This window comes from Micropterus salmoides, unplaced genomic scaffold, assembly GCF_014851395.1.
Source record: "Micropterus salmoides isolate LMB-PRFRI ecotype aquatic unplaced genomic scaffold, ASM1485139v1 Ms_hic_scaffold_11, whole genome shotgun sequence".
Taxonomy (NCBI): Eukaryota; Metazoa; Chordata; class Actinopteri; order Centrarchiformes; family Centrarchidae; genus Micropterus; species Micropterus salmoides.
In genome coordinates, this window is record NW_024040152.1 from 16,451,535 (window position 1) to 16,553,956 (window position 102,422).

The 102,422-nt window shown below is 40.9% G+C and overlaps 7 protein-coding genes across 10 annotated transcripts; 1 reads left to right on the plus strand and 6 right to left on the minus strand.

Moving 5' to 3' along the window:
* Window positions 1-7,550: 7,550 nt before the first annotated feature.
* s100w (S100 calcium binding protein W) lies at window positions 7,551-8,818 on the minus strand. The gene is made up of 3 exons (XM_038711400.1): window positions 8,663-8,818; window positions 8,144-8,286; window positions 7,551-8,001 (listed from the first exon to the last, which is right to left on the minus strand). The coding sequence occupies exons 2-3, from the start codon at window positions 8,282-8,284 to the stop codon at window positions 7,822-7,824; spliced, it is 321 nt and encodes a 106-aa protein (XP_038567328.1). The 5' UTR covers window positions 8,285-8,286; window positions 8,663-8,818; the 3' UTR covers window positions 7,551-7,821.
* A 6,104-nt stretch (window positions 8,819-14,922) lies between these two features.
* s100a10b (S100 calcium binding protein A10b) lies at window positions 14,923-16,626 on the minus strand. The gene is made up of 3 exons (XM_038711394.1): window positions 16,428-16,626; window positions 15,270-15,424; window positions 14,923-15,167 (listed from the first exon to the last, which is right to left on the minus strand). Exons 1-3 carry the CDS (start codon window positions 16,609-16,611, stop codon window positions 15,009-15,011), a joined length of 498 nt encoding a protein of 165 aa, XP_038567322.1. The 5' UTR covers window positions 16,612-16,626; the 3' UTR covers window positions 14,923-15,008.
* A 1,116-nt stretch (window positions 16,627-17,742) lies between these two features.
* On the minus strand, window positions 17,743-19,962 carry krtcap2 (keratinocyte associated protein 2). Its single transcript, XM_038711398.1, has 5 exons — window positions 19,814-19,962; window positions 19,022-19,176; window positions 18,790-18,853; window positions 18,384-18,450; window positions 17,743-18,266 (listed from the first exon to the last, which is right to left on the minus strand). Exons 1-5 carry the CDS (start codon window positions 19,815-19,817, stop codon window positions 18,146-18,148), a joined length of 411 nt encoding a protein of 136 aa, XP_038567326.1. The 5' UTR covers window positions 19,818-19,962; the 3' UTR covers window positions 17,743-18,145.
* Window positions 19,963-20,626: 664 nt separating this feature from the next.
* On the minus strand, window positions 20,627-23,345 carry LOC119897583 (transmembrane protein 107-like). 2 transcript variants are annotated; one of them, XM_038711396.1, is made up of 6 exons: window positions 23,151-23,345; window positions 22,930-23,048; window positions 22,543-22,610; window positions 22,357-22,457; window positions 21,398-21,494; window positions 20,627-21,046 (listed from the first exon to the last, which is right to left on the minus strand). In XM_038711396.1, the coding sequence occupies exons 2-6, from the start codon at window positions 23,014-23,016 to the stop codon at window positions 20,977-20,979; spliced, it is 423 nt and encodes a 140-aa protein (XP_038567324.1). In that variant the 5' UTR covers window positions 23,017-23,048; window positions 23,151-23,345; the 3' UTR covers window positions 20,627-20,976. The 2 variants fall into 2 exon arrangements, with proteins under 2 accessions (XP_038567324.1, XP_038567323.1); XM_038711395.1 differs by lacking the exon at window positions 21,398-21,494 and adding an exon at window positions 21,225-21,321 and having other exon boundaries at window positions 22,930-23,345.
* A 23,851-nt stretch (window positions 23,346-47,196) lies between these two features.
* On the plus strand, window positions 47,197-57,119 carry trim46a (tripartite motif containing 46a). 2 transcript variants are annotated; one of them, XM_038711402.1, is made up of 12 exons: window positions 47,197-47,603; window positions 48,509-48,767; window positions 49,423-49,573; window positions 50,464-50,662; window positions 50,746-50,892; window positions 51,728-51,823; window positions 52,153-52,406; window positions 52,484-52,605; window positions 52,712-53,041; window positions 53,871-54,100; window positions 54,234-54,301; window positions 55,305-57,119. In XM_038711402.1, the coding sequence occupies exons 1-12, from the start codon at window positions 47,541-47,543 to the stop codon at window positions 55,750-55,752; spliced, it is 2,367 nt and encodes a 788-aa protein (XP_038567330.1). In that variant the 5' UTR covers window positions 47,197-47,540; the 3' UTR covers window positions 55,753-57,119. The 2 variants fall into 2 exon arrangements, with proteins under 2 accessions (XP_038567330.1, XP_038567331.1); XM_038711403.1 differs by lacking the exons at window positions 53,871-54,100; window positions 54,234-54,301; window positions 55,305-57,119 and adding an exon at window positions 53,385-53,777 and having other exon boundaries at window positions 47,198-47,603.
* Window positions 57,120-63,449: 6,330 nt separating this feature from the next.
* On the minus strand, window positions 63,450-68,290 carry slc50a1 (solute carrier family 50 member 1). 2 transcript variants are annotated; one of them, XM_038711405.1, is made up of 7 exons: window positions 68,245-68,277; window positions 68,064-68,116; window positions 67,744-67,821; window positions 67,514-67,637; window positions 67,269-67,430; window positions 64,633-64,752; window positions 63,450-64,526 (listed from the first exon to the last, which is right to left on the minus strand). In XM_038711405.1, exons 2-7 carry the CDS (start codon window positions 68,078-68,080, stop codon window positions 64,419-64,421), a joined length of 609 nt encoding a protein of 202 aa, XP_038567333.1. In that variant the 5' UTR covers window positions 68,081-68,116; window positions 68,245-68,277; the 3' UTR covers window positions 63,450-64,418. The 2 variants fall into 2 exon arrangements, with proteins under 2 accessions (XP_038567333.1, XP_038567332.1); XM_038711404.1 differs by having other exon boundaries at window positions 68,064-68,290.
* A 2,922-nt stretch (window positions 68,291-71,212) lies between these two features.
* Window positions 71,213-82,117, minus strand: efna1b (ephrin-A1b). The gene is made up of 4 exons (XM_038711406.1): window positions 81,825-82,117; window positions 73,054-73,349; window positions 72,768-72,956; window positions 71,213-72,625 (listed from the first exon to the last, which is right to left on the minus strand). Exons 1-4 carry the CDS (start codon window positions 81,920-81,922, stop codon window positions 72,504-72,506), a joined length of 705 nt encoding a protein of 234 aa, XP_038567334.1. The 5' UTR covers window positions 81,923-82,117; the 3' UTR covers window positions 71,213-72,503.
* Between the last annotated feature and the right edge of the window lie 20,305 nt (window positions 82,118-102,422).

The window sequence follows — 102,422 nt, forward strand, 5'->3', positions numbered from 1 at the left end:
TTATGTATATATAGATGTGTATGTATATTGTTACTGTGTCATGTTAAGTGAGTGAGTTTCTTACTGTAATCGGAAGATTTTCAGTTTCTTTCTCATACATATCCCATTATTCATGGCCTGGCATAGGCCACTGCTGAATTGCCACATTATCCTAATCTATGATGGGCTATCTGTCCAGCTGTAGGCGGGACATTCATTTAAACAAACAGTTTTTAAATGTGTGTTGTTTTCTTTTGTCTGTAGTCTATTTTGTAGACTACAATTTGTTTTGGAGGACTTTGGAGTATGTATGTAGTAACACTGTGGTTTGTAAAATGTTTACAGGGACAGCGCACACACAACTGTAACAGTGGCAGAGAATGCGGACCCAATGCTTTTGGAATAGCTTGCTTCTGCAGCCAGTAATTTGAATCCCTTGCAGACCACTTATTAACTTAATTTGTTACACAGAAATATGTTGTTGTTGTATCTGGAGGTTTCATGCCAGAAAGACTCCAAGAGTACATTTAAACTTACAGTAATATGCACTTGAAAGCAGGATTCTTTGGTGGCCAATAGTGCTCACTTCTATTGTCCCAGCAGCCACTCTACATATAAGCCTGCACAACCTGTTTTATTGGTTATTCTAGATTTTTTACAGCCACAGCAGCGCCTTTAGACTTCTGGAGTGTGAGTAAGTTAACATGTTTTGGAGTGGATAAAATCCACTTGAATTCAAATTAAGAATTTATTTATGTCAACTGAGAAGTGGAATTGACACATTCTGTTGTTTGAACCTAACATTTCTCCTGTGAGCTGTGTGCTATTGAAGGAATCGTGTTCAACAACCCAATTCTCTACTTGCACAATGTAGTGCGACGTATATCTGTTTACTTCCTGTCAACTCTACAGTTATGTTACCTTCGCCTCCAACCTTAGTGATTACCTTACAGTGCTATTTCATCCTTGAGTTAGTTACTTAACTTTTAACAGTTAGCTTTGTACATATTGTTGATAGTATTTACGATTTATTTTTGTATATGTGTTTTCAGTTTTGATAATCAGTGTACCAACGTTTGTCTTCACAGGCACTTGCATGTCTTCTTGTGGTAGTAGCTTTTGTCAGTGAAATCCACACACAGAAAACTCTCTGAAGCTGATCTCTTCATCAGGGTTCCTATCCAGCCCCTCCATGGCCTTGTTAAAGTCAGCTTGACTGATTTTAGCCTGATTAACAGATTATTACAGTTACTAGAATGAAATACATCTGAGTGGTGAATAAGAAACAGGATAACAAGTGAATGTCTTATGTATATATAGATGTGTATGTATATTGTTACTGTGTCATGTTAAGTGAGTGAGTTTCTTACTGTAATCGGAAGATTTTCAGTTTCTTTCTCATACATATCCCATTATTCATGGCCTGGCATAGGCCACTGCTGAATTGCCACATTATCCTAATCTATGATGGGCTATCTGTCCAGCTGTAGGCGGGACATTCATTTAAACAAACAGTTTTTAAATGTGTGTTGTTTTCTTTTGTCTGTAGTCTATTTTGTAGACTACAATTTGTTTTGGAGGACTTTGGAGTATGTATGTAGTAACACTGTGGTTTGTAAAATGTTTACAGGGACAGCGCACACACAACTGTAACAGTGGCAGAGAATGCGGACCCAATGCAGAAAGACACACGAGACAAGGCAGTATCTCTTCAAAGCATTACTTTGGTCAGTAGCAGGCAGGGACCAAAAATTACAGCATAACACTCGATGCAAGGCACAAAGGCTAAGGCGGAACTATTTGGCAAAGCCATTACAGTCAAGCACAGACTGAAGGAGAGAAGGGTCTGATATACTCCCACTGATTGTGGGCAGCTGTGAAGACTCGAGCTTTGTTTATTCTCATGCGAGACACTGTGATGTGGGCCTGCGCAGATGGCCTACGAACTATGAGCATGCACAGTGGCATATGCTCAACGTGTCGTTCAATGCATTAATTTCTGAAACACCAGGCAGTGTACAAAAAAATATTCTATGAATAAGCAATATGTCAACGACATGTTATAGGAAGAAGGTCATTATCCAACATGGCCATAGCTCTGCCTCATAAAAAATTAAATTAAATGCCTGATCGTTTGCCAGTGTGGTGTCTCTCCATGAATCTGTTGTGGTTAGGCTTCGCCTCTTCCCCTTCCCTTATGTTTTCTCAGTTTCCCCCTCCCCACTGTTTTTTGTCAGTCTGATCTGTCTAGTCCTGTGTGCGTGTGTGTGTGTGTGTGTAGGCGTGTCTGGCCCTGGCTCATCCCCACCTGCAGTGCTATGCACCTGTGGCTCATCTACCATCAACTCCTGCAGTTAAATCCTGATTCCTTCTAGTGTACCATAACAGAATCAAGAGTCATTGGGCTGTACCTGTGGTCTCTCCTTCTACTTCCTCCTACCTTTGAAGGCATCCATGTTGAAATGGAAAGCACATTGTGCGCCTGGTTACTAAAATTCAGAGGACCAAACGAAAGACACAGTAAAGTCATTTTTGGCACATGGACCCTCACTTTGAGGTCTCTGCGTCAAGCATTAACCTAGCTTTAGCTCTCAGCCAGGAAGGAAGATGGCTCTGAAAGATAGCACGGAGATTAAAATCTGCCAGCATGAAAAAACAGTGGGAGTCTTAACAAAAATAACACCATACTAATGAAAGTATGGTTAAAAAATAATTAAAGTAGTCTGTACCAACACATACAGTATATTTCAACTAAAATGGTATGATTAATTGTTGTTTTACTTGTGCTATACAGGACTCTAAAGAGACTGTGTGTCAACGGGATTTTATTGTTAAAATAAAGGTTAAATAAAAAATAATAAACAAGAATTTTGCCCTGTTCAAAAGTGCCAAAATCGTCAGACAGGAGCCAGCTCCCATTGTTCACTTAAAGCTGCATTCCATAACAATTAAACATACAATGCAAAACCTTCAGTATCTCTCTTTGCTGCTAGTATCAATCCGCTAAGGCCATCCCACCAAGCCCACAAAAAGGAGCCGATTGCCCTGTGAAAACTCATCCTGGGCAGAGCTCGCTTTGAATGGCGAGAGACCCCAGCCCCTCTCGCTTCGCCTTATCTTCTCAAAGGAAGTATTTGTTGCCTTCTTTCAGAAGACGAGGTGAAGCGAGAGCAAGATCTTAATTGGTTTGAGGTCAGGACTCTGACTGGGCCACTCCAGAAGGACTATTTTCTTCTGCTGAAGCCATTCTGTTCATTTACTTCTGTGCTTTGAGTTGTTGTCCTTTTGCATCACCTATCTTCTGTTGAGCTTCAATTGGGGGACAGTTGGCCTTACATTCGCCTGCAAAATTTCTTGATAACATTTGGAATTAATTTTTCTGTCTGATGATAGCAACCCTTCCAGCCCCTGAGGCAGTGAATCAGCCCCAAACCATGATTCCCCCTCCACCATACTTCACAGTCGCGATGAAGTTTTGATGTTGGTGTGCTGTGCCTTTTTTCAACCTCCACACATAAGGTTGTGTGTTCATTCCAAACAACTCAGCTTTGGTTTCATCTGTCCTCAGAATATTTTGCTACTAGTGCTGTGGGACATCCAGGTGCTCTTTTGCAAAGATCAATGCAGCAATGTTTTTTTGGATTGCAGTGGCTTCCTCTGTGGTGTTTTCCCATGACCTCCATTCTTGTTTAGTGTTTTACATATTGTAGAGTCATCAACAGAGATGTTTGCATCTTCCAGAGATTTCTGTAAGTTGACACTCTAGGATCCTTCTTAACCTCACTGAGCATTCTGCACTGTGCTCATGCAGTTGTCTTTGCAGGACGGCCACTCCTAGGGAGAGTAGCAACAGTGCTGAACTTTCTCCATTTATAGACACTTTGTCTTACTGTGAACTAATGAACATCAAGGCTTTTAGAAATACTTTCGTAACTCTGTCCAGCTTCATGCAAGTCAACAATTCTTAATGTTTGGTCTTCTGAGAGTTCTTTAGTACGAGGCATGGTTCACATCAGGCAATGCTTCAGCAAAATGTTTTTTTTCAAGGGACAGCTCTAACCAACAACTCCAGTCCCCTCTGATTGTTTGGACTACAGGTTGGCTTTGTGAGAAGTCATTAGCCTTGGGGCTCACACGTTTTACACCCTTCACTGTGAATATTTACATGGTGTGTTCAATAAAAACATGAAAAAAATTGTTTGTATGGTATTAGTTTAAGTAGACTATGTTTTCTATTGTTGTGACTTAGATGGAGATCAGATCACATTTTATGACCAATTTATGCAGAAATCCTGGTAATTCCAAAGGGTTCACATACTTTTCATGTGGCTGTATATGCTGTTGTTGGCAAAGGAGGGATGGGCAGTTCTATCATTGCTGATGGCTGTTTCTCAGCCGTTGTGTTTGAAAAACGTCTGAAGGCGTACTCAGGCTTTTGAGCTTGACTGAGTGAAAGCACCGCTCATTTACTCAGGTTTCAAATTTCATTTCACAAGAATACAGCAAAATAAATTATTTGACCTTTATGATCAAGCAAGATTGGTGGCAAAAGTACATTCAAAAATGTATCATACAATATAATATGGTACTACTAAGAAACAAATGAAATACAATTAAGAATGAATTCATTGGCCTCATGCCCAATGTGAGCTAGGGTAGGCTCCAGCCCCCTGTGACTATGCACAAGATAAGCTAGTACTGATCGATGCAAATAAAGAAAAGTTTCCATCATAATTTGAATATTTGTACAGTGGACAGGTGCGCATACATACATAGATATACATTATACACACATACATCTCTATAAACAACACGAACATGAGCAGTGATGAATGCTCTATACAGAATGGCACCAAAGGACTGGTTAAGCTGGTATGTTGGGGTCCAGGTTACCAGTATGAATCACCACATGCGTGTATGTACATGTGTACAAACTCTCCCTTCAGTCTTTCATCTGTCTCATCAGGGATAAAGCTGGTGACACAGTCACTGTTTGCATGTTTAATAGTATTTGCTTTCTCTCTCTTTCCATCTATTTGCATCCATATGGTTGAAAACACCGCCTTTATGAATCTGTCAGCCAGTTTAAGCTGAATAAACATAGTGAACCTGCTGTCTTTATTTTACTTGTTTCATAGCAGTATTGGCATGATGGAATAAATTTTCGAATTTTTGTTTCTAACTTAGATTACTCATTGGTTTCTGCATGGGCTTTTTTGTTGGTACCTTCACCACCAATGCTGCTTTAATGTCAGAGACCACTAGAATGAGTGCAATGTTGAGGCATTGGACGTGTTTGCTTTACACGATGCACAATGTAGGTCAAATCATCTTGGAGGGGACATGTATCAGGTGGAAAAAACAGTTCTTGTTAGCAGTATCATATTAAAGTTAGCAAATTTACTTGTTTACTCCTCTTTTCACCCTGTGTGTTGTACGCTCCGCTCTTGAGCTACAGAGTGATGCATCTTACTTGTACAAAATCTTTGTTGGGAGTTGCACATGTGCAGTTCCCAGGTAAGGACTACTAGCCAATCAGAAGCAGAGAAGGGCGGGTCATAAGAAACAAGGTGGTGTGATCCAAATCAAAGCCGCTTCAGACTGCGACCGTAACCTAGCAGATGGTATAAGTTACTCAGAAGTCCACAACCACACAACATCATTGTTCCACATCTTACCATAAACCACTACAAAAATCACCACATTTCAACTCAATTTTACATAAAAATTGGCCAAACAATTTAAACGTTTGCTCAGTAGCTTTCACATCAGGTGTAACATTAGCATTATACCTATAACTATAACTGTGTTAGCCAAAGTTTACAACAACTCTGCACTTGAACAGTCTGTGAAGTTATATTGCCGTGTTTATTTAAAATATCAAAAAAAGCAGTAAAATATAAAACTTTCTGTTGCTGGCCTCTGTCTGGCGCACGCAATGATGATGCAGTGAATAGTGAATATTCTCTCTGACCAATCAGCTGTCTGTCGTATTTTCATGTTACATTTTAGTATCCCTCAGCTCGCTTGGAACCTCGACGGAGGTGAGGTGAAAAAAGTACCTGGAAGCAGGTACAGGTACAACATTTCTACAATGGAAAACCAATCAAAGGCGAGTCGAGCCAAAGGCCTTCGCTCAGACTAGCTTGGTTTGAGGGTGTGCCTGACCCCGCTAGCCGCTTGGCAAGCTTTATGACGCATTATCTTTGTGACCTCACAAGTAAAGGAAGTGAAGGGCTGGAATACAAACCAGAGTTTTCTGTGGGAGATGGGAACTCCCTTTGGGCTGGACTTCGGGCTTTTTCACTTTGCAAACCTGTTAAATGCACAAAAAAGAGATATAACTCAATAAAGGAGAGGGGGAAAGCCAAACAGCATAATACCCCCTCTTTAAGGTGCAACTGTGGAAGTCCATTTCCACCAGGAAAAAAGGAATTTCATGACAAAATATGATAAAAAGTCAAAATGATGACATAGTCAAATTTTGACTCGTATCTCATAATGTTGACTTACAAAGCTTGTATGGCCAAAAGTATGCTGGCAGATATACAGTATTATGATACACTTGCTCCACCTGGCAGGCAGTAGGGAGAATGCAATTACAATAATGTCTGCTGGAAGTCAACACATCATTTAGTACAATGCAGTGGGTGTGACTCTGATTTAGGAATTGGTGAGGTGGTAGTAAACATGTCAGCCATGCAGACATCCATGGTCCCAACGGGTGACTATGAAGTCAATCTTGGAACAAATTCTATTTTAAATCTGAAATTATGTTGTTATCTGTACTGCTTTAGCCTGTTGGTCTTTCTCATACAAAATTAATGGTAAACCTGCACAATCTGTTCTGACTGCACAGCCGTTTTCTGACAGGAGCCATGTTAAGCCGAGCAGGCCGGCGCCTCAGCCAATCACAAGTGATCACAGGGAGGCAGCAGCATGGCAAACCAATAGAAAATGTATTTTTGTTTTCAGACAGGCCGGAGTGTGAGTGGGTTAATACTTGTGTGGATGAAAATCAGGATGCAAGGTCAAATATAAGCGGTGCTAATCAGCAGAGTTTCAGGAGCGGGACCACACATCAACCACGTCATCGCCAGCATTCCATAAATAACTCCTCCCCTTCGCTCTTGTATCCTGCATCCCTCCCCCCACCCCTTTCTCCGTCCTGCCTCCTGATCTTCTTCCTCTCCATAGGGTTACAAGGGGGTGCTATCGTAGCTTCCCCACAACGCTTTCGAATGTCTCTTTCGGAGTGTCATTTGACATAAAAACATCAGAACAGAGAAAGGCAGGAAATAAAGAGATAGATACTTCCAATTGCTTTTTATGACATTAAAAAGATCAGATATGAGTTTTAACCTGTGAGGGACTTCAGTCAGTGGTATTAGAGCATACATTTCCATTGAGGAAACACTGACAGTGATATGTTCACTGGAAAACATAGCAGGTGATATCTGTTGAATGTTTGATGAGCCAATGCTTGTTTCCTTCCACAGCAATGATACTAGATACCTAGCAACCACTACACATGCAGCGATTGGCAAAAACAGAAGGAAGCCCACAACAAATCAAATTTCACAGTTTTTATTTAATTGAAAGGAAGTATTGAAAGGAATGTTTTTTGAGAACCAGTTTACAGAGATGTGACAACAGTGAATACTGCAATAATAGAACACAAATAAAAGGCTTGATGGATGTGCAAATGGTCTAATACCAATCTAATACCACCATCTGTCTTCAGGTTTAGCAGTGTCACGTATGTATATGCCATAAAATATTTTCAAAAAACGTTATGGTGCTTCAAACATTTTAAGGGTTTGTAGTTAATCTTCACTCTTCTTATTCACCTTCTTCTTCTTTGCCCTTGACTCTCTTGCAACCCTTGCCTGTCTTCTTCTGGTAGTAGCATTTGGCCAGTACACACACACACCGGCAAAACTCTCGGAAGTTGACCTCGCCATCATGGTTTTTATCCATCAACTCAATGGCTTCATCAATGTCATCTGCACTGATTTTATCCTGGAGGATACATTCTTACAGTTAAAGAACAGCGTAAAATGCACAAAAGCACCCCTGAATGGTGTGTAAGAAGCAGGAATATGTAAGTATTTTTATGAATAGATGTGCACATCATGTAAAGTGGGTGCTTTGAGTCTCTTACTTTTAACTCAGGGCTTTGTATTTCTTGCTGCAGGACCTTCTTGAACTCATCTTTGTTTAATTGGCGTTTCTTGCCTCCATCATCAGCATACTCCAGAAATATATCAACAATGTTCGTGATGACTTGTTCCAGACGAGCCATGGCTGAAAAAAAGATTGATACTGATTGTGAGTAATTTAACAGAGTTAAAACATACTGGTTGAACAGAAAATACCTCCTGCAATTACTTTTGCAGACATTTTATTGTCAAACCTTATGAGGTGTCTTGACAGTTGTTGTAAGACTGATGTTTGTAGACATGAGCATAGGACATAAAAGTCAGAGGTTCAAAATGCTCAGAGCTATGTGTGAGCACTGAATAAAGCTTAAATAAACAACAACAACTCAATATGAATGAATATGTTTGCAGCTTAATGGACAACATCTTGGCATTCCAATTGCATTTTTCATGCTCAGCAGCTATTTTCTTTCTTTCCACAAAACTCCCTTCCTCGACATCTTGCTTTCATCAGTACTCACCTTCGAATTAACGTTCCCCAAGAGAGATCCCGTCCGTGTCACCAGCTGTCCCAGATGAGACTGTTGTCAGACTGAGAGGAGAGCCTCCTCTTAAAGAGCAGACATACACTGCGGCATGTACACACACACACACACACACACACATACACACGCACACACACACGCACACACATCAGCAATGACTCATGCCCTGGAAATATATTCCATGTAAACTAACTTGTAAACTAACTAGTTCTGTCTCACCACTGTGCCACACTAAAGCAAATATTAACGAAAGACAATGTTTTGTTTGTGTTTTAAAATGGTTGCAGTTGTTGAAATTGCCTATGAGTTTGTGTTGGTGAACAGATGTAGTCGATCATCTAAGGCAAGGCAATACTTCTCTTCATTGAGGAGCGGCTCAGTTTAGCTTTCAGGAAAAAATATGTCAGAGGAAATGGAAAATTACAGTGAGTGGGCTTTATCGCTGCCCAAAATGGTGGGTTTAAGTCAAAGCCGTGTGTGTGTGTGTGTGTGTTTGTGTGATTGTTTATAAGTATTTTGTCTCTGTGTGCATGCACATCCTATCCTGTGTGCCCTTGAGGTTTGCTACAGTTCTATATTAATAGGCCAATATTTCAATTTCCATTTTCAGCACTTAAGACATTTTGTAAATATGGGTGGTGATGAAAATACAGTGCTTCATGCTACTCTAGCTACCATTTCAAAGCTTTATTTTTTACTTTAAAAACTCTGGCTTTTGAACAGCTAAGAAATAATTAAGTGTTTGAGCCAAAAGTGCCAGTTTTAAACTTCTATTTTTTTGCTTAGTCATATTGGAATAAAGTTGAATACACTTTTGAATGCATGTTTCTAACTTAAATGGATCTGTGGTTGCTGAATATTTACATCTGCGCCTGCCATCATCACTGATAACAATGGAAAGTGAATCTCCTACTTTAGTTCAACTGATCTAAATAAATCATAAGCAGTTAGTCAGCTGAGTATGAGTCTCAAAGTACGTTAGTGTGAGTGTCTTGACTGTGTGCTTGAACATGTTGGATTCTGACGCAGGTCCCTCCCATTTATCCTGCTCAACTGTTATGTAACTCAACCTCCATTTTCCACTCATCTGTTCCAAGGCAGCAGAAAGGCTGCATTTTCCCCCCCGTCTCTGCCCCTCTCTTGCCCCCAGTCACTTTTATAGGTCAGTTCAAACTGTTCCTCGCCAGCCTATCTTCACGTTCGCCATATTACTTTCACTTATTGAATACGATCAGATTCTCCTTGCAGGGGAGGAAAGGAAAATAGAGACGATGGGTCATGTGGTGTTAATTACAAAAAAAGTTCCTCTTTCCACACTCTGCTGGCCTGAGGTATGAGCTACAATTTCACTGTTGGAGAGGTTCTGTGCCTCTGCAGTGGTAAGTCTGCACTAAGAACACTGTTTAGAAAAGGTTACTAAGAAATAGCTTGGAACTAGCTTCTTCATATTTGTGTACCCATTCAGTCTCTGAAGTAAGTTTTAAAAGTTAAAGTTAAATTAAAGTTAAAGATTTATAATAACCCGCAACCCTGTAAGCGGTTGACGATGGATGGATATATTATAAATTATACAACTGCATGCTGTTGTAGCTGTGTTCGCTTCGCAATCAAAAAGCTAAAGGTAAGAAACACTGCAAAAACCGAGCTCTCAAAAACAAGGAAAAAAGCATTAAAATGGGTGAAATCTTACTTAAAATCAGAAAAATTATCTGCCAACAGAACAAGAATATTTCACTTGCTACTTAAGGCCAAAAAACTTAAAAGCCGCCTGGTAAGAAGAAATATCTTGTCAGAAAAAAACAAGTATATTTTACCTTTAATTAAGATAATTAATCTTACTAAGATTTTAGTTTTTGCAGTGAAGGAGGTAACGTGTATTCCCATTGTCAAGTTCAGTGTAATGCAGGCTAAACTTTTCAAATAATTATACTCATAAGTCTTACAAGGGACTTGGGAGAATACAAATATTCTGTTAAATGCTCTTGTAGGAACTATTAAACTTAAAATGCATATGCACCTGGCTGCTCAGTCCGGCCAGTCAGTTGCACAGCAGTAATGTGATCATCATGGCTTCTGCACCATCATTAATGGACACTTTGTCTTTGTGGATACTAATGCCACAACATCTACACCACACCACACCACATCACATTCTTTAACACAATATTTAGCACGTCTAACCTCCATTCAACTGATGTGCTTTGTTGGGACATAAAAAAAGTGTACAATTTGTATTTGTATGTTGAAATCTGGCCTAACACACATGAAACCTGAAACCAGCAACATTTACTTTTTTAAAACAGTTTATTATCCTCACTCAATCCTCACTAGTGGAGGACTCCTGTGTGAACCACTGTCTGTTTTTTTTAAATAAGAGTTTTGTGACATCTAGTGGTGAATTATTGACAATACATAACCTCAAGCTTAAAGGACCAAATCACCAATTTTTAACACTATGTCAATGTGCAGTGGCAAAGGATGAGATGTTGGCTGAGCTGCGTTCACCCCCCTCCCCCCCAAAGAGTACATTCAGCTTTAACTACATTTTTGATATTGAAAGTCTCAACGTCTTATTGTGGCATCCAAACCGCATTTCTAAAATCCCAGAAAAATGACTTGTTGAACTTGTGGCAATCACTATTTAATGGATAAAAACAAGAAAGGCACTGAAACTGCATTTTCAACAGTATAAACTGTGTTGTTTAAATGATATTCTAATGTGAGATCCTGCTGGCATACCTTCTGTTATTCGGATGATTAACTTAAGTAAGTAGGTGAGTCAGTAGCCACATTCTAAACTGGCTGTCCAACAGTAATGATTGACTGCATGTTTGATAACTTATATTTCATTTGTCACAGTAGGAAAAGCACAGGTGTAAATGCTAAAACTAATGATGCCTGAATTCTGTTTTGCTGCTTTGATTTCATACTCTTCCACTTCTCTTTCCACACTGTCACAGCTTACAGGGACAGAACAAAGCCACCATTAATGTTGTTGGTAACACCTGGGCTTTTCCCACTATGACACGTCAAAATGTCACACCTGTAGCCTACAGACCAAATGGATCACCCAATGGATTCAGCACTGACTTTATAATCATTAATTTTTAGTTTTACAGCATCATAGACACGTTTATTTCCCCCTTTCATGTATTTTAGGGTTTGTGTGTCCTCTTTTCACAGCAAGATTTTTCTGCCGGTAAAGCTATCCCCAAAAAGACATTTTGCTGTCATTGACCACATGACTTTGGATTTATGTTTGTGTTGTATGTTTGTAATGTAACATTAAAAGCATTTACACTGTGGAAGCTGGGGACATGTCCCCACCACATTTTGAAATGGCTGATTTTGTCCCCATGACTTTTTAAAAGTTTAAAAGACTTTTTAAAACACGAGAAGATGTTCACAACAACAGTTTGGCCTTCCTGGACTGCGCTGTACACATTGAAGAGGACAGGAGCCTGCAGATTGGTGTTTACAGAAAACCCACACACACAGACCAATACCTACTCTTCGATTCACACCACCCACTGGAGCACAAGCTAGGGGTCATGAGAACACTGCACCACAGAGCAGAAAACATACCAACAAGCGCCCAAGCCAGAGAGAAGGAACAGAACCACCTGAAGGGGGCACTTACAGCCTGTGGATACCCTAAATGGGCTTTTGTGAAGACAGCCACAAAATCCAAGAAGAACAAAACTACAGGGGAGGAGGAAAAGAAGGTCAAACGCAACAACATTGTGATTCCATATGTGTCTGGAGTATCAGAGAAACTCAGAAGGATTTTTAACAAACATAACATCCCTGTGTTTTTTAAACCCAAGAACACACTAAGACAGATGCTGGTACACCCCAAAGACCGCACACCCAAACACAAGAAAAGCAATCTAGTGTATGCGGTCCAATGCAGTGAGGAATGCACAGACCTGTATATTGGGGAGACTAAACAACCACTACACAAACGCATGGCTCAACACAGAAGGGCCAACTCCTCAGGTCAAGACTCTGCAGTCTACTTACATCTGAAGGACAGAGGACACTCGTTTGAGGACCACCAGGTGCACATTTTAGACCGAGAAGATGGATGGTTTGAAAGAGGTGTCAAGGAAGCCATCTACACCAGGGTTGAGAAGCCGTCATTGAACAGGGGAGGGGGTCTACGCCACCACTTATCCCCCACTTACAATGCTGTCCTTTCATCACTTCCCAGGAAACTCAACAAACGTAACCTATTGGCCTCAGGTGAAGATACCAACGATGGTCGTTCAGTCTTGGCCACAGGTAGTCTCAACGACTGTAACGACTGTCGTCACAGCAACAAGGAACACTAACGAACCAGCGGTATCGATGACCCGGGATAACGACCCCACTGAGGTTAAATAGCTGAGTTTCCCTGCCAGTCAGTCAGAACTGAAGAAGTCCTTTGGATAAGGGACGAAACGTCTTCCAGTAGCTTCAACCAAGTCCAGTTGCCCTTCATTTTAACCTTCGTTGGATAACTATGACCTGGATGACTGAGAATCTTCATAGACAGACTTTTTAAAAGCATTTGTTAAAATTTTTCTGAAAATAGCTTGCACCAAAAAATGCTTACAAATAAATGAAAATACTTTGGGAAAGGTTTATTTGTGCGATAAGAAAACATGCAAAGCAATTTAAATATAAAAGAAACAAATGTGATCATCCAAAAACGTAACAGGCTGCTGATTAGTGCATTATATTCTGTTATATTTTTCTATTAATGAATTGTCACCGGCCAGCTGAATTTTTTGTGTCTCTTTATATAACAACTTAGAAATATAGCTAAAATTCGATCTATGTTAACTTTTAAGGACATGACCATTTTACACGCCTTCATCTCATCACGCCTGGATTATTGCAACAGCCTTTTCACCTGTTTAACCCAAAAATCTATTGATCGACTCCAGACTGTCCAGAACTCAGCTGCCAGGCTTTTAACCAGAACAAAGAAATATGACCACATTACTCCTATTTTAGCTTCATTACACTGGCTCCCAGTATGTTTTAGAATTGACTTTAAAATTCTATTGATCACTTTTAAAGCTCTTCATGGCCTCTCACCTTGTTATATTTCTGACCTTTTAGTCCCATACGCACCAGCACGTACCTTGAGATCCTCGGGCAGAGGTCTGTTGTCTGTTCCAGAGTCTCGACTGAAAACTAAAGGGGACAGAGCGTTTGCTGTCAGGGCCCCGAGGCTCTGGAACAGCCTGCCTGAGGAAATCAGGTCGGCTGAGTCAGTGAACTCTTTTAAGTCCCTTCTTAAAACATACTTTTATAGGAGAGCCTTTCCCGATCTTATTTTACTTTATTTTATCCCTTTTATTTTATTGTATTTTATGTTTTCATGCTCTTATCTTGTTTTTTGTATTATTCTTTACACTTGTTAAAGCACTTTGTAACTTGTTTTTGAAAAGTGCTCTACAAATAAGGATTATTATTATTATTATTATAAATTAAGACATTTCCACCCTAAGTTGGAGCAGACCCTCCACTCATAGATTTCAGCATTTCACATTTCTTCAAAATAGTGTTAAAAATCTCCTGAACTTGTTTCTGAGCATTGTCAAGCCTCGTGACACAAGTGTATCATTGTGTCCCTAATCTGAGCCCTTATGTCCCCACCACTTTTCAACACAAAGTGACGCCCTTGCTTTTTGGCTACCAATATCTATGAAATGCCATACTGGTTGGTGCATGTGGTCCCTTCAGGGATGTTCATACTTAAAATAAAAAGCCTGCCAGGGCCACATATGTGAGATAATAAAAGAATGTGCATGGAACTTGAAAACAGGGGGATGCGCGATTTGGCATCTAAACTGGGGAAGGGCCATGAGAGAAACACTACTGTCTCCAAGAACCATAAACCTTCAATCCCTACCAAATGTACGCATTTGGCATGCTTATTTAGTATAACCCTAAACCCTAACTTGTGAACTCATCTAAGACCAGCGCTTCCCCGTATTGAATCATTTACATACTGTAAAAAAAAATTCCACCTGAACTGAATAGTCAGTGAGTATTTATGGGTAAAATTATGTGTTTCAGATGTGAACTCAGTATTCTCAGTACTATAATGGTTCCATGTGTTCAAGAAATAGATAGCAGTTTTTATAAAACTATATGCAACCAGAAGAAAGCTTCATCAAGAATTAGAATAAGTGTTTTGTACCAATATGCTAAAAGAATAATAAGGCAGACAGAAGGGAAAGTCTTGTCAATGGTAGTTTTTACTTTTGGATCTGACACACATTTGTGCTATAAAAAAGGCAACATCATTATTAGCCTTATTTGCCCATCACTTCTTGCTCTTCTTCGCCTGGAGCATGTATAACTTCTCACAGGCCATTGAGAGGCCGGCGACGAGGGGAAGAAATTCTTCAAAGTCCAATTTATCATCTTTGTTTTGGTCCAAATCTTTCAGGATGCTGTCCACAGTTTTGGGGTTCGACTGGCTCTAAAGAAGCAATAGCAAGAAAGAGAAGTTCAGGGTGCAAAGTGCAATAAGTTACAGTATCTATACTGAGGACAGAGATTAGATTTGATTAAAGATTCTTACTTTCAGGAAGGTGGGTAACTCAGTCTCAACTAGCTTTTTCAGTTCCTTCTTGCTTAAGGTCTTTCCATCGCCGTCTGCATCAGCATAGCGGTGGAATATCTTAATCAGGGTCTCCATGCAAGTCTCCAACTCAGTCATGGTTGCAGAAGCAGGTGCTGAAAGGAGGAAAGATGTGTTTGGGTTTAAATTTAACAATAATTATACTTTTTTTTCCTGACTACAGGTATCTGACAGCTGTTGTAAGTTACTGTGCAGAATAATATTTTACATATAGATAAATAAGCATTATGAGTGATGCTCTGCAATAGCTTCAAATTCCAAACATTATAAGATTGGCTCAAATACATATTAAAGTATAAATAAGTGTAATTCAATATTATTGTTGTTGTTGTTGTTGTTGTTAATGGGCCATTCTGCATGTTCAGCACTTTTACTTTTTGTAAGTAAAGTGTTATGAAAATACATTTGTATTGTTACTTAAGTAAAATGTTTAATGCAGGACTTCTAACAGTGTTTCTTCTTCGGGTCATGAGTACTTCTGCACTGTGGTAGGCCTACTGAAACTTGTATTGAAGTAAAATATCTCAGCGCTTCTTGCTCCACTAATGCTTCTTCACCCAAAACTAACTAACAACTATATTGATGAAGTGATGATGTGGGTGTTGGTTTTACTGGCACTCAAAGCAAATTCTTCGGGTACTACATCATTTTCTGGCGCATGGCTAACTAAAATCCTTATCTCAAGGCTCCAACTCTCCCTCACATTCTTCCTTCCCTTTTCCTTTTACCCTTTTCTGGATGGAAAAAACGACACATACAAAAATGAAAGCCACAGAATGGTGAAAGATCTTGAGGGAAAGCTAAAAAACTGACTAGCAGCTACTTGTCCGAAGTGGAAAGTCCTGCGTAATGCGCCCCAAGCCCACCCAAGAAAACATGTTGAGTACAATTATATAACGTTAACCTAATTTGAAGAGAAGCGTTTCCATGTAGCGTTCACGTCTCAAGCTACATACAGCAACTGAGATGAACAGGCTAATCTTCAGTTTTCATACTAACCTATAAGTTTTTTTGTCTAAAACTCACGCAACTTAGAAAAGACCACGATACAACGGAAACACAGAAAAGTGAATGTTGAAACAATTAAAATGAACTTACCAGAACACAAAGAGGCAGAAACTGTAGTTTGAGATTCAGTGAAGATGCAGGGGCTCACTGAAAGTGTATTCAAGAATTTATAGTCAGCTAGGCAACGCCCAATTTGATGGAAAGGATAGGGCGGGACATGAAGACAGAAACAGAGAGGGAGCCAAAAAAAATAGAAGCCATGCGCAAATGCCATCGCTGCCCATGTTTTCCCACATGACTGCCACAGCAAGAGGTACCGAGATAAAGCCATAACTCTAAATAGGACACTATCTTTTAATGCCTTGATAGTTCCTTGAAGATTTTTAAGATGATATCATCTCTGTTCAGAAATTACCAGGTCCAACTTCAGTGCCCATTAAATCTAATATTATTCATAATCAAACCATCAAACTGGCAGCTCAGCATAATGACGCAAAGCAGTGGAATAACAGGTGTAGGAAGCTGGGACATGATGCCTATGGACAAGCCTGGGCCTCTGCAGACTTCCTGAGTCAAGATCTTTTGGCAACACTGTGGTCTATGGGCTCTGGTGGCTTCATAATCTTCTATTACAAATGCTCCCCCTGGATGTTTTACAATAGCCACAGCTTCTCAGATTTCAAACAACCAGCTAACATGAAATTGACACTCTGGTGAAAACAAGGAGCAAGTTATGTCATATTAATCACCTTCTTTAAGCCTTTATTTATCTAAGGAAGTTTAACTGTCTATCAGGACACTGACAGTCACACATGGAAGACACCTAGCACACCCAGTATGGTATGTTGGCCACTGAGCAGCTTCACTGGAACTAAGCCACCATTGCGCATTAAAAACAAAATATCAAAATCTATAAAACATTTTTAAAACATTTGACATGAAAATCTGTCATACTTGTACTTTTTTTACCATCCCGAAGAGCATCACCTTGACAAGATAAGTATAACTAACACCCTCTTTCAAGTAGACAATTAACTGCATGTTTTCACAGGATTGTTGTTGAACACTTACCCCATGGCTATATCATCTCTAAACAATACCTGAAAGTTCTCACAGAAAGATCTGCTTCAAGATTAAACATTGTGTACATTGCCATCGTATATTCACACACTTGTATCAGTGCACAACCAGTGTACTTCTGATGACCACAACACAGCTGTGGTTCAGTTACGTTATCAGGGGCATTTTGTCTACAGCTGGTAGAAGAGGAAGAGGATCAGGCCATGGTTTCTATCCCTCCTCTGCCTTTTCCTAAGCACTGTCAATCCGTTCACAATTTTAGGATACCACCACACCTATCATATTTACAACCTGAATAAAACTGGTTCGATGGAATAACAACACATTCAAAGTCTTTTGCAGTTTAATTACAAAATGAATTAAACAAAAAAGCAACTTGATGTGCTGATGAATACACAAAAAACATGATGGGTTGTGATGAGTTATCAATGGAATGTAGATAGTTGTTTGCTTCTTGTTTTTTTTTGGGCTTTACATATACCAGAGATGTTTCTCCATGATTCAAATTGAGATCAATGTAAAAAAAAAAAAACAACAACAAAAAAAAACTGTCATTGTAATGTTACAAACTTTAGCACTTTACAAGTAACATTTCCAAACCAAATGTTTATAAGGGTTATGGGTTTAAGAAGTTATTACAAAATATGCAACTGCTGTGTTGCACTGGCCATCAGCACTTGGGTAATATTAACTAATTAACTAGACGCAAGTGGGATCCCAGAGATTCATCAGTTCTTCCTTTTGCCCTTGCTTGCAGCCTTGGCTGGTGTTACTGTGGGAACGGCTGCTTGGTAGAGAGCGGCAGATACTTTGTTGATGTAGTACAGGGCGAAGAGGGAGAATATCAGGCTGGAACAGAAATAAAAGGCAAATCAAAAGGAATAAAATACATTTAGAGACTATTTTTAACTGTGTTGTATGAAGTTGAAGTAGGTGTTTGTGTTCAGTAGAGGTATGGTTACGTACCATGTGGTGACACAGACACGGTGTACCAGACCAGAGGCAAACAGTGACAGGCACAGGCACAACAGAACTGTTGAGAGAATTAATAATACAAGTAAGGAGCAGAGCCTGAATCATATATTAAAGAACAGGTATTGAAGGCTCCCAGATAATGTGTACATATTGTTTGTCAGGTGGTATATTAAATCACAGACCAATTTTAAAAGGGTTCATTCCTTTTAGGAAAGGCTGGCATGATGTTTGGATATGCTTTAATAATCAAGTATGCTGATGTTTCTGTGATTTGCTGAGCAGACGCTGGATTCAGCAAATCACAGGAAAATATTAAGTTAAACAGCATGTAAGCAAAAAAATAAAAGACATTGTGGACTGACTGCATATGTTTGATTTCACTGCTTGCACCACTTACTCTCCGGGAAAATCTTGGCTTGGAATCCTTTCCCAAAAATCAAGTTTTCCAGATTATTAAATGCCTGAAAGTAAAGTTAAGGTGCAATACTCCTCACTGGTTTGGTTACATGTACATCAGGTTAGGCAGAAGATGGGATGCAACATTTTTGCTGGATAATTTGTACACAAAAAGCAACAAACGTAAGGTATGTGCATCAAAAATGGATATAAGCTGACCACAAATAGGATACAGTTAGGGAGCAGATGAAGAGGACTGAGCCCAGGAAACCTCCCAGGATGGTGAGCCACTCAGTAGATCCCAGCTGCTTACTGAACATCTGCATGCCAGCAAATACCAGCACTGACAGCAGACTGGACAGCACTAGAGAGGTGCCTGTGTTCGCCGCTACAAGGCAAAGAAAGGAAGTTTTAATGTATAACGCCTTTCAAACACAGATGCACTTCAAAGTCCTTAACAAAACGAGAAGAGTGAGGCTAGTTGCAGTTTGAAGCATACAGGACACGTCAACCATTCAGACACATAAGGATCAAGTTTTAACAAACAAGCATTGCTTTAAGATTTAGTGCAGTGGGAAGACTTTCGGCTGCATTATATCAATATCATGCAATTTTAAATATCGTCAATTTGGGAATATATCATCTTAAAGTCCAGTAACAGCATCTAACTCTTTATAACGTAACGCCACGTCAGTGTTCGTTCATAAACGCTTCCGACAAGTTGCTGTTAGCTTTGCGCTAAACAACCCACATTAGTAGCAAGAAGCGCGGCTAATGTAACACTCTACACACACAGTATAATAAACAGCATCCTTTTATGTTTTAGATTAGTATATACAATACATATTGCTGCGAGATTGCGGTCAGTCACATGACGAAATCGATTTTTTAACGTTAACGTTAGCGTTAACTAACGTTAGCTAGCTTGACCATAAGAATAGATGCTAATAATATCTTACAATAATGTAAATTGAGGTTTTGGTGGTGAGATTACTTTAATTAGAAATTATTCGTGCAATACATACCCATTATAAAATGGCAATTTAACGCCTTTGTAATGAAACAGAGGTGAATTAGGTTGAACTTCGTTGAGCCAGATGATTGTCCCGGCTGAAGGAACTAAAAACCTCCCTGCCCGGTCCAAATGATAGGTGGCACCAGGGGGCGGAGCCATGAATGCGCCGGTGAGTTGTTAGGACATTTCATTATAAGTCATTATAAGTCATTTTATTGATAAACCACAGTGTTTAAGTAATGGTAAATATATCTCTTATATTAGTTATTCTAGGACTATCTCCTATGCTTCTGGATTTACACAACATGTATTCACGAAGAAATGTAAATATTTCTTCTTTTTTTAAGATCATCTCCTTACCTTATGTCATTAATACACATTGGAATTTACTCAACAGTACCCATGGGAAGACTGTTTCTACTCCCTATCAACTTACAGTGAAGGGGGTTACTTTATAATACAAAGGATTTTAACTCAACTCAAGGAAGATTTAAATGTATTTCTTTTTCCTGCACTGCTCAACAGTGTCATATCTTTTTGGGGGGGGCTAATATCACACTAGCCCCACCATTCAAATGGGTGAAGGATGAGTTATTTTTACACAGCACAAACTTTGAAAGAGGCAAAAATAGACTTGTGTGAAAAGAGGGTTCCCCGCAACCCTATACACAGGATAAGTGGTTGGCGATGGATGGATGGACAAGAGGGTTCAGAACGAAAAGAAGAAATTTAAGAAAAAAAAGTACAAAATATATTTGGGATTACAATAGCATTCTAAGACTTTCCATGGACATACTGAGAACAACAGAAAACCACATCAATGTTCACCGACAAATGAGCACTTTATTTCTTGACAATTACATTCTGGCACGCACCGTTTCTAAAAGAACCACTGTACAAATTAAATGTAAACATAATAACATATATGCATCCATTTCACTCAAAATATATAAAAATATTTAGAGAACATTATGGACAGAGAGCAGGTTGTATATTCCGTTGATGTTTGCTGGTGTAGTGTATGCACATATGTCAGTTAATCATTGTTTTACAGTTCATTCCTCTAACATCATTAACAAATAACAGACCTTCTGTAGCCACAGTAGCTCTTGATACAATGAGACAGATGTCCAATCCACACTAATTTGTAACATTTAACATCAGGACTATTTTTCATAACGGCTTCTTCTTCAGTCCAAAAACAGCTATAAACAGAAGAATCTCCACAAAAGCAGGCAGCACACTAGAGGGAGAGACAGACACAGACAGAAATGTAGAGAGAACCTTTGAAGTCAGTGTCATGGCATTCATAGTACATCGATATTTCAATGTTTATAGTGGCTCTATCACTTTGCTCTCACATGCATGCACATCAACACACACGCACGCACGCACGAACGCACACACACACACACACACACCTGCAGATGGCAAAAATAACCCAATATGTCCAGCATTCCCACTGCTCAAACACAAAGAAAGACAAGGATACGGATGCGCTGCAGTGGACAGCCAGTGCTGGTTACAATATGTGTCAGGGAATAAAATGCTTTTGGAAAAATAAACACACAATATTAAGTATATATACACTAACCTGCAAATTGCAAGGATCCACCAGTAGATGTCACACTCCCACTGCTCAAATAGAAAGAAAAGGAGCACTACTGAGGCACTGGAATGGGCTCCTGTAGCTATGGTGGGCAAAGATACAGGAGTTTGGAGTCATGGAATTAACTCTAGACTAGAATTACTTTTTAATATTTCTTATCTATTTTTAGACTTTGATATATTTAGAGGGGTTCTCAAGACAATTTAGGCTTTGTCCAGGTGCCATTGCACTTGCTGCTCTAATCTCATGGCTTTTTCTGCATGGAAGCCACATATCATCATCTCAGTTACTAGTGAATAGATTAAGATTTTTTTAAAGATTAGATTTTTGGCCAGTTTGCCCTTATTGGACAGTTGGTAGTGTAGAGTCAGACAGGAAACAACCGAGGAAAGGAGGGTGTAACAATGAACAAGCGTTCCTGGCTGGAAGTGAATCAGGGATACTGGATGAAGGGATGAACTGTGACCATTCACCTACCAGGGCACTCAATTGGACATAATTTTAGACAATAAAAGATATTAACTGCAAGAGCTTGGTTGATCTTGGTTCTTTTCACCTATAGACATAGCAACTGTATCATTATCATTAAGCTAGGGCCACAACTAACGATTATTGTCATTATCAATTAATCTGACGATTATTTTGTGGATAAACTGATCGTTGCATGTTTCCCAAAGCCCAATGTGACATCCTCAATTCTCTTCATTTGTCCACAACCCATATATGTTCAGTTTACTGTCATAGAGGAGTAAAGAAGTACATAATAAAAAAAAGATGACATTACAGAATTTGGACGTCTTTTTCCTTAAAAAAGGACTCAAAGCGATTATCAAAATAGTTGGCGATTAATTTAATAGTTGAAAACTAATTGATTAATCAACTAACCATTGCAGCTCTATACCAAGTATCATCAATGAGGGGTCCAGAGTCAGTGTAAAGGATACATAGGAGACCTTGGCTGCAGTTGAACATGGACACTCCTGAGAAGAACCCAGCCAACTCTATAGCAAACAGGCCGAGGGTGACTGCCAGGGCCACAACCAATCTGGAGCAGAGAAACATATTAGAGGGTGTGTGTCAAATTATTTCTTACCGTGTTGTGTGTACGCGTTTGTCAAATGTTTTCTTACTTGCTGTCTTCATTGTCATACTGCTCTTGCGTGAAATCCAAAGGCAAACAAGCCTTTACATTGTTTTCCTGTGAAACAAACATTTCAAACTGCTCAGAATGAAAACACTATGAAACAGTGATGAATTGTAAATATATATGGTGACGTCACATAACTAGCCATCACGAAAGTTGATCCTAAAACGCATCTTCTTAACTCAATCGGTCTGTTTTGTTTATAGTGTATTCTCTAAACTGTAGCCTGTGTTTTGTTCTTTTATTACTGTATTATTGTGTTATAGTATTATTATATAAGTAAGCACATCGTGAGCATTGTAACAATCCAGAGTCAAATTCCTCGTATGTGTACACATACCTGGCAAATAAAGCGTGAACGAGTTTTACTTACCCTCGACCAAAAGATCGTGATCACTATAACAAGGTGAGCAATGATAGTCAAGAATCGCGCTGGGACAAGACTGCTGACAGCCGGCATGTTGAGAAACTATCACAACCAGTAACGTTAACCTAAAATCCAATGCGCAAAAAATTGCGAGGTTATCCACGGCTATTCAAATACGTCTGGCAGCTAAACCAGGTTAGATTGTTATGTTAGCGTGCTTTGCTCACTTAGCTAACTTTATCCAAGACGAACATAAACAGTGCTCGACGTTGAACGTTAGACGCAGACAAACTGAATTTAGCGAACATATCGCTACTTCAACTAATATTTACTATACTATCAACATAACCAACAACAGATGGCTACAACTTTCACGTTGCTACAACATCCGATGACACCAACTGAGGCCTGTGCATTTATGATTACAGATCGGTCTCACCAACAACCAACATTAAAAGGTTCCGGACACGGACAACAATTGAGAGAGGACCGCCATCTAACGACAACTGAAGGGACAGGGTACAGAGAGAGACACCTACCTCAAAAAAATAGCTAGGTTTATTAGAGAAACTGAAATGCTGATTATCTAGGCTTTTGTGAGTAAACAGGAACGAAGCGTTGCTTTTAAAAAAAATATTTTTCTTGTAAAAATACAGTGTATCAACCATTATGCGCACGCAGTCAGCCAAACTCTCCATTTGGCTTCTCTCACTGTCTTCATGTTATTATTAGTTTAACTTTTCCTTTGCTCTGTCAGACTGTATCAGCGCGATAGTGTCAATGAGTACATCTTTCTGGAGAGAATAAAATTACTAAATCGTAACGTAAAAGTGTTCCTTTTGTTTATAACCAATGGAAATAACGTGTTGGGATCCCTCTAGACTAAAAGTCCGTGATAATCAAAAGGGAAACAATGCTCTATATCGTTATTCCAGTCCAGATACTTTGATGCTTTGTCGAAACAAGAGACATGGTATGAGAATATGCGATACAAAGTTCAAACTATGAAATACCAAAAGGTAGTGGCAAACCTCTTCATCCAATCATACCGCAGTTGTTCTCAGCATCAAATCATAAGTTTAACCCTATAGTTTAACCATGCAGCCATTTAGTAGAGATTTTTAAAAAATCGCACATAATATTTTCTCTTGTCAATCATGTTACTTAGATGAAAAAAAATCCTGCCCGGAAATCACTGGAAATAATGAATACACAAAACAAACAAATGCTTAAAACAAGTAAATCATTTCTGTAAGCTAAAAGTGAGTTATGTTGGCTTTTACCAATAAAATCTTTCAGAAATGTGTTTGAGTCAGCTAGAAGAATCAAGCACAGAGTTTATTATTATTATTTTTTAACAAATTGATAGCAGGCATGAGACTAGGCCTGTAGCATTTATCTAAATTTAACTATGTTATGGTTCAGGATCATTTTATAAAAAGATCTCTGAGGTGGCTGTGGTATTACTTGTCTCCTGAGGCTGACGCGGCCCTCTAAAGTCTGCTGACATGCTCTACAGACCAACACCAACAGGAACTGATGGTGCTCCATGATGATGATAAGGTATCTATAGGTAGAAATTTGGAAGGGATTGTTGCCCTATTACCCACCAATCAATAATCGAAGGACATTTCCACTATTGTTAACATTTTGTGGACTGTCTGAGTTTTTGTCTTTGTGACAGCCCTCAGTAATAACAAAGTCCTTATAAATGTCTAACGTAAAGTTATTTAAACGTAACGTTAAACAGAGATGAGTGCTTGGTCTAACAGGAGAAAACTGCCGGAATTTTCCAGAGAAAAGATCAATATTATTTTAGAGAAAGTGATGTCATGTGCAGTTCAAGGCTGGTAACTGCACTATGGGGAGAAAATTATGAAAGAAGCCCTGCTAATTTGAGACTTTATTTTCTCTGTTTGATTCATAATGAATGTAGCCTAATACACTTTATTTTAAAGTCACAAAATTTTAAACGCAACACTTTTGTTTTTGCCCCAACTCATCATGAGCTGAACTCAAAGATCTAAGACTCTCTATATGTAAACAAAAGGCCTATTTCTCTCAAATATTGTTCACAAATCTGTGTTAGTGAACATTTCTCCTTTGCCGAGATAATCCATCCATCTCACAGGTGTGGCATATCAAGATGCTGATCAGACAACATGGGTATTGCACAGGTGTGCCTTAGGCTGGCCACAATAAAAGGCCACTCGAAAATGTGTAACCTAATAAGGTAAGATTAACACAACAACCAATGTCAATTAAGGTTATACAGTCTATGGTCAATGAATTGCTTATTTTTTAAATGATCACGATCAAACCTACAGCTAGCTAACTTAAGTAACATATGCTAACTCTTCGCTCCAGCTACAAAAACAAACAGCTAATGTTTAATTAAACAACATGCACTGTCATATCAAAAACACACAGTCATTTAGTTGACAAACTTTGACATTTCAACACTTAATGTTAATGTTACCTTAACTGAGTCAAACATCAGAATGACACAGCTCGAAAAACCTGAATTGACAGCAGGGGAGACCGGGTATGGTTGCAACATGTGAAGAGTTGTAGCATCACCAATTCCACCAGTTACAGATAAGACAGGAGTTAGGTGATCATATCAGTATTTTCCTACTTCCTCCCCAATCAGGCATGGTGGTTGTCAAGTCTAGAAACAGGTACATTCAGAATATTTAGAGAAAAAACTGATTATGCATGTAAGAAAGTAAATTTGACCAAGACTATATTTTGTTTAGTATCTATACTATAACAGATAAAATTGTTTGATTTATATTAGATTGAAATGTAGTGTCTTAGGCAACATGTGATGCATTTTTTCCTTTCTAATTTCAAACCTCTATGCTATGCTACAGCTAGATAAACATTGGCCTACAGGGGTGGGTTGGGTTGTAACACTTCTTTAAAAAGTGCTATACATACAACTAGGGACTTTCTTGATTTTAATATTTTACGGAGTGCCCTTTGAAGTCTGGGTCCACCAAGCCTGCACTCCAGGGGAACCAGCAATCATTTGTCAGCACTGTGACCAGTATTCCACATGTTGTTCACATGTTGGTGTGTTTATCAGCACTCTGTCTTTTCCATACGCCGTCTCCGCTGGTGGAGAGGGCAGAGAAGTGTACGGGCAGCTTGTGAGAAATTCCAGTGCGCAAGAAAAAGTCCCACTATGCCACAGAGTAAAATATAGAAGTGCTAGTACTGCGTAACAGTGAGTACTGGCCCATTTTAAGCACCGACTGTGACTCTGATGAAGAATATAAACACATTGACACATCTTTTACCTGTTTTTGAAGCGCATCATATAGTGTGGCATCTATTTTTGTTTTTTTTGTCTTATTGTTACAACTTACCCCAGGATGTGTTACAACCTATTATTGTACCTAGTATTGGAGTATCCAACAAAGGTTAAAATCAAGGGCAACTGGACTTGGCTGAAGATACTGGAAGACGTTTCGTCCCTCATCCAAAGGACTTCTTCAGTTCTGACTGACTGGCAGGGAAACTCAGCTATTTAACCTCAGTGGGGTCGTTGGCCCGGGTCATCGATACCGCTGGTTCGTTAGTGTTCCTTGTTTCTGTGACGACAGTCATTACAGTCGTTAAGACTACCGGTGGCCAAGACTGAACGACCATCGTTGGTATCTTCACCTGAGGCCAATAGGTTACGTTTGTTGAGTTTCCTGGGAAGTGATGAAAGGACAGCATTGTAAGTGGGGGATAAGTGGTGGCGTAGACCCCCTCCCCTGTTCAATGACGGCTTCTCAACCCTGGTGTAGATGGCTTCCTTGACACCTCTTTCAAACCATCCATCTTCTCTGTCTAAAATGTGCACCTGGTGGTCCTCAAACGAGTGTCCTCTGTCCTTCAGATGTAAGTAGACTGCAGAGTCTTGACCTGAGGAGTTGGCCCTTCTGTGTTGAGCCATGCGTTTGTGTAGTGGTTGTTTAGTCTCCCCAATATACAGGTCTGTGCATTCCTCACTGCATTGGACCGCATACACTAGATTGCTTTTCTTGTGTTTTTGTGGTCTTTGCGGTGTACCAGCATCTGTCTTAGTGTGTTCTTGGGTTTAAAAAACACAGGGATGTTATGTTTGTTGAAAATCCTCCTGAGTTTCTCTGATACTCCAGACACGTATGGAATCACAATGTTGTTGCGTTTGACCTTCTTTTCCTCCTCCCCTGTAGTTTTGTTCTTCTTGGATCTTGTGGCTGTCTTCACAAAGGTCCATTTAGGGTATCCACAGGCTGTAAGTGCCCCCTTCAGGTGGTTCTGTTCCTTCTCTCTGGCTTGGGCGCTTGTTGGTATGTTTTCCGCTCTGTGGTGCAGTGTTCTCATGACCCCTAGCTTGTGCTCCAGTGGGTGGTGGGAATCGAACAGTAGGTATTGGTCTGTGTGTGTGGGTTTTCTGTAAACACCAATCTGCAGGCTCCTGTCCTCTTCAATGTGTACAGCGCAGTCCAGGAAGGCCAAACTGTTGTTGTGAACATCTTCTCGTGTGAACTTGATGTTACTGTCCACAGAGTTGATGTGTTCTGTGAAGGCTTGCACTTCCTGGCTTTTAAACTTTGTTCTGGTAGTCAGCTGTGTTGACCTGGATGACTGAGAATCTTCATAGACATCTTGCTTAGTATTGGAGTAGGTTGTGACAAGGGAACACAATGCATTAGACATCAAGGTTGAGGTCTATGGTATTTTTGTAGAGGACTGAATTGGTGCCATTTGTAGTGAACAAATGTTGTTACATTGTATAAAAGTTTGAGAACTCTAGCTACAAAATACAGCGAGTCATAGTTGCTGAAAGAAAGTGTTACAACCATACCCGGTTTCCCCTAGTTTCCTGTATTAGCCCCGCCTCCATTAATATCACACTAAAATTCTGGACACGGTAAATGGTGGTTTAAAGGTGCATTCAATCGAAGGTCATCAGACAACGTTATAGATGGATCATATTCATCTTGCTCCACTGATCCTGCTGTCTCGTGTTTGAACTGTATCGGCAATATGTTATAGCAGCCCTATTCATATATTATTAAAATTTAGTTTGACCTCTTTTAAGCAGTGAAGTGACCTGGGCTCCAATTTCAATCTCTTGTGGCCGTTTTGGAGCACGTTCCAAACAGGTTACAAATGGCTTGTGATGGCCGGACTGGACACATACTGGTACAGATGTTTTTTGCACATTACTGGTGGCTGGTTCATGTGGCAAGAACATGAAGCTGTTTATAGGTCATAAAAGGCTCACTGAATGGTTAGATGAGGATAAAAATGATGCTTTGGCCTCATTACCAAATCTCAACCCAGCGTTTGGAGCATTACGTTAACAGTACTCTCCACCACCAAAAAAACAAAAATGAGGGAAGGATGCTGATCCCAGCTGTGTATTAGCAAGTATCATTGAAGTTGTTCCCTGTAGTGGTCAGCTGTTGAGTCTCGTGGTGACGCAAATACCTTACTGAGACAATTTGTTTACAAAAACCCACCAAAAGGTACACTATAAACCCCAAAAAGTTCAGAATACTCACAATATTTGTGGAAACTGATTACCTCAAGCCTTTATAGTAGTGGTAATAATATTTGAGTAAACCTTAACTTAAATACATTTTTAAAAAACATTTAATTTCTGCATACTAAATTACATTGACTCACTGATGCTTATTAAAATGAAATTCCACTAATTCTTTACTCAATAAATGTAATTGTGCACAACTTATACTCAACAAAAAAAATGTATTGTGCTAGACTCAAATACCAATGGAAACTTAAATTACTACTACTCAACTTAAAATGCCCATTTTCAGATAGTAGTCCAGAAAAATACAAATACAACTCGATTATTACAATTCAAATTCTCTTTATTAGTATCAAAACCTTAAACATCTGTCATTTCTACATGTAACAGACAAAAAATAAGGCACATCTTGCATAAAGCTGAATGTGTCACAAATCGTCGTGTGTGCTGGCAGGAACAGGTTTTAGGACCCAAACGCAGGACACAGAGGTAGAGCAGGTACAGTTTCTGGGTATTTATTTAAGCCTACAGAACTTACGGCAGAGTCCAAACAAAGGTTGTCCGCAGAGCAGCAAAGCACAGTCATAAACAAATGATCCAGGGGAAGACAGAATAAAGGATAATCCAACAAACTTGGTAGCAGAGGCAGGCAAGCAAGCAAGCAAGACACATGGCAGTGGATGAACACACAATCAACCAGCAACAGCTGAACAGAAGACACACACATTTAAAACACTGGCTAACAAGGAGGGCGGGAGCACAAACAGGTGATACTAATAATGACAGCAGACAGACACAGACAGGCAGGGTGGTGAACTGACAGGAACACAGACAGATACCAAACAGGCCCAAACTAACTGAACTACCAACAAGCCCACAGACAAATACCAACAGAAATATAAATGCATATAAACAGACATACAGGGTACAAAAGACCAAGGACATAAGACAAGAATCCAACAGGAACTCAAAACACAGAACCGACAAGCAGGCAGAGGAATACTGGAGGGAACAGACAGAACACTTGACAGGCAGACATGGGGCAAAATAACCAACACAGACAGAACACATGTAACAAAATACCACACCAGAAACTAACTCAGACAATAACAGAAACCCATGTAAACAGACAAACACCGACCAACTATAACACAAGGATCATAACAGACAAAACCTAAATGAGAACACAGAACTAGAACACAGAGTACCGAGCAGACTAAACCAAAATGATGCAGAGAAAGAACTAGAAGCAAATACTACGACATGAACTAAGGCACAGGACTGGGAACAAAAACATGGAACCAAAACCGAGTAAATAAACAGATACTGAACTGACAAAACAATAACTCAGAGAAACTCAAAACACAGACTATATAACTGATACTGGACACAGGATAGAACCCAAAACAATTAGACAGATACTTAACAGACTATAAATAACATGACTGACTGAAAACAACCAACTGACCAAAACAGAACAGACACGCCCACAGTGTGACAGAATAGACTAAGTAATTGACTGCTTGATCAGATAATTAACCAGCAACAATTTTGATAATCAATGTTGAACATTCTCTATTTCAAGATTCTTAATGAGATTTTTTTAATCTTCATCTAATTGAAAGTTCTTTTTACTACTTACTTTACTGTGTTTTGTGGAAAAAGCAACTATGCATAATTTTATTCCATCAGCAGCACTTTTACTTAAATAATACAAAAGGGAGCTTTAAATGTGGAGTTTTATGGAATCATAAGCAAATAAAGATTGTTTAAATAAGAATTTCCACACTATGCAAATTTTTAAGTCAGATAGACGAGGTAATAGAACAATATCAGGGTTTCTGCAGGTTTCACCTGGTCAAATTTAAGACCTTTTTATGACCATTATGAATGAAATTTAAAACCAACTTAAAAAAAGAAACGTAGAAATGAAATGCAGTCACAAAATTGCAGAGTAAATCAATGTATTCAAAAGAGGGTTGAGTGATGTCTACAAAATTGGCATTGGACAATGTCAACAATGAAACACAGGGATGGACCATGACCCTGATAAGCTACTTAATTAACAAGCTGACATGTGGTGCACCTGCTGACTTGAAAAAAATGGACCACCGGTAGAAAAATCCAGGAAAAAAACAAAAGGGTTCTGAGTCCTTTTGGCGACTTTCTAAAACTTAACCTACTGCTGATGGATAAACTCAGGGGAGCAGACAGGGAGACAATAATAAACTAAACCCCAAAAGCTAAACTTTCTAAATAAGTCTACTGTGGTTGAATTAGATCTTGGAAAATTCATTTGTTAGTTTTGATGCTCTCCACAATCATTTTACATTCATTGCGCAGCAAGCTGTTTTGAGCCTCACCACCGTATAATGGCAGGAAAACATATGACCTCAGAATCAATACAGATAGGATAATTCATGTTTGCCTTTTGTGTCTTAATTTACTGCTTTATACATTTGTAGAAATTAACATAAATAGGAAACATGAGAACCACCTCCCTTCTCTATTGTTACTAGCATTTCATTTGTACATCAAAATCCAAAAGAATAATCTCCTCATTAGCTTAAAAAGGACTAATGTTAGTTTGCATCCCTAATTTGCTTAAATGTTACTAATCTCAGCTCCTCCGTGGTCAACACCGTCCATTCTTTTTAATTTAACTATCAAGATGTACAGTAAAGGACAGAGCTGTAACTTCACAACTTAATGCTGATCTTATCCTCCGCTAACTTTCACAGTCACTTTCTGCCACTCTCTTTCTCACAGTCGCTCGCCATTTGAAGGACAAGGAGAGGGAGACAACCATTTGTTGTGTGTTACCCTAGCTTACTGATGATCATTAATGATCGTGTGAAATCTTAATAGCGGCACTCATTCATTAAGCAGTGACAGTAGGCTTCAAATACGTTGCTAGAGACTGGTTTTAAGCCCTAAGATCTGTTTTTCCATCCAAGAACCGATAAGATTGCACTTCCCCATAGTTGAAGAATAAATCTGTTTTATATCTGTGGTACAATCCGAAAGACTTGCGGCAATAACACGGAAGATGCCTGTTGGTCTGTGTAGTCGTAACACATTACACAATTATATTTAGACCAATTTGGGCTGGCGACAGGAAGAACTACACTACCACGGGAGACAAAAACATTCTTGAGCGCTGCGGGGACATGTTAATGAGCATTAGAGGTAGCGTTACATAGACGTTGGAAAATAAATACCTGTTTAAACTTATTTAAGACCTAGAACACAAACGTCAGTGAATTTAATACTTTAAGGCCTTAAATTTTGATATTTTAGACTTTTAAAGACCCTGCGAAAACCTGCAGGACGTCTACCAGACAGGTGCTGTTTTCAGAGCAGCTCCTTTAATCTGGAGGTCTCAGAGTGTTTGATTGTCCGAGTGACAGAAAGTGACGGTGAATCCCAGAGGAGGAAAATATTCTGGCAGTAAAGAGAAGAGGTGTTCAGCTCCCCTGAACATCTATGGGGTACAATATTTGGGTCACACATAGCGATTTGTCAATCACAAGGTAGCCCCATCCTAAAGCCTCCCCTGCTTTCTGGTCTATTTTCCTCTAAATGGGACCATAATTTACTAAATGAACATCATGCTGTGTTGAAGAACACTTGAAACTAGCGACTGAGACCATATACGATCCAGTGGAGTGCTGGCTGTTAGAGAGAATGCAAAACCTGGAGGTTCCTGCTTAGTGAAGACACAAAGCTGCTTCCTGGTTTCACAAATCAGACACATGAAATATCAAATTTCCACGTGGTTTTGAAACGGACCAATCAAAGAACGACATGCAGATTCAGGTTGTCCTCACACAGAGGAGCAGGTGGAGGTGGGGTTATGTACCGAGGCGCTGCTGGAGGCGCTCTCCTCCTCGTTGTTGGTGGGCGGAAGCGAGGCGAGGAGGCTGGAGGCTCTGGGAGTCCTCGTACTCCTCCTCCAGGGTGAGCAGTTCGCTGAACCTGTAGGAGGTGGAAGTGATATCATCAGCCGCCGTAGTGATGTCACCTGTCAGTGTGTGTGTGAGTGCGTGCCTCATCTTGTGGACCTCGTCACAGCTGGCCTGAATGGCCAGTTCAGAAGTGCATGAAGAAGTTTCAGAAATTTGTACATGAGTTATATTAACATTTACATTTAGCTGACGCTTTTATTCAAAGCTACTTACAATAGCTATATATGTCAGAGGTCACATGCCTCTGGAGCAATTAGGGGTAAAGTGTCCTGCTCAAAAAACACAAACCTATCCTTTCATCTCTTTAAACCTGTCAGTTACTGGAGGAGGTATTCGAGTTGGTTTTCCGTAGTACATTTCATTACATTACATATTACTTGTCGCTGATATTGACATTTCTGTGAGTACTTACATTGCAGGTTTCGAAGACGTCAGTCATCCGCTAGCAGGTTCACTGGGAGGCCACGGAGGGTCTGATGGCATCCCATGTGTACCTCGTGTTGTTACTAGATTGACAATCAAAATAATTATTATACAAATATTTTTACGGCACATCAAGCATAAAGTGTAACAGTTCTACCAACGTAATTCTAAAATAATAATAATATTGATAGAAATAAGAACAAATCCATCTAGCTGAAACTACTAAAAGACAAGTCAAATTTAAACAAACAGTGACTCAAACAATGGGTGAGAAATAGAAGCCAACTACAGTCCCCTCCAAAAGTATTGGAACTGTAAGGCAAATTCCTTTGTTTTTGTTGTTCACTGAAGACATTTGGGTTTAAGATCAAAAGATGAGTATGAGACAAGAGTTCAGAATTTCAGCTCTGTCGCACATCGCGCTTATGCTGTGAACATGACATGATTATAATGGAGCTGTTTGCAAAGTGGAGGAAGAGAGAGAAAATAGCGAGGGACAAAGAAGAAAGTGTCCAAAGTATGGGATTATTTCAAGCTAAAGAAAACAACAACTCTGTAATGTTACCGTAAAACGAAACTTATGTCGCCTCGGCAACAGCACGACGGCACCTGATCAGAAAGCAGCGGAGTTCTGCCATCGGACCACAGAGAAGGTAACAGTAACGGCAACTTTAGCATTTAACTGAAATCATGATTGATTGTTGAGTGTGTACATTTTCAGGCTAGCCAAAGTAAGCCGCAGTCCTCAGCTGAAAATGTACAGCTGTTGTTCTCCTTTTTGGGCCGTGAATTGTAACCTCAGTCATGAGTTAACTAGGTGTCGGGGAGCTGAACCTTTTAACTCCCCTCCAGCTCTCTCTGTAGCTCAGACAATCCCTGCTACCTGCGTGTGCTAATCCATCCTTCACCCAGATTCTTCATCTTTATAATTGCCATCTTGATAATAACAAACAACAGCTGTTTCCTGTTCAGGATCGCTCATTTCCCGTTTCACATTTCATGTGTTTTCTTGACAAAACGTGGTTTGGAGACCAGCGTCGGATGACAGAGCCGCTGTCAGCTCCTGTAGTGTGTGAAGACCAGAGAGCTCTATGGGAGAAAAGCAAGCCATTGTCAAGCTGAGAAAAGAACGAAAATCGACCAGAGCCACTGGACAAACATTGGGCATAGCAAGCACAACAATTTGGAATGTCCTGAAAAAGAAAGAAACTACTGGTCTACTGAGCAACAGATGTCGAACAGGTCAGCCAAGGAAAACAACAGTAGTTGATGACAGAAATATCGTGAGCTGTGAAGAAAACCCCCAAAACATCAGTAAGTGACATCACCAACGACCTCCACAGTGCAGGGGTGAAGGTATCAAAATCCACTGTTTCAAAGAAGACTCAGAGAGCAGAAATATAGAGGCCACACCACAAGATGCATGCTCATCAGCAGTAAGAATTGGAAGGCCAGATTGAAATTTGCAAAGAAGTACAGAGATGAGCCGTAAAAGTTCTGAAACACAATCTTATGGACTCATGAGACCAAGATTAATCCCTACCAAAGTGATGGGAAGGCCAAAGTGTGGAGAAAGGAACTGCTTATGATCCAAAGCATACAAGCTCATCTGTGAAGCATGGTGGAGGTAATATCATGGCTTGGGCCTGCATGGCTGCTTCTGGAACAGGCTCATTAATATTCATTGATGATGTACCTGATGATGGTAGCAGCAGAATGAATTCAGAAGTGTACAGAAAGTTTTGTCTGCCAATTTACGGAGAAATGCATTGAAACTAATCAGGAGGAAGTTTATCATGCAGCAGGACAATGACCCAAAGCACACCGCCAACAAAACAAAGACTGGCCAAGTCAATCATCTGACCTTAACCCAATAGAGCACGCATTTCACCTCCTTAAGAGGAGACTGAAGGGAGAAACAGAACAAAAAGCCTGGAACAGCATCATGTTGAGAATTATTTTAGAGCATTATAGCCTAAATTGTTATCATTAATTACTAGAGCGATGGTGGTCTGCATTGATCATCATTTAAAGTGTTATTTTATAGTGTAAAGTTAAGATCGCAGTGTTAAAACTCTATAGCTCTGAGTGTATGTGCTCCTTTCTGTGTCTAACTGCCCGGAGGCAGTAGCACGTGTGTGCGTGTGTAAGCACGCACGTGTGCATTGGGAGCAGAATGAGGAAGCACAGCAAGGCATCATCAAAAACACCAGCAAAGGAAAATATAGAAGCAGAATTAGTGAAAATTGTGTTACAAAACATACATAAATATAGTCCATCCCAGTAGGAATGTCCTGTCTTTAGCGCACAGCACAAAAGACACCAGCTTATTCCACAAAGTCAGGTTTTTGGTTAAAATAGCATGATCAGCAGAGGGCATGCCTAGGACACAGAGAGGGGGAGCATTGCAGACAAAAACAGACATCATTTTATTATCTTTAATCAGTATTAATAAGTAATCATTCTTAATTCATCATTTTTAATCATTTTAGTATCCTTAATTAGTATTAATCATTAATTATTCTTAATCATTTTCTTTTTACCTAGATGTGCCTTGTCTTTACTTATAAGTGCTGTACTGTAGTCATGAATGCAGCAACAAGCTCACTGTGGTTAAGATCCTTGAGTGGGAGCATTGACTGCAGACACTGAGACTATGCACGCCTTGTCCAACTGTTATCTACTGTAGATTTATGACTGCAGGAGAGGCTGCAGGTGTTCAAAATCTGCTGTGACAAGTGTATGCTTTGGTCCAGCCTGGTCGTACATCTGACCCAACAATCACAAATGAAAAATGCAACAGTTTGGTGTTGCAGGCTTGAGGCAGTTATTGCAAGCAAGGGTTATGCCACCAAATGTTATTTACTTTAAGATTATTTGTTCCATTACTTTTTCTCACCTAAGAATGCTGTGGTCTAATACAACGGTGATATTTCTTGAGTTGTTTAACACATCTAGATACCATGAAATAAAAGCTGAAATTCTGAACTCTTGTCTCATACTCATCTTTTAATCTTAAACCCAAATGTCTTCAGTGAACAAAAAAAACAAAGGAATTTGCTTTACCGTTCCAATACTTTTGTAGGGGACTGTATAACCTTAAACATGACAATAGAAGAGATTTGGAAGCCAGTGCAGTAGGGCTGGACACAAATATTCGACTATTCCTTCATTGGGTTGGTATTCAGTTTTCAATTTTGGGATGTGGACATTCGCACAAGCACCTACAGTTCTGTCCCGCACAACGCTGCACACACACCAGCTTGCACCGCCCTTTTCAGTTTCTTTCTTGCTGTATCATACAGTGACAGACACAGGCTGTGTCCGCTTTCAACTTTCATTGTCAGCCGTATGTTTTACTGCCCAAAAAAGTTTTGAACTTTTTCACCCATGATCCTGTGTTAACAACCGCAGGTGAGCTGCTTGAGAAGGCCTATAGTACATCTCTCTCTGTTTGTGTCTCTGCAACTGTCAGTAGGCCGTATGGTGATCGATCATGGATGGAGTTGGTCTCTTGGACGGATAGAAAAATAAAAAGTCATGCTCAGCACATAAAATCTGAGTGAAATTGAGGATTTTCTGTCTTGTGTTATGTATTCAGGGCAGCCCAAGAACTTAAAAATAAGCTTGTAAATGGCTTTTACAGTGATCATGTACTTACAAAAATAAATGCAGATGACAATTGAAAGTAGATGGCTCTATCCTCCTAGACATCACAAAACAATATCATCAAATTTCCCTATTATAGTACAGAGGTCCCAATCTGTATTGACTAAACATTATGTGATCAACATTGTTGCTATAGCAAAGGTAATCTTAAACTCACCTGAATGTCATAAATCCTGAGGATCTCTGCAGAGCCTCTGCTTTCTTGGCCTTCTGCCTCTACAGGGCAATCAGATGTGGTGTGTATCTCTTGAGCTCGCAGTAGAATTGGATGAATAGGTTTAACATTTGTAAAGCAATGACCTCAGCAAACACATAAATGTATGCAGATTAATGGTTTCCAACTTGGGCCTTGACAGAAAAACATAATGCCTCAATTACTTGTTTTAAGCATGATGGCTGGCTATATGGGAAAAAGAATATAGTTTTTACCTGAGAAATGGTTGCTACAGTTTGGCATTGGTTTGATGTCTTTGGATCACATGACATGGAAGCTATTGAAATAAATGATGATTTTCCCATAACACTATTTTAACAATTTTAATTTAGTGATGGTGCCTAAACTAACCCCCGGTGGTTAAAAGCGATCTATCGGAGGTGAGCTAACCGCACTTACACTGCCGACACTGGGTGAACTGAGTTAGAAGCCGTCACCGCATTCTGAATGTCTGTCAAATATCCAACTTAAAACTTTGCCACAGTCATTAACATTATCTCATTGTGTTAGCCAGCTAACTTCAAGTAATGTTAACGTTAGCCTTTCTGTTAACATTACTGCGCCTGAAAACATAACTTTCACTTACCAGACCAAAGCGTGTGTAACAAGGAGCAGCCCCCGATGAAAAATGTAAAAAGTGTTGTCTGGAAAGGTTTCAGCCACTGGTGATACGTTAGCATTACGCGGCAAACTGACTCCACATAAGTTACTGCCTCCGGTCATCCAAGTGTATGGTTATAAAATAAAGTCACAGAACAGAAAAAAACACTTTGAGAGCACTGCAAATAAAGCTGGGTTCTGTCGAACTTTGTAAATTAGTTATTAATTAACAGTTTTTCAATCAACATTGGGCAACGGGTTTCCCCATTTGGTGGGCGTGTCAGAGGTGTTACCCAATCAGTTGCAACACATTTGTAAACACAGCTGTGGTTAAAAATGCAGTAAAAATCAGCGCACTTGCATACATAACTGTGTGTTCAAGGCACCACCGTTTCCGTTTTAAAATATATGTTTTGCATAGACTGTATATAAAAATTTGTCCGCTGAATTCAGCCTTGAACCAATGGTGACGTCAAGGTGCTCCAGTCGCGCCCTGGCACACGCCACGCCCCCTTCATATTTCAGCATCATTTGGCGCCAAAATTTTGTGACGTACGAAGCTCGGACGTCATCGGTCACGTGGAATGGTATTATAAGCGCCAACACCTTTTTATATAGAGTCTATGGCCAACACACGTTTTCTGAAAGTAAAAGAGGGTCCACGTCATGTATCAAACGTCCTGTCATTGGACTGTGGTAAGTCTCTCTTACTTATTAATTGTTTTGTATTTTAACAGAAGCAGTGTTGTAGAATAACTTGATATTGATGTTCACCATAAACTACAGCTGGCGGTTTTATCTTTTAACAGAATTCCGAAGGGCTAAGGTGACCAAGTTGATGGCTAGCTTACATGTGCCATTAAATTGAGAAGCTAATGTTAAGTAACGTTAACTTCGTAGTTAATGTCAAACTAGACTATGTTGGCAAGAGGTACTGTTAACATTGTCATCGCGGAAGAGTAATTTAGTTGTAATACTTGGAATCTTCCATATGTCAGAGTTTAAATGTCAGAGTCCACCTGTGAGGAGTTGGCTAACGTTAAACAAGCTAAGTTAACTTAGCTTGATGTACTGTAGAATCCCTACCGAACAATTCGCGGGCATTCCTACAAGAACATAGCAAATTAGTGTTGCATGAATAAGTAACTGCCTATTTAGTACTAAGTAGTGTTACCTTACCTTTACTTTCTCAGCCTTTTCAAAAGTGTGTTTGGCAGTCATGTTGGCTAACGTTAGTTAAATTAATCTTGCTTTCTTAATGCTGTATGTTCCTGAAATGTAAGCTGCTTTGGATAAATGCGTCTACCAAATGAGTAAATGTAAAATTGACAGTCTTGTCTCAGAAATGTCAAGTTAAAGAAACATTGCTAAAACGTTAGGTGGTGGTCTTAACTAGGGATGGGTATTAAATGGGCAAAATTATTAAAGATTGTGATGTTGTTTTTGATAAGCTGCAACGTTACTGATTCTTTTATCTCTGCTTCTTAAGTTTTGGTCTAAGTTGGTTTAATATAATGCTGCAGCATCTGCCTCATACACACCAAGCAAAGTCAGCAGACCTTAGCGCTGATAGGGCAGTGGAGCCAGTAAAGTGAACCTGGTGGAGTGTATTCCCATTATATAATAAATACTTTTAGGCATTTAACTCATGCTTTTATCCAAAGCGACTTACAATTGCTATATATGTTAAAGGTGGGTCTGGTCTTACCAAATAACCGTCACCAAATAATACTAAAGGATCGATAGTGGTATTGTTAAAGAATCGGATCGTTAAGCAGTCTCAATAAGGGTATCAATAAAACTTAACGATCCCCATCCCTAGTGCTAAGTGTGTTGTAAACCAGGTCTGCATGCTGATTGCTAATAAGCTATGATAGCTCAATGTTGGACTCTCCGGCTGTCCGTCCAGTCAGAGCTCACCTGCATCAGGTTCACTGAAGTCGAGCTTGGAGTCCATCATCCCCATCCTGCAGCACCTATAAAGGTGAGTGGTGTCCAGGAAAGGGTCCCTGTCCTCCAGTCTGATCAGTCCTCTGACTCCTTTTGTCTTTGTGTGCCTAGAATATCACAAGGCCTTGTCCTGTCTGCTGCTGCTCCGCAGAGAGAAGTATGACAGGAACACACCTGGAGACTCATCTTAGAGACTCCTGGGTCCCCGTTAACGTCTGTCTGTGTGTCCCAGGCCCAGTGAGGAGATGGTGAAGATGGTCCTGAGTCGTCTGTCACCCCGACGACCAGTTCACCACCAGCATCCTGAGACACTGGGTGTGCAATCACGACAACACATCATGGCCCAGCTGATCAAGAACAACAACCAGCCCCGCAAAAGACAGAGGTGAGGACAGACAGAGACGGACAGACAGAACAGAGATGAGGACAGAGGTGACACACATACAGACTTACTGATTGCTTCAGGAGGTATTGATAAACTGAAAACTGATTGATTGTGTCTGTCTCTGCCCCAGTCTTCACTCAGACCCTGAGCCTTCAGGCTTGACAGCACGTTCAGGCCAGCTGTCCTCAAGATGAGGGAGGCACACACTGCGGCGACTGAGGAGCGGTTCCGTCCACCAGCAATGAGGAGAAAAGCACCTCAGTATGTAGCCCCACCTCCACCTGCTCCACTGTGTAAGACCAACCTGAATCTGTATCTTGTTCTTTGATTGGTCCGTTTAAAAACAACAACGGAAAATATGAAATTTAATATGGACAGACTGAGGCAGATGAGGACGGACTGGTGAGGACAGACTGGGACAGGTGAGGCCAGGCAGGTGAAGACAGACAAACAGGTGAGAACAGAAAGGTGAGGACAGATGGATGGGTGAGGACGAACTGAGGCAGGGGTGAGGACAGGACAGACGGACAGGTGAGGATTGAAACAAGTGGGGGCAGACAGGACAGAGGAGTACAGATGGACAAGTGTGGACAGATAGGACAGAGGTGAGGACGGTCTTTGGGTACCTGTTGAACAGCGGTTGTGTCTCCGTCCTCAGTCTTCAGAGCTCCAGCAGTAAACTGGCTCAGCTCACCCTGGAACAGATCCTGGAGCTCATGGACAACCTGAGGCAGAGCCTGAGCAACACCAAGAACAGCTGTCAGTACACACAGGCTTATTGATTGCTTCAGGAGGATTGATAGCTGATTGATTGTGTCTGTCTCTGCCAGTCTTCACTCAGAGCCCGATCCTTCGGCTCTGCAGCATGTTCAGGCCAGCTGTGACGAGGTCCACAAGATGAGGTACACACACTGACGGGTGACTGCGGCAGCTGATGATATTACTTCCTCCTCCTACAGGTTCAGCGACCCATTTTCCCTGGAGGAGGAGTACGAGGACTCCCAGAGCCTCCAGCCTCCTCGCCTCGCTTCCGCCCACCAACAACGAGGAGGAGAGCGCCTCCAGCAGCGCCTCGGTACATAACCCCACCTCCACCTGCTCCTCTGTGTGAGGACAACCTGAATCTGCATGTCGTTCTTTGATTGGTCCGTTTCAAAACCACATAGAAATTTGATATTTCATGTGTCTGATTTGTGAAACCAGGAAGCAGCTTTGTGTCTTCACCAAGCAGGAACCTCCAGGTTTTGAAAAGTGAAGCCTCAAACCTGCGTTCTCTCTAACAGCCAGCACTCCACTGGATCGTATATGGTCTCAGTCGCTAGTTTCAAGTGTTCTTCAACACAGCATGATGTTCATTTAGTAAATTATGGTCCCATTTAGAGGAAAATAGACCAGAAAGCAGGGGAGGCTTTAGGATGGGGCTACCTTGTGATTGACAAATCGCTATGTGTGACCCAAATATTGTACCCCATAGATGTTCAGGGGAGCTGAACACCTCTTCTCTTTACTGCCAGAATATTTTCCTCCTCTGGGATTCACCGTCACTTTCTGTCACTCGGACAATCAAACACTCTGAGACCTCCAGATTAAAGGAGCTGCTCTGAAAACAGCACCTGTCAGGTAGACGTCCTGCAGGTTTTCGCAGGGTCTTTAAAAGTCTAAAATATCAAAATTTAAGGCCTTAAAGTCTTAAATTCACTGACGTTTGTGTTCTAGGTCTTAAATAATTTTAAACAGGTATTTATTTTCCAACGTCTATGTAACGCTACCTCTAATGCTCATTAACATGTGTTTTCCTCCCGCGGTGGTTCTGTCGCTAGCCCAAATTGGCCGCTATTAAAATTTCTCACAGTCGTTAATGATTATCAGTAATCTAGGGTAACACTCAACGCATGTCTGTCTCCCTCTCCTCGTTCTTTAAAGGACGAGCGAATGTGAGGGAGAGAGCGGCAGAAAGTGACGGTGAAAGTTAGCGGAGGATAAGATCAGCATTAAGTTGTGAGTTTACAGCTCTGCAGCCTGTTGCGCCTGCGATACGTAAGTTCTACCTTAAGTTAGGGTGCAAAGTCCACACTAAACAATATGTTGAAACTAGTTAGTTTGTGTTGATGTTTGGTTGCCCAACCGAGACTTAAAGGCGCTTTTCGACCAAAAGTACCCGGGACTTTTAAGTCCCCAGATCTCTTTTCAAGGAACTAAAAGGTCCCTTCAGTGTCCGCCTGTGTCGGAGGAACAGGATGTTTAATGAGCTTTAATTACCTGCTGTAATCAGCTGGTCCGCTTGTTTTGGAGAGGAGGAGACTAACTTCTTCTCCTTGTAGAAAATTGATAAACTCAAAACAACAACTTCTGACCCAGTATTTTAGCCTAACTCCATCAGCTGCTCGCTGTAAACACACTGCTGAACGCTGGCTGCTGTTTACCAGCTATAAATTTAATGCCGACATACGATCTCAGGCGGACATCCGCGAGACCTGTGGATAACAAACTGGATAAAACCATCAAGTCCTTAAAATAACTTTAACGAGCTTTATTACCTGCTGTAATCAGCTGTTCAGCTGCTTTTGAAGAGGAGGACAGCGACTTCGGCTCTGTGTAGAAACTTCCTGACTGACTGACTGATCTCAGGTGGATGGCAGAGAGACGTGTAGTAAACAATAGTGGAAAATAGAGCAGTAGCAGACACACACCCGACATTCTCCAGTTAAAGCCAGTAGCCTCTACTCACCCATTCAGAAATTCACTGCAAAGCAAGCTCCGCCCCCCCCAAACTACCGGTACTTTCGGAAAGTACTACCCCGAGCAGGGTCTTTTTAGGGGGTAAAATGAAGACCCCAGAACTACATTTAGACCCTGGTCCCTCTGGTGGGAACGCAGTGAGTTCGTCCAAAGGTTCCTAGTTCCGGGGTATAGTTCCTCTGGTCGAAACGCAGCTTTAGCTACTCTCGCGTAAAGTCCATACTAATCAAAACAGTGTCACAGAAAATGATGTTTAAACATCCCAAATCAGTGAACAGCACTATTCTTAACAGTTTATTACGGTTTTTTCATCGGTTTGTCTTTCAATGTTTTGCAATACTGAAGAGGCTAACGGCTAAAAATGGCAACAAAACACCAACAAAAAGGTACATAAACAAGGACAAATAATTATGATTAGGTGACGCGAAGTGGGCGGTGCCGGCGACTTGAAGGTCTTTTGTGTGAGTTGAAAATTTCCAACTCGATTGAGAGAGTTGATGACGCTGTGTTGCAATAGCCTATCGGCGTTGAGATGGTCTGGACATCACTAACGTTGATGAAACCCTCCCTTTCACAACACAAGATTCCAAACATGGCGGCGTTTGTTTATCCGGCATGTTTCAGACTTCCACAACATGTACAAAGCTGCAATCTTAAAAATATCAGCCATGGTCGACAGTAAATAACGACGGCGCTGGGAGATGTTGTTTATGATGTAGCAGTACTTCCTCACTTCTTTCCCGGAAGAGGAGGAGAACTTTCACGGGTTCTAATCACCTTCTCTGTGTGTGTGTGTGTGTGAGGAAAGTGTCGCGAGGATTAAATTCGCATTTTGTCTGAAAGGACCATTAATCTACAGCTTCTAACAGTGACATTGAGTGAAACTGTTAACTACAACATAGACGTAATTTAACGGTGCCTGTAACGAACGGTAAAGTATAACTGGCAGATGAAATTGTAACATAACTTAGGAGCCATTATATATTTGGGGGACATGTCCCCTTCATATTTCAAAATCTATGTTTTGTCCAGCCCACTTTTGTCCGGCGATTTCGGACTTGGCTAGGCAAGAAGGTTTACTATGAGGGACTAGTCAGTCAATCACACACTGCATCAGACTGAATTAAACGGTTGAAACGTGGACAAAAATCACGTAGGCCCATAGAAAACATCCGACACAACGTAAAGGAGGTGCTGAAAAGTTAAGGGAGAAATAAATAAGAGTTTGCTAGAGGCCTCAATATTACAGACTTTTCTTCTGTGCTGCTGTTATCACAGCCTACCTGAAGACGGTAGTGAGGGTGCCTGCAGCAAGGTGGGTAATAACCTGTTACAAGTAATGCAGATTTGCAAAATAAATAAAAATAACTCATTGCCTTTTCATGTACCTTTATTTATATTTTTACTCCAATATTTTCTTTGGGCCAATAATCTACATTTTCAATTCATAACTTAACCAGTCTGTGATCTGAATTTTGCTTCATTAACTGAAACAAGCTGTCAGGCTGTGTGCGCTCGGTTACACAGAAGAGCCTGATATAATTTGCTCCTCCTGATCCCAGTCACCCCACCTTTCAAGACGATGCGCCATGACAACCACTTGACTACTTTATGGAGGACTTTACACCTATTAAGGACTAGGTGTAAGATTTAAGTTGTAACTTATGTCTACGTTGGATGTATCTCAGCTGGTGCGGCTCTTAAAACATTAGTAGCACGTAAACTCCAACTTAAGTTAGAAATTACGTTCAAACTAGGCTAAGTTTGAACTTACACATAGTTGGTGCAACCCAGTGCTGTCCTCTACTGTGCATCTTAAATTAAAAAGAGGACTGTGTTGACCACGGAGGAGCTGAGGTAACGTTATTCCTTTTAAGCTAATGAGGAGATTATTCCTTTGGATTTTGATGTACAAATAAAATGCTTGTGTCACATTCTGCCTGTCGGCCATGTTTTAGTTTGGCCTTCTGTGAGGTTTTATTACATTTGATCAGTTCAGTGTCTGTTGTTTAGTATGTTGGGTTTTAGGGTTCAGTCCGGTCTGTTGTCCTGTGTCCAGTCTGTTAATGTCATTGTGAGCTCTGCCTGATTTGTCATCCATTTGGTGTTTATCTCCCTGTGTTTACCTGTTCAGTTATCTTAGTCTGTGGTTGAGTTTGTCAGTGTTGTCCTGTTACCTTGTTGTCCTTAGCCTCTCTGTGCAGTTGGTCCATATTTTCTGTTTGTGGTTTTGGTTCCTGGTCTTGTTCATTTACTGGTTCTGTTTAGCTCACTTCGTACCTGTCTGTCATGTATTCTGTGTAGCTATGTTATTCATCTGCATCTTTAAGTTTACTTAGTATCCGTCTTGTCTCTTAGGTTTAGCTCTGCATCTCAGCCCTGTGTCCTAGTTGTGTCTCAGTTCATGTCTTAGTGTTTACTTTTGGTCTGTGTACTTGTGTGTTCTGGGTTAACTGTCTCTCTGCTGGCCTGCCTCTCTGTTACCCCCTGTTGTCTCTGCCTGACTTCCTGCCCTTCTCTCTGTTTTCCTGCTGTCTCTGCCTGCTTCGTTAACCCGATCCCAGTCACCTGTGTTGCTCCATCCCAGCTCGTTAACCCATGTGTGCTTATATATTTGTTTGTTTCCTCAGTTTGTGTCCGGTCATTGTAGTGTTCTTACTCAGTCATGTTCGTGTGGAAGAGTGTTCTGTCAGCCTGCTGGATTTTCCCGTCCACTGCCTGTAAGCCTGTTACCTTTCATTTGGATTAAAGACCCTGAACTGCATCTGCTCTGCCTTGGTGTCTTGCATTTGGGCTCTCACCTTCTCTGCACTCACCCACGGAATTGTGACAGCTTGTAAAAATACAGAAGGGAGGTGGTTCTCATGTTGCCTATTTGTTTAACTTCTACAAATTAATAAAGCAGCAAATTCAGACACAGAAAGCAAACATGAATGATCCTATCTGTAATGATTCTGAGGTCATGTTTTCCTGCCATTAGAAAGTGGTGAGGCTCAAAACCGCTTGGTGCTGCGCAATGAATGTAAAATCATTGTGGAGAGCATCAAAACTAAACAAATTCATTTTCCCAGGTCTAATGATTATAATTGAACCCCAGTAGACTTATTTAGCAAGTTTAGCTTTTGGGGTGTAGTTTGTTCCAAACCTGATCTAGATTTTCCTACTTATTCACAATGTGGTAATAACTGTTACAAAATTTTGTGGAATTGTGTATTTCTTTATTGGGAAAACATAATTTTTTGGGGGGGGAGGACCCCCTATGTCCATACAGAAATACAATCTTATTTTTTTTTACATTATACCACGCTGTGAAAACCTGTTTTTAATCCCCATTATTTCAATTATTTGTAAATGTGTGTGCTTTGTGCCTGCCTCGACTTCTGCACTCACTCACTCACACACACACACACACACACACACACACCTTTACCTCTGGTCTCTCAAACACACCGGCTTTCCCTGCTTCTGTCTCCCTGTCTGCTCCCATGAGTTTATCCATCATCAGTAGGTTATGTTTTATAAAGTCCCTGAAAAGACACAAAGTAAGTAATAAATTATTATTTTTTATTTAGCTTAAGATTCAAGTTATTAACACTTAACGCCAAAAAATCTCATTAAGAATCTGGAAATAGAGAATGTTCGACATTATTGCAAAAAAGAATGAAAACAAATTATCAAAATTGTTGCTAGTTAATTATCAGATCAAGAGGTACTTAGTCTATTCAGCGTTATTCAAGATGTGCCTTATTTTCTGTCTGTTAAATGTACAAATGACAGAAGATGTAAGAATACACTACTAATAAAGAGAACTTGAATTGTAATAATGGACTTGTATTCGTATTTTTCAGGACTACTATCTGAAAATGGGCATTTTGTAAATTTTAAGTTGACTAGTAGTTATTTTGTTGAGTGAGTTTCCATTAGTATTTGAGTCTAGCACAATAGATTTTTTTTGAGTAGATTTCCCTCAGAGTATAAGTTGTGCACAATTATATTTATTGAGTAAAGAATAAGTGGAATTTAATTTTAATAAGCATCAGTGTAATTAAGTATGCAGAAATTAAAGTAAATTAAAGTATTATATTTAAGTTAAAGTGAAGTTAAAAATATTTTTACTACTACTTAAAAAGTTTGAGGGAATCAGTTTCCACAAATATTTTGAGCATTCTGAACTTATTCGGGTTTACAGTGTAATCTTGGTCATCGGAATATTACTTGCTGAAGGAAATGCATAAAGCCACAATTCCCCTGTCTCTGATCAACTACTACACTTCTTTCCTGTTGTCAAAAAAGGTCCATTTAGGATATGCACAGCTTTTGCCCTACATGATCAGTTTAATTATTTTGCCATGGAAATTTCCCATTAAACTTTCCCATGCATCACACAGTTCATGTCTGAGAAACAGATGGAAACCAAGTTGGCTAAATGATAATAAATGTAAACCAGTAACCTCCTTAATAGCAATAATATTCTTAATCAGGGCGAAGCAATGCGTTTGCCTATTGGCTCCAAAATACCAAGGAATTAAATGTGGTTACCAACACATTTAGGGGTTCTTGTGGTATAGTGAGAATGTAATACTGGAGTGGCCTAATGCTTAAAAAAATCCATTGCAACTAAAGAGTTTGCTTTCAGTAATACTGCTGGATTAATTGAGAAAATCAGCCAATTTTATTAATATCAAGGAAACACTATTGATAGCGAGTTAAATGACAAGTACAACGGAGTTCCTCCACTGCATACGGTGCGGTTAAGTCTTTTTTCCCGGAGGGGCAAAGCTATGACATCACAACAACGTGATTGGCCAGTTGTAATAATGGTCCTGGAGCAACATTAATATGTGATATTGTAGGAACAACAACACCAACACGGCGACATCAGATCGTCCCTCCTCCCCGACGAGTCGACTCGCTGCTTCGAGACAAGCATCGCGGAATCAACGTGTGCGCATCAGCGTATGCGCAACAGCACACGCCAAGCAGAGAAAACAACCGACAGCAAATCTGTAGTAACGGTTCACCAGTCAAGGCCCAGGGTTGCTTTCCCTCGGTACGACTGATAACCTGCCCCTGGCTTTCCCCCAGAAAAAGGGGGGTTTAGTTGTATCGCAGAAACGCTTTGATCGTGGAAGCATGGCAGAAGCTACAGAACTAGAAACCTTTACCTCTATCATGGACGCGCTGGTTCGCATTAGTGTAAGTATGACGCTCATTTTATTACGTTATTTATTTCAACCACGTGTGCTATTTTAAACCAGACATTATCTTTTGTCATCCACCTTCATATATAAACGCGCAGTGTATTCATATGTCCTCGATCTCGACCCATCTGAGTGCACAGCTTGCGTATGTGATGGAGGAATGTGAGGCACATTTCTTTCTTTTTGACATCTGTGGAATCAAAGAGAGGTTTTGGCAAAGCTCTGGCACTGTGGGTGGAAACATGAAAGCAAGGCCACAGATAGCGTATATCCTACACAAAATGCAAACCTTGTAGCAGCATTGGATGGAGCAAGTTATTATAACCAAAGAAATATGTTGGCTAACAGTAGCTTCAAATGCACAGGATGAGAAGGCAGAGGTGGTGAGTGTTGTCATAGAAACGGGATGCTGCGTTTAGTAGCTGCAACACTGGAACAGGGCCCTCCACAACCGGTAACACTTGCTAAAGCTGAGGCCTGCAGCCACAAAGTCTTATTGATTTGAAATTTGTCCCCCCCCTCAAGATTAAAGCTCTCATACTCAGTTACCAAACCATGGTGTCCTATGCTAATAATTATTCTGCATCTGCATTTCATATTCATTCGTATTAACGGGGACTGGCTAACACCCGAAGTCAGGAAAATCAATTTTTTCCTCCACATTTGCCACCCTCCCTGTGCTCTGTATATCCAACATCAGCCCATTTAACCATTTTCTGCTGCAGCTCCCCTTCTCGCTCTTGACTCCTACACATCTCATATACATTTCTTCTCAGGTCACAGGAGGTGCAGAATGTAAAGAGCAGTGGATTCTTTATTTATTCTAGTGACTCAGCCTTTATCGAATCTGACTCCTCACTCAGTTCTCTTCTTGAACTTCTCCTGTCCTCTCCTCTCCAGTCCAACATGAAGAGTATGGAACAGGAGCTGCATTGCCCGGTGTGTGATGAGATGGCGAAGCAGCCCATCCTTCTGCCATGCCAGCATAGTGTGTGTCTGCTGTGTGCGGCTGAGGTATTGGTACAAAGAGGTTATCCTCCTCCAGACCTCCCTCCAGAGCCCAACTCGCCTGCCTCCACGCCCAACACCCGCTCCCCACGGCAGGCACGAAGACCCACGCCCAGGACTCCTGACCGCCTGGAACGGGTCCTCAGAACAGGTGGAGGAAGGATGTGGAGATTATGTGTGTGCTTGTGTGTTTGGTGCTGCTGATGGGGAATTTCCAGTGGGTCTAGCAAGAGGCTTTGCTCATGTGCGAGAGAAAAACTGAATGATCTCAGCATTAAGCTACCTAAGAGTGACAGCATCATTTAAAAAAAAGATGATGATGGTGTGATATGACGCCACTGTCCTGTTACACCCAGAGCTTTATGTATTAATGTCATGACTTATTTAAGTGCATGTGGAGCAAGGGCCACAGAGGCAGAGAGTTAAGGAGGCAGAAAAGGCAATAAGCATCAGTCGAGCAGGTGTGTTTTCAGAGTGTGTGTAAGCCTCACAGTGAACTAACCTTTATTTATCACTGTTCTCTCTTTATCTCTTTATATATGTCTATATATATATATGTAGAGATTTCGAATCTATATCTACAGTATATCTCTGTTTATATTTATTTATATGTGTGTGTGAAGGACAACCAAGAGTTCTGCTTTTTACCTTCTTTCAGCAGTCTCTCTTAATTCCTTCATTAACGGCCTCCATGACTCCATGCCAATCTTCCATTGGACAAACACTCACTTTTTTCTCCTCTATATCTCCGTCCATGTCTCTTTCTCTTTCATTTCCTCTCCTCTTCACCTGCATCCTTCTCCCAGTGTGCGGGACATACCCAGGGCGTAGGCGGAAGGACACGGCCCCTCCCCCCATGTTGTTCCCCTGCCCTTCCTGTCAGCAGGACGTGGAGCTCGGAGAGAAAGGCCTGACAGACTGCCTCCGCAACCTCACACTGGAGCGGATTGTGGAGAGGTATGCGTATGCACAAACACCATGGATACAGTATGTGCTGTAGCAGACAGAGACGCAATCAGGTGTAGTCAGAGCTGATACTGTTGTCTCAAACATGACTTGTGGTGTATTGTTATTTCATCATCAGCGCAACAGTAATCAGAAACAAAGTAATCAGGGGTTTAGAGGAAAAAAAAGTCCTTTTACCAATCCTGCAGGCAATGAAAAACGACAGCAAATGAAGGGCTTAGTCAGTACTGTTTTATAAATGAGACAGGAAATCATTTGCTGGAATGAGTTTCAATAATGAATCTTTCCTTTACTCCTGATCCAAGGCTAAACCTCAGAGCAGAGATTGCAGGGACAGCTCAAAAACTGCAGTGTACTGTACGACAACAACTGCGCTAAAATGGCTCAATTTTCTTTTGCCAAAGTTTTATTGAGGAAGTTTGCAGTGAAAATTCTCCTCATCCTTCTTTAATGTTAATAATCCTCATCTCTTATCAGTTCAAGTAGTGAAGATCAAAGTGAGAGAAGCTGCTTTTTAAAAAAAGTGTTCTGAGATGCAGAGAGAGAGTTATGGGCATAGGCAGTTTCCCAGTTCCACATGCAGCAGTTTAATGAGTGCAGCTGCTTCCTCCCTAGGCAGTGGTTGTGTTGGTCAGGAAAGTGTGACGGTGCATGTTTTACTGCGCAGGATGCACTAACAAGGCAGCTGCTGGTGGTGATATATCCAGGTCAGGCAGTAAAAGAGGTGGACTCCTAACTACTGAAAAGAGAGCAGGGCAAACGCGGATGAGCTCAATCTGTCCTTTCTTAAGTTTAAAGGACTCCTTCTGTCTTGCTTTCCTTTCTGCTGCAGAATCCCTTTAGCCCAGCCTTATCTCACTGCCCCTCTGTCTGCCCTTTAGGTACAGGCACACAGTAAGTCTGGGCACAGCAGCTATCATGTGTGGTTTCTGTAAGCCTCCCCAGTCTCTGGAGGCCACAAAGGGCTGCGCTGACTGCAAGTCCAACTTCTGCAATGAGTGTTTCAAACTCTACCACCCCTGGGGAACCCCTCGAGCTCAGCATGAACACATTCTACCCACCAACAACTTTCGACCAAAGGTTTGTCTGTTTGTGTTTTGTGCATCAGGTATGGTAGCTTCCTTTCTATTGCTGTTGTGCCTTAATCCTCTTTTGTATTCTAGGTCCTAACGTGCACAGAGCATGAGCAGGAGAGACTGCAGTGGTACTGCCGTAACTGCCAGAGGTTACTGTGCCCACTTTGTAAGCTCCGTCGTGTCCACCATGGACACAAAGTGTTGCCTATAGCACAGGCCTACCAGGCCCTCAAGGTGAGTTTGTGTGTAGTCTGTTTCGACTGTGTTAAGATAATAATAATAATAATAAACCTTATTTATAGAGCACTTATCAAAACACTGCACAATGTGCTTCACAGAGATAAAGACAGAGATATGCCACATTGAATGAAAGTAAATAAAACATTAATATAAGCAGGATAAAAGAAGAAATAAAATGAGAATAAAAACAATAAAACTCCGAAGACTTTAAAGAAGGCACGGACCCTGACAGCCTAAGTTCCTCCGGCAGGTCGTTCCAGAGCCTCGGGGCCCTGACAGCAAAAGCTCTGTCCCCTTTAGATTTCAGCCTGGACTCAAGAAGAGACAGGAGACTCCTGCCCGAAAATTTCAAACTATGCAAAGGCTTATAAGGATTTAAAAGATCCAAAATACAATCTGGAGCCAGGTCACGGAGAGCCTTAAAACTAACAAATAAGTTCTTAAAATGAATCCTAAAACAAACAGGGAGCCAATGTAAAGAGGCTAAAACAGGTGTGATGTGAAGATTATTGATTAAGACAAGAGAGGAGATGTAATAATCAAGGTGACAGGATATGAAAGCATGTACAACAATTTCTGCATCCCTAAAATTTAAATCTTATTTTTGCGTTATTTCTGAGGTGATAAAAACATGACTTGACAAGCTTGGTGATGTGTTGCTCAAAACATAAATTACTATCAAACAAGACACCAAGATTTCTTGCAACAGACTTGATATGTTGTGACAGGTGTCCAATAACAAGGATTTATGTTTTGTGTGGAATTTAGCGGAAGAAAAGGTCTTGATGTTGGCAGCCTTGAAATTTCAAATGTTGTTTTGGAATTACAGGACAAGGTTACCAAGGAAGTCAACTTCATCCTGGCCAACCAGGAGACAATACAGAGTCAGATCACTCAACTGGAAGCTGCCATCAAGCAGATGGAGGTGAATTATCATTTCTCTGCGCTATAGTATCTTTGTAGAGTTGCAACAGTACTGCAGTATTGACATCATCCCACTGTAGTTTAGAGGAAACTACTTTTGTGTCGTGCCTAATCTAATGTGAATCTACCCCAGTCTATCGTGCCAATTTATGTTAACCTGAGTCTACAGCTGAAACTGAAGGGACAGGCAGTATTAGTGGGCCCTCTAGAGGTCTGAGGCTGGTAAAAGCACAGACAGTGTCTCTTTGTCATTCCTAATCTGTCAGTGTTTTTTCACTTCTTTCTCCAATTCTCGCCACTCTTCGGGGTTCCGTCTATGTCTCTCTCCAGGCGAACAGCTCAGTGGCTCTGCAGCAGCTGACCCACTGTATCCGAGAGCTGGGTGCGGCTGTAGCAGAGCGTCAGGGGGCTTTGGCTCTGGCCCTGGAGGGATCCCGCAGCAGGAAGGAGGAGGCCCTGTCTGCTCAGGTCTCAGAGAGGCGAGGCCTGCTGGAGCATGCGGGTCTGATGGCCTACACACAAGAGTTGCTCAAGGAGACCGATGCACCCTGCTTCGTACAGGCTGCCAGAGTCACTCACAGCAGGTGACACACTTATTCAGCCAAATCCCAATCTTGGGAGGCTTGACATCTCTTTATTTAACTTTTCTTCCTTTTTCCAGGCTGGTGAAGGCCATAGAGAACCTCCAGTGCTTCACTCTCTCTGCTGATCCCTCCTTCAGACATTTTCACCTAGACGCATCCAAAGAGGTCAAGCTCATCCACAGCTTGGAGTTCATACGTGGTAGGCTCTTTGTTTCTGTGATATGAACCATGTAGAAGTAAAATTATACTTTACTAAAGTAAATAAATGTAATCTGCATCACTCTGTTGCTTTGTCTCCTCCACAGCCCCGCTGGCTCCAGTTATTGACACACAGAAGACACTCGCTTATGACCAGCTGTTTTTGTGCTGGCGCCTCCCTCAGGACTCGGCCCCAGCATGGCACTTCTCTGTTGAATACCAGCGACGAGCAGGAGGAGCTGCTGCGACCTGGGGCGGCACCAGATCCCCTAATGCCGCAACAGCATGGCAGCGTATGGATGAAGTGAGAGGGACCAGTGCTGTGGTTGATCGACTGCAGATGGACAGTGTGTATGTGCTCAGGGTGAGAGGCTGCAACAAGGCCGGGTTCGGAGAGTACAGTGAAGAAGTTTACCTCCATACTCCACCAGCATCTGGTGAGATATGTACATGGATTATATTTTTTATATTTCATTCACTGCAAACAATTCTTCATCTTTCCATTCTTCTCAAAACAAATGAGGTCACTCTTTGTATCCAATGCGGTTTCATTGAATCTGTATATTTATAAAAAAAGTGTACTGTAAATAATAAATGGAATACGTCAAATGCCTCGAGTTTAGAAATTTTTTGTTTCAGAGACAAGTTACTTTGCATTGGTAACAAAGAAAACAACTGTTGTCAGATACAGTATTTTAAGTTATTGATTGACTAATCTTGATATTTCTTTTTTTCTCCATCCTTTCATCTCCTCCGTTCCCACTTTCTTTTTAATTTTAGCTTCCTTTTCCTTGCTTTTTTTTGTTCTGCATTCCAGTTTCATCCCAGTCAGACTCTTTCTGCCTCTGTATTTCTTTCTACAGGTCTGTCCTTCTGCACTTTATATTGTCAGTTTTTTTTTCTTGCTGTCATGCCTTCACAAGAAAGTATTTTAATCAAAATTCTGATCAGTTCAAACAATATGTAGATAAGAGTGAATATTACTTTTACTCTGTTTCTCTCTTTTCCTCTTCCTGGTAAAGCCACTTCTTCCTACTTTTCCCCCTGAACACACCCTTTCTCTTGATCTACCTCTTATTAAGTGTTCTCCTCCCACTCTTCTTTAGCTCTTTTTTCCATTATGTGCTCAGACTTGCTGTAGACTGACTGTCCCAGCTTCAGGATCTAACCTCCCTCGTGACTCCTTTCCACTACCTTCCTCGCCATCTCTCTCCCTCTCTACCCCTTCTTCCCATCCTGGAATGCGTCCTTTTCCCATCCTAACAGTGTTGAGTTTCTCCTTGGACTCACGCTGGGGGTTGCACGCTGACAGACTGGCATTGGGTCGAGGCCAAACCTACGCCCGCAGTGTGCCAGGCCTCTCCCTCCTGCAGGCTGCTGACCGCACCCTCACTTCTTGCCACTTGACTTCTGACCTGCTGGTGGGTGACTTGGCTGTCACTCAGGGCAGACACTACTGGGCATGCTCTGTGGAGCCTGGTTCCTACCTAGTAAAGGTGAGAGGAATGTTTTTTGGTCAGCTGGTTTTGGTTATACTGTGGTGTGTGTGTGTATGTATGGCATCAGCTTTACCTCATATACCAACTCTGTGACTAAAGCTGTCTGTCTTTCTGATTATTTGTCTTGCAGGTGGGAGTAGGGCAGGAGACTAAGCTCCAAGAGTGGTTTCATCTCCCTCAGGACATGGCCAGCCCTCGGTAACTACATCTTACTCTCTAGATTAATTGTCACCCACAAGTTTGGCACAAAAAACAAATATAATGCATTGAACCACAAATGCAGATGTGAGGATGATTTACCTTTTTTCACATGGATTGTTAGAGCTCTTGATGATGTAAGTAAATTCATTGACACACCGCCCTTATACAGAGGGTTAGGCAATGCCAGTATTGTTAATTTTCTTATAGCAGAATAGATAAATAATAGATTAATAGATTTTTGCACTTGGGGCAGTGGAACACCCTGTAAACACAACATGTTGCTGCTGAAAACAGGGTCGGTAAGAGTGGTGAGACTGAACCAAAAGAGTTGTAGTCCACAAAAACCAAAACAATGAGTTAAAAGGTGCTCAAACACTCTGAAGAGCAGAAGGGAAATGCAAGGTCAGAATGTACGTCCCTGTTGGTTCATTCACTAGCAGCGAATGCTCTACATGTAGACATTTAATCCACTGTTGATATAAAATATTGATTAGTGCAGTTTTAAAGTATGTAGGACTAGTGAATAGTACATACTCCTAGTGCATACTGTTTGGTACATAAAATACACTACGCACCACATTCTTTAACTTGGTGCATCCAAATAAAAGCTTTGATACCATATGTTTTATCACACAATTAAAAAAAAAAAGTATTTTCTCCTGTTGATCTTTTTGGTACTGTTTTGAATGTCTCATGACTACATAGTCTCTGCAAAAAATAAAAAAAATGATGCACACATAGTCTTCATGCACTAACTTTGCATAACAAAACTGCAAAAATACAATCTAATAATATTTAGTAGTAGTTAGTTGCTGCAACAGTTGCAGAAATTCAACACAGGTGTAAAATAGATCTATTGCCATTGAGTATTTCACATCTTCAGGTCCTACTGTATTCAGACTTTCAGTTTTTTTTAAACATTATAGATACATTTTCTTCCTTTGCTTAGTTCTTCTCTTGTGAAGCCTCATTTTCTCCATCCCCCTCTGCGTCTCCACAGCTGTGATCCGGACAGTGGCCATGACAGTGGGGCAGAGGACGGCCAGGACTCTCCTCCCTTCTGCTTCCTCACAATGGGCATGGGCAAGATCCTGCTTCCTCAAGGACATGGTCACAATCAGAGCCAGGGGGACTGCCAAAGCCAGGGGGCACTGCACTCCCACAGTAGCAGCCACAGTAACCTGCCTCACCCTCATACTACTCCTCTGCCACCCCGACTAGGAGTGTGTCTGGACTGTGACAAAGGACGTGTCACCTTCTACGATGCCCACTCGTTGCGAATCCTGTGGGAGGGACATGTAGATTGTTCAGCTCCAGTGTGTCCAGCCTTCTGCTTCATTGGTGGAGGGGCCCTGCAGCTGCAGGACCTTGTGGCCAATCGGACCATAGAGGAGCCACCGCCACGGAGGGTAACTATCCAAACGCGGGCAACAAATCTCAGCAAATAATTTGTAGTGAGACAGTCAATACTTGATTGGACTGTCACTTCTAAATGTGATTACTTTCAGTGTGATTTTTGAGATCTAACTATAAATACCTGATGTTCTTTTGCTTTTGCACTCTGCCTGAAAATATCAAATCTCTCTTTTGGCTGTATTTTATTTTATTTTTTAAATAAATTTTCCTGCTTTCTTTCTCCTGGATTTTGCAATCCTCCTATGGACAGTGATTTCAGACTATGCAGAATTCTGTTGACAGGGTGAGTTAAACACCTTTATAACGGTTAAAGAATCTGTTTGCAACGTAAGAAAAAGCAGCATCCTTTTACACTTGTCTTAATTTGTCCCAGAATAATCGGACAACAGATGTTGCATGCAAGTGTAACTAGGATTCGTAACTTACATATATGCAGATAACTGTACTTGTAAAAGCACCTCAGATATACTGTACGTCTAATTTTATATCTTGACTTTTTTATGTAGTCTCAACAAGTGATAATGATGTGTGTAAATAATTCAGAATTAGGGAATGTGAATATTCTTCGGATGTTGAATCGTAAAGTTCTGCTGGCACATGTTAGGATCACGTGTCTTGGTCCCAGTTGCTATTTCATATAGTCGCTGTTTTGCATTTCAGAACGGACTTGAGTGGTGTTTCGGCTGGGTAAACATACTCACAGTTGCCTCAATGTTTTTAGATTTCAAGAGAAATCCAAGTAAAAAAGGTTCTGAGGAATAATGTTGTCATTATGCTGTTTGACTTAATAACATGTGAATACATTTCAGTGTTTTACATTTTGACGAAAGATAAAAATGTCAATGGCCTACTTGTCCAGTATCACACTGTGGTGTTTGATTGATGTGCACATACATATTAATGATGTGATGTTAAAGGAAGTGGATGGATGACAATGTAACAAGTTGAAGTAGGCTAATCAGAAGAGGTCTATTTTATGGACTCGTTTTTTCCCATAGTGTTTGTTTTTTACTACTGCAACTGACAATATCTTGACTAAGCTAATTTACATTTATGTTTGGGGAATGTATGAGCCCAGTTATCTATCATGAGATTGTCTATATTGTAAAATTTTCAAATTGACTGGCTCTGACTGTATTTTGATATATAATGTTTTTTTCTGCCGTATGTGTGTGTGTGTGTGTGTGTAAGCTCTGGCTTTGACTTCCATGCTTTCCATTGTGTGTATCTTGTCTTGAATGAGAATATCTATTCTCCTTTACTTGTGTTACAGAACAGCACTTGAATGACTTTAGACTGTAGCATCCCAAAAATCCCAATCTCTTAATTTAGATTTTGTCTTTCTGGCAGAATGTTTCTATCATTTCATGAGAACAACAATAAATGACTGTAAGTGCAACATCTGAGTCACTTTGTTTCAAATAATGACCACGCTATATTATCAGTAAATGATAACATAGAGGTAACTGAACAGGAGCAATCTTCTCTTTCTCTTTAGTGTATGTCTTCCTTTTTATTATTTGTCTTTTAAGTATGAATCACAGAAGATCTGTTGTAAACCTGTTTTATTTTCATCATTGCTTATCAATTTCCCGCCCTATGATAAACATGTTTTTGGTCAAATGCAACTGTCAATTTAATTGTCACATGCCATAAAGTTGTCACATTTTGAGTGACTGTAAACAGCGGAACTGACTCCAGAAAGGATTATGAAAACAGACTCTCCTTGTTAATATGTCACGGAAAAATTGATGTGTTTGAGAGTGTGTGTGGTGCCTGCCTGCATGTACAGGCAAGCATGCCCTTAATCACTCTTTTGTACCACAGGGTTCAAATATAATCAGCCTATTTTGTATAGAGCCAGGGCACACCTTAGGAAACCAGATACAGAACGACAGCAACAGAAAGAGGCAGGCTTGGAGCTCAACAGCTGCATTTTACATGAACAAGGCAAAAGAAGTGGGAGGTTCAGTAGGTGAGCTAGTTAGAACATTGCTGTAACACCCAGAGAGAGTGACAAATAGTAATATAAGGTATAATAGGTAAATATTGTGTAACAACATAATGAGTTTCCATTTGTCACTATCTTTTTACATCAACAGGGAGCTGTTGCAATCAAACCATCGTTGGAGTCTGACCTGTCTGCTGCAGGAGTTTGCAATATTAAAAAAAAGCACCATTAGGGGGCGACATTGTTTGTGCTTTGTTGGAAATCCTGTCCTCTGTTAAAAAAAATGTTAGTCAGCAACAGGTGCACTATGTGTCAACACTGGCTTGTCTGGTCACAAATCTGTGATGACAGGTCAGATATTGCAAGTTAAGAGCTTTCAGCTTCTGTTTGGTGCCTCCGAGTGAATCTTTGTGCTATTCATTGTGTTAAACCTAGAAGAATATTCTCTCCCTCTCCTTGTTCCTCGTTTTCCTTTCAGTTTTTTCACCTATTGTTCCTGACAGTGCATATAAATCAACATTAATTAAAATGTACATGTGCTAGAATTAGCCAAGATGGATTCATTTTCACCTGCAATCCCTTGACAGAATGCACCTGCAAAGTTAATTACAGTTAGCTACATGGTGTTTACACAACACTTACCAAAAGTCACAATACAACAGAGAGAGAAAACCTCCCACAGAGCATAAGTAACACCACATTGCTGCCCACTATTACTCTGAACACAGTCAAAATTGAATGAAAGACATGCCATTGAAAAAACATTTTACTAGAGTGTTTAATCCACCTCCTCGGGGCTCTGGTCCTGTTGTGATTGCATCATTACTTAGTTACAGCTCAGTTTACTATACGTGTGTTTACCCAACAGAGCTCCTCCCCACAAAAAGTCAAGCCAGTGTTTGTCTGTGTGTTTGCACGCAAGGGTTTTAGTATGAACTTTACCTGAATTTCCAACAGAATTTTCTTGTGAAACTAAATTGTTTTCTTGTAAGATGACTGGATGGAGTGGTTGGTTGTCTGATGATGAAGATATGATAAATCAGAAACTAAACTACAGTGTGTACCAATAATGGGGAAAACCTGGAGGTTTAGAATTTCAGATGAATACAAATGACAGTGGAATTAAAAGCTGTTTTACCCATGTTGTCTTTCTTCAAATATTTCATATATCTCAACATTTAGATTAAAGTTTTCATGGTTAACTCCACTGTCACTGGCTGAGATTGTCTCTCCTGGGTCATTATCTGGGATGGAACTACTGTATTTGAACAGCCAATTAAACTTTGTTTCATGTGTTTGGAGTTGACTGAAGCAAAAATGCTGAGTGCCATGCAGAATAAGTTCCACACACAATGAGATGTGGCAAACTTTCAAATGTGCATACAGTGCAGGAAGCTGCAGAAATGTTTGCTAATGCAAGCACAGACTCCCAAGTCCCCTGAACAGCTGTGTCTCCTGTCGTTCCTCGGCACCTCTGCTCATCACGGCGGACGTGTTTGTCCTGCACACACACTCCCTCTCCCCCAACATTTCAGCACCCGAGTAACAAGTTCCAACTATGCTTTACACTTTTTGGAAAAGAAAAAAAAAGTCAAACAAAGGGATCTCCACCGCTCGCTCCAAAAAATTTTTTTGTGTGCCTCTGCACAGAAATCCACACACACATGCAATCAAATCCAAATCCACACTTCCACTCATACACACACAAATCTGTCAAAAGTGTGTTTTGTGGATGGATGCCAAACTGAGAAAGCATGCTCAGACAGGACCAAGGCCCGTTGGGTTGTGTGAGTATTTATGTGTATCATTTTCAGACAGGAAAAACATTAACACTGTGTAAAGCCGTTAACCGTACTGTACCACGTGTTTGGCTTGATTTGTAATTGTATTTTTCACAACTATAACCTTTGTGGCTGTATTCACTGGACAAATATTAGAAATAATTAATAGAGCATGACAAAGTAATATGTAATAAAATAATATGTTTGTAAGTTTAATGCAAATATGTTTGAAACCACCAAAATACAATGACATATGAAACTTTATTGCAATTAGTAACTTTCTGCTTGACAAATGAAATGTTGTTGGGTCCATTGGTAATCAAATCTCTGATAAGTCTGTAAAACAGAAGGATACCTGACAATGATTTTTATCAAAGGCGAGGTGTGTTCATCTGTGCTGACAGTGTTTTGGTCCATATGGGCAGTCCTCTGACAGCTTAATGAGTACCTGTCCACAAAACTTCATGGATTCAGAAGCAGAGGAAGCAGGAGAGAGGAGGAGGAAGGAGGAGGGAGCAAAACAATCTAGGAGACAGAAACAGGACGTACTGAACCACAGTATAACACCGGAGGGCAGCCTGTAAATCTATTTCCGTGGCAGAGGTACAGAGCAAAGGTCTTTCAGCACCACAACTGGTAACAGTGAAAGAGCTGAAGAGTCACATTTCTGCATTTTTGTGTGTGTATGAGGAAAAGGAAGGCGGTCTTTGTGTGTTACTTGTTTGAGCCCCCCTCAGCTGTGAAACCACCCGACTCTGAGGAGAAAAATGCTGATTATAAAATCAAAACAAATGTGGAGAAGCTGGTAAAACTGGGAATAGAAAGCCAGCTCGCTGCTCTCTCCACATGGTTCCCCATAAATACCAACAGCACCAAACAAGGGAGTGCATGCGTACATGCACAGCAATAAAAAGCTATGATAGAAAGCTTCAGAATAAATGTTAATTGGGGATTTATATGTGCAGTGTCCTGTCAGTCTGGGAAATCTGCAGCATAACAAAAGAGCTTGAAGTGATTTTTTCTTAGGTGAGAAAGCTTTCCTCTGTCCCCTGCTAGATAAAATCTAAATAAATCTTAGACTGGCTGCCAGTTTCCTGAGACAGACCTGATTATCACTGCAGAAGATCAGAAAGTGCAAAACATGGCAATTAACTTACCTATATGACTATTTGAGAAAGGACTGCGGGACCACCAAGTCACTTTAGAGTAATGAAAGGCGGAGGATGAGACTGATAAATTGAGAAAGAGAGGGTGTAAGAAGATGTGAGTGAGAGATATAATTTGGGAAGAGACAAAGAAAAGCACAATTAGGAGACAGAAAGAAATTAGATAATAGTGTGAGAGAAGAGGAGGAACAATAGCTTGCCATGGGCATAATAAGATAAACAAGTAAAAGGAGGAGGGCGGCGGAGACGGCTGGGAAGGGTGAGGGGCTGACAGGAAAAACTAAGAGAAGCGCATTCCTTCATTCCCTCTTCTTCTCTTCAAAACAGCAGCTGGGACAGGTGTGCTTTTACTGATTGTAGAAAGTGCGCAAGCTGCTGACTGCCCCCCAGTGTGCTGTGTGTATGCTGTGTGAGTTTATATGCTGAGTATGCACACTGTCTGGCTGCAAGACTGCATGTTAGCAGTGACTTTGTTGTGTGCAATTACGGGGGAAACAAAACCCATAGATCAGAATTCGCCCATAATGACAAAAATAGACATCTGAACGCACACATGGTGTTTGTGGGGGAGAGACTGTGGGAGTGTCTGTGTGAGAGACAACACACTGTACATACAATGTGTACATGCCTATGTTTAAAAGGATGTGTGCGAAAGTACAAGAGTCAGCTTGTGTGTGTGTGTTGTTTAAAGAGCCGTTCTCTACTACAGGAAACAGAGGGATCCTGTTTGTGAGTTGTACTCATTGTTCAGTTGATTACCCCCCTCACCACCCCTACTCCTCCATGCACACTCGTATACAAAACACAGGCCCCATCGAACTACTGTATCTGGCTGTGGACCGAAGACGTGTACACAACAGGGCATCAGAGGACTGTGCTTTGATTTCCTGCCTAACACTTAACACGTTGTCTCTTCACAATATAGCCACAGATTGTAATGAGGGGTGTGTCCGACCCGGACCAGTCTATCTGACTCCATACATTGTCTCTCCAACCTTACTGATGTCTGTCTATTTTGACTAGATGAACGGACAACACCCATTGGTCTCTTATCTTCTCCTGGATTTATCAGTGACTCATTTTTTTTTACCGCTAAACGCCCCCCTCCAACCTTCCTTTTCCTCGTAAATTACTAATTTCTACACGCAAGGCCCCCACGTTATCTCTGTATAATATTTCTGGTCAAGAGCAGACCTGATGAGTCATTCATCCGCACTATCCTGTCAGTTTTTTTTTGATAATACACTTTTTTAAATTAAACTTTTGTCATGTTATAACTCAATCACAGAACAAGCCAAAGCCATTATTCCCCTATTCTCCCAAATTTGACCTTTTTCTTTTTTAATACACCCCTCCCTTCTGCTTTCTCATCTCCTACTCACATTTTTAGCCACACTAGCGCTGGGTCGAGGGATGGAAATGTCAATAGTCTGTCGATACACCACAAAGGTCTACACTGAAATATCTCAAAACCTACTGGATGGATTGCCATGAAATTTTCACATTCACACTTCTGTGACTTTTTCCTTATCCACTGAAATATCTCAACATCTACTGGTTGGAGTGGCAAAACAAGATTCAAGTTTCCCTCAGGATGAGTTGTTTTCACTTTGGTGATCCCCTCACGTTTTATCTAGCACCATCGTCAACATTTTTGTATATGTCCAATACTTTTGTTTATGACAAAATACCTCAAAAACTAATGACATTCCCATTAGCCTAAGCTATACTTCGTGTTAAGTGCTGAAAAGCAAACGTTAGCATGTTAATACACTTTATTAAATTAATAACTTTTTTATTTCCTATTTGTGAACAGGTTGTAACCTCACAGAAATGCTGCTTCCTATGTTAAGAAATCGGGTCAGATTTTCCGCAGCTTACATAGGCTTTAACGTTCATGCTAACAAAATGGAATCCGCTAACACCAAAAAATGGCTGGCTCCCAGCACAACACAGACTCCAACACAAACTCCACATAAGGATAAAAACAACAAAAAAGTGTGTGCTGAAGCCTGTTAGGACAAACGAGAAAACATGGGTCAAGATCAGAAAGGCGTTTGATTCATGGAGAGACCTCTGCTTGTTTGGGTATAAAAACAGAGTTTGTGTTTTAGTTGGCGCGAGTTAGATAACCAAGGAATGTTAAAATCAAGGGTAGCTTACTGTAGACCCTCAATTTTTAATTAAACTTTCGTCATGTTACAACAGAACTATAGAATAAGCCAAACCTAATTATTTTATTCTTGTCCCAGGCTTTACTGTTTCCTACCTCTGTCTGATTTACACATTCTTTCCTTCTGCTTCCTTGTCTCCTGCTCAAAAATGAAAACACAAACTTTTTTTCTTGTTCCCTCTTTCAACTGTAACTCATTTATCTCCCACCTCCAGTGCTCCCAGCTTAGCTTTTCTACATAACACTCAATTCCAGCACAATACTGTGTTGTGTCCGTGTGTTCTCTGTCAGGGGCAAGCTCTTTGAGTTCAGGAAGAGAGACCAATGTACACACACACACACACACACATGGGATGAGAACCTCTGGCATGGCCTTTCCCACCACTGCCCTCTCTGTATCAACATACTCACACAAACAAGCTCATTCACACTGCTGAACCATCAAACAGGCTTTTGTCTCTTCTTACACAACCTCCTCAATCACACACACACACACACACTGCATGTAAGCCAACTCATTACTGTGTCCAAAACAAAACCTCCAAACTACAGCACAAATCTTCCTACTTCAAAGGCTCACATGCAGGTTTCTCACTTTGCTGAGCTATAGAAAATGTCCACCATGTTCACAAGTTAAGAATCAGCCAATAAAAAACACTGATGTTTAAGGTAAAAATTTATTTACATGGCCCGTTTAAAGATCTTACATCCTTTAGAAGGGAGTCAATCAGCACTGATGCTTGGCTGTTTAATTTGCACAACATATGTCCTTATTACAGAAAATGGGTAGACAACCAAGAATTAGCCATGACAAGCAGTCACCAGAAAAATAAACATACATTCTTGTAAACAAACCCTGTGGTGTTAATTTCTTTTCTTATTTGATATAATCTCATATACAAGAGCTTATAAAAATAGCTTTAACAATATAGGTAGACAATGTTGGATCTTGGACATAAGCCAACATACAAATTCTGTATAAAACAAAAAGAATAGAAAACAGAAATATAGAAAACAATTCTGAATATATCATTTACGGCCACTGATATGACTAAATATTCGTCTGTATGGTAAAATGGAGGCACAAGTACCAAAATGAAACTGGGAAAAATATGAAACCATATAGTACCTTATTCTATACATGGGTACCAAGGACCAGAGTAACTATATGTAATTTTAAAATCAGCAAGTTACAACTCCACAAAATCTTTGGCTGGTATGAGAAGGACATTCAATGGCAGGTAGCAAGTCTCCCGACATACTGGTAGATCAGCAAATGCCATTTGTCTTTAATGGCAAACATGATCTAACAGAAGGCACTTGAAGGACACAGAGATGAGACACAGGTCACAGGTTTAACAAATAGCTGCAGACAAAAAATAGTTAAACTGAATTGAAGAGATCATATTTTCCCACTAATTAACTGATGTACCTCCCCGAAACACAAGAAATTATCTCCACTTCGTCAATGATGTTGTCCAGTGACAGTGCGTTTCTCTCCATATAACTCTTGTCTCTCCGTATGATTAAAAATCAAAAACGAGTGATGAGAGACCTTTGCAGTAGCCCTCCATGGAGTCAACAGATCTGTCATCTCCTTTCATTGTCATACCCCCCCTCCATATCCTCATATATGCATAGGTTTATAGGAAGGCGAGCTTTGATTTACGGACGTAAATCTCCTAAACAGATAAAATCTAATGAGGCTGGTAAAGATTCCAGGTGTGTTTGGAACCTGGAATGAACACAAAAGAAAAGGCATTAAGGGGTGAATCAAGAAACAATGCCGGGAGCTGCGTTTACAGGTGTGATTCAGGTGATTCATATTCACTGTGTCTTACCACAATATAGTAGTCGTTTAGCTGGAGGCCGTAGAGGACCCAAGAGGTTGAAGTGAAGAAGGTGGCTACAGTCAGAGGGAAGGACAGGCACTGAACATTACCACTACGCACTATCTCCACCTGAAAGGAAGGAGACAGAGCAGGACAGTGACAATTCATTAGCTAATTAACTTTACAGCTGCATTAATTAATGTTTTTATATTTACATGGGATGTGTAATGCAACGATTAATCGATTAGTTGTCAACTATTAATCAATTAAACTATTTTGATAATTGATAAAAAAGAAAGTCAAGACTCTCTGATTCCAGCTTCTTAATATTGTCTGTTATCTTTACATGAAGAAGCAGCGTTCCGTTTTTATGCTCCATATATCTGAAACAAACTCCCAGAAAACTGCAGGTCTGCTGAAACTGTCTGTTTCTGAAGACTGAAGACTTTTCTTTTTACCACAGCCTTTAATTAAATTAAATGTAAGGCTGTAGATTAATATTGTACTCTGCACTGTCCTGTTTTACCCAGTTCTCTTTAAAATGTATTTTAACCTGTTTTTATTTTCAATTTCACTCTTTTAAAAATTATATTTTAATATGTTTTTTTTCTATTTCCCTATGTTGCTTTTATGTTGCACTTTGAATTGCCCTGTTGTTGAAATGCACTTTACAAATAAACCTGCCTTGACTTGCTCCTCTATGACAGTAAAACGGATATCTTTGGGTGTGGACAAAACAATACATTTAGGGACATCATCTTAAACTTTGGGAAACACTGATTGACATTTAATAGACCAGACAACTAACTGATTAATCGAGAAAATAATCGACAGATTAATTGACTATGAAAATTATGTTAGTAGCAGCGCTTAAGTCCTGTGAAGTGGGTTGCTTATGGTGACGAACAAACAGATTTATCACAGACTCTGCAGTTCCCCTTTGCAGAACTTTATTGTTTTGGTTCAGTCTTATCAACCCCATTTCCAAACTCAGTAGGCAGCTGTTTTCAGTAAAAAACAAACAAAAAGCCCCTCTGATGAACCCACCTACGCTGCCTGCCCAGCACCAAACACCGGCCAGACAAAGTTAGCGACTCCCGCAGGAACTGGTGAAGACCAAAACAGCTACAAAGAGAGTGAATATAAGACTTACATACGTTGGGTGGCCACAAACGACTCCAAATGCGAATGTTGCACCATGTCTACTGAATCTGAAAATAGGCAATTATTTGCCAATACACTTGTCCGAAAAACTTTGTGAGGTGATAATATGTCATTATAATGTTGAACTCCTCAGATGGGATTTCCCCTTTAAAAATCACAGGGACATCTGGGATATTTAGTTAAAGATGGTGGGGATGGCTTGAGATTTACTCATTTAGTGATTTTTTTCCTTTCAATAATGCTGATAAGTACAGCCATAAAATTGTGTAATCAGTAAGGAGAAAACAGTATGTAACCAAGACGAGGCACAAACAGACAGAGACCGAGAATAACAGGAAGACAGAGATGAGGGAAAGAAAGGCAGGAAACTGACTGCAGGTCTTTCGGGGCTGTGAAACAGATGGAGGGAAGGAGACAAACAGGATTGTAGACAGAGCAACAAGATGACACAAAGAGACAAAAGGAAAGAGAGACAGGGGTTTTTCCTTCATTAGTAAATAGCTGCCCATGCAGAGTTGACACGAGGCAGAGGAGACACTGAGCTGAACAGATGCTTCCTGGTGTCTGTACAGAAGTTGGTCAAGAGAAGACTAAATGTGCTGTTTACAGTTGTACGTACTGAATAATATTGTAGTGTCAGTGTTAGACACAGTTAGAAAAAGGCTCGGTGCTTAGAAAAAACAACTCCCTCCTGCCTAAAAACAGGGTCTGTTTTGTCTTGGGGACTGCACAATGATAATACTGCACTTACAAATTCAACCAGCTGTTATTTGATTGTTTTTTATGGGTTTCAATGGGCGGAAAAGCAGCCATGTCTTATTACCATGAATGATCGCTTACACTTTGAGCTGAGCAATAACTCACTGCTTTATCTTCTTTCAAAAGAATTACTGTGCGATAAATAACTAAAAAAAAATGATTGCGATAAGACTTTATGTTACCTGCTATTACCAAGCTGTGAACATCAATCTGATGTATATTAGGGTTGCAACTAATATGCTGATGTATTATTATAGCTGATTAATCTTTAAACAGCACAGGGTGAAACTTCTAACTTGCTAGTTTTGTACTACAGAGACTAGCAATAAATTAGGATATAAAACCCCAAAAGCATCACAACCTGATATCTGAAAGGCTGGGACCAGCAAGCAAATTTTGCTTGATAAAAAAGGACTCAAAAGACAGAAGTGTTGACAGCTAATTTTCTGTCAATTGAAAAATAAATTAAGCTATCACTTATGTATGCCAATTTGATAATGTGCATATTAGCATGTTAAATAAAATATATTTTTTATGATTATCATGCTAATTGTTGCTTTCCAGATTAGACCTAAATCACATTACATACGACACATTACAATTAAAAAAAACAAACATTTTGTCTCTGCATTATCTATGAATCCAGAGAGCGGAGTGAGTTCACTCGACTTTCTACATGCTGTCTGTATCATGCGTTTTTCTGTAATGCAGGTTAGCTTTACCAGGTCGGTGAGCGGGGACAGGTACATGCTGACTGTGATCACACTGCAGGTGAGGCCTAGCTGGCTGAGCCGGGTGTCTCCCTCAGGGAGAAAGGTGGTGAAGTAGAACCAACAGCAGATCAGCACCGTCCCTGCTGCTAGGGTCTGGGACATCACCAGCCTCTGAAACACACAGACGCTGAGAGACACGTGTGCACACAACACACTCAGGTAGAGTTGAGTTATGTACTCGAGGCCACACTGACCTTTTGTTTTGTGTAGTTGAGGTACATGAAGATGTAGAGGATCTGCAGTAGGGCTCCAATAACGTTGACCAGGAAAATCGTTTGGTCTTTCTTCAGGATCCCATAATACAACCAGCCCAGGTTACTATAGAAACAGGAGGAGCATTAGATGATGGTGCTGCTGAACTGATCCTGAAAGATCAAGGATTGTACAAACACACATGGTATGGCACACACAAGCACACACTCACTTAAGACATGTGGTGAGGAAAGGGAGAAACTGGATATTGTCAGCACTTTTGGACTCTCGCATCTTCTTCAGGTCGGTCCTAAAAACACACACGCACGCACACGCACACATAAATAAAAATAAATAAAAATTAAAAATTTCCTTCTGGCATTCCTTCACAGGCGTTGCAGTGGCTGACATGAGTTCAGACAAGCAACAATTTCAGTCATCTCCAAAATGTATTTTTATTGCAATCGTGTTTTCTACCACCCTAATAAAGCATCAGGAGGAAATGAGAATAAAAAATCATGCAGCATGACATTAACGAGCAGTGCAACTTACAGTCCAGTTGAGAACATCCCGACCGTGAACAGGATGCAGGCCCATGACAGAAGCTGCAACAAATCCATAAAACGGGAGAAAGAAATCAAACACACAAACCGATTATGTATTTTACGTACAAAGTCGTGCTTTTAATCACGGATGCTTAAATTGCAGGAAATCAAAAATTGAATATAACTACACTGGCGTCACTATGTTTCCGTGTTTGCAGTCAGTGTACACAGAGTTTCTGCACTCTGATTGGCTACGTAATAAAAGGTGGGTTTTTTCTTTTGCTCCAATAGGATGCTGCAACGATAGAGGACGTCGCGCGTTACGTCATCACGTTGAAATCTTTTGGAAAGTCCGGTGAGCCAGCTGACGGATCATTAATGTGATGGATGGAGGTGGATCAGAGGGGCACTGCACAGGGATAACTTATGCAGTGTGAATTAAAATCAGTTCATGTCAAATGTATTAATCCCAAAACTCCAGTCAAAGTGGATAGACACGGTTTCCCAAATGAAGAACTTAGGTGATGATGAAAACCATATTGTCATCTCTGTCTTACTGCTGTTTACATTCTCTCATCCCCAAATTCCAAAAATGCACTGCACAATTACATGCAGGCCTATAGGCTATAAATAATATTGTTTTATTTTAATTATTTTATGTTACCATATTCTGTTAGGCATGTACATTAGCTTGAAAGGATTACAAACTTTAATTTCGTTGTACAACCTTGTGTTGCACAATGATCAACTATCCTGAAAAAGCATCACATAACAAAAACAGAAAAGAGTGCAAGTGAGCTTCTCAAAAGTAGCTGGAGTCAAAATGGGTGTAGCTTTGAAAAAATGATGTAGATTTCAGTTTATACTATATTGTGTTATAAACATGTGCATGCATTACTTTCATATACATTTTTGTCAGTGGTTTGCAATTTGGTGGTCAGGTTGGGGCAAGAAGTTCTCTTTACTCTGAAAGGAGTTTTCCGAAGTTGGAAAAAGGATTTTGACCATTCTTGTTTTAATCTATCTTATGTGAGATCCTCATGGAAGTGCAATACTAAAGTATTTGAGTGTCCCTTTAACAAAAATAGGAAACATTTTATGTGAATTACTGCATACTTTTACACCTTCAGGCCTCATAAAAGTAATACAGTAAAACGAAAAAAGTGAAAAAATCACATTATGGTGTAATTGGCAACCATGTGCATCCTGTAATGAGGGGCCACAAGCACACAAAGCTTTGTTTTCAGTAAAAAAAAACAAAAAAACGAGTACCACCATTAAGGCTACATCGTCACAGCTTGTCGGGAGGAATGTGCTGTTGCTACTCCACCAGTCAACTACATTCCCAAGTGACAAAGGACCAAATGTGATAAAAACAAGTTGGCAACACTAGCTTGTCTAACTGGAAGAATCCTCTTTATTTCACCATTCTATGAATTAACCAGCTAGTGTTACAGGCATATGCTGTGTGACTATTCAAAATTCACAATGCAGTGATTTTACTGTTTAAAATGACAAAAAAAAAACACTCCGCGAGGGTGCACCAGTGTAATTTGATTTATTTCATCCCGTATGCCTAATTTTTCAACCAGTCAGTGGACTACATTGAATGGATATTACATCCAGCATTTAAGATGGGGATTCATACTTCAAGTAGTGAATTAAAACAGCTGCCTTCATTTAGCAAAGTTCAGGTGACTTTAACCACCTAAAAATCTGCATTAACCTGTGTCTAGCTGTCACGACCAGGCATCAGAGGGTTGAATGAGTTTTTCAGCAGGGCAGACTCATCACTGTGAAGCTCTTTCTACAGACCCTTTTTCATGCTGCACTTTCACAACAGTCTTTGATGTTTAATTGTATCCCTTATTCTCCTTCATTTTCTTTTAGTTCTAGCTCTAGCTCTTTTAAAAAAAAGTTTGCATCTGTTTGACATTTTCTTCTTTCCCCACTTGATTTCTTATGCCATTTGTTTTAATGTCATTTCTAAAAAGAGGCTGAACAATTTTACATGTTTTTGTATTTGACCTATCATTGCTTTTCTTTTTGTGACAGTGTTTTTGAAGTAAAGCTCCTCAAGTTAATTTTAAATGTTACACATAAAATGTCTATATTTGTCTTGTCTTGATTTTTAGATAACCATTGTCCTTTCAAACACATTTTAAATGTAAGCCAATAATGAATCATATATATTTAGAAGCATTTAAAATGTTCAAATATATTTTAAGTATATTTATTTCATTATCCGCCACTGTAACAGATTCAATTGTCAGAGATGAAAGTAACCACCACAACTCCACCACATGCTAAGGGAAATATTATGCTTTTTAATCTGCATTTCATTGGACATCTTACAGTTGCAATCTGACTGCATTTCATTGATCTTTGTACATTGCTGCACATCATATTGAACTAAAACATGCTGTGTTTGGTCTCTTCCATCAGGTAGAGTGCAGGCTGTTCTGCATTAGCCTACAGAACTATACAGATACACTGCAACAATATCAAATTTCTGAGACTGTATATCAACTGCAGTGAATTTAAACTATGATGTGATCATGGAAAAAAAACAACTCCGTTTTATGTTGTGGTTTTGAATGTATATGTTGCATGGTTTTACAGGGGATGGTGACTTCTGGCAGTTTTCAGTCAGCTCTGAGGCTTGCAGGTATGAAGGTTTATGCACTGTGCTCCTCTTACATACCACTGTGTAACTTTCCCTCCAAATGTACAGAGCAGTAAAAGAAAGGACAGAAAAGGACGGGGGAGAAACATTGAACGTGTGAGCGAGGAGGCGAGAGTGACACCTTCACACCCACTTGTCAGTTTGCTTGCTCTCGCTGCCGCTCTCTTGCTCCTTTATCGTCCCCCTCTTGGTTCTCGTGTTTGGTTTTTGGACTGTGAAATCTAAGCCAGGGCAAGCCGTGTCATCAGGGATGAAAGATGGAGAGGGCAGAGAAGAGGGGAAGTTAGGAAAGACCTGGGGGTGGGAATGTTGAGGGTGCTGGTGAGATTTCATCGGACGAGGGATGGATAGCTTTGCCAACACATTGTGTCATCCATCAAAATCTCAATGACGTCAGCAGGATTTCAAAGTCCAAAGTAGGTTAGTGCAAAAATGAATGTCACTAGAGGTGATAAAAACAGGCAGAAATCTTTATGACATCACAATTCTTTTATTTCACTAAAGATGTTTCACTTCTTAAAACGGTTTGTTAGATTTTTCTGTATATACAAATGTACATATAAACATTTATAAAATGACACAAGCAAGTTCAACAAGAAAACAAACAACTGTAAATGCATTCTGGGAAGTCCCTTCAACTTGAGGATTGACAACATGCAAGTGAAATCACATCTGCACATCAGCCAGTGTACCATGATACTGTCAAGACAGTATAGAAATCAGTGAATACCCAGAAGTACTGAAGAAGCTCAGCTCCCTAAAACCTGTGTCTGTTTTGTTCTCTTGATCAGTGGCTCTCAACCTCATGAGAACGTTAGACTGGCAAGGACATTTGACACCAAATAAATATAATTTCTTTGATCCAAATTAATTCTGATGCATTCCGTCTGACTTTTCTGATGAAATACCTATCAAATGTCAAAAAAACTTTAAATAAACTTCAAAACAAACTTCAAAAATAATACTTTCTGCATGAGGAGCAGTGGGCATCACTTTAAGAGCCAAAAAACCCAGATTGAGAACCACTGATCTGGATTAGACTATTTGTTTTCTTGTATTGTTTTATAACTGAATTGATGTGTAACGCCAGATACTTTCTATGGTGTTCATATAAACTGCCGGACCTGAATCAAATTGTCTGCTTTTATATATTGTATAGTGTGAATGTGACAATGGTGCTTTGAGAGACTCAAAGAGATAGCCTACTGTATCACAGTCAGTCGAGTGCTACACAACAACATGACAAAAATCCTACATAACCAATTTGGCCGTAGACGACAACATTTTCAATACACAGACTTAATAATCTCTATACATGTAGAGGAAGAATAATGACATTAATGGTTGGAGATGAGGAGCATGATGCAAATCTGTACCTATGTTGTGAGCATTTTAAATTCACAGGAAAATGAAGACAATGTCCTCTTGTCATTTTCAATTTGACATTAATCCATTAAGTATATTGATCTGTTTGCTTGCAGTTTTGTTCCTTATGACTCAAAAACAGTGTGCATCTTAAATGATAAAAAATGGCAATTGCCATCCTCATAACAAAGTAATAGAAAAACATCTTTGAGGTCCTCGTCTTTGGAAACGATCCACGTCCCACACTCACACAAACAAACACACGCAAACACACACTGACGGCACTCTCCATGCTCAAATAAAAAAATCTGTATATAAAAAAATTTCTTAGTGTTCATGGTCCCAATGACCAGCATCGGGTTTAGCATTGTCTGTGTTATGGCGTCTCGGTCTGCCTTAGTGTAGCAGCAGGGCTAATAGGACTGGGATCGTTGTAAAGAAGATTGGAAGGGACACCAGCTGTGCTCCTGAGCTGCCGATGCTCCTCTGCACGTTTGGCTCCATCACAGCAGGGTCATCTGAGGAAAGAAAGGGGGAGGGAGAGTTAGTTTTGGATTTCATCATTCCAGCATGGTAAACACACCCAGCTGAGCTCCTCTCAGACATGGGACTGCTGTGACTATTTTACATCGGTCTGGTATATTTTTAAAGAATCCTCACCTGCTGGGAGCCGGTTAGAGGGGTTGTGAACTCCTCCAGCAGCAGGAAACTTTCCTTTTCCTTCATCCATGGTTTTCCCTGTCTCACCTGCCTTGGATTTATCTAAATGGGTCTTTCCAGAGCCTTTGTGCCCAACAACATCCACTCTCAGCCTTAGACAATCCTGGCCATGGTGATGCATTGGCTTGGCTGTGGAAAGTCAGACAGAGGGAAATGTTTAATACAAGAAACCACCTCAGGATCAAAATAAGGTGATACAAATGGCACTGCTATTATAGATACTTACAGATATAATAATAGCTCTCTCCCTGTCTGAATTCCTTTCCCAGGGTGAAGGGAGTAAAACGCTGGAATTTCTCAGAGAATTTCTCGGGAGCGTGGGGAGCGAACGGCCGCGAGCACTCCCAACGCAGCTGGTCGAAGGAGTGAGGTTTGCACACCTCGTAGTCCTCCTTCTCCACCATGTACAGCATGTAGCGCTCAGCTGCATGCAATGACACCTCGCCGTGGGTGTAATGGGGGCAGATGATGTCCAGATAGTCATTGATATGCACTTCCACTGCGTACTCATCCCACAGGAAGCTGCAGGGAGACAGGAAGAAAGAGGAGGTTACTTGACAAATGTCCTCACACAGCAAAATTAAATAACAACACATGTTCAACACGCACCCTGGCAGCTTGGCTCATTCAATGTACGTGTTAAGAATGGCAATGAGGGCTAATCACACGTAGACACACACAGCAACAGAAAACAGACACTCATGCGAATAACATACATGTGCACCTACAAGCGTGGAATTCAGGTATCATGTGAAGATGTTTGTGGTGACGTATTTCAGACACTTGTGCAAACCCGTCACTGTGACAGAATTAGAAAGAGCCTGATCAGGCCGGACTTGTTCACTTTGTTTACAGACAAGACAACACACCTTCTCGTGAAGCCCTACCACCATCCCACTCACACACACCTACTTGCTCTCTGCTAGTCCACTTTTGTATCTCTCCAACTCAGGGACTCTTTCTGTCAAGTCGCTTTAAACTACTTTCCAGTATCTGAATGTTTGTCTATCTGTGTCACACTAATTTTCTGTCTCTGTCTGTACCTCTGTCTCTCAGTTTCTCCCTGATTTCATCAAAGACAGAGTAAGAGTGAGAGGAGACAGTCAGACTGTCGCTCTCTCTCTCTTTTCATCTTTACCCTTCATTTAGTTTTATGGCTCTTTTTAAGCCTTCCCGTCTACTCTTTGCTCACCTACTCTGCCCCCCCGTCACAATGAAGTATACAGAGATGCTGAAAAACAAGTATAAATGTACAGCCCCACTGCACATATGTGGCAATGATGTTCAGACAGAATATAAAAGCAGGATTAAGGGAGCTGTGTTACATTTTTAACTTTACTTATTGTTAATAAGTTAGCTACTATTGATGTGAGGAACAGATTTGTTGGGGTAAAGGGGAAAAGAATTTAGGAGTAAACCTTTAGTGAACTCTACCCAGTAGTCTTCACTTTCAGTTTCACGTAACTAATATGTCTTTCCTTCAAAGTAAATGGGATGCAGGTTAGGCTGTGCTATGTGCAGTACGTGATGTGCGGCTGGCTGGCATGCTGCAACTGTTGTGAGATCAGCCAAAAGCCAGGAGGTGATGAAAAGGTTGATAGAACTGTATTACTCCGATTACATCCTTAGGGGTGACAGGTTCTAATCCTCAAAATCTGTGCTTAAATGGAATGACTGCTTGTGTTTAGCGTGTAGAGAGTGAAATCAACAAGAAAACCGTTCCCGTGTGTCTGCCATTGTTTATGTGTGCTCTAAGTGTGTGTGCTCCAGCATCAAAGCGTGGGACGTGGTGGCTCTGACCCCCCTTGTCCTGTTGTTGTGGCTCCTGTTAGGACCCCCTGGCCAAGTCACAGACACATTGGCTCCAAACGTGGGCCTCTAACCCCTCCTTCCTGCCTCTGTATGCATTTGTGTTTGTATGGGTTAGCGCTAACCTACCTGTCAAAACATGCTTTGTTAGCTGAGCACAGCACTATACTTGTTATCCAGGGCTAACAGGCTGATCACCACCCTCCTCCTGCAATCACTGCTTACTCTAAGAAAAGGTTCTTTGTAAGTGTGTACACTCCTGTGCAGGTGTAAACGCCTTTGTTTGCGTGTATTTGCGAGGACAAGTGTTTCAGTGAAAGGAAAAGAGACTGTAGCAGCCTAATTGGCCAAATAAGCTCTACTCTCATCTTGTTCCTCTCTGCTCTGTTTTCTATGAGTCAGGCCAGTAATAATAGAGTCGGAGAAAACAAGACACTTGGAGATCTCTAGCTGCTCCTTCTGAAGTGAGGAATAGTTTTAAATTGTATGGGATACACCTTTTTCCCACACTGTGTCCTTGTTAGTGGCCTAGCTGACCTTTGTATGAAAACACAGGCTTGTCAAAAGCCAAGAAAACAGATAGATTCTGTTGCTAATTTAATTCACAACTCATGCTTTCAAGAAAGCTCTCCTTTTATCCTTCTCTTCACCTCCTCATTCCCCCTCCTCTTCCTCTCCTCCATTGGTCTGGCTAATTAAAAGCTGTTAGGGGTCTGGGGCCAACGCGTTCTCTAGAAAAGAAAGGGAGGAGGAATGAATAGGGTGTAATTATACCCTTTCCCTCCCCAAAGACAGAATGCCTGAAGGCTACAGGGCCCCTTCAACCCCTGTACCTTACCCCCTGTGGAGCTTTCACTACCCTGACTGGTGTGGATGTGTGTTAAATGTGTGCTCATGTCACTGTGAGTGTATTTTTACATTGCATTTGTGTTATTCAGTTGCTTGAATTAGTCTTTTTTTTGTGCTGTGGATTGTGTGGATCTTCATATGGCCACAAGTCAAGGAACTGATAAAAACCCTCGCTCACAGATGCCTGTTGAACCAGTTTTCCAGCGCAAACATGTCTTTCACTTGTCCTCTCCCTCTGTCCTCCTCGCTCTCCCTACTTTACGTTTCAATCATCAAAGCTCTCCACTCCTGGAGACTCTCGGATCTCCCCGCATCTACTCCCGCCACTGGCTGACAGTTCTCGGGAGAGTGAGAGTCACATTAACGTGATATCTATGTCGTATGTGAGAGTGAGAGCCAGGTGTGTTGAGTTGTTGCAGACCTACTTTTCACACAGCTTCTTCTTCCTGTTTGTTGGTTTTTCTGTGTGTGTGTGTGTGTGTGCATGTTTTCATGGGAGAGGGATTCTCTGAAGACCCTTATTCAGGGCGTCTCATGCCCAAGGCTCATGAGCACATCTGTTTATAAGGGCCTACTGTTGCCTCTTGTGCGTTTGAGTGTGTATGTGTGTGTGTGTGTGTGTTTTTTTTCTTGCATGTGACTGAGGTGTGGGTAAACAGCGAGGGTTGAAGGTGGCTGTAGCCTTTCTTCCTCTCTGCCGAAAAAAAGTCATTTCTCACTGTGGAGCTACTCTAGCTTTTGCACAAGCGGGCAAGGTGTGTGTGTGTGTTACAAGGTATAAAATAGTAAATTAGCTATAGCACTATTATTAGTTATGACAGTAGGAGAGTTATTCAACACTTGGCCTCCTCACTTAAGCTTTGAAGTCTTGCCATTGTCCTTGCACTGTTTTACTACCTCTTCAATTTTCTTTTTTTCCTGCCATCTCTCTTTCCTTTTCCCCTTCTCTCTGACAACCCTGCCACTGTCTCCATTTGTCCCCCTGAGCTCTCGCTGGTTTTGGTCAAACAACTGACACAGGAACTCTGTCTTTCACAGTTTCTCTGGGGAGTGTTTCGAACTGGCAGCCGGGTCAAGGGGTTAGAGTTCAGGGTCGCACACACACTACCATCTGAGTCAGCGCTTAAGAGGTTTGTTTCATGCACATGACACACTCACAGAGTGAGTCAGCACCACTGCAACACTAAACAGATGCACCCCCCCACCATTTGCTCCGCAGGTAATCAGTAGTAAGTGTGCACATGCTGGAATGTCACAACGGGGGTGCTGCGGTTTCGATAGTTTACTGTGTTCTCACAAGGCACACTCATCAAATTTCTAGTCGCACATTCACACACTTTTACTTTGAGGTCTACACTTAATACCCTATTAATTTGCTGTGGTATGGCATATTCACACCTCCTTTCACACAGGCTGAGGAGCTGTCAGTGGGTCTAATAGGTTTAGCTGCTCACTAGTGGGATACTCCATTATAGCCAATCTAATATCCACTGAAAGGTCTTTCTATATTAGCTTCCAATGTAATCTACCTTCACTATTCCTCTACTTCATTGTCTCAATAAGACCCAGTGGGACTGCTTCCTCTACTAGGCACCAATACAATATCCTGTCCCTACTTGGATTATAAATCCCTCAACTCTGTAGTTTCCACTATTTGCAAATCTCCAGGTGTTTGTATATGCATGTGTGATATAGTTAAGACACTGAAAATCCCTTTGCAAGATGAAAGTTTTTTAAATAGTCAACATGTTTCTCACTTATTCAATTCCAAACTTCTCCCCTCCCTTCATCTATCACTGTCCACTCCCTCCTCCCTCCGTCTGCCTCTCCTTTATTCTTCCAAAAGCAGCCCATCCCCCCTCTCCCTATCCTCTATGTTGTCTTGTCTCTTAACACTGACATAATATACCAGCGCTCTTCATCCAGGCTAATTTCTCAACACAAATCCCTTTCTCCAGTTCACCCTTCTCTCACCCTGCACCCTACTCCTCCTCCTCCTCTCTGTGCCCAAAATTTTTTCACCCGGTCTCCCTTTTTGTAGCCTCCCATTCTGTCTGCGATGAATAGAAGAAGGCCAAATGGTATCATGCTTGGTTTAATATGTTTGGGGGGTCATGAAGAGTTAATCGGTGTGCCTGTGTCTGTCCGTCTAGCTAAGGGAGAGAGAGGGAACAAGTTCAGCAACTTTCCATTAACTTTTCAGCTTTTTTATTTGTAAAAAGTTTTGAATTAACTGAGGCAAAACAAAACATTAAATATATGAGTACAAGCTCATCTGACAGAAATTGGTTTCCAATTCTGCCCTTTAGAGGGCGATGGTGGGCTATGAGCAGCCAGCTATTCCTGAAATGCTATGAATGAGCAGTGTACACACACACACACACACACACACACACACACACAAGCACGCACGCATACTACGATAACACTAGGCAAAAAGCAGGCCTCTCTAAGGTTACCAGACCCCAGGCAGAGAGGTGCTCTGTCCTCCTCCGGTGGAAAACTACTGGGGCAAAAACAGAGGAAGGTCTGTGAGAGGGAGACTGATGAAGCGAGGGGAGGAAGTCTGGACCACAGATAAGGAAGCGAGAGGAAGAGCAGAGAGAAAACAGAGGTACATGGATACCAGGACGGGGGAGGAGGATGTCTACAAACTTGAGACGCAGATATATAAGTCTACTGTAGTTTATGAAGTCAGGACTTGTGCTATTAGCCTATGTGTGAAGGTATGTGTGTACATTTAGCAGCCTTTTATGTAAGAGGACAGCTATATCAACAGGAATGCACACAAAGCCTTCTGATACTAAACACACAGGATTCATATGGAGATGTACTGATGCTTGTAATTGATTGTTCTAGTGTATGGTGAATCCCATCTGGGAGATTATGGTGGCAATGGACCACTGTGACAACTACAGGTTTATTAAGTAGGCCTGACTTACCTACACAGATACACACACACATACACACAGCAGATTATAGGGGACATAGCTTAATGAAACAGATAGAAGTTACATCACAGAATCACAGAGGCATTAGTATATATATAGCATGAAGCCAGCTGGATGATGGTTTTGTGTCTATGGGTCAGATGGTCAGATTGCAAGCCGTCTGTAATCTATGTCAGTGTGTGTGTGTGTGTGTTCTCATTCCGGTAAGATTAGAGGCCAACAACCAGACGGAACATGGGCTGGGGAGCGGCATATAATGAGTGGAAAGAGAGACAGGAACAAAATGTATAAAATGCAGGAGTTAAAGGATAGAAGGGGGGTTTGAGGGAATATCAACTCCCTTCACCCCAAACTCATCCTCCAGGCCACAAGTATGTGTTGAGGCAGGCCCAGCTGCTTCAATAACAGCAAAGGCAGACAGTGCCAGACACAGACGGAGATAAACAGAATATATGATAACACCCAAACTCTTGTTAAAGACTTCTGCACAGATATCGGGACCGTCGCAAATGCAGGATGGATGAAAGCAGCCAAATAACACAGAGAGCCAATATGAAAGAGGCCGCGGAGTACTGTGTTCGTAGCATCCACATCTGTGCAGAGAGATCTTGAATGTACTTGAATCAGTATGTAGAGAGGAAAGAAATGGAGGGCTCAGGGGCCAGCCGCCAGTCTGGGAGGAGACCCAGCTGTTAAAGAGAGGGAAAGGAGTGAAGATGGGGAGAGGAATAACAGGTACAGTGAGAGAAACACACACGAACACACACACACTAACACACACAGCTGACAGAGTTGAGTATAGTAACAGCGGGGTGGAATGCTGGCTGTAGCTAATATTAACACCCAAGTCCTCCCTCTTGCCCCCCAGTGTGTGTGTGAGTCACACATTTATCATGTCTCGGTAAGACTGTCTACGGCAAAGGCCACTCCTTATTTTACTCTGATGTTGGGACACATACACAAACATGCACATACAGAAACACACTAACAATCACGTACTCTCAGTCCACAACAAAATCAAAATCACTTCCTGTTAAAAGCTGACTGAGGGCAACACAAGTTCAAACTCTCTCTCTCACACACACATACACATAGTACACTCATATATTTGACAGGCAGAGACATGCACTGTAAAAACAAGACCGGACCAGACTGAGAAAAACATGCCTCTCCACCTGTCAAGTAGGAAAACTACACACACACACAGACACACAGACACACACACACACACACACACACACACACACACACACACAGACACACACACACACACACACACACAGAGTTTTAAATCCTTATAGATCTTTAAGTACAGGATTAAGCCTTTATCAGTAAGTGGCACTGACAAGTTGGTGAAAATCAAACACACTCAGATTATAGAAAAACACACACACCAAAGCTGCTCTCTCCCCTACGTGAATGGGCAGACTGCTGCCATCTGGTCACTATCCTCTGCCTAAGACAAATCACTACTGCTTACAATCAGACCAAGAATCAATTATCATCAATTATCCACAGCCCTCTGCCGTCAAAGCCCACTGATAAATCAATGTAATCCTCCGAACATGTGACTGATTGAACACCGGGGACAGTTCGGGGCAGGTGGGCTTTTATTCAAATCTGGAAACCAGAAGACAAGCTAGATGATGGAAGAAGAGGGGACGAAAGAAAGAAGTGAGAGTGAGAGGAGGGAGGTGTGGGAATGAGGGATTATAGAGGAGTAATCGAGACTGTAAAATGTGGTAAAAACTATAATACCAGTGACATGTGGAGGGCAGCAGATTACAGTTTCATTTTGGCTTTTAGCTGTCATTATCCTCCTAAAACAAATTTCTGATGTTAGACTTTCTGAGAAACTCTAATTCCCAGTGCGAGTGTGTGAGTATTTGAATGACAGAGAATGAGAATGGTGAGAATGATTTTTCTTCTGGTCATTCAACTCTTATTTGACAGCAGATACAGAGGGCCAGAGACAGCAGACGTGAAATCTGAGTATTAGACCAACCCAGTTCTCTCTATCAGCCTTCTTTGTGTGTCTATTAGCCTTTCTTATTTTAACTAAAACTCAGAGCCCCATTTCTTTCCTTTATCCAGACATGATCAAGACCACTCTGGTTTGACATTTCTCTCTGTATAGTAAGGCCTGTATACCTTTCATTTCTATCTCACCTGAACCAGAGTTTATCCCCCATGGTCTGTGATGACTCAGGTGTAAAACTCAGGTGGGTCAAACCCCAGCCTTTGAGTCACACATGGACTAGCCCATGACACAAGCACTGCTCATGACGACAGGAGTTTTTCCATTAGACTCTTTATCCAATTATCAGGACAATCGTTTTCCATGTTGCAGGGCTCTTTTTTAGCCCTGCGTTTACTGTCTTTCTTAAAGGGCAATTAGAGAGCCAGTAATGAAATCAAGACACGACTAAAAGGCCATAATGGCTTTTGCCCTTGTTGCGGATTTTAATCGACCTATCTCGGCAGCATAGAAGCGGGGACCGTCCTTCTGTTTCAGCTCGGTTATAAAATAATGCTGTCTTTCAAGCGTCGGGATCACTCGCTCCAAGATAAAAGCTCAATAAATCGCGCTGCGATATTGCGCGTCTGTCAAGCCCCATCGATTCCACTGAGTGGTCGGATAGCATTACATTTCTGACCTCAAAACAAAACAATCAGCAATATGTGCCTCCCTCTCCCTGACACACACTTACACACACATACACACTTACTATCTTCCCCAATGAAAACCCACTTTAACACACTGAGAGTCTTAATGTAGTGTAAAACTGATTAAATTAACCTAGGCTACTGATTCATTCTCATTTATAGACCATAACACACACACACACACACACACACACAGGTGCAGACCCTACAGACATCGTCACTGGCCAAGTTCATACTCGTCAGTCTATTTTCTACTGTTAGAGTATGTCTGTGTCTGTGTGTTGGGGTTAAAAATAGTGGCGAATCGGTCCATCTGTCCGAGCACTCTCTCTATCTTCTGCCTTTGCACCCTGCTACTGCTCTAGAGTCATTACAGTCCTGTTAGGCGAGTTTAAAGGGGCAGACCGACCGCGCAAGCTTAAACTTAACACGAACCTTTTTGGTGACATGAATGAAAATAACAACAACAACGTTTCGTTGCTTAAGAGCCCGATCAGCCTTAATGACACAGGACTTTGCATATGTGAAACTTCAAGAGAGTAGAAAATGACATCCTTTCGCCTCTGGAGACATAAGAGCATTCACCCAGTCACACAGACAGAGCAGCGATTGATTGACTCTTCACAACTACTTAAACATTAGACAACTTCCGCGCACACACACACACACACACACACACACACACACACACACACACACACACACACAGATCATCACTTACTTTGGGTTCGAGCTGTTCCAGTAGACGCTGTGTCTGTCCGCAGAGGCGAACCAAACACCGATGCTCAGCGCCAAACACACTAGATACACCATATCCATAACTCCTCTTCTCCACAAGAAGCTTAGCTTATCAAGTTCAGCTGGTAAGTGATAATTTTAAAATGTTTCAGTTGAAATAATAAGATTTAAATGCGTAAAATACGCGTACGGACACAAATCGTGGATTTTACGGTCCGAGTAATAATGAAGACAGCTTAAAGTGATGTTGTTCGCCAAATACTATTGCAACTCCTGACTGGTTCAGAGAAGCGCTACTTGTCTGTTTTGTCAGGCAGTGGTTCCACCCCTCGAGTTGCCGCCAACCAATAGGAGTAAGGTCATCTGAATACCCCGCCTACCGTAGTCAGCAGTGATTCTCCCTCCAGCTGCCTTCAGACGAGGAACACAGAAAAACACAAAAACAACTCTACTACCACTGTAATAATAGAACCGTGATAAACAAAATACAAGTCAACCATATTCGAGTGATAAGACAACACAATCATAAACAACTAAATGTAAAAATGTAAAGAAAAAACACGACCGAGACACATATATGGACAGGATGTACCACACCAGAAGGACATCTAAAAAATGTATTATAACAATGTGGCGATAGAAGTATTCACTAAAGTAAAAGTAGTCCCACACTATAAAAATAGTATATTATAAGTCAAAAGTCCTGCAAGCAAAAACATTCATAAGTAATATCAACAAAATATATCAAGTATTCTTCTTAAGTGTCATTATGCAGAATTGCCTCTATTACTAGATCATAATTATTGATACAAGCAGAAGTTTAATGTTGTAGTTGGATGAGGTGGCGTTAATTGTAACTGCTTTATATATTTTTGGTTAGTTTAATCTGTAACAATGCATACTTTTATTTTATTAAGGGATCTTTTTTTAAAATGTAAAATCTCAACGTCAAAGAAACTACAGCTTTGGAATAAATGTAGATGAGTAAAAAGTACACAATTTTCCTCAGAAATGTACTGAAGTAGAAGAAATTCGGAATACTCAAGTACTTTGTACTTTTCACCATAGAAAATTTGATAATTTAATTTAATAACTTAAGGGAATTCAGCCATTGTGTTATGTTTTTATGTTGTTGTGACGTAACATTGTAATGTGTTGCTGTTGAGCTGTGTTGCACTGCTTTGTGATGTACTGTGTGTTGCAATTCATTGCATTGTGTTGGGTTGTTATTATGCGTTGTAATGCAGTTTGTCAACTTGTGTTTTTTTGTTGTTGTGCTGAATTGCCTTGTTTCGAAATCTTTGTTGTTGAGGATTTATATATTGTAAATTGTTGCACCAATGCTGCCAAGACAGATTACTTTATTGTAGTGTTGTAGTACTCAAGACCAGTCTTGGTCTCAAGACCAGTCTTAAGACGACTTTTTGATGGTCTTGGTCTTGTCTCAGACTTGACCGCATTTGTACTCGGCCTTGTCTCGATGTCAGACATTGAGGACTCAGGATTTTATTTCAAGAGCAGTCAAGTCCATAACTTTGGGAATATCAATAAATTGCTTTTGCATCGTCTGATTTATTTGTTAACTTCCAAACTTTGATTGGATGTAAAACATATTGCTTCAAATGCAACAAATAACCCTAAAAAATGTCTTAGCGACTGTCACCCCTCCCGGCAATTGCGATGCTTGTGTTGATTTCAGCTCTTTATTGTGTTTGTAATGGGTGTTTCAAGGGGAATGTGGATCTTTCAGATCAATTTGAGAAGTACCTATGATCTCGTTCCACATTTTATTGTGTCATGTAATGTGGGGAACTGGTCTTGGTCTTGACTTGGTCTCATTTAGGCTTGACTACAACACTACTTTATTGTATTGTATACTGAATAGATTTAGGCTCTGGTTATCCCACTAGTTGTGTTTCAATGATTTGAGAACCCTCTGCAGAGAGGCGTGTATGTTCATGCAGGATGTTGTTGTCTAGGTACGCTGGTGAAGTGATTATGTTCTCTCAGATAGTAAAGAATTATTACTGTCTTATCAGTCAGTCTAATCTCGTGGTCTCTGCTTAGCCGTGTCCCTAGACAGGTAACTGTAGAAAACAACCTCACAGATGGAGTGGATAAAGTCCAGACCATAGGGTGTCAGCGGGATTGTGGCCCCAGCAGGAGAGGGCTTCCCTCGGGCAGGGATGGAGCCCAGCTTGGGTTAGATGGTTCAGAGTTCCATAGCTGCAGGCAAACCGGAGGGGGCATTGTGTGTGTACGCTGTCCATGTATGTGTGTGTGTGTGTGTGTGTGTGTGTGTCTACTTGTATGTGCAGACAAGTTGAGTGTCTGACTGTCCCTAGGCTTGGCTGGGCATGCATACACATATCCTGGCACTCTGAGAGGATCACACACACACACACACACACACACACACACACACAGGAGGAAGAGGGGTGAGGATGTGATGTGATAAAGAATAATAGGTACAAGTGGTCAATTTAACTTTTTAACTTTTAAACAGTTCATTATAAATTCTCCTTGTGCTAATGTATCCATTCTATATTAACCTTTCTTTCACATCGCCTATACAAGCATTTATTCCTGTAATGCCCAACTTCTTTCACTTAGCTGCACTGACATTAGAAAATGCTTTAGACACAAGTATTGATTTCCTCTAAGGAATGACTGAAATGCAAATACTGTTCCAGCAGCTCCAGAACTAGCCACTGATTCAGATGCTTCAGACTAGCAGCAACAGGATCTCCTAGTTCTCGCTCATACACAACAGGAGTGACTTCCAGTGTGCATTGCCTTCCGCTGCTCAAACATGGGATCTCCTCATGGTCCGTTCACCCAACATGTAAATGTAAATGCTCTGTACTTGTATAGCGCCTTTCTAGTCTTTTTGACCACTCAAAGCATCTGCATTCACCAGTCACACACATTCATACACTGGCGGAATAGCCACCAGGGGCAATTCGGGGTTCAGTATCTTGCCCAAGGACACTTCGACATGCAACCAGGGGGAGCCAGGGATTGAACCACCGATCTTCCGATTAACTGCCAACCCGCTCTATCTCCTGAGCCACAGCCGCCCCTACAGTGTAGCAAGACGGAAACACATGATTAAATATTCACAACCCACAATACACCTCCTCTCTGCAGCTGCAGCCAAGTCAGCCGGCAAGCATCTCACATCACACCACATGCACACACACTGTATGCTTACTATATGTGTACTCAAACACACAGAGAGAAACAAACATTTCCGTCTTCTCTGCGGGTTATTATGATGGTGTTGTAGCTGGTAGAAACTGCGGATGACTCTCAAAGTGAGACTTAATCCTCCCACAGCCCATACATGCACACACAAATACTCACAGACAGGGAAAACCAGGGCTTCTGAGAATGACAGTAAAGCAGAGAAAATGTGATGGCTCAAAAAAGAAACTCACTGAATAAGTGTTTGAGGCGATGGAAAGCTCGACAGTTAGAAGTGGATTAAAGGAAGACGGGGGAAGACCCGGCAGCCATACAAACTTTTCAGCAAACAGGAACCTGCTTGTTTATTTTCTAGGCACTTGTCTCCAGGCGTCACAGTATCTGCCATGGTTTGTTCAACATGCTATGGAAATCCCACAATTACATAACATGCGTTATTGGGTAACAGACAACACTGTCAGCGTACAGGGCTACCTGTACCTGGTAATACCTGATTTTCTCTTTCCTGCCCTCTCAACCATAGCAAATGCAATTTTTATTGGAGGGGAACATGTAGTAGAGTTTTATTGAGTGAAAAAACATATAAAACAAAAACAGATGGTTTCAGAAGAAGAAAAGTATTACTCAAGCTAGAATTAATGTTTTGATAAGAGGGGTTAAGGATATGTGGGGGACAGCCATTTAAAAGAAAACTGAGTCCCCACAGACTGTCTAATTTTCCGTCTTGCCTATCTCTTCCACTTCTTCCTCTCCACTCTCATCCTGTTGGCCCCCAGGCAGGGATCAGAGCTGGTCAGGGATCTCTGTATCGAGATTTGGAGGGCTTTCCTGAGACACACACAGACATATGAAGCAGGAGTGTTAAATAGAGAGGAGAAGATAAGTCACAATGAGGTGGAGTGAAACTTTGAAAAGTAGGCTGTTGTAGAGAAAAGACACGTGGAAACACTGGGCGTTAGCCACATCGAAACATAACAAGGACCAAAGAGGGATAGTTTGGTGCTTAGTTATTCAGGCGAGTATACGAGAACATCTGCCCAAAGACAGGCATGTGCCTGCACAGGTTTTTATTGGAGTTTATTAAGATGTGTAGGAGTGCTCTGATCCCTGCTGCTCCATTGTTGCTGCATTAAAAAAAGCTAAATGTTATCCTGTTGATCACATGGCTGCCTCTTTTTTTGGCCTGACATTATCACGTCATCACTCGTCATGCTGTCGAGCCACTGCCTCAACTGCTGATTTGTGCCTAACATCTCCCCCAGAGAACAACCTTAGCTGGCAGTGGAAAAAAAGGTCATTGGAAAGATCAACATTATGATACAATGAAAAGGGTATAAAAGGGTCTTAAAGGGGCTAAATCACTGTAATATGCTACGTATTGACTCAGGTTGATCACAGACTGCATTTCAAACGGTTGCCTTTTGTTCACCCAACCTCTGTCATTACCGCAAAGCTTAGGCTTGTTAACACTTGGCATTGTTTCGTCTACACATGGACAGCTTGTCACCCTGCTGCCCTCTGTCCCTTTATCCCTGGCCTCCTGTGGGCCCTTGGCCCTCTGACTCACAGGGGCACACTCCGACAAGCTGCTCCTTCTCTGGCACCACAAAGGCACGTCTCCCGGCTCCTATTCACACCCATTCATCTGCGGACAGGTGGTCCCCAGTTAAAACACAGAGAGACATGCTTCTTCTTAATAGCGCTCCGTGTGTCTGGAGTTAGCAAATACTGATTCTTGCAACGAAAAGCTTGTAATAAGGTCGCGTTTCTGCTCCAAGCATCTTCTGGAAAGTCGCCAGGGAGGCCAAGCTTTTTTCCAAACGTGCAATACATAAGCTAACAGGGTATCAAAACACGCCATGGGCGCACGTGCAAACAAACTAAAACAATGTTGTATGTGTGTGTCAGTAGGGGGTAAATTAGCCTCCTCCCTCCCTCCTGGACTAACACACTGTCTCACTATTCAGACCACAGGAATCATTAACTTGCCCAGTCAACAGGCACACTCCACTCGTTCGCTCTCCCCTGTTCTCCTTTCTGTCTCCCAGGGACTCTCACTCCCACACCCACAGACACACACACACACACACACGCACACCAGCACACAAAGGCACAAACAAACCCCAGTGAAATATTTAACCATGCTACTCAACTTGCATTGCCATCATTTGTTATACTGTATCTCCTTGTCTGTCTCCCTGCCTGTTCTCTCGGCTCATCTGTTGTCTCTGCTGCCTTTCCTTCCTTCCCTTTCTTCTGTTCATCTGTTCAGTTATTTCCAATGAGTCCTCATCAGCCCTCAGCCAGATAGCACTGGGTATATCTCTCACTGATTACTTTACTTTCACATTACTTAGCATTGTCTTCTTTTCACAGCTCTTGAGCATCTCCCTTTCTCTTTACTCCCTTGCTCCCTTTCAGTTCCTACTTCACCCCTGTCTTGGTGTGGTCCAGTTTTCATCTTGCTGCCTCCCCTCACATACACTTTCGTTTCAGTCTTTTCTTATCCATGCCCCCCACCCCTTAGAAGTACCTCAGGCAGTGCATTTGTTGGGAGAGAATCCATTATCCTCCTCCATCCTCCCACCTTCTGTACACTCTCTCTCTCTCAATCTCTTTCTGTATCTCTTTCACTCTCTCTCTCCTCGCCTCACATGCTCCTGGCCCCAGACCTATATTCATTAACATAGTGTTAATGATCCCAGATGGACTGACATGTACTCTATGGGGGCGAAGTGTGAGTGGCTTCTTAAGGGTGTGCGTGGGTGGTTGTGTGTGAGCATGTGTGCACGCACGGCTGTTGGGTACATGTGTGCGTAATCGTATGTACATATGTGCGTGACTGTGTCTACATGTGTGCATGTGTGTGGGTACATGTATTGGTTGTTCCTCTCCTGGCAGTAGATTGCTCTGTTATGATGATATGCATCTCTTAAGTGAGTGAGAAGAGCTGTGATTGTGCACTTTAACCATAGAGTCAAATGAGAGTACATTTAAAAAGACATTTGTCATTTTGACAAACTGAACTCAAAATGAGCAGCTCTGAAAGAGCAACTTAACGTTTCATCACTATAATAGAGGGCAATAGCTTTGCCATGCAGGTCTGAGTCACATTCATACATACATTGCTTATTGTTAATAGTAAGCTTGTACACCTTTGGGACCAGTGTCCTATTATTACATGGGGTCACCTAAGGAATTACTAATAAAAATATTGCAGGATTTTAGAAATGTTAACCACATGATATTAATTAATATTGTCTCAAAAACACAGGTTAGTTTGTAAGAACGTGGCTGGCCTGGATGGACTCCTGACCTCAACCTCATCCAACACCTCTAGGAGGAATCTGAATGTCAACCGAGAGTGTCCGACTTCACTAATGAATGCTCCTGTGGATAAATGGAAGCCAATGTCTGCATACAGGTTTTAAAATCCTTCGGAAAGCCATGATTTATTCCACAAAGTCCACATACTTTTGGCAATGTACCTTATGTTCGAGTTACACATACAATATAGTGATTAAGCAATATGAGTTTTTTTTTTAAATGACCCTTAGACTCATAATATTCATGCTATGCTGAATGTGTCTCTGGATAGGCCCAGAGCAAGAAGTTAAAACCCTGCTGCTAACCAGGTTTGGGTCCTGTGGTGCAGACTCACACAAAACACACACACACACACACACACACACACACACACACACACACACACACATGTAAACACACACAGTCTGCTAAGGTTACAATGTTACAGGTGCAAGGGCAAAGTGCATATATGTGGTGGCATGGATACGTTAGCATTCTCTAAATGCATAAGCACATTGCTTGACCCCCTCCAAATATAGTTTACTGCATGCTCACTAGCATAAATTCCAACCTTCACACCATTAAACCAAGTTTCCATCCAACCTCAATCAAACAGCAAAAAATATCGATTTTTTCTTTAAATCCTTGTCTGCAATACATCTTGTTTTTTCTCTGAGTCATGTTTCTTTTCTTTTCTCTGCAATTTATCCAACACTGCCACATTGTCCTCTCTGCCTCCTGTTGTGTCTCTCTGTTCTTTCTTTGTCTGTCATTGGCATGGTCACGCTCATTGCATAACCGAACAGTTGCTTAATTATCAAGAACACTCAGTCTAGCACTTGCCATGTCAGGGGGCTGTCCCTGTTCTTTTCTAAACGTAAACACACTAAACCCGGGAGCTCACGCACACAAACCACACAAAATGTTTTTTATCTAAACCATCCTCTCGGCATCTCTTGTTTTCTCCAGAAGTGTGGCAAAAAGCTAATGTGCCTCTCAAAAACACCTGTAGAAGCAATTACAAAGAACAACTTCCACTATAACACAGCCAAAACCACCCACACTCAGCCACTCACCTAGTTATTATGCTCTTCTGTTTGTTAGATTTTATATGCAGTTTTTTGTAATTTCACATTTTCTGTAAAGAATCCCTAAGATCACATTGTGCAAATGCTGATAATGATGATTATACAAAGTCCAAAGAGGAATCACTCAGAACGGGAGCACAGATGTGATCCTTGAAAAGACTGTCTAATGAGAAACTGGAAATGAATTTAGTGAGCACATCCATTAATAATTGATGTGCTTTCTAGTCAAACAGGAGATGTGTATTTGTTTATGTGGTTGTGTATGCACCTCTTGGCAAAGAGTGGTCACCATGGTGATCTTCTAAACTAGGGTCTCCTAAAATGAAAGAAGTGGGCGGCAGCAATGCCTTTTCCAGCTACTACCACACACAGGAATATACACATACACACATACTGTTTTTTATACACTAAGGAGAGTTTTGTAGTGACAAGGGGTGCTGAATGGGGGTGCTGAATTCACAAAAAAAAAACATATATAAAAAGTTAAACAAATAAATGTAATTTTTGTTTTTGGTTCTGCTAGGGGAAATTTGGAATCCTGTCCTCTGGGTCAGGTGGTAGCCATGTTATCTAAACCACATATTTTTCAAGGTGAAAAAAAAACTTTGTTACACTCCCTTGAGGACACAGAAAATCAATGTACAACTTATGTAAGAGAAAGAGGTCAAAGTTAATACAGGAGAACTGCAAGGTCTAATGGCCATTCCCAATACCCAGATGGGTAAAGATTTACATGCCTTTGTTTTGTATTGTTTTGTTTTGTTTTTTGTGAATTTAGGTTTTTGTCTGCAACTTGATCTTCCTTGTCCTGGAATCTTCAAGCAATGTTGCCTCAGATCTCAGAAATTAATTTGGTGAGTAAAATGTTAGCATAAAACAAAGGAATTTGACTTTAAACAATGCAGCTACATCCTAACCACCTGAATCTGGCCACAACAATAATCCTTATCTAAACCCTTATCTCTGATCTCTCTCTGACCTTATCTCTGAGAGTAGCCAAAAGTCATATGAGGACTCGCCAAAATATCCGTATAAACCGATATGTCCTAATTAGATCAGTGAAATGTCACGTCAGTCCTCTCACATGTGTACAGGAGCTAAACCAGACCACACACAAACAAACACAGGCACAATATGTTGCTGTGGCATTTGTTTTTTGAGTGATTTATGGAGTCACAGGCACTGAAATTATCCAAGTTACCTAAGTGGGGACAGGTTGTATGTCCAGTTTTCTGATGACAGCAGGTGATGGGTTGAAGGAAGGTCAGGTCAGATTTTGGAGGTTATTGGGAGAGTTAAAACAGGCAGTGAGCAAGAGTTCAGTTGGGGCGGTGGTCTCCTTCCAAGCTCTTAACAGCTAACAGATGGTGTCCTCTTCCAGAATGGACTAATGGAATAATATACCCTGATTCAGTCAGACACGCACAAACATTGATCCTGCAAAGAAAGCGGCTCAGGGGGATCTGAGAGATGTTTTTGTGATCATTCACTTGCAAGGAAAGGGAGGTTCTTTAGGAGGAGCCTTTTCACCAGGGACTCTACTCATTCAAATAAAATGTTCTTTTCTGATGTGGGCTTTTATAGCACTGTCAGACAGGGAACAGGCTCACGACCAAGACGTCTTAGTCACTGTGGCATGATGCACAATCAGTGCAGCCTCAAAAATGAATGTGATGCATTGTAATAAATTTTGCAGAATACACGTCCTTGATCATCCTTGATTTTGACAAAGAAAGTAGGACTGGAAGTGAACTCGAAATTGGGTGCGTGGGTTTTGCATAGGCCTGCTGGCCAAACCTGTCAAAATCTTTGCATAGTTTTCACACATAGAATCACAGACACTGATAGGTTCCAGATTTGGGTGCAACACTGACCAAAGACTTTAGATTTTTTTTTCAAAAGATACTGAATGATTATCCACTAGTCGGATTCCTACGGTATATCGTAGACTTATGTGCACATTTTTAACTTACACTCCTCATATGTATAGAAATTTTACAGGAATAAAACACTTTGTAAAGCCTCCATTTGAAGCCTAACTACTCCTCTTTGTCAACAATGGAAGCATGTAATCTAACACAGCTCTCCAGCTGGAAGTCAGGTTAACTGGGATACACCTAAAGGGCAGGTCAGGGGGGTTGTATAAAGAACAGTGAAAGAACAGTACCGGACAGGATTACGTTGCTCCTCAAAGTCTCTATTGTTACTCTTACACGATTAAAACCAATCCCATTACTGTGTCCACGTCTATGCGGGGGGATAAGGTATGAAGAGTAGGCGCAGTAAGTCTGGTTATAACAGGCTTACATTTAAGGACTGTGAGCTTCAAAGCACTATGCATCATCTCTCTGAACTCAATATTTGTCATCTAATCTGTACAGAACCTCACTTCTAAAAGCTCACATTGGCTGCTATTGATTTAACTTCAAATAGATAGGATATGCAGAAGGAGAAACTGTAGCGTCGCCGAGAACTGATTTTATGGTCATCTCAGTGCATGAGGGACCCTTCCTGTCTTTACTCTTCTCCTCTCCGTCAATGGAATAAAGGATCTAATCCCCTTATTGGATATAATACTTAAGTGGGTTAACATCAGTGGCTATGCCTATAACTGGTGTGTGTGTTATTCTACAGTGTGTTTTAGTATAAAAATACTATAAGTTATGTCAGCGTATCAGTCAAAGAAAGATTTGGAAATGATTACTGCAAACAAAAAAAGAAACTAGCTCATACAACATCAACATCACATCAGACGGGATTGCCTTGTGTGTGCAAGTCGTTTGCATCTGTAACTTGTTTGTGCATTCCATAAACAACAATAAAAAAAATCATATATATGTGGATCTTTTAGATTGTGTATACAATGTAATCTAATGTATGTAAGATGTGTGGGGGTTTTTTGGGTCTTGGATTGTGTTACTATTTTATCTTTACAATGTGCCATTCTGCCTCTCTTTGTGTAGAGGAAAATTATCGTTCTTCACCACAAAACATCGCTGTTTAATGTTACCCTTGACTTAAAGGTATTTCCAAATCATTGGGAGCCACAGGTGCATTTAACATTCATGTGTTCCACTAAGAAACACTGATATGGATTTCAATGAAATGTCAACTTTTGAAATGGATTTGTCTTGCTGTCCTCCACTCCACTGTGTATGTTAGGAGCATAAAAAATGGTAGAAATAAAATGTAGCAAACTTTAAATTTCATTAAAGTAAGCTCGGTGGATATGATTGCCAAATTAATCAGTGAACCTTGACGGCTCGCAAAAGCTCTCAAGTCAAGCTCTCTCAAGGTTGTCACATTGTGCAAGGTGTGTATGTTTACAGATAAGCAAGTCAACGGTACACTGCTTTGCAATTGCAGGTTTTGCAGAGACATTTGAAACGGCATTTTTAAAATAGATTATAAAAAGAGAAAAGAGGCGTGTAGATTGCTATAATTAGCACACACTGTGACGTGTTACTGTAAAAGCTGTATGGTCAGTATAGAAGTTCACTATTTTTTCTGCAGTTTTCTCACTATTCTATGAAAAGTCTTCATTGCAGTCCTTCAGTGTGGTTAGCTGACTGTTGTTCAGTGTTATATGTGCTCACACTACTTTCACTTACACACACACACACACACACACACACACACACACACACACACACACACACACACACACACACACACACACGGTCATGAGACCAATCCCTGGAGTTTTGCATCACCTCTTTGCTGACCTCCACTCCATCACGACTACACTGAAAATTATTCCCCGACTACAAATAGCTGCCAACAGGGTTGCCTGTTCAATTCCTCTCCAGCTGTTTGTCTTATATGTCGCTGTTGAAGTAAGGCAGAGAAATGTCCAAAGTTACACTTAGGTCAGCTCTGACATTTCTAATTACAGAACAGGATGTAGCAGAGAGAAGGCTGTTAATGCACTGTGGTCTGTTCAGACTGACTGCCATAATTACAATCAGGCTGGCATAGCCAGACCCCGTCTATAGGGCCGAGGTGTTAAACCACCCGTGGCTCTCATTAGAGGACATGGGCTAATGAGTGCACTCCACACACATATACTGGGAACACACAAAAACACACACAAGCTGTGTCCAGAGTTCACTGTGCTTTTACTGCATTCTGGCAGGCTTAATTTCACACTTTTGCCTCCAGTGACACACAAAGAGGCACAAGTACCCTGAGAGGGGTGTGATTTTAAATAGAGTTGTTATGAATGGAGGTAGGAAAGAGCCAATTAAGAGTGTGTGATTCTAATTATGCCATTCATTTTACTGTGTGGCAGTCCACAAGGGAACCAGGGAGCACAGGAAATAAGCGTGAAGGGGAATTTTAAGGAAAAAATAAAGTGGTAAGAGAGGTAAATAGGTAAGAGAGGAAATACATTTTCAAAGATATAAGGAAATGGGGAGATTTAAAAAAGAGAGGCAGAAACAGAGAAAAAGAGGGAGGAAAAAAGAGAGCCCGGGGTGAGGGTTTAGGGGGGTAACCTGATCTCTGTCCTGATAAAGCCAAATATATTTTGGAGGGTAACAGAAACAGCTCCGTGTCACCACGCAGATCTATAGGGTTGGGGAGAAGAGGAACGTCAGAGTCTTATACTGTCAGGGAGAGTAAATGAGGTAGAAATATGAAGCTTGGGTTTAGAAGATACATTAGAAAATACAATGTTATATTAGAAATGGGAAATAAGAGAGAATAAGAGGAAGAAAGAAAACAGGGAAAGAGGAGAGTGGACTGAGTGAATGCAGGACTAAGATAGCCTGCTGTGTTGTCTGAAGAGGTTAGGTGAAGTCACAGCACCAATTATTGCTCTACCACATAAACTAGAATGATTGACAGCAAGACAGAAAATGTACATGGAGGGCTATTGTTCGAAAAGCTGAAATCAACAGAAATAACATGGCAGCTAACAAAAACAGAACAAAATAATTGGTGATGTCAGTGAATCACAGTTGAGGTACACACCCAGTGCACACCCAGTTCTGGACGTTTACTGGTCTCTGGGGCCTGGGTGGTCCATTTCGAAAGGGTTTGGGTGGGGTGCATGTGCTTTTGGGTTGAGCCATGAGGTGTCTGACTCTTGTTGATCTACATCTTTGTGCTTGTTGGCACTGTCAATGTTATTAGCAGGACTGGCTTGACTTGACGATTATGCAGAAAATGACTTAATGTGTGGACATACAGCAGTCTAAACAAGACCAGCACTCAGATTGTTTCACCCAATATAGAACACATTGGAGAAAAAAAAATGGGTGTGTGTTCTAACACAGAATGTCCAACTTGGCAGTGTCCATCTAAATGGACTGCCCTGACCTACATCTTACTGTTGATGGTTTCAGACAGCTAACAGTGGGCTAAGCCCTACTTATGCCCAACATTACGGACACCTACTGCAGCTTAAAGGATACTCGTCCATTGCCATGAGTACAGTGTTAATACAGAGAATGAAAGCTGCACATTTGCTTATGTGAATTAAGCAGAAAGATAGTTCAAAGGGCAAACAAAAAAAGAGCAGCCCTGATTCCTGTGTCCTTAATGCTCCAGTCCACTAGAGTCTTCAAAATTGAGGACTAGTTATTATGGTCAAACCTGGTTCGGATTGCTTGGTCTCTGTGGATCAGGAGGATCAGACGGATTCAGACAGACTATATTTAATTGACAGATGCATAAGAGACAGAAAGAGCAGACAGGAAGCACGCTGTTTCACATATCTTTCAAAAAGCCACATTCTCTTGTTTCTGTCAAGCCTGAGTTGTTGAGGGATGAAAGGATAGGGGGGAGTTTATGCAGAGAGAGAAGACGCATGTAGCGATGGAAAAAGGGTAGAGAGTGGAGGGTGGCAGATTGTAATTAGGTTCTGCTTCTGACTGGCCAGTCAGCCTGGGTTACCTTGGCAAGAAAAGACACATCTAGGTGCTATTATGGGATGTATAGGAGGTAGAACTGGTGATTTCCTTACATCGTACAAGCACACCCGACACACGACACAAACCCTCATGAAGACTCAATCAAAAGATGCAAATAAATATAACATTGTAGTGAATAATCACTCTGCATGATGTATGTGCTATGCTGATTCATTTGTGTATGCGTACGTGCGGTAGGTCATGGCGAGCGCTGCATTTGTGAGAACTATTACCCAGGTGTGTGTGCACCTTGTTCCAGAAGAGATAAGAAAACCAGAGAGAAAGAGATATTAAACAAGAGAGGGAGAGTCTGTACACTTGTACTTGTTATCATAACTCAATAAAACTTTTCAAGTGTACGTGCAAAGTTCACCTCTGTTTCTTAAGAACGGACATTGTAAGTTGGGTTGTTTTGGCCGGCAGACGATGCAAATTATAAACTCAGCTATGAAACCCTTCTTTCTGTGTGTCTGGCTGTAGTGGAATCATTGAACTCCCACAGAGACAGGCACAGCAAAAATCCCAAGGCTTACACAGGCACTATTGTCCCTTCCTCAGACCACCATTGTCTCTGTGTGTGCATGCATGTGCCTTGTGCACCAGTGGGTGGAAGGTATCTTTTAGTGTATATTGTATAAGCATGTGAGTTTATGTATGCATGCATGATGGCATGCAATTATGCTCATGGACTTTGGGGTCAGTAGACAAAAAACCCACATGCCATTGATGTGAAAATGTGAGACGGAGAGAGGGAAAAGCTTGAGACACATAAAAAAGAGTGAAAATAGAAGAAAAATTAAAGCAAACATTTTCACATTGGATATATGTTGACATTGAATGATATGTTGAAACATAATACCAATAATACCAAAGAAGGAAGAAAGTCAGAAGCAAAGTAAAAGAAAAAAGAAAGAAAGAACATACGAGGCAATGATCCCAGTGGCCTTTGTCTTATCAGAGATTAAACAAGGTGACATCATGCCTGCTGGTAAGGCGGGTCATTGATACTACACTATTTTGGCTACATCATCCAGAAACACTGCTCCTGTTTACCTTGCCTCCTGCTCTGTGTTCCTTCATCTGACTCAACCATCAATGTGCTGGAGTGTCCACTCCTGTGTGAAGCCATGCTGTGGTTGGCATTTTTCCAGGAACTGAAACTTGAAACCTGCTGCTTAGCGCCACAGCCTATGATACCCGTTTAGTATTACAACTCTAATACACCTGCACATTGTAGCTTGTCTGTTCTTGTTGGCTTAGACTTTATTATTGGAGGTTTTATTTTGGTTTCAGGAGACAAGCAGACTGAGCTGAGTAAACAGAGAAATGCAGTAAATCTGTGAAGCAGTAGTTGCGGAGAGATCTTGCTGAGAAGTGAGAATTTCGTTTATTGTAGTGAATCTTTTTGCCACAATACCCAAGGCCAAAGTGAATTTGTGATTTTGCAGCATAGAAAGTTTATCAGGACAAAAAGACTGGAAACAGGGGGAAACAGCTAGCCTTGCTCCATCCAAATGTAATGTAATAAAATACACATACTAGCCTCTCTAAAGCTCACTACTTAACAGCAAGACTGTTTCCCCATGTTTCTAGTTTTTAGCTAAGCTAACAAGCAGCTGGCGGCAGCTTCATGTGTGGCGTACAGACATGACAGTGATTTCAAGTTTTTTCTTTAAATATATGATAAATATGGTAGGGAAAAGAGAGCTCAAATTACTCTTTTGGGGCAGGAATGAAGAGTTGTACTACATCTATGTACAGTAATTCTAACACCACAGGAACTAGTGTGGCCCAGCTCTCGATTCTAAGTCAGAGGAGATCAAAGGCTCAACTTGTTTCTCCCCTGTCCTCCCCATCATTTCATGCTTCCATCAATCACCCAATCTCTGTTTGGCTTCACTGCCATTTCTTCGCACCACAGAGCTCTCTGTGTCTGTCAAAACTCTGTTTGTTTCTGCTCAGTGATGGATCTGAACTGAATTCTGTTTGTGTCCAAAGGGAGACAATTAGTTCAGTGTGTGTGTGTGTGTGTGTGTGTGTGTGTGTGTGTGTGCTTGGGGTGTGTGTGTACCAACATGAAAAGGGCAGGCGTTCAAGGCCGTCGCCGAACAAACTCATTAACCGACCATTTGTTAGAGCCAAGACAGGACCAAACAAGGTGTAAAGAAAAGAGGAGAATAAGCTGAGAATTGAAATCAATGTGGGAGAAAGACAATGGGAAAGGAATTAAAAACAAAAATATGTGTTTGGGTTGGGAATGTTTGTTTGGGTTTAATGATTATGGAACCTCGGTCGATCACTATGGTCAGTTTGAGAGCGCAATCGCAGTGGATGCAAACACACGTACACGCACGTACACACACACTTAAACACACGTATCAGAGTATTGCCTATAATTACAAATAATATCCATATGATGTTACACAGGATATAACTGATCATAGTAATCAGTGCCTTCAGATCCTTTCACACCATGTTATTGTCAAATGAACTGTGAAAACTGCCATCAGTGCTTCATCATGTTTCCTATGTCTACAGCTTTTCAAGGTCAATTTAACTTTATTTTTGTTGAAATTGATGATAAAACAAGCTCAATATCATCCAAAGAAACCCCTTAAACATTTGCGGACCCAGCATGTTGGGGAATTTAGTGCAGCCACAATTCTATTTAAATGATAATTTCAAATAATGTACATTTTCAGTTTACTTCCCTAATAAAACATTTAAATACTGTTCTGTAGCACCAGTTAGTGTAAGCTCATGGAAATCTATGTTTAACTTCATGACTCTTTGGTGTAATTCTCAAGTAAAAAGGGGCTAAACTATGGTCATGCGTTCTCTTCCAGAGATCTGTGTGCTAATTATCTTAGCTACCAAGCTAATGAGGTAAACAAGAATCACATGTCGTCATTAAGTTGATTTCTGATTCAACATTCTTCTAAAATGTGTTTGGAAAATAATTATACGAATTTGAAAGCACAGTACAGAAACAGGTTGATGAAATATCTCGTACTCCTACAACATTCCATACCACTTTTCCTCGTGCTCTTCATACACAGACAACAATACATTGTATTCAAGTGCTTAAGGTCTTTTCACATCAAGCATGCTGGCTTTTCATGGAAAAACACAGATGTGACTAATAATAAAAAGAAAGATGGCTGAATGTCATTTAGCTGCTTCAGTTTCAGGGTTGAGGTTTTGTGCAAGCATGCTCACTGTCACAATGTCATAACGTACTGGGAAAGGGTTAGGGTAAGTGTGTAGAGCCTCTTTTTAGGCTCCTATGTGGCTGATAACATTTTTCAAAGCCTGTACTGACGCCTCGTGTCATGAGTGAAGCTGCCTGTACGCACTACACTGCAGTCATCTAACATGAGTTTTTGCACTGATGTAACATATTGATGTCTGGTATATTTTGCGTAAACACAAGGATTTTCATACATGCTGGTGTTATTATTAGAAGATCCTGAATGAGGAAGGTTCCGTACTCAACTTGAGCAGCAGTCAGACAGTTTGAAGTTCATACAATATATGCTAACCTTTTTTTATGCTAACGTTACTTGCGTGAGGGAAGGTTCTGTGCTTTTAAGCCATGCTGCTGGTTGATGTTTAGGGCAGTCAGTCTATTTCTCACTGATGTAGAGCTAACTTTGTGTAGTCTCAGTTAGCATTATCATTGCTACTAGCCACTAGCTTCTCACTGGAATTTGTGTCATGCCAGCTAGTCATAGTGGTAAAGGTTTTGGAAATGCAAGGACAAGTGCAGTGAAAGGCCAAAACAGGCCCTCATCCTGTATAGCTAGTGGTATATGATGTATATTTGTATATCTTTGTTGTAAAAAATGTGGAAATGAGATTATTAATGTGCCAAAAACAAAAGAAGACAAGAAATGTATATTACCCTCTCAGAATGTAAGATCAAGGCCACTTACCATTTTGCTCTGACTTTCAGTGCTGCCAGACAAGAAATCCTGTCCAGAAGAAGAAGAAGCAAAATATTGTATTCTTCACTGACAGCAGCCTCAGAAGACCATGATGCAATACAGCCAAAACACAAGTTGTGTTTTGAGTAATGGGCACAACAGCTCTCATGTTTTCCCATCGGGGAACTCTTACTGTTACAATCATGCTCACCTCCACTATCACCATTGCCTGTCTACACCTACATATAAACAGTAGCTGGATAAGTCCAGGCATGTTTGCTGAGGGATGGTGAAAGTTGTTCTGGGAAATGTAGGAAATTTTACTGAAGTTTCAGAATACTGAAAAAATGGAACGTTGCAACTCTTACACAAAAAAACAAAAGCATGAACAATAGCCAGTAGAGTTGTGATAGGAGGAGAAAGGCCATCTAAAACCAGATCTTATCTTTGGGTCATGTTATATATGTTTATATAATATATATATATATATATATGTTTATATATATATATATGTTTGGGTCATAAAAATAATTTATTCTCTGTAGAGAAGAGATAGTGTGTTAGTGTGTGTGTGTTGTATCAGTTTGTCAGTGTAAGACACCACCTCTGTGCCAGCATGTCCAGATGTTCCCAGATTATTACTTTTCTCTCTCTACCCTCCCATTTCTCATCATCCATCAGCCGTCGCCCTTATGTCCTGCCCCACTGACTTACTGCTGATGATATGTGTAATCCCCACCTTTTATCTCCTTTCTCTCTCTCTCTCTCTCTCTTTCAGCCATGTCTTTATTATGTATTTGACATGGCCATCACTCTTTACTCACCATTTAATCTTTTCTCTGAAAGAAGTGGTATTTTTGAACTTGTCATGTATAACTCTTCTGTGGAGGGCTTGCGTGTATTTATATCCTGTAAACTAGAATGGTCTAACCCAATCTCCCCCAATAGATTTGTGTTAATGCCAAAATGAATCAAGGACAGCCTGCAGGATGTGTGTTAATGAGGTGTTTCGATTCTTTCTAATGTGTTGTACAATGTGTGTCAGTGTGTGTGTGTGTGTATGTGTGTGTGTCTTGGCTCTGTGTTGTTTTATCTGGGTCTGTCTAGGGAGTATGTTACGCAAACTAATATGTTCGTCCTTTATGAAGACCTAAGGGAGAACAAAGGATCAAATCTCCCCTAGTACACTAATTCACATCAGGAAGTTCTGCATAATTAACCTGTTCTTTAGATGGATGTTTTCAAATGACTACGATGTGTGCCAGATAAAACTTAGAGTTAAGGGAACTATTTTCACAGACTAATGGAATGCAAAGTCCCTGTGTGAGTTTACTTTTTTTAATTTAATAACCAACATTATGGCACTGGTTTACAGGCATCAATCATGGCAAATTAAATTAGAACCTTTTAAAAGCAATACATTCACTGTCATGCAGCACACTTACTGTAGTCCACAGGTTGACTGTATACGAGAACTGAACGAAGATCTGCAAAGTGAACCCAATGTGGAAGTGCCTTAAACCTGCATTCTTTCTCTTGACCAGCAGGGGGTGACTCCACTGGTTGCAAAAGTTCTATTGTATGGATGTCTATGATAAAACCCTACTTCTCACTTGATTTATTACCCCAGTAAACACTTCCCTAATGAGTTTATAAATGATAGTCCCATTTAGAGTACAACAGTCGATAAAGCAGGATATGCTTTAGGGTTTAGCTACCTGACCTCTAAATCATGATAGAGGTGCAGCAACGTGTATCCTCCGCAGCTCCACCCTCTTATCCAAATATTTCTGGGTACAAAAAAGCAAAATGGCCATTGCCACAAAGCCAAACTCTGTCTACCCACCTTCCTACACTCACTCTCCCAATGTGTTTTGGGGGAGTGGCTTTGGAGTGCGGCCTGAAGGGAGGGAGTGGGATTTCCAGCATTACAACCCTAGCAGCTAGGGTAGGCAATGTTGGAGAAACTACTAAGAGACAGCTAGATTTTGAAAGTATTCAACCAAAAAAATCCTACCTCCTACCTTTAGGCCGCCCTCCATAGCCAAAGAGTGCGCGCAGGTAGGCAGGTGAGCAGGTGAGTAGGTCAACAAGTAGACAGTACGTTAGGACAGCCAATCATTGTATTTGAACTAAATGACATGATTGGCTGTTCTTTTTACACTCCCACAACAACCACAGATTGATTTATTGAATACTGTCTGGATGTAAAGAAAATTTCAACAAATATAACAAAACCTTCTTTTGAAATAAATTGCAGAACCCGGCTTTAACTTTATGTTAACACTGTCAGAGTTAGCATTGTAGAAATGTTTATGGACTGTATTATACTGCATTAATGTGTTTCTAATTCTAACTTCATTAGTGCTTCTAATGTTATTTGTCCATGTTTATTTCAATACACTACCACCACTAGTGCTGTGAGGCACAGTGGTACTGAGTAGTGGTGGTGCTAAATGCTGACATGCTAACATGCTTGCCAATGACAATGCTAGCATGTTGATGTTGATGTTTACCATGTTCACTGTCCTAGTTTAATGTGCTATCATGCAAACATTTGGAAATCAGCACTATGTTTACTATTCATCATAGGCAGACCCAGGAGTGGACACAGAACACAACAGGTGTAGTAAAAGTAACATTTCTGACAAACGATATGTTGATGAAGTGGCTGGCAGGGCTGATGGATGCAGGAGATGGAGATGGAGAGGTCTGGCTGGTGTTACCGGAGGTGGGATGAAGCTAGCAACAAAGAACAGGCGCAAATAACTCAAGAGAAGTCAATGGACACAAGTAGGCCGAGAGTACACTACCACAGGAGGTTAGAAATAATCTGGCACGTGTAGCAGGAAACCAGGAATATTTACCCAGGCAGGTCCGCCAGGTGCCGTAATGAAGCTGTGGCCATGCCATACACACAGACACACACACGCACACGCACAGGGAAAACACATTGAAAATACTAGTACACTACTGCTCTGGCTGTGACACACTAAACACAAAGCTGATACTGATAGAAATTATTTTTCTTGAGGTGTTTGGTGTTTTTGAGGTGTTACAATTCATCCTAAGGGGTTATGTATGTAGCACATTTCAGGGTAATCCAGCCAATAGTTATCAAGACAGTTCACTAAAACCC

Excerpts from the sequence above, each read along its gene's own strand:
- s100a10b (XM_038711394.1), bottom strand. The coding sequence starts at position 16,611 with ATGGCATTTGCGCATGGCTTCTATTTTTTTTGGCTCCCTCTCTGTTTC. Across the intron at positions 15,425-16,427 it reads TTCTGCCTCTTTGTGTTCTG|CACCTGCTTCTGCAACCATG; the intron begins GTAAGTTCATTT and ends TCCTCCTTTCAG. Across the intron at positions 15,168-15,269 it reads AGTTACCCACCTTCCTGAAA|AGCCAGTCGAACCCCAAAAC; the intron begins GTAAGAATCTTT and ends TTGCTTCTTTAG.
- krtcap2 (XM_038711398.1), bottom strand. Across the intron at positions 18,854-19,021 it reads TCTTCATCTGCTCCCTAACT|GCATTTAATAATCTGGAAAA; the intron begins GTATCCTATTTG and ends CTTTACTTTCAG. Across the intron at positions 18,267-18,383 it reads CGTGTCTGTGTCACCACATG|CCTGATATTCTCCCTCTTCG; the intron begins GTACGTAACCAT and ends TTTCTGTTCCAG.
- slc50a1 (XM_038711404.1), bottom strand. The coding sequence starts at position 68,131 with ATGGATTTGTTGCAGCTTCTGTCATGGGCCTGCATCCTGTTCACGGTC. Across the intron at positions 67,822-68,063 it reads GGGATGTTCTCAACTGGACT|GACCGACCTGAAGAAGATGC; the intron begins GTAAGTTGCACT and ends GTGTGTTTTTAG. Across the intron at positions 67,638-67,743 it reads TTCCTCACCACATGTCTTAA|TAACCTGGGCTGGTTGTATT; the intron begins GTGAGTGTGTGC and ends CTGTTTCTATAG.
- efna1b (XM_038711406.1), bottom strand. The coding sequence starts at position 81,922 with ATGGATATGGTGTATCTAGTGTGTTTGGCGCTGAGCATCGGTGTTTGG. Across the intron at positions 73,350-81,824 it reads TGGAACAGCTCGAACCCAAA|CTTCCTGTGGGATGAGTACG; the intron begins GTAAGTGATGAT and ends GTCTCCCTGCAG. Across the intron at positions 72,957-73,053 it reads AGAGAGCTATTATTATATCT|CCAAGCCAATGCATCACCAT; the intron begins GTAAGTATCTAT and ends GACTTTCCACAG.
- LOC119897583 (XM_038711396.1), bottom strand. The coding sequence starts at position 23,016 with ATGCCGGCTGTCAGCAGTCTTGTCCCAGCGCGATTCTTGACTATCATT. Across the intron at positions 22,458-22,542 it reads TATGACAATGAAGACAGCAA|ATTGGTTGTGGCCCTGGCAG; the intron begins GTAAGAAAACAT and ends TCTCTGCTCCAG. Across the intron at positions 21,047-21,397 it reads TGGATCCTTGCAATTTGCAG|TGTGCTGCCTGCTTTTGTGG; the intron begins GTTAGTGTATAT and ends CTCTCCCTCTAG.
- s100w (XM_038711400.1), bottom strand. The coding sequence starts at position 8,284 with ATGGCTCGTCTGGAACAAGTCATCACGAACATTGTTGATATATTTCTG. Across the intron at positions 8,002-8,143 it reads TACAAAGCCCTGAGTTAAAA|GATAAAATCAGTGCAGATGA; the intron begins GTAAGAGACTCA and ends TGTATCCTCCAG.
- trim46a (XM_038711402.1), top strand. The coding sequence starts at position 47,541 with ATGGCAGAAGCTACAGAACTAGAAACCTTTACCTCTATCATGGACGCG. Across the intron at positions 50,663-50,745 it reads CCAACAACTTTCGACCAAAG|GTCCTAACGTGCACAGAGCA; the intron begins GTTTGTCTGTTT and ends TTTGTATTCTAG. Across the intron at positions 52,407-52,483 it reads GCCAGAGTCACTCACAGCAG|GCTGGTGAAGGCCATAGAGA; the intron begins GTGACACACTTA and ends TCCTTTTTCCAG.